The sequence below is a fragment of the Schistosoma haematobium genome, chromosome 2, assembly GCF_000699445.3.
Source record: "Schistosoma haematobium chromosome 2, whole genome shotgun sequence".
Lineage (NCBI taxonomy): Eukaryota > Metazoa > Platyhelminthes > Trematoda > Strigeidida > Schistosomatidae > Schistosoma > Schistosoma haematobium.
This window is the reverse complement of record NC_067197.1, coordinates 15,622,325-15,766,503: the sequence shown is the minus strand read 5'-3', so window position 1 is coordinate 15,766,503 and position 144,179 is coordinate 15,622,325. Positions and strand designations below refer to the sequence as shown.

Below are 144,179 nucleotides of genomic sequence, written 5' to 3'. Positions count from 1 at the left end.
TCGAACAATGAGAAGCGTACTACGCTTATATGATTTGGAGATGGTGATGAAGATTTGTAGCTCAGATGGATGATTTTAATGAAGTTTTGTTCTATGAGTTGGATGGTTTGGTCATGGAACTCATCAATTCATCTTAAATAGAGCAAGAACGAATAATGGTGCAGGATAATACGATCTCATTTTATTTTGTTAGGTTCTCATCAGTCGCTCACAATCTAAAATACTTGAAAATCAACGTTATTACAGATATTGACATACTTATACATACAATGGTGATTACTGATGAATATGTGTATCATGATGTAGTGTATGACTGTGCAGAAAGACGCTACATTTTTAAACACAGAATTTACTACTTATAATAAATTATAATAGAATAAGTATGTTATGAAACAGTAATCATTCAAGTGAATGCTAACTATGAACTGATCAACTAGTGAATTTAACTATTAACTGATAATACTTGAAGATTATATTCACTAACATAGTTTGTTGTTTACTATAATATAACTTGGAAATCACTTAATGAATAGTTAATGTGTGTTATTTTTTATTTATATTATTCTATTATTACTAAAATAATAATAATAGTCAAGATATTTTGCTAGAATTTAAGATTTTAAATTTAACACGAACTAAATAATCTTTAAAATATTCAAAGTAAAAAATGTGTAAAATGGAAGATGGTCGCGCAATTTCGTAGATTGGTTGAGGTAAGACATTGACACTGTCGGATACCGACTCAGTGGTCTAGAGGTTAAGTGTTGGCGCGCGAGACTGAAGGCTCTGGGTTCGAATCCCGCGAGCGGAATAGTGGACGCGCGCTGCTGAGGATTCCTGATAGAACGAAACTGACATCCAGTGCTATCAGGTTTTTAATGGTGGTCTAACATTAATCGGTTTATGATCTCAATCAAAAACATAAGATTGGAAAGAAAATAGTTATGAGTTTTATTGTTGAATATTTAATTGAACTGAACTATTTAACTCAATCATATATTGATTTTAAGGTTTATTATAGAATTTATCCATGTTTACTTAGATTTCTTCGTATCTAACAGAAGATATTGTTAGGCTTGAATTGAGGTCTAAACTTTGTACACATAAAAAGTACATCTTACTTTCGTCCTAAACATATCTTTGGCGTGTTAATATCAGTTTCATTTAATTACTTTTCCACTCCTCTCTCTTTAATTATTTCTTATATTCCCATGAGTTTAATCATACTTACTTTTGGTATTATTTTATTTTACTAAATCCCCTTAATATCTTTGATTATTGTGACAAAACATTTACTTTACAGCGTTCATACTGTAATGCAATATTATCGTAATAGTTTTAAAACCCTTCTTTGTTGGAGTGTAGTGTCGGTTACTATATTAAGCCCATATAATATATTCTAGCTTGTGGGCAGGTCAGTTTATCCATTCTTGAGTCACATTTTGAACTTGTTAATTATTCACTTATAAACCTTGACTGTTTATATATGAGCGTGTTTGTGTGTACATCTTATCCTACTCACCACATGTTTGTAGTTTCTTTTTGTGTGACCATAAATATTGATTAACGCTTAGTTAAATCGAGTTGGCTGGCAAACCTCCACCGCACGCCGTCTCGTTCCGCTCTCTCTTCATCGCTTTATTCGCTGTGATTCTCTGATTGTCAGTTCCGATCAACTAATGTACAAAATATACGCATTCAAATATCTATTCTCGTATTTGATTTATTTATTTCCGTTATTCACTAACGCGATCTAAGTTGATAATTATATACGAGGATTGGTGATATATATATATATATATATATATATATATATATATATATATTCAGCAACCCTACAACGAATTCGTTGGGAAAAAATTCCTTTGGAAAATTTCGTGTTGCTAATATTTCTGGGGAATTTACAAACCCTTATAGACGTTATTAAATCTGATTATAAGCATCTGAATGACAACAAAAATATTATCTAACCAGATTGATCACTATATACTTTTTAAACTTCAATACATTATTCTGTGATGTGTGTGTGATGATGTTATTATCCCCTATTATTTTCTTATTTGGAGTTGAGCCTCATTTAGATTTTGTGCATAATACATTAATATGTGACTAAAATGTATCGCTCTAATAGATATCACATAGTTTTGATAAATTTAACCTTCCAATTCATGTAGCTAAATTTCTTGAAAGAAATACTATGGTTTGATTTGTAAATCTAACGCGCCAATTTTTATGTTAATGAGATGATCAGTAATATTCGTTAGTTCGAGTAAAATGAAAACTTGGATTATAAACAGGACACAAAATTGGTATTTTTTCGTAATGGTAGAATCTCAAAGGTATAGGTTGGGTATATTATGTAAATTAATACATTTACGTACAAGTAAAGTAGTTTGTGAATATATCCAAATATGTTAATTAAAAGAGCAAACATATTTTGCCAAACAATGGAAAGAAAAATAATTGGCATGAAACACTTCTCGCTTACTTCATTTACTATCAGTTTACTATAGATCCTTTTAAGAAAGAATAAACCAGTAAAGTAAGTAGAATGCTTAATGGTTGGGAAGTTTAAGGTCATAAAGGTAAATTCATTAAATAATACTGAGCGAAATCTTACACATATTTTTCATAATCATGTAAATATGTTTAATCCTTCATTGCAGATAAATGCACATCTACAGAACGGAATAAAAAGGATGGAAACTAATTTTTGGATAGAGATGTGTGAAGGTTATTTTTATTGTTGATCTGATGAACTGACTCATGTCAGACATTCACTGTTAACCAGGAGGCACTGGACAACTGTTTTCGTCCTAGCATTGTGCATCTACGAACCGATCAGGGTTCGTGATTGTTAATACTACTTTGTCAAACATTTTAAATTAAAAAAACCTATGAAAATAAAACTTAAATCCCAGTCGTATACTCATAATAGTTAATTATTTGATAAAACGTTAATGTATATAATAAATTTACACTATCGGTCGTCTTCAGTATGCTCTTCTCTCAGTCTTATTATCAATATTTCAACCTTTTCATAAGATATGCTGTTATCAAATTTCACAACCATTTACTTACAAAAAATATGACATACTATGAAAGCAAATTAATAGAAATGTTCTGTAAGTGCTTCAGAACTGTCGAGTATGGTAATGTATAACATTTTTAGTAGGTTTTCCCATTCGTCATACCGTAGTGATCATTTAACCAATACTTCATTTATAATTATATTTTAAGTAAACTTGAATGAAATTGTTTTATAAAACATTTTGTGAATATTTTAAATCTAGATGAAAACATACAAAGCGAAAGTTCTATTTTCACATTAATCAACTGCTTTACAGAACAAAACTCTCTCTTAAATAGTTAATTTCTTAAATAATATATATTAGAATCAGAAAATGGTTTTGTGATGAATGTAGTAACTTAATAATTGAATTCATGAATCGATTAAAGCCAGACTATCACGGGAAACCTGGAAGCACAGGACTGCCATTTCGTCCTAGTACGAAACTCCTCATAGGCGCTTATCTACGATTCCACATGCGGGGTTCGAACCCAGGACCTTCGTTCTTGTGCGCGAACGCTTAACCTCTAGACCACTGGGCCGTAATCTAACGGTGTTAATGTCTAGCTTCAACCAATCCATGAAATTGCGCCACCTTCCACCATTTTATTCAGTAAGCCACTGCCTCACAATAGACACGGTTGAACTATGCTGGTCACGACTTCTCACTAGAATCTTGATTGTTAATCTCATGCCCAATACCTGTTCTTGTATTCTATTTACTAGACAGCATAAAATTAGTTTTGTTACATCAACGAATTGTTTCCTCTTATTTGAGAATAGAAAATTTCAATTTCAACTTAATTTAATATTCACAAAAATATAGTCTAATATAATAAATGGCAATGATAAAACGAATCAAAACGTAGAAAAAAATGAAATTCAAGTTAGATGTAAAACAGATAATTTGTAAGGGTAGACAAAAGCAAAACACTGTCATTTATATGTTTAAACAGAATTAAAAATACTATTCCGCCTAATGTTACTTGACTAACTACGATAAGAATTAAATGACAAAAGAAACAAGAATAAGTCATCTTATCAACAAAATCAGTGTTTAAATAAATTGAAAGAAAACAACACGTAATAATAAGTAAATTCCCGATGCAATGATAATACTATCTTAATTTTCTCGTCTATTTAAAAGAGAAATGTTATGTTTCCTTTATATATGTAGTTATAGTCTTTAATAAATCTGACAGATTCATATTATCAGTTTTTTGGAGATTGTAGTAATTTCAATAGTTGAGATCATGAGTCAATTGAAGCTAGACCACTATGGAAAACTTGAAAGCAATGGACGGCCGTTTCGTCATATTGATTCCTGGAGCTCTATTGAGAAGCAGTGACCAGTGGAGTTCAACCGGGTCTGTTGTGAGAAAGTAACTCAGCGATGACAATGGTGGATGTGTCGCTCAACTTCGTGGATTAGTTAAAATTAGACATTAACACCGTTGGATGCCAGCCGGCTCAGTGGTCTAGAGGTTAATCCTTCACGCACGAGACCGATAGGTCCTGGGTTGGAATCTCGCGAGGCGGTGTTGTGGATGCGGACTGCTGAGGAGTCTCATAGCAGGACGAAATGGCCAGACAGTGCTTCCAGGTTTCCCATGGTGGTCTAGCTTCAATTGGCTCATGTTCTCAACTATTGAGATTCATAGTGGAAAACTCCAAATTAATCTACAAGAGATTCTATCTTTTACAGTTTAGGAAGTGCACAGATCGTCGAATAATCATCAGTTGGTTATTAAAAATCACTTTATATCAATTAATAAAGATTCTCTGGAATTTCTCGTGGAATAAATGAAGAGAATATAGTTAAACTTCAGACCAGAAGAATGTGATATTTGGTTCGTTAGTGATTTTAAATCTAAAGATGACCTTCTAAGAATTTGGAATGCATATAATTTACACGTTATGGTTATATTAGAAAAATTGAATTAGTTCCCTGATTTAACTAACTTGAATTTTGGTAAAGTTTTGATCTATCCACCAAAATCATCCACCTGACCTATAAATCTTCTCCATTATCTCACTAACTTCATTGAATACTTTTAATGTTTATTAATCGGTTAAAGCCATTCACATTTGTTCAAATTATTTGAGCAAGTTATTAACAGTTTACTCGTTTAAAGCTTATCTATTCAGGGAAACATTAAAGAACATTTGTATGTAACACATGAAAATTCCAGACAATCTCACATAACCAAGTTGAAAATACTAATGAATTCTATAGATATTGGTATCTGTACATAAACAATAGTCAGTCTCAAATGTGAATTTATTTTTGAAAATTTCTAAAGTGGATCGTTTTTTTAAATTGATCTTTATTTCATAACTCCCGAAGTTATACAACAGTGATTCGATTTACTCATTTTCCTGCTTCTAAATAGACTTTTTTAAAATTTCCATTATCGAATTTATTCTGATACTATTATACTTCTCATTTAAAAATAATATTGGGGTTACTTGACTAACAACAAACTAAAGTAATGGTTCACTTTTGAAGAAAAAAACACCATACAGATGTTTTGTCATAAACTGAGATTCTTTAACCTTGTGAATGTTCAAGTTAATCATTAGTTTAATCAAAGAACTACAATTTCCATATTCATCACTATTATCTTAACAACAAGTATTTAAGTAGGACGTTTTACTTACGATATGTCAATGTCATGTTAATTATTCTACAAACTGATTTGTTTAATTTAATTCGCTTTCATATATATGTATATTAGCTGAGATTAATGAAAGAATACTACAATTTCTTAACCCTTACATATAAGTACAACTGCGGAAATGTTTTTAATATCTTTGTTAAGGAACTATTTAAAAAAAAACTTTACCTTCAAATCAAACTTCACCCAGTAACTCAAATGATGTTAGGAACAAAATAAATATAATCTATACCACATAATGATAATTGTATAGAAAGATTGAACAATATTTGAGGTGTCCGATCATGTCTTAAATTTTACTGAAAGAAAAACCATTCTATGATATTTGTCCAACATTATTAATTGACTTATCAACAGTTCAATTCGAATTTATGATAGACAGATAAACATATAAGTAGATAGATAGTAGAAACAACGAATATGAGCAAAAGATAAGTAATTAGTACAAATATAAAAATTAAAAAAAATTAAACTAAATTTTAATTAGCTACTTATGTCTGGATTACACGAAAGAATAAAGTGAATATATATTATGTTTATACATCTATTTAAGATTTAGTAGCTAAGTGAATAACATGATGGCATTTGAGGCGATCGGGACTCGGTTCGAGTCATAAAGTGAACATCAACTCTGAGATGCAGGTACATTCAACTGGTGAGTTTCAAATAGGACAAAACGCGCGTACTGAATTCCACTGCCAGCCACTATACATCTATTCAATTAGATAGTGGTTAATAATGGAATGAAGAACCATCGTTTCATCGTATTTAGTTGGGATTACTTTGCTGCATCGATTTTACGATTGAAACTCGAATCTCGAACCTTTTGATATGAATATATATAAATTTCTTTATACTGAATAAATGAATAATAATCTAATTATAAATTTAGCGAGTATTTAAAGAATAGAAGAACGATATTTATAGTAAAATAAGATGAATTCATTGTATTACGTTGCTTTCTCTTCAACTACATACAAGCTAGTAAGTCTCGTTATTATGAATTAGTAACTTAATTTATAATAATAACAAGTTATATTCTGAAAATAATAATTACAGAATTCACACCAGCTTACAGGCATGATCAATTTGATATAAATAGTAACATTAGATATACAGAACAAACATGTGATAGATGAAAGTTTGAAGTATACTAGTTCAGTAGTTGTTTGGGTAGTACATGTATTACAGCGATCCAATGCATCAGCCTGGAATTTTTGATATTTATGAACGGAGTAATTAAGGTCATTTCGTGTGCCAGATCGAAATAATGATAATTATCTACAACTAGAGAAATTAAAACGAAAACAGAGAGCATGGAACAACAAAGCAGTAATTACTAAAATGCGTGTGTCATGTAACACAGTGATATACTGCTGATGTTATTCAAATTAGTTTTACTTAGGGAATGCACTAATAAAAATGGCTAAACATATAAAGCCCCTATAATATCACTTGTGAAAAGAGATACACTTACAGGTGCTAGAACATTCAATGGATTTTCAGAGGAGCAGTATGCATCGATGCAGCGAACAAATAATGGGAGTGATTTTATCGTACGGATAGATTGTGGTAGATTATTCTAGAGTCTAGAAAATTTACAGGTGAAGTAATTCATATAAAGAGATGATTTAGAATAAGTTTGTTTCACTGGTGCCAAGGAATTACGGATGTCGTAATGAGAAGTTTCTGTATATTGAATCACGTGATTGGATGTAAACGATAGTTTAAAACATGTCAAAAATAAAAAAAATCGAATTTTAAAGAACAAGATGAATAAAATGAAGAATTAATTGCAACTAAGACACAACCGGATGTTTCTTAAAATATGGTGGAAATTAAATTGACAAATGATTGAGTTATTTACTTTATTTGAATAAACAAAAGACTGAACTATGTAGTATAGTTATCCAAACTACATTAGTAATTTAAAACAAATTACAAATTGAGAATTTTTCTATTCCATCAGTTGTATCTAAATTCAAAATTACAGAATATTTTGGTAAAATACGAGAACCATACACTGAATGCTTCATTTGCAAATGTTTATCATTTGTCCTTCACTTTTTGCATGATTCTTCCAGTTCACAATTCCTTTCTCTTTTTGGCTTCTATTCTCTACCAGTCGATCTGCTTAGCATTCTGTTGCCAGGTTTCCCATTCTCAAATGGTGTTACATACTACTTATATCTGTCGACGTATGTAGCGCAAACCATATATATACATGGAACAGTATAAAAAGGTGATTATTTATTATCAAGATTTATGAACTTTAAGATGTCATTAATTCGTTTTTCGCGTCATTCTATCATCATTAGAACACGTAACGAAATTTATTTCCCAGTATCTTGAATTTAGGCTTCATTACTTACTTTTAATAATCAACAAAATACTATGCTTTATGTTTTTTACTGAATTCGCCCTAAAAATAAAAACATGGAAAATATATTCAAAAGAGAAACATTTTTACCTATCTGATTTATATACTATGGGATTGTAATAGAATATCAATCTCAGAGACGAACTAATAAGGTTAAACCCTGTTTACTTGAATCTAAGATACAACCTAGATCTCCACTGTTCAGTCAGTATACATTTTCTGAATACTTAACGTTAGACAATAACTAAGAAATCTATTTTACCGTAATTTTCAATCATATATGTAAAGTATTTGAACAACTGTATTTCGCATGCATGGATATTCTCAGCATTCAAATTGAACTTTTGTAAGGGTTTAAAATTTATGAGAATTTTAACTTTAATAGTTGAAATCATGAGTCAATTAAAGGCAAACAACCAGGGTAAACCTGGAAACACTGGATGGCCATGTCGTCCTACTGTAGGACTCCTCATCAAAGCGCATCCACGGTCCAACCATGCAAGGTTCGAACACAGGACCTGTCGATCACGCACGCAAACGCTTAACCACTAGACCACTGAGCCGGGTAGCATCCAACGGTGTTAATGCCAAAATTAAACTAATCCACGAAATTGAGCGACACATCCATCATTTTCTTCAATGGGTTACTAACTCTCAACAGACCCGGTTGAAATCCATTAGTCATGACTTCTCACTAGAACTTCAGGAAACACTCCTTGAAGCCAGTTACTAGTGAGCATATGTTGATTAATATCAGAAGGGGTTTTTGTGGATATTATAGTAATTTTAATAGTTGAGATCATGAGTCAACTGAAGGCAGACCGCCATGGGAAAATTGAAAGCAATGGACGGCCGTTTCGTTCTATTTTGGGACTTCTCATTAGTGCAATTATTTACTGAAGCAATCATTCAACTAATCTCAATATTAGTCTTCCTTATGTGAGTCTAAATAAGCAATTTATCGGCACTATTCTTTGTCATACAGGTGAGGACAACCGAATTATATTTAGCACAAAATTACATAGTTACTTGGTAAAATAGAAAAACCATCATAACAGATCACGTGAAATTGAGTTTGTTCACAATTAATTCAATCAAGCCATTTTTTAACTTGTTAACGAACTGAGTCATCCTAACAACAACTTATCTATATCATTGTATCTTTATTACTATTGTGAATGTATGAACATGTATACTTGAATATTCACTATGCTAACCTTACTACTAACCACTTATTTGATTCGATGACTCATAATTTCACTATGTATATATATGTCCATGTTATTTATATTCATTGCTCTCTCTCTCTTGCTCTCTCACTCTCTCTCGCTCTCACTCGCTTAATTGTACGCGCTTGCTAGTATTCATATTCGCTGACTCCTCGCTCGCTTGCTTGCCTTTCGGCTTGTTTAACGCATCTGTAAATTTGGATATCTGTGCGTGTGGTTCCGTAATAAACGTAATGAACGCTTCGTATTCACCTTCTGATTAATATACCGTTGGGGCCGTTATACAGGATGGTTATCAAGACGAACTGTATACGAAGTTTAAGGATTATATCGAATACCGACCACCACACCATGCTATAATACTTAATTTGCAAAATGTTCAATAATTGTCTCGAACTTCATTGTTCTTGCATTTCCATACTAATTGCTTTCTATTCCCGCTCTTCCTTTCTTAACCTTCCTCATCTTCTGCTGCCAGACATTACATTCCTGACTCGCGTCATATACACTTATATCAATATAAGTAGCACGCACCACATAGATAAACAACAATTTTTGATAATTATACATATTGGTTGTTGTATTTCTTAAGTATTTCTCTTCTTTATTGAAAAAAATTATTCACTTGAAGAATTGAAAGGGAACGAAATCAGAACATTAAACATTCTAATATTTTTTTTCTTACTCATTTAAGTAGTATCTCATTATAATTTTGCATTACTCAACCAGTAATTTTCATACAAGTTCTAAATCTGACAAGCTATCATTGAATTAAATCAATAAAAGAAAATATAAATAAGCATTTTTATTTATTTCTAATAAAATGTAATTATTGCTGAAATTTTTCTACCTTGATAATTGTGAGAAATCATTGAATAATACAATAGAAGTTCAATTATAAATGTCTTTAACAATAAACTAAATTTTGACCATTAAATATCTCAACATTTGAGATCATGAGTCAATTGAAGGTAGACCACCATGGAAAACCTGGACTCCTCCATAGTGTGCATCCACGACCCCGTCACGCAGGATTCTAACTCAGGACCTATCAGTCTCGCGCCAGGCGCTTAACTAACTACACCACTGAGCCGGTCAGTATCTAACGGTGTTAATGTCGAACTTTTACTAATCCACGAAATTGAGCGACACATCTACCATTGTCATCAGTGAGTTACTATCTCGAGCCAGCCTCGGCCAGACTGATACGTCCTGGGTTAACATCCACAAAAACTCCTTCTGATACTAATCAACATATGCTCACTAGTGACTGGCTTCAAGAGGTATATCCTAGAGTTCTAGTGAGAAGCAGTGACCAGTGGAGTTCAACCGAGTCTGTCGTGAGATAGTAACTCACTGATGACAATGGTAGATTTGTCGCATTCTTTCGTGGATTATTTGAAGTTAGACAATAACACCGTTGGATGCCGACTGATTCAGTGGTCTAGTGGTTGAGCGTTCGCGCGAGAGATCTGCCGGTTTTGTGTTCGAATCTTGTATGGTTGAACCATGGATGGGCTTTGATGAGGAGTCCTACAGTAGGACGACATGGCCGTCCAGCGCTTCCAGGTTTTCCATGGTGGTCTAGCTTCAATTGACTCATGATCTCAACTGTTGAAATTACTACAATCTCCACGGAACCCCTTCTGACATTAAATACCTTCTCCTTTTGTTTATTTTTTTCGATTACAGAGGAAAAATGGTATAGTATTCAAATTTCTATTTCATATACCTATTTCGTAACCACATGTCACTCTAATATATAGAGTTTTATTACCGAAATAGAATCAATATGTATGTAAACCAATTAAACATCGATATCTCATGAAAAATCATAGTATCAAATTAGTGATTCATTTTATTTATAATAACACATACAAATAAACAAGAATGTTTTCAATTATATATTTATTATGTTTAGACGACTGATGTGGGAGAGAACAAACCAGATGAGGGTGAAATCAGAAAGAAGCGCTGGAAATGGATAGAACACATATTGAGTAAAGCACCCAATTGAGTCACAAGGTAAGCCCTCATTTGGAATCCTCAAGGCCAAAGGAGAAGAGGAAGACCAAAGAACACAATACTCCAAGAAATGGATATAGATATCAGAAGAATGAACAACAATTTGATAGAACTAGAAAGAAAGAGCCAGGATGGAATGGGTTGGAGAATGCTGGTCGGCGGCCTATTATACATTGAGGGTAACAGACTTAAGTAAGTAAATGTTCAGACGAAACTGATATTTAATGAAGCTGTAAATCTGAAATGTAATTATGGGCCACCTTTTACCCAAGTAAAACATTTTGCAATTTACGTATTTGTTGTACCTTAGCATAATTATATAACTATAATCTACAATTCAACTGAGTCATGGACACTACATCATTTGCTAGCGTTATTTCAGAAATTGCTCTAATTAGTTTGTTCAAGAGGAAAATGAAAGTAAAACACTTAGATTAATCGATAAACATAGCTCAACAACACTGCCAGTATCCAATTAAATAAGAGATTATCACTATTATTTCCTAAACTTATGCAATCGGTGTTTTGGAAGATGTTACAGACAATGGAAAACTCACATATCTTGTCTTTGTATTTACACAACTGAAAAGCTCTGAATCAAACAATCTAACTCAAAGAACACAACATTTTCAGAATACTAACATCTTAATGTTAGTACAATCATTAAAAACAAACAAATGAATGACTAAATAAAACAATAAAACAATCCACTTGAATTACTAACATATTTCATTACTAAATAAATTGTAATCCAATTATGTAATAACCAATAGAATTGACTCAATATTTCCTTATAGACATTCTGTAAATATGTCTATAGGGTGGATGCATATAATGATACTCTCAATCAATAATTTAATTAAAATGAAATGTTTCCAAGTGATGATTACCAAACAGACATATTCAATCTTCCAATGGAGACAGACTTAAAATTTAACTATTCAATTATATATGAGAATAATTGAAAATATATTTATCCAATTATATAAGATAATTAACTTAACAACAAGTACCTAGTGATTGAAATGACAAATACACAAAGTGTATTAAAATAATGCTTTATTCAGATTTTAGATAAGTGTAAATCCAACTTTAGTAGTTGTCTGTAAAGAAACAAGTAAAATAAATCACAATATGATTGTTTATTGAAATCGTAGAACTTAAACTGTAGTTTACTTTACCCTCTATTGTGTACATTGATTTATTAACTAATCATCGTTACATATATATTAAATATTGTAATAACTTTATATAATATACACCATACAAACTGCTCTATATCTAAAAGACTAATAAATTCTAGATGGCCTGTTTGAATATCTGGGCTATCTGTTTCTGCCATCTGGATATTTCAACAAGTTAGCTGTTTTCTTGTTTTGTTTTAATACATCATTATGCCAATTAGTTGCATAACGTATTCAGGAGCGTTTATGACAAGTTTCTGATATTTCGCTGTATAAGTTACCAAAGAGCCCAATCAGAGATATCGTGGTTGCTGGCAATATACATCGAAAAGAATATACATTATTCAGATGTTGACTCCTGAACTGCTTAATTCTAACTGGTGACCACTCAATTTTTATCGTCAGGATCAATCAAGAAATAAGAAAAGGGAACTTGTTGAAATACTTTCTGTTGGGAATTCTATATTGTACTAGAAATATAAACTCAGAGATTACGTAGCACAATACAGAAATCTTTCAATGCCGGATAATTACGATTAGTGTTTTCTACGCTCTCAATGGTTAAAAGATGAATTACCTAGAATGACCACCTCATTTTACATTTATCAGTCCAACTGCTCCTATGGAGCAAGTTATATTGGTCGAAGGTCTAGGAATTTACATTTTCGTGCTCGCGAACACCTCCCAGCTTGCCTAAGCAAAGGTTTGGTGAAGAATGTTAACAGCCATTCTCTAGGATTATTGATATGGATATATAATTATAGAATCTGAAGAGAATTTATCAAAAAGAATATTCTTCTTTCAAACATTAGTCTTTTAATATGATGAGGATTCTTAAAGGATTAAAATGCTATATTTACTAATTATTGCAGAGAACTTACATTTACCGTTAGAACTTAGGTTCGATAAAACCTAAAACCTCAGTCAAACAGGACTCTAATTTCATTTTCTAGCGAATGACTTTCAAATTGCATCTTTCAACTGAATATATTTCAGCCAACATTTAGTCGCTTGCGTCTTCATTTGAAATAATGCTTGTTACTTAGCTATTTGTAGCTAATTTAACTACCAGCTGGTTGTTCTTTCTTTCGAAATTCGTTAACATGAGGTTTTTGTTAGCATTTTGGTTGCCGTTAGTGGCCATCGATAGGCCCTTTTGTCTACACAAAACAAGCTTTAAACTTGGAGTCCATACTTCAATCCAGGTTTTATGATCATATTAAATAACCTAATTTTGGACCAATCACCGGCGACCAAATGAAGTTAAGTACAAACCGTTGACGATCTGTCATTTGTTATTATTCAACACAACCTTCAATGAATGAACATAAATTAATGTTGGTTTACAGTTGAATTTTTATTTCTATTTTCTGACCAATATAACAGTAAATGGCTGAGTGCCAAATTCTTGTCCTGAATTTCATCCTGAAACAACATTTCTTTCAAGGCTGATTTGCCAAAAGAAGTTATGAGTCGATTGAAGCTAAACCACCATGGAAAACCTGGAAGAACTGGACGACCGTCTCGTCCTATTGTGGGACTCCTCAGCATTGCACATCCATGATCCCGCTCCGCAGGATTCGAACCCAGGACTTATCGGTCAGTCAGTTAACAAAACTTGACAAAATACACTAACTTTATGATTTTCTCAAACAAACTTTGTTTTTTTCCCCACTCAATAAAAAAAGAGGATGAATTATGTGAAAATCAAGTAATTTGAAAATCGCTCATTACTACTACCAATAATAATAGTTATGGTAACCATAATAATGATTGTGCTGAATGTGAGTTTGTCAAATCTTAACATACACATAAAATAGATCTGATATCTTCTAAATCAAATTAATTATTATACTTGTTTGTTTGTTTACTAAACTGAATCCCAACACTTATTACATCCCACTAAGTCGATTCGATCTTATCATAAAATAAAGATGAAGGATTTCATTCACAAAATTGATCAGTTATTACTGGGCTCTTGGACGTGATGTATAGTAAAAATTATACATAAACGAAATCATTAGTTGTTTACTGAGTTCAATTATAAATTAAATGGAACGAAAACTGAAATGTTGTAAAATCTATCAAATAAGTAAATATCACCATACATCTGAATAACAAAAACAGCTTAGTAAAATTCCCATAGGAATACAACATTGTTTTAAACGAAAGTATACTAACCGTCAAATGTTTATTAGAATTTAGGGAAAATGATACAACAAACATGAAATTCAATTCACTATGTTTTCAAACACTCATTAAATAGATCAGCAGAAATTAATAGGTTTGTTTAAGAAAAGAAAAACTATTCAACGAACATTAACCATTACAACTGCACATTGTTTCATAAAAACGAAATCATACAATTGATCTGAACCAACGTAAATCTCTTCCCTATAGTCATAATATTGCTTGAAGGAGTGCTAAAATATCCTCAAAGTTTTTAGCTACTTATTAGTAGTATGAAATCCAGAATAAAATATTCCAGATGAAAAGTTAGTTGATGACCGAAGTCTGAATAAATGATCCACTAATATTAAAGTAAAAACTTTACACTATCATAAAGCAATTTGTTAAAAATTTGGTTCACTATACATAGTGTTATGGTATTAACCGTTAATTACTTCTGATTTCTAATCGAAAGTCAATTGTTCATACCGTACAACAGTCATTTCAATTTGAACGTCTGAATAAAATGATAAAATAAAATGAGAATTCCTTTACTGACGTATCTAACACCATATCAATTGTATTTTCAACCTTCCTTTTTTTATAAGAAGTTAGTTTCTTTGTTGGATATTTGTGCTATAACCTTCAGGTATAGACATTTGTATCACGATCGTAATGCGTTCTATATTGGACGGTCCGCTTGTAAAATTACAAATGATGCTAAGGAACACTCAAGCTCATAAAAAGGACCTGTAGAACTAATAAATCTATGAAGTAAATCAGTAATAGCAGTGCTGTCTATCCTCAATGATAAAAATATTAAATTAGTTCAGAAAGGTTCTTTCCAACTATAAAGAAGTGAGAGTAGCTGAAAAATTCCAGATAATGCTTAATCTTGCTGCTGTCAATAGAACAACTGAAGGAATCGGAACGGTTAGTCTGTGTACTTATCAAATTCAAGAGTGCTTGTATAGTTTTAGATATGGCCACTAACCGATAAGTCAAGCAAAAGCGCACCTCAAAGAAAAATAGTGTTGTCGAAACTACAACGAATGTCCTTGTCTCTTCAACAGAATCCACTTGTGCGAATAACATATCACCTGTCAGTCAACGCTCTGATTCAGCAATAAAAAATGCTAACTTGCCACAAACACCACATTAGTCTGTTGTGACCTCTGATAACTGACGCATACTAAATGTCGACGTGGATCTTATACCTTCTGATATGATATCTCTCAATAGAACAATAGAAGCACATAATCAGACGTTTAAACATGACAGGAAAGCTTTATAGAACGCCGTCAAGATTAAGACATCTAAAACATATAAGAAACTATATCTAGAAGTATCCGGTTCTAAAATCAGTGCAAAAAATAGTACAGGGACTCAACATAACAAAAATAAACTCCTCAACACAAGGTCTGACCTCTCTTATTATAGATGAGGTCACCAAAAAGAACCAGTCGATTCACCGATTAGTTAAGCCGGATGAGTCCGCAAATAACAGGCGAATTGTCAAAACCACACTCTACAAACCAACGAAATAAACCTTAGGCAGATGACAATAAAAACATTCATCACAAACATAATGTCATCAAGCTTAATGGTAGCACTGAGCAGACTGGAAGAAACCTATATAACCCATGGTTGAACCTAAAGTTATCACATATAAAATCTGCAAAATATTACAACTAACCTCACCACTTTCTCAATGGACTACTAGATTACGCACCATTTACTTCTCAGCTTCAACAAACACATGGCCTTCCTAACGGTTGGCCAAATCAATTTCAGTGAATAAGTTTACTTCACCTAAATAACGATATTTTTGGCCTACAGAAATCTCTGTTCCCTATTTTGCTGCAGCTTGTTCAAGCTATAACCCATACGATTAGACACCCAAACCAAACCATAGTCTAGTCACCACTAAAATACCTAACTTCAATAAGGACGTTATAGGATATTTCTACCGTCTATACTTTCTTTTTAAACTTATAATTTATCAATGCACACTCATTTCCAAATAAATTTTCGGCCATAAGAATCATAGCTTTCCTAGCTAGATCTTTGTTCATACTTGTCATTTAAATATGATTCTCTTCCGTGGTGTCTGACTACGAAATGAAAATCCAGAATCACTAGCTTCATTGCTGTAAAAGCGAAAATAAACGAGGTGGTGGTTGTTTTATATATCCCTTGAGTTGCCTAATAACTAATAAACTTGAAGACACTGTCCTGAGTAGTTTACCTAAGTCGGTTTGCATCTCAATTAACACTCCAACTCATAGTCTGCTCCTAGAATGAATATTTTCAGCACTAACTAACATGTGCTGTTGGTGACAGTGGGTTTACGCACTAACGAGACATGATACTATCCTGGGGTTAATATTCTGTACAGATATCATTCCACTATCTATACAAGTATACAATGAATTTGAAAGCAGTGACCATAATATCGTAGTTAGCACTCTCCCTATTCGTCCCTCTTATAAACTTTCCATTCAAATACCGGTCAATAATATGACTACGAACATGCTGACTATGACCTCATGCATACTCAGGTAAGATAGCCAGATTGAGATACCTTCTTCTCAAGTAGTAGTCTGGTGGATTTAACTGACAGATTATAGTAGATCACTAGCGTGTGTTTAGATTCTTTTGCACCTCAGAAAACGCACCAGACTATAAAGCCTAACGAATTATTTATACAAGTTAAGTACCGTAATACATTTGGACGTCTACAGAAGTGCTACTTTAAGTAAAATAATTTTCTAACAGTTGCACAAATAAAAATAATTTTAAACAAAATTAAAGAGAATCATAGGTTCAGAGACATTATTGAGTTGTCAGCAATTAATAATACCTCGAAAGTACAAACATAACCCTACTTTTCAATAGAAACGTTAGAACATCTTAAAACGAATAAATACATAATGGTGCATTTATAAACAAATCTAAAATCTTTGTAAATCCTTTCAATCATATTTTTGCAAACAGTAATGAATTCCTAAATGACACTGTTTCGCAAGTCATGTGTGTGACTAATAACTCAATAAAATCTATTTCTTTCACTTATCTAAAAATCAACAAAGCTATAAACTCCGTTAAGGTCTCGAACAGTGATAGAATAGATGGGAATGTATCCATTTTCTTCAAATATGATGGGTCTGATATCCCATCACTTCTAATACTGTCTTCTCTTTATCACAACTCGATCGTAACATTTTTTAATGGTCAAACTATCTTATTCTGAATGTTCTTTGTATATGAATAGCAATACCAATAAATTTTCGAGACTATGGAGTGATATCACTTCCTTCATTTGTTCGTGTATCGAAAACATTGTTTATACATCTACAGGATGTACACATAAAAAGAATTAATAATTCCCGATTGATGCCCTATATTGCTATAATCCATTTGAAAAAAATGTACTTCAAACAATATAGTATCATATGTATGTTTTTTACGTTGAATATAGCTATCTTTATCGAACTAATCAGACCTACAAACCAGCATGCATTTTGTAATCATTTTCAGAACATATATGTATCATCATTTTTATTATTACCTACAAACTACCGAGATAAGATACATTTTGTTCATCCAATCAGAATCAAATATATTGTAGAGTAATCAAGGAACAAAGTACGTTTAAATCGTATTTTGCACATTCCTTTCTTTATTCATTTTAAATCACTATCTTTTTTTTACGTCCGGCTGAAGAGAACGATTTGTCAAAGAAAACAATAGAAAAATCCATTATTTCACTTTAAACTAAAATGAATATTGACTAGCAGTAAAGTCTATAAGGTATATCTCATTCAATTTCGGTCTAATCGGCCGGATGCACCTGAATCTCATTACTGACATTCACTGAGGAACTCAAACCCAGTGACGTATACTTCATCCACTGATTTAATGAACCCTGATATCCAAGAGTCTAGCCTATGGAAATGAAGTTTTCTACTTTATTTATGTTTTTTTATAATCAAGGAAATTCAAGGTTTCCTGATTTCACATATCTCCACTGAAAGTACTTGTTATCTAATGGGAATATCAAGGCGATCATCTCACGATGTAAACAAATCAAAATAAACTGATCAGAATTCATTTCTTAAAACCAACACCAAAAGATAGTAACTTACTGGTGACAGTGGTGAATGTGTCGCTCAATTTCGTAGATTAGTTAAAGTTAGACAGTGGTTAAGTGGTCGCGCACGAGACCAGTAGGTCCTGGGTTAGAATCCCACGAGGCGGGGCTGTGGATGCGCACTGCTGAGGAGTCCTACAATAGGATGAAACGGTCGTCCAGTGCTTGCAGGTTTTCCATGATGGTTCGCCTCCGATCGACTCATGATCTAAACTATTGAAAATGATAATCATCATTGTGGTATATTGCGTCACCATGATATTATTTAAATTGAAGTTGATTCCTTTATTTTACTATACCTGAGGTTTAAGTTCATTTAATATGAATTTAATATCACCATTCACTTAGAATAAGAGGTTTCCACAGTAAATTTATTCTTTGACGTGTTATGCTTCACTATAATTCCATATAGATTTATTTATTTTAATCAATATATACTACTGCTCAGTAGTATTCTACATGAAAATAACAATAATGAATGAATTAATTCAGGGTGAATTTGACTTGACTATTGACAACTAGTAATTTAATTAATCACCAGAAACAAAGAGACACCATGTACTCACTAATGACTAGCTTTGTGAGAAAATTTTCGGACTTCTGGTGAGAAGCCGTGACCAGTGGAGCTAATCCGTGTCGGGTAGTAACAGGTGTCTACCTCAGTACAATGGAAGATGGTCGCGCAATTTCGTGGATTGGTTGATGTTAGACACTAACACCATTGGATGCCGGCTTAGTGGTCTAGTTGGTTAAGCGCCTGGCGCGAGACCGATAGGTCCTGGGTTCGAATCTCGCGGGGAGCGGGATAGTGGATGCGCACTGCCGAGGAGTCCCATACTAGGACGAAACGACCGTCCAGTGCTTCCAGGTTTCCAACGGTGGTCTAACATCAATCAGTTCATGATCGCAATCAAAAAAATGTGTTTTATAGACATATTATTTAAAGATCTAGCAAAATCATACTCATTTAATTAAAGAATGTTTGAAATACATCAAGTATTATTATTATTTGACTCTTTAGTCTTAGAAGTTATTTCACTATAATCACAAACTTTAAGTTTAGTTAAATACATATTGTCGGTGTTTGTTCGATGATTGTTAGTTATTTTGTCTAATGACTCATAATCATGTTACTACCATAAATTAGGTATGTTAATGTATATTACATTTTGTATTTGGAATAATCTGTGATGATTAATTTGACAGTACTATATATATATATATATATGTTCACAGTAACTGATGATTTAACTTTAGCATTCCTCTTCAATATTCAATTTTTATTATTATAAAATATCGGTAAAGTAAATTAAACAAACAAACAAACAAACATTCTGTTGACAATTTATTCATACACTATACATAGTGATAATGAAATAGTCATTTAACTTAATGACTTCACTTAAATAGACAGATCAATTCATGAGTATACTGATAAAATTAATTACTCATCATCAATATAAATAATATAAACTGTCAGAATTCATTTATTCAGCTTTCTCCTACTCAAATATAAAAGATATTTGAGATATTTACAATTCTATTTGTTAAATACTTACCGATAAATCTAACTATATACCCTTACTTTATACTCTAAAACAGATCACTAACTCATTTGGTATTTTCTTTTTTTTAAGCAAAGATGGATTGTGGATAGCTTGTGACTTAAGGCTATATCGAGGCAATCCGCACAGAATGAACATATGCCAACATGAGACAAGTCCCGACTAGGACGAAACATTCATCTTAAGTTCCACTGTTAGCCACCATCCATCTTTGTTGATAAAGATTATAAACTGGTTTTCCAAGAGTATAATAATGGAACCTCTAAACTGAAAAAACAACAACAAATAGACAAGTTGAATATTAGCTGTGTGTAATATATTCATATTTCAATGTATATTTGTTTTTATATGCGGGTTGTGAGAAAAAAACAAACAAAAACAAACAGTAGTAACTTCTAAGTTATGTAAACATACATTTGACCTTTGATAATCTATGTAAATGAATGAATAACATTCTCATCATAAGAAACAAAGTATTCAATAGATCACTGATTTCAATAATTTCACATTGATAAAGACTTTTGAGCGACTACAATATGAAAAAAAGGTATATTTGTAACTATTTTCTTTTTTTCCGTAAACAAACTATATGAATGATGTTTATGAAAGTAAAGACAAACAATAATATCTAACTAGTGTAATTAGAAGAAGAGATTATTACAATATAAATGTAAACAAATCATTAGAAAGTGTACATTATTGATTTAAATATCATAAAAAAATGGTAAAAATCATTGAATAAAACAAAGGATTATGTAATACCTGATGGTTACAGGTGGTGCTAAACTTTATTGTAGTTCAGTTTGGTAAATGTTATAACGCTCGGTTTTACTTCGCTGAATGTTATAACGGTTGAATTTCCAACGTTTACACGTATGGGATGTTCATTTACCTTAGATGAATCATATACACTAGATTCCCTCACAGTGTCTATTCTACAAGATGTCAACACAACTCAGACCAAGAACACGTGATTAGCCTGACCACAACGTAAATATATTTCCACATAAAAACTCGACACAACCTAACAATAATGAACAATCAGTAATAAGTGGGTCACAATATTAATAAGGATAAGGAACATATAACTCATCTGACACCTGTCAGACTATCTGTAGACAACTAATCATTATCATTCTCGCTCACAAATCAGTGAAGTATGTACTTTTGTAACTTGAACCTTTGTGATTTATCTAAATTCCCTATCTTACTGTTAAAACTTTAATACCACTTATTAATAACTCCTAAAAATAGTAGTAAAATCAGTTGTAATGGCAAACGTCAATCATTTGAATCCTTCAGCTTTAGTGAATGTACTATAAATTTTTGACCTTATTGATTTTATATAGATTGAAATTTATCTCATTTCTATCTAGCTGACTTTATGAACAATACTTTCCCTAAAACGTATAACATTTATAAAAAAAGGTGACTAACATACTGTTTCCTGGGGGAAACTAATGAAAGGCATTTTAATTATGATGTGAAAACTGTAATCCAACCGGATACGTTAGTTAGATGAACTATGTCACATATATGAATCAATGAAATTCGAAACTAGGGGACTTGAAGGCAGGAAGTTAACAGAAACCACAAGAATTCCTTACTTACTTATTTACGCTTACCTACCACTCGTCGAAAAGCATGGGCTGCCCAACATTCTTCCCTGTCTTGGGAAGTCCTTTATAGTTCATTCCAGTTTCTATTCATCATTTCATGTCTGCCTCAAATTCTCGGCACTGCGTTATTCTGTCTTCTTTTTCTTCGTCATTCAGGATTACAAGTGAGTGCTTGCCTCGTGATGCAATCTGGTGATTTCCTTAATGTATGCCCTACCATGATTTCCTCTTCAGATCGAAACTGATTTGTTCTCTTCCACAGCAGACTGTTGCTGATAGTATCCGATCAACGGATGTTGAGTATCTTGTGTAGACAACTATTTATAAATACTGGTACCATTTTGATGATGGTTGTAATAGTTCTGCACGTTTCAGCTCCGTACAGTAGAACTGACTGTCTTGACGTTCGTATTGAAGATTGTGACTTTGATATTGGTTGACAGACAGTTGTTTTGAGTTGCATATGTTCTTCAATTGTAGTAATGCTGTCATTGCTTTGACAATACTCGCATTTACGTTTACATCAGATCCTCCCTGTTCATTGTTGATGCTGTCTAGATATGTGGAAGTTTCCACCTCTTCCAGAGCTTCTCGATCAAGTGAGATTGTGTTGGTGTTCTCTGTGTTGTACTTGAGAATCTTTCTTTTTCCTATGTGTTTATTGGGGTTTACTGATGCAGAGGCTGTTGATACACTGTTTGTGTTCATGTGCATTTGTTTGTGTGTATGGGATAAACGGGCCGAGCTGTCGATTGTATTCCGTGCTTCTAGACAGATGTGCAGGTCTTCATAATCCAGTCGACTACCAGAAGAAAGCTTAAGAGGGATAGTAAACAGCCTTGTCTGACTCCGGTTCTTTCTTGGAATGAGTCTATCAAATGTCCTCCATGCACCAATTTACACTGTTGTACATTGTATGATTTCCGTGTGATATTGACAATCATCTCAGATACACCATAGTACTGAAGAAGTTTCCATAATGTTCTCCCATTTACACTATCAAATGCTTTGTGATAGTCAAGGAAGGTGATGTAGTGACAAGTTCCATTCAATTGACTGTTCAACGACGATTAGTAGTGTCACGACCGATCCTTAAGGAATCTTGTCTGTTGATCTCGAGGTTGGGCGTCTACTGAGTCTTTTATCTGGTTCAGCAACACTCTGTTGTAAACCCCTACCGGTGTCTAAAGTAGTGTAATGTCTATATAGTTCTCACATTTTCTAAGATCTCCATTCTTTGGTATCTTGATTCGGTATCCTTCTTTCCAGTCCATCGGGACTTGTTCCTCATCTCGAATTTTCCTGAATTGAATGTAGACCATATTTGCACTTACTTCCATGTCTGACTTCAGAGCTTCTGCTTATATATTTTTAGGTCCTGCTGCTTTCCAACTCTTGGTTTGTCTTCAGGCCATCCCGATTTCATCCGTCGTTGGTGGAGTGATGTCTATAGAAAGGTTTGTAGTGGCTGTGCTTCGTTAACCAATCACCCTCGTAACCGTTATCATATAAACCTCAACGGTGTTTGAAATCAGAAGGCAAAGAGAAGCAGCGACTACAGTTTTATTAGCAGATAGCTCAGACTGCAAAGCGGAGAAGCGAGTGAGTGAGTCAACGAGTCGGGTGTGTATAGGATTAAATGTACATGTATATATATGGGGAAATAAATAAATCATCGAATCAACTGAGTAACTAATAGTAAGGCTAGCAGGATAAATATATGCGTAGGCAGTAAGCAATGCTCAAGCATACACGTTCATATATTGGCAACAATAATAAAGATACAATGCTATAGATAAGTTGTGGTTTTACGGCTGACTCAGACCTTTAAATAAATTAAAAAATTAAGTAACCGAATTAAATGTAAACAAACTCAATTACACGTGAGTTGCTATAATAGCTTACCCCTGCAAACAAAGATATATGAAAAAAATGTCTGTGTTTGCACAAAGAATGATAAACTGAATAGAGTAGTTACAATAGTTTGAAGATATCGGCTTATACAAAATTAGAATTTAGCTAGTGCGTGCTGTGTATTTGGTTCGTGTTCGTCTGTGAGGTTGTACATAATAATAGTGAGAAATAGAAGGAATATGGTATCGTTTTTTTTAAAAAAATTACACATATAAGCATAAAGGTACATAAGTTATGCGGAGTTTCATAATGTATAACATGAGCTTAATAATTCATATGTATACGATAAAGGAGAAGAATTTTAATTATTATTCAAAATAGTAGATTATCAATAGAAAATTGTAGCGACATAGCGTTGAGGCCATCTTACTCTGCGGCCAGATCTTGTAGTTACCGGAGTCTCATCTTTTTGCTGCGTTGGCGTCGTTGATTCCTGAGACTTGTGTTTCGTTGGTATGGCCGTCTTCGAGGGGTTTGTACTTGTCGATTAAAAATCGCTATCGATGAAATCTGGTTTCACTCGAACGATGATGATTACATCTGTCTTCCCAGTTTTTTCTATGGTAACCGTCTTATCTGTCCTCGCTATCACTTTAAATGGGCCGTCGTAACTCGGTCGTAGAGGTGGCTGTACTTTATCTCTTCTAATGAATACGTGAGTGCTGTTATGCAGTTCCTGTGGTATTAATACTCGTCGTTTTTGTGGTCTGGGAGGTGTTATTTTTAAATCGTCCAGGTGTTGCACGCAGTTGGCTATATCAGTCGGGACACTTTTACATGAAGCGAAAAATTCTCTGGGTAAAAGTAGAGTAGTCCCATACACCAACTCAGCTGGACAACATCCCATATCCTGTTTAACTGATGTTCTTAGACCCAACATGACTGGAGGAAGCCTATCAGCCCAATCGTTGTTGACAATGACCGATATGAGAGACGCTTTTAACTGCCTATGAAGGCGTTCAACCATTCCGTTTGTCATTGGATGGTAGGATGTCGTTCGAATACGTTTAATTCCGAAGAGTTCTGCAAGCTGCCGGAAGAGTTGACTTTCAAATTGGGCTCTTCTATCGGTTGTGATAATTGCTGATACGCTATAGTAAGAAATCCGATTTTCGACTAGGGCTTTGGCCACAGACTCGACCGAGATGCCTGTGTCCACATCGCGATTCAAGTTCATCCATACAAAGCGTTCGCTGATCAGCTTCACCACGGCCTTTATTCCCGGATGCTACATTTTGTGCATACTTTCAAATATTTTTTGTCGCAATGGTTTCGGGATGAATGGTCGCGGTCGGCCCGTCGATATATCACATATTACTTTCGTGCGACTGAACTGAACCTCTTCAAATACTAATGATGTTGTGTCTTCGGATCTTAGCTTGTTTAACTCAGTGTTTCTCTCCTGCCACTTTGCCAAATTGTGATAATCGATTCCATCTGCAATAAGCGCGTTTATCGTTGTTCTTGATAGTGCACCAGCTACTTCGTTTTCTTGGACTTTAATATATCGTACATCAGATGTGAACTGAAAAATGAATTCCAACTGTCCGATTTCCCTCGGGGAATGAGTAGTTTGTGGTTCGCGTAAATAGTAAAATTTATACCTTGTACCAAATGTCGAAAATGTTTTATTGCCAAGTAAGTTGCTAGTAATTCTCTTCCGAAAGTACTATATCTCGTTTGTGTAGGATTCGGTCTCTTCGAAAAAAGCGAAAGCGGTTCCCACATGCCATTTACTAACTGTTTTGTTAATTTCAAGTACTTCCAAGTTGTATCTCTTCATTTCTGTTGTTATTTGACTGGTCTCCCACACCGTCCGGAACTTCCATGTACTTATAGAAATTGTTGCTCTGGTTGACTTCCGGAGAATCTCGGCTTCCATCCTGAGGCGTCATAATACTTCTTTCAACCCGGAGGACAGAGTCTAAATTGTTTAAATTGTTTATTCTTGTTAGTGTTTTCTAGTGAGTTTTTTTTCTACAGGATGGGGTTACCGACCACATGCCCAATCTTCTTCATTTACCTGGACTTGGGAACAGCAGTAACTTTATAAGAGTTACAGTTGGAGTTACAAGGAAATAGTATAAATCAAAATTATTAAATGACTGAATTTGATTGATAAGTAGATAATGTTGTTTTAAACAACAGATTTATCAATCTTCAATATTCTTCAACTTGTAATGCTAATTTTATCCACCTAACTCATGAATAATATCTCTAAGCGAAAATTAAACAAACTACAGCTTAGGGATTTTATATGAACTCTCGAATGAAAAGAAAAACACAACAAATTACTGACAAAATTATAATTACATCATTAAAAATTGAAATATATATGTATATATACCGTTTATAGTTACAGTTTAAACAAAATGGTTGCTGAAACATTAGCAATCAAACGTCTAAAACCAGACCTATATATACAAAAAGAGACAGTAATAAATCTTTCTTTACCCTGGTAACAATAACCCCCCTTTTTATTCATTTATTTCTATTTATTTATTGCGTCATTATTCCAACTCGTTCTGAAGTTTAAATTATATCATACATAACTGATTGATTCCAATTCATATTTTCTTTATTACCGTTAATCTATTTTCATGAGTTCTAATCACTATTTCAATGTTCTGAAACTTTCCCTCTCAAACTTTATTTATTCGAGACAAACTTTTATGGTCTTATTAACTCTATCGGAATCTTCGCTACACCATGATACATTTATTCATCCTTAATCAACCACTTATATATGCCAATATCTGTAATAATATTGAATTTTAAATATTTTAGGTTGTAAGCAGCTGATAAGAACCTAATGAAATAAAATGAATTCATGCTATTCTACACCAATCTTTGTTCTTGCTCTCTTTAAAATGGTTGCTATCAGATTAACTACATATATACTGAAAGTATACATTAAAACTAATTTTGAAAACTATTAAACTAACCATGATCAAATGTAGGTTTTTAGACAGATTTCATCAAATTTAATCTAATACAATGAGAATATTGTTTAAACTGCGTAAATTTGTAAGAGAAAATGTCTGTTTTATTCGTAAACGATTTGTTTAGTTTCTATTGTGGAAACACAATCCATTAAATTTATTATTTTTTTAAATTTATTTTTAAAATGAACATTTTAATTGTCTCTAAAACTTCACTGACTGAATCAAAAGTTCTTAATGAATCCATTTGGTAAATCATAAATTACAAGAAAATCTTTTTAATTTATTTTTGTGTTGGTGTAGCGATTAGTTGTTAACTGGTTTATTCACTAAATGAATTGAAGTAGAATTTGATAGTGTTTTAACATTATCATACATATAAGTGTACTAAGAATGACATATTATTCAAACTTGATGTTTTATATAGAAAGTGTAAGTCTACTGGAAGGAGAATTTTATTGAGATCATGAACCAATTTGAGTCCAATGGTATCAGAAGTGGAGCAAGTACCCACAGAATTACTGAAGGTCCTGAGTTAGATCTGCGATGATGTTTTGGATAGGACTGCTGAGGAGTTCCATACTGAGTGGAACTAGTTTTTCAGTGCATTCTGGTTTTGGAAGGTTCTTTAACCCAGGTTAGTCCATGATTTTATTACCACTAATCAATGTCAACAAAACTCATAATAAAATTGAGAATCGGTTTATGTATCTGTTCGCACTGAATAACGTTAACAAAATAGTTTGTTTGCAAAGACACTTTCATATAGCTAAGTGGCTATCACCCTTCAACTAGTTTCAGGCAGTTTAGCTTAAATAAAAGATTTTCCATTCAAGTTAATAATAAACGTGATTCGAAAAGAGGAAGAATTGTAAACATGTAGAAATGGCAATTTTGGACATATTTGAATGGGGATTTCGTAGTATACAGAATTGATATGATTTTACTAAGAGAGGCAAATTATAAATGAGAAAATCCTTCATTATCTGATTATTTTAATACATGTTTTGCTTTACACGATTTACTTTGATGTAATACACTTAAAACTGTTTTTTTCCAGCTGGTTATATAAGTGAATAAGGCGGATTAAAGTTACAGAACGATAAATAACATCAGTAAATGAATACTTTACATACATGAAATTGAAAGATAAGTAAATGAAAATCAAACATTCCACATAGAAACCAATCACCATTTTAGTTTAATAACATTCACTCTAACTTAGTTTAGGTTTATGATCTGCCCTGAAAATACTCTTACCGTTACCTACAATGAATGATTATCTTTAGTTTCCAAATATTTGTTACATACATATGTCATAGAAATTCGACAAAGTAGAAATTTCAAACTATAATATCTCAAATTCAGCATTTAATATTAAAATTTATTTTATGAAAGACTAAACTTTAATGTATGTCTGTGATATAGGGATTCAGAAAATGAGTATTTTTGAAATATCTGAAATCAGCATGAAAGAACTTTTGCAAAACTTATCGTTTTTATAATGTTGTGTTTGTCGAGTTATGACTTGAAATATTTCTATACTTTGTTGTAAAATGTTAGTTCACAACGTTTCAATAGTCCAAAACAGAAAATAATATTCACTATGTAATTCTCATTTGTTCAACGGAAAAATAATTTAATAGTAAATTCACTTGGTATTGTTAACTTGAATCTTCCCATTGATATTTAGCACTGTAATTGATCAGTCTTTTATCGGCATATGTGCATAGTATGCGTATTGCCTCGATATTGCCTTAATTCACAAGTATTATAAGTAATGATGGACTCAGTAGCTAAGTGGATAACATGATGGCGTTTGAAGCGAACGGTACTGGGTTCGAGTCCCAGAGTGAACACCAACTCGGATGCAGGTACATCCAGCTGACGAGTCCCGAATAAGATGAAACGCTCTTCCTGGATTCCACTGTTTACCACTATCCATCTTTGCTTAAAAAGCTTGTAACTTAAGGTTATATTGGGGCAATCCGCAAAGGATGCACATATGTCAACACGAGACTGATCAATTGCAGTCCTAAATAACAATGGGAAGATACAACTAAAACAACACCAAGTGAGTTTGATAATTTTAGTGGAAAAAATAATGGAAACTTACCAAGTGAATTTTTTTTAAATTTGAAAATTATGAATCATTTAAAACTTTATTCTACAAAAGTGACTGACTCAAAGTATTGTTTAGAATATTTGTTCACAGGAACAAAAATAAACAAAATTATTGAACGCAAAAATAATACATTGTAACTGGATCCTGAGAAATAAAATTAGAAATAGAATTAAGGTTACTCATATAATTCAGTTCTAACGGTTTGAATCTTCTCATTGTTGGTGTTAAGGTCTGCGATTGACCTATCTATTGCCTCAATGTTGCCTGCGGTCACAAATATTTTTAAGCATAGTTAGATAGTGATTGGCAGTGAAATTTTAGAGGCACTTTTTTTCCAACTTGAGATTTTTCAGCCTAATGTATCTGGATCTCATTATTGGTGCAGGCTGCATAACTTATCAATTACAATCTTTAACACTAACAACAAAAAAATTTAAATGCTGACAGCTGAATAATAACTAACCGTTAGTGGACCAGTTAGTAGCTATTTCTACTTACTAGTCTTGTTGATAACTCATAACTAGCCTCAATCATAAGTAACTGGGTTCGAGTCCCCGAATAAACATCAACTCAAGGATACATGTACATCCGCCTAACAAGTAAAAAATAGAACGAAGCTCACCTCCTATATTCCACTCCTAACCATTACATAATAAAATTACACTTTGAAAACAGTGGCATTTACATTGAGTAAATTGCAACATTTTCTTATCCGTGGATTCATTAATAGTTTACACATGAAAATTTATTCAATAAAATTGTAACAGTTGAATATTACTGTTTAGAATATTCATGAATAGTAAAGAAAAAAATGTATTACATGAAATACCATTTCAGCATATACGATATACATTTCTTAAAGAATTTGCATGAATTGTTTTAAGTGCCAAATATATATTTTACCGTAGGTGGAATAAATTAATTGATATGATTAAAATTTTCGGGTATTTATAAGAATGAATCATTTCATATCTTTAAAAAACCGATTCTACTATCAATAAAATTCTAATTCAATGAGTCAATGATAGAATCATTATAGATTGAATCGTAAATGATATTAATGAAAATAGGTTCAGAAATAGTATATAATTTACAATCGATTGAACACTGGGGTGGTGATCAGTGTCATATATGTCAGGTTCTACTTAGTGCAGATCGAATCCTATTGTAAATATATCTCAGTTCTACAGGAGGTCAGTCACGACACGGATAGCTCAGCAGCAACGTTTCTGACTATGAAGCTGGGTGACAGGATAGAATCTGTCAGGGAGCATTAGTTCCCTCAAGATTACAGGTACATCTTTCTGACGGGTACCAAATAACACGAAACCTAGGTCAAGGGTTTCCTGTTGATTACCACCAACTATCATCTTATCTTAGTAGTATATAAGTTATGTGCCTAAAATACAACTGACCAATTATTCTATTTATTAAACGTGTGGCTACTTCATTTGATTACTGACATAAATATGCAATCAGAGGATTCCGAATTTTAGCTTGTTCTCCGGAATAACTAAATTGTGCAAGAATTGAGTTGCTATTTACTCGGATAATTTAGATACCAGTCACTTCATTAGTAGTTTTATTTCCATTTTATGTTGTAATTTGAATGCAAAACATGTTTTGCCACAGATTCATATGGGCAGTAGAATTTCAGTTTCAAAGCTTAACATTCTGAAATATGCATTTTATTAATGTGCAGCAAGGATATATTATAATTTGCTGCTGTCGATTTCATTGCATTTTCTGTATCAATGATTTTATCGAGAGGTCTGATGAGTAAACGAGATTTATTAATGTTCTTTGGAATTTCTCTTTATACATAAAGGTCCTTGAATGTAAGTAGTCTGGTTTACAAAAAAGTTTTGGTTTGCTCAATATAGACGTAAAACAAAAACCCAAGGAGGAAGTAGTCACTAAATTTAATTTGTTACCGATTTCATTCAGCTACTTGTTCCACATTAACGGACTTGCTTTTGGTATTATTGACTTATTAATTAAGCTCGTGATTCTGAATATAGTAATTCAAAGTCTTCGTTTAAGAGATGTATGTTGAACCAAACTCAAATTACTACCCAATGCTCAATTTGTTTGAAACTATCAAGTACAGCCTTGGCATTGATACCGAGTCAAATTATTGATAAAGTTAGTGGTGAACTGGTGGACTGCTAGTAATGTGTTTATTTACATATCTACAGAATCTACTAATTCAAACAATTTCTAAAACTACTTATTCGTTTAGCGCGTTCGACAAAAGTTTCTGAAATAAATAATCATAACACACTTTAAATAATATACATTAGATTATAAGTCATGCTCAAATAGTTTGTGTTACGACTATATTTTACAATTACTACTATTTAACTGACAAAACCTATTGAGAAAGTACATCCATCATTATGTAACACTATCACTTAGTCGTTAAAATGCAGTGACTATTCCGTTGATAAAACTAGAATCGATGTGTGTAAATCGAGAGCTACTTCAAATTGTAGGATTACTTTATTTTACAACCTCATTCATAAAATGATGTAGTATAAGTAAAACTATGTAGCATCATGTACTTGTCGTTAATTATGATAGTTAGGAGTATTTGAATTATAGTATGAACTAAGAATCCCAGAAATAACGCAATTGGATCAAGAAATACTCGATAAGCATAGACGAATGTACTGTATTTGGAATTCAAAATCAAGCATTCAATAAATACAAAGGAATCATTAGTTCATTCAATCACCACATTAATATATCCCAAGTTTTGACTGAAGAAAATGTTTAGTGACCTGTTAGCTTACTGTACATTCACCTATGCTATTGCTTTCACTGAAATATGCACCATAAATTTATCATTCAAAAAACCACCAAGAAGGATATTTTGTATCAGTGTCATTGATTATTCATAAATTCTGAATTTTCTAGTTCTTCACCAAATGGACCCAATCTATGGAAGGATATCAATAAATCTATAAATCTTAAACAGACTGAAAAAGATTTTTAAATGGCACTTTAAATCACTACCAACTTGGCAACATGATGACATATTACGTAAATGTACTAAAGCACAAATTGATACGTCAATTTATATATATATATTAAATGTTACAGTAATTTGCACTTTTCTACTACAGTGCTCTATAGAAGTACAAAACATACATTATAAAAGAAAGTGATTAAGTCACTCAAAACTTTTAGAAAACACATACATTTGGTATGTATGAACATTAACAACATACAATATTGTAACTTCATTCCTAAGTAACAATAGCTAATTTGAATGATGGAAGTACAAATAACAAATGTAATCAAATTTATAACACAAGAAAAGCGGTGAGGTACTTTGTTCTGCTATACAAAGTTAAATAGGTTTTTTAAAAACACACAAATAAATTTCTTAATAATCGAAATTCAAAAGAAATATTTGATAACTGAGGAAGTATATTAAAGAAAAAACAGTATGTAAGCTGAATCATTAGTTCAATTCGTTTTCGGTACTAGTCGGCATTTGATTCTGCAATTTCATACAGTTACATATTTTTAAAAAAATCAAACTAGTGTTATACATTGAGTAATTTAGTTTCATCATATTAAATACACGATATGTTGGTATTGATGGTTCATTCAGTTTTAAAAAGGTGTTTATGTTTATCACAGTAATATTTTCTCCTATTGAATAGATTAAAGCTACCATGACAAGTTATAGGTCAATAATAACCGATCATGCTCGAGATCTACAGGACATGCTATAAGTCATATGAGAAGAAATTCGAACACTTGACTTCTACCTGAATTTTGTGCTGACGATGTTGTTCAGAAGAACTATAAAAGCTCCATGACCAAACCATCCAGCTCAGCGAACAAAACTCCATTGGAAGCATACGTAAATGTTTGATTAAATTCATTGCTAAAAATTAAAAATAGTAGACTTATTTGAGAATTAGGAGAGATATTTTGGCAGATTAAAATGGGAAAGATCAGATATCGTAAAACATAACTAAGGATAAGATTTTACAGTGCATAACTTGGGTATACGATATCAGGAATCAATGTAAACAGAGAGCCTGAAGATACCTCTTTCAGGCACAAAAATTTGGTTTTCTTGAGGTGATCCTTGTAGTTTTAGTTATGTAAAAGTGGTTCATTCTTACTTTTTTTGATACACGTTCATTTAAGGTAAGACCCAAAGCCAATTCCGTTCCATTCTAGTGAGCCAATACCAATTTACCTAAGCAGTGAAGAATTGATTTTCTTTAACATATAATTCAACTTTATTTAATAAAACAAATAATTAAATTTTTCTTAAATATAAGTATTCAGTATTTAATTAAGCAAGTGTTAATTGACATTCTCACATAGTTAACTAAATTTGAAATCAAACTTGAGCCATTTGCATACACACAAGATACCTTATACATTGCACATCTAATGACTTAAAAGATTGACAGATTGTAGTTAATTATTCTAATAATAGATTAAACGTTTATTAAATACGGTAGATATTAGTATCAACTATATTTCTGAGATAAACATTTAAATCTGGCTGTCTATCCACTAAATTCCTTCACTGTATTGTATGATCGAAATTGTGAAATAGATCATTCTTTAAAAAAAACGTGAAGATAGTCAGCTAGATTTAGATTAATCTTAATGTAGTTTTAAATGAACATTAGGTTAATTTGTAAAATATTGAGACTTTCATTTTTATCGTTTAAAGATCCCCGTCATATTAAAAGACTAGTATTTGTGTTGGGGACGTTAGATCTCCAGAACTCACTTGGGAAAGAAGCTAGTTTTGTAATTGTATTTAGAAAATTTGGATTTCTTTATTTTCGCACTAAAGGCGCTCTTGTCACCTTTATGTCGTATTTCCCACTGGGAAATATCTTAAATGCTATTGGTTCGTTGCGTCTTTTAGTATGCTATTTGGTAACTCTCCCCAAGGAAAATTTTGTACTGTATATATACGTTATGAATTGTGTTTGTTGTTATCGCTCATTTCTAGCTTTTTTGCAGAATATACTTCCCATTCAAGGTTTGAACTTCTCCCTCTAGTTAGCGGGGCTGGGACGCATCAATAGCTAGCTTACTGATCTTTGGTCACCGAGTTTTGTTTCTTGTTCGCAGATTAAGTCAACTCGTGATAGCTACAAACCTAACAATTTGAAAGAAGAATATTTTTTCCGATAAATTTTCTTCAGGTTCTACAATTATATATCCAAATGAAGAGTTCAAAAATGGTCAGGTTAAGGGCAAAGTAACAATTTTACCGTATTTTGTTTATTACAATGCTAAATTCACATGCTTTGAACGATGTATTTTGCCTATAATCTGGCCATTTTTCAGATTATTAATTTGGATATAATTGTGGAACCTGAAGAGAATTTATCGAAAAGAATATTCTTCGTTCAAATGCTAGACTTTCATTTTAGGTTGCATTTTTTTCTGAAATTAAAACAACAAACAAAACAAATGAAATTGTAGAATTCGATTGATGACAACTGATAGTTATTTGTTTACTGAACTGTAGAAAACTACAAGGTGACGCTTCTATAATGGTTCATTTTACATTAACAGGTATGTTACACAGCAGAAATAGTTTTCAGTATGGGGGTTGTGGTGATCTTAATCAAAAAAACTTAACAAGCTCCACAACGCCCATACTGATAATTAACATGTGCTCACTAGTGACTAGCTTCGTGAGGGAATTCTCGGAGTTTTAGTGAGAAGCCGTGACCAGTGGAGCTAATCCGTGTCGGGTAGAGACAGGTATCTACCTCAGTACAATGGAAGTTGGTCGCGCAATTTCGTGGATTGGTTGATGCTAGACATTAACACCATTGGATGCCGGCTCAGTGGTCTAGTTGGTTAGGCGCCTGGCGCGAGACCGATAGGTCCTGGGTTCGAATCTCGCGGGGAGCGGGATAGTGGATGCGCACTGCCGAGGAGTCCCATACTAGGACGAGACGGCCGTGCAGTGCTTCCAGGTTTCTAACGGTTTTCTAACGTCAATTGATTCATGATCTTAATAAAAAAAAAGAAATAGTTTTACTAGATTCCTTGACAAAATAGATTATGATGAATGCTTTATTGAAAAAAGATTTCTGAATAATAATGAATTTCTCTTTTTCACTGAAATGTCTATATAAGTGATGAATGAAACCATATTTTACTAATGCTTTCCCTTTTTCTACTCCAATAAAGTATGAAATACAATAGATAAGTGCAGTCAAACTATGTAAAGGATAAGAATACACTTTCTTGTATGCCCCCAAAGTGCTCCGACACTTGTTCCTATTAAGTTAAAGTATTTCAATTTGATAACATATGACAACTTAGAAACATGTTAGATTCAAATATTGTTACCAGTTACACAGTCATTAATTGATTTCTGTTGCACATAAATTTTCGTTTTACCTAATGAAATTTTTGAATAAAACTTCAATGCTCTTACCATTTCTATTTTCGCTTATCATTGATATGACTTTATTATCTATTACCAACAATAACATCAGTGATAAACGAGATGGTTCAATTAAGTTAGAAAACGGAAGTGCCTGCACCATGATAAGTAAACTCAAGTAAGACATAAAGTATCATACTATCAAGGTAACCGAAGTATTTAACTGGTAAATTTATGCCTATTTCGAATCAATTAACCTTAAATTTATTGACAAATTTAAAGCCAAACTGGCATAAAAGTGTTGCGTGCTAACCTCCCAATCGACTACCTGGACAAGAACATAAGAGTGAGCGAAAAATCGTAATGGGCTACCGAATAAAAAACACGAATACTCATTCATATATATACCACTCTAATCCTTAGGAAATTGATTTAATTGTTATCGAATGATACTCAATTATTCTTCAGATCACTTCTCATTAGACTACTTCTAATTGGCTCTCCATATCAAGTAGTGTGAGCAAAATGTCCATCATACTATTGGGTAAATATGTCTCTGTATGAAAATGTTATTCAGAATAAGCATACGGTTCTTGGAGTTCGATCCACCAGACCAAGTTATTTAGATAATATAGATGAATAATGTAAAATAAACACCTGGTCAACGAGCTAAGAAAAAGAGAGAATGAAACATTTCAGTGAATCAGCAATAAAATTTGATCAACTCAGGAAAAGGCGTAATTTTATCTGTAGTCACAGAAAAAAATGAAACTTATTTCACAGGTTTACACAAATATTCACAAGATTGGAATATACGTATAAATTGCTAAAGCGAACATAATACTTACTTATTTACGCCTGTTATTCCTCGTCGAGTAGCATTCTCCATCCAACCATATCCTGAGCAATCCTTTAAAATTTTTTCTAGTTTCTATTCACTCTTTTCATGACGGCCTCAAATTCTCGACACACTGCGTTCTTCGGTCTTCTTTTTCTTCTTCATTCAGGATTACAAGTTAGTGTTTCCCTCGTGATGCAATTTGATGATTTCTGTCATAACTTGTGACTGCAGATTAGACGGTAGAGAATTGTCGATTGAACCAGTGACGCATAGAACGAGTGCGAGCAGCCTAGAGTCCTGATTGGTCCTGCTTTCCTGTCTAGCCCAGCCAGTTGAGTCCAGAACACAAGTCTCAGCCTCTGTGATATGAATCATTATATTCCAAACATACTTTGTTTATATACCAATCAAGCAGATCACGAAGTACCATAAAATAGAAAATAACATTTGTACCATATTTGGCCAACAGGAAAATGACACGTGAAATAAATATTGATCAGTAGAGAAACGACACGTCAAGTAAATATTGACCAATAGGAAAATGATACCATTGCATTAAACTTAACTGAATGATTTTCGGGATATTTTTCTGAATATTCCAACAATTTCCGTAATGTATGTCCTACCCTGATTTGTTCTGTTCCAGAGTAGACTGTTGCTGATAGTATCCGATCAACGGATGTTGAGTATCTTGTGTAGACAACTATTTATAAATACTGGTACCATTTTGATGATGGTTGTAATAGTTCTGCACGTTTCAGCTCCGTACAGTAGAACTGACTGTCTTGACGTTCGTATTGAAGATTGTGACTTTGATATTGGTTGACAGACAGTTGTTTTGAGTTGCATATGTTCTTCAATTGTAGTAATGCTGTCATTGCTTTGACAATACTCGCATTTACGTTTACATCAGATCCTCCCTGTTCATTGATGATGCTGTCTAGATATGTGGAAGTTTCCACCTCTTCCAGAGCTTCTCGATCAAGTGAGATTGTGTTGGTGTTCTCTGTGTTGTACTTGAGAATCTTTCTTTTTCCTATGTGTTTATTGGGGTTTACTGATGCAGAGGCTGTTGATACACTGTTTGTGTTCATGTGCATTTGTTTGTGTGTATGGGATAAACGGGCCGAGCTGTCGATTGTATTCCGTGCTTCTAGACAGATGTGCAGGTCTTCATAATCCAGTCGACCACCATAAGAAAGCCGAGTAGGGAGAGTAAACAGTCGTTAATTGAAATACATCTGTTAGCTGTCTTCCATGCACGACTTTGCACCTTAGCCCGTCGTATGAACTCTTCCAGTAGCTCTCCTAGAATGACTGGTGGTCCGAAGCTTGGGTAAAGTAGGATGGTTGGGCATAGGGTCCCTAACCCCATCCAGTAGAAAATTAAACGCTAAAATGAACATGTAAAAATCAATATTTTTCACTAGTTAATATTTTATAATATATAAATATATAATAGGTACCATATTTTAAGGTTAGCTTTTTAATGTCTTATTACTGATAATAGATCATGAGCTCAATTGTATAACATGCAATGACTAAATTATTTACAGTATCTAACCTATCATACTTGTCAAATATAGATTAAAATGTAATCATATGACGAAACTTTCGATTTATTTTAATTTGGCAATTAAAATAAATTTTAAAAATTATTCATTTAAACAATTTATTTTGTTCTTCAATGATAAATAACTCAAATTGGCTCCTGCTAATAGTTTATACTTAATTTTCGCTTTCAATTCATAGTTTTCTTTTTTCTTAATAATGCATTTTTCTACATTTCACATACATTTTAACGACAATAGTTAAGATCATGAGTCAATTAAAGCTAGATCACCATGGAAAACCTGGAAGCACTGAATGGTCGCTTCATCCTATTGCTGGACTTCTCAACAGTGCGCATTAACGATCCTGCGTCACGAGATTCAAACCCAGGATCTATCGTCCTTACATGCGTACGCCTAATCTCTAGACCACTAAGCCGGCATCCAATGCTACCATTTTCTTCATGATCATCTAACTTCAACTGATTCATGATCTCAACTATTGAAATTACTATAATGTCCACAAAAAACCTTCCTGATATATTTTAATATTTGAGTGCAACAGAAATCTTCCAAGAAATAGTGTGATATAATGGTATATCATTTCATTTAGTGTTCAGAGTTTTTATTAGTTCTCTATCTGTTTGGACATAAATATTGTTAATAATCATTTAGTACCTAATTATCTAATCATGATCATATAGATTTCTTACGAATAGATTTATCACAATAAAAAGCTTATAAAAAAGGGCGTTAACATTGTTCGATCATTTTGTAAATTAAACTAACAAAGTGATGAAATAGTACTCTAAGCAGGAAGACAATGAATAATATATTGATATCTACCGACTTAAATCAATGTTCCATTGATTATCATCACAGGAAGAAGAAAATTGACTGTAGTATTGACTGTAGTTAACTTCTTGGACTGTAGGTAGACCTACCTATTGTATTCTTTTTATTAGTTAAAAGTAATATTGATGCCATTGGAAATATTTGGCAGATTGATTTTAACTGTTTATGTATTCGTTACTTATAATTGTTTTTTTTGAATATCATTGATTGAAGCCTATTTATTGTACATTAATTGTTACATTTGTGGTATATTAATGAGTTCTTCATCTCAAGACATTACCACACATTTTAAATTATACTTTAATCTCATCTCAGTTTGACTGATTGTATTGTAGTTTGTAACAAAACCTATACGTTTCACATGATTACACACAACAGAATAATAGTTGGTAAATAGTTTCACAATTTGAGAAAAATAAGAGATTCACTTTCTGTCATACGTTCATAAGTAATAACTTTATTTCCTTCACAATATCTCTCATCACTAAGTTCGTTTTTAGTCAAGAATAACTTGTGAATTTAAAGCTTTTAAAACTCGATTAAGTAAATCGAATAAAATTATGTAAAAATCTATAATTCATACAAATATGATACGAACATTCCATGTACTTAAATTAATGGTTTCTCTGGTTATCAGAAGAGGCATCAGCCTCGTGAATTCCGAAGAAACTCGGCTTTCATCATGAGACGTCATAACTCTTCTAAGTTAAAACTTTCTAACTCCCAGGGCAGAGTTTAAATGGTTTAAGTTATTTTTTCTAGTTTAGCGAGCTATTTTTCTACTGGATAGGATCGCTAATCCCATGCTCAATCTTCCTCCTTTATCCGGGCTTGGAATAGGTAGTAGCCCTAGAGGGGCTTCAGGCGGAGTTATGATACAACACATAACTTTGGTGGAGTTTTGTTCTCTGAGGTGGATGGTTTGATCGTGGAGCTTTCGTCGTTCTTCTGAACGACATCATCAGCACAAACTTCAGATAAAAGTGAAGTGTTCGAATTTCTCCATATGTGTTTCACAGCTTGTTCTGTGCACCTCGATGTTGATTGGTTCTTATTGACCTTAAATTTGTCATTGTTTACTTCTTTGTTTTTGTTGTGTCTTCCATTGGTTTGATTTTTGTTCCTATATTTGTGCATGATTTTCCTGATTGGTTGGTAAATTGGATTGATTTCAATATGCTTGTTGATTGCTGATTGACCTGAGTGCCAAGCTTCTAAAAATTCTCTGATGTTTTTGGAGTTTCCTCTGTCTAAGATTTCTACATTTTTCCAATCGAATGAGTGTCCGCAGTTTTCCACGTGTATTGATATAAGTGAGGAGATATCATGGCGTTTGACTGCTAATTGATGTTCGTGTAGGCGAAGGTGAAGGTGGCGTCCGCTTAGTCCACCTGAGCTACGAATCTTCTCCGCCATCTCAACAACATATAATTAATGTATAAAAGATGAATAATCAAGAACAATTGAAGACATATGTATACGTCAATTTTCAATATAACACTTTCAATAAAATCAACTAATTGTTTTAATCTTGTTACAAGTTATCTTATTTATGTTTCCAAATAGTGATAAAATACTTCTGAATTCTATTAATAATTTATTTGAGCTGTCAAATACAATAAAAATACTCAATCAAATAATTTTATTATGGATCTGCTATGTCACCAGTTTTAATCATACTGTCAAATATTTAGGATTCAAACACATTTGATGCTAGTAGTAGTAGTCGTAGTAGTAGTAGTGGTAGTAGTAATAGTATTTCACATACATAAAATGTATAATTTGAATATTTTAGTTAGTTTATTACTGACTTTTTAAGGTTGTTTTTTTAGAAAAACATTTACAGAATATTTTCTTATTTCATATAGTTAGTTAGAAATTTTAGTTTGATGAATTAATAGTTGACATTTATTAAAGATGGAATTTATTATCATAACAGTTTGATTTATTAGAATCCATCATCATCAACCACAACCACAACAACAACAACATCATCATCATCATCACCATCAGCATCAACATCATTATCTGACATAGTCATACAAAACCTAATTCCAACATACCATTTGTCTTATAAAGAATACTAATAAACAAATAGAATGAAATAATTGTCTATGAATATTTTTTTAAATAAAAGTTACTAATTGAATGATTGACAATGAAAAGTTATTATATTTCAATTACTAAGTGTTCTTTGTGTCTATTTTATAAAATCTATTATGTAACATAAAAGAAAAGATTTGATTGGTCTGTGGGTTTTTTTGTGTGTTTTTTTCAACAAAAATGTTTTACTTCATTCATTTATGCATATTTTATGTTACATTCCAACTGTAATACAAGAACATACAAATTATTAAAATGTAAAACAAGGAATCATTTAAGAAAGAATAAGCAATATGAATAAAATGCTTTTCTTTTACCATTGATAGTACCAAAATTATGCTTAACCAGTTGTTTCTTTGTTATTTAAACAGTTGAGATCATGAGTCAATTGAAGCTAGACCAACATGCAAAACCTGGAAGCATTGGGCGACCGTTTCGTCCTATTGTGAGACTCCTCAGTGGTGCGCATCCATCATTCCGCCTCGTGAGGTTTCAATCCAGCACCTATCAGTCTCGCACTCGAGCGCTTGACCTCTAAACCACTGAGCTGGCCGGCATCCAACTGTGTTAATGTCTAACTTCAACTAATCTACGAAATTGAGCGACACATCCTCCATTGTCATCAGTGAGTTACTACCTCACAACAGACCCGGTTGAACTCCACTGGTCACTGCTTCTCACTAGAACTTTAGGATATATATCTTGAAGCCAGTCACTAGTGAGCATATGTTAATTAGTATCAGAAGGGGTTTTGTGGAGATTGTAGTAATTTAAACAGTTATTTCATAAAATAACTAAATAAAGTTAATTGTTTTTAGTAGAAAAAAATTGTAGTGCTTATAACTACTGAGTCAGTAAATAAGTTCAACTTTTTAATGTATTTTCTACTAGATTACGTTTTAAGATTATTGTCCTGGTTTCTGTAAACATATATTTTGATGGAGTTTTGTTCTCTGAGCTAGATGGTTTGGTCGTGAAACTTTCATCGTTCTTCTGAACGACATCATCAGCACAAACTTCAGAGAACAAAACTTTGTCAAAATCATCCACTTGAGCTACAAATCTTCTCCACCATCTCGTAAACATATTTCCTTTCATATCATTATTCTTTGTCATATCAATAACGTGGTTATAACCGACTATGATATTTATACAAATAGTAGTTGGAGATAGTCAACAGGAAATCCTGGACATAGGTTTCGTGCTATTTGGCACTTGTTAGCAAGGTGTATCTGTAATCTTGAGGGAACTGAGGTACAGCTTGCTGACGAGTGCTAAGTAGCCCGGAACCTATTTCCAGGATTTCCTGTTGATTACCTCCAACCACCATCATATCTCAACATGGTGCATGCAATGTCAAGTCACCTAGACTGATGGCCACATTTCAACTCGGTCGATAGGATTCGATATGCACTCAGAAGGACCTTACATACATGACATTCATCACCACCCATTGATCAATCAATTATAAATAATAGATAATTTCTTTAAAAGCATTTAGTAGCTTTTATTGTCTTGATTTTAACTGATTGTTAAAGGTCAACAATAATGTTGCGATTGTTTGTAGAGTTATTTCAGTCATCTATTTGATTAATACATTGAGTTTATTTTAGTATGTTTATGAATTGTTAAGTTATGTACAACATAAGCACATAAAAGCCTTTTGATTTTTTCCGTGTTACCGTTCTGTCCAAGATATTATGGTTTTTCTTTAGTTTAACTTTTGTTTCTGGTCGTCTTGATGAACTGACAAAAGTAACTTATTCACTTGATATTTGACGGCTAATCAATATTCTCACAACATAGTAACGAAATTTTTATTGATGCAAAAAAGTTTCAATATATAAACAAAATATGTTGGTTTAGACTTTTATGTTTGATGAAAATATTAACTTAACTTGGTGTTATTTGCTTGTATCTTTCCATTGTTGTGTAGGACTACAGTTGATCAGTCTTTTGTTGATATATGTGCATCCTATATGGATCACCTCGATATTATCTTAAGTTACAAGCTTTATAAGCATAAACGGATATCAGAAATCAGCAGCTAAGTAGATAACGCGATGGCGTTTGAAGCGAATGGTACTGGGTTCGAGTCCCGGAGTAAATGTCAACCCTGAGATGCAGGTACATCCAGCTGACAAGTCGCGGATAGGACGAAACCCGCATCCTGAATTCCACTGCTAGCCAAAGTTCATCTTTGACAATACTAACTGCCTCTATTTTGCAATATAAGCACTTATTAATTGTTCATTGAAGCATACGATTTGACTTAAGTTGAGTTGAACTGAAGGAACGTAACACAAATCAATTATTCATTTAAAAGAACATTTCTCATATTTCTGAAATATTTTAAAGAAATCAATAAAATGTGCTAAAATATATAAGTTGCTAACGTTTTGAGTACTTTTATTACAAATGTAAACGGTTGTGGTAAACACATTTCATCAAATTTACCAAATGTATTCAACACATATATGTTCTGTCAGTATCATATTGTTTTGTAAAAATGATCCTGATAGAATAATTTACAATTAGAGATTACACTATTTCATGGCATATAAGTTTTCCAAAATATTTTGTCAATATTTATTAAGTGAATATATTTTGGCTAGAAGTGGAATTTTATTCTGAATAATATTAGAAGGAGAATAAAAGCGCTTATAACTGCTCAGAAATTTTATACTAACTACATTTGTTGATAGCCTATTATCCAACATTTTACCCTACAAATGCATAGGTATAAAGTTCAAATCCAGACTTCATTATCAACATACGAATTCAAGCTCATTCAACTGACGAATCTCAAGTAAATCGAAACATCACTCCTATAACTAACTACTATACCCTATTCAGAAATATAATAAGATTAGTTAGGTATTTTTTAAGAAAGGATTAATATGGTTTTAGAATAATGTATGTGTAAGTTTGCTGTCTGTACTCCGCAATTATTTAATATACCCATCTAATCATTCAAATTTATGTAGGCTCATTTATAATTTAGTGAATTTATAAATGTAATAAGCCAATAAGGCCTTCATATATATTCTGTTAAGATAATCCTAGTTAAATATAACCAAACGTTTTGATCAAACTGAATGTTATTGTAAATGGAACTTAAACACGACGAACTTTACTTTGAAAATTGATGAATTAGCACATTCATGTGATAATGAAATGAATTATATATTCATTGTATAATAATGATTATAAAATATTGAAACTTTTAATTAAAATGAATTTGATTAAATTAAAGTACTAATTAATGAATTAAAATAATGTTTTTATAAAAAATTCTAGTTTTATTCATTTTGTTACTAAGCAAGATAAAAGCTTATAACTTTCTATTCTAATCTAATTTTTAAAAAATTTCAATAGTTGAAATCATGTGTCAATTGAAGCTAGACCACCATAGAAGACGTGGAAGTACTGGACGGGCGTTTCGTCTTAGTATGGGACTCCTTAGTAGTGAGATGGTGGAGAAGATTTGTGGTTCAGGTGGATGATTTTGATGGAGTTTTGTTCTCTGGGCTAGATGGTTTGGTCGTGAAGCTCCCATCGTTCTTCTGAACCACATCATCAGCACTTCTATCTTAAGTTTGTGCTGATGATGTGGTTTCAGAAGAACGATGGAAGCTCCACGACCAAACCATCTAGCCCAGAGAACAAAACTCCATCAAAGAAAAACTCAGTAGTGCATATCCACGATCCCGCCCCCCATGAGATTTGAACCCAGGACCCATCAGTGTCGCGCGTCAGCGCTTTATCATTAGACCACTGAATTGGCCGGCATCCAATGGTGTTAATGTCTAACTTAAATCAATCTACGAAAAAAATTTGTTTGGATACTTTTCAAAATTTACGGAAATTTTCTTCAATGTTGAAAATTAACAACAGTGTCCAAAATCAATGATTATGCTTTTTAAAGATGTTTGATTTAACTTATGGACCTTAATATTTTTGCCAGTAATCCACAGAACAGATAACCTGTCTAACTTTAGACTGTGATGTAAAAGTACTTTATAGACATGTCAATAAATAACACGGAAAGTACATAAAAATTAAATGAATGACAATTATTGAAATTGACAAATAACATCAGATAATAGGACAAAATAGCTTGTTTAATATCTTTTTGAATATCACACAAATATTTCGATAGTTTTACATCATTAAGTTATTATTGTAAATCAGAAAGTTCTATATCTAGTTTAAACTCTGTTGACAGACGACTATAAGACAGTATTATAATGATTCACTCATTGGTTTTTTTATAAAATCTATAAATTATGACGATGATGTTCTCGAAGCCATATGTCTCAGAAACCAAAGTTATCTCCACACAAGAAAATACCATAAGGTTAATGTTCAAATGAAAGTGAACTTACTGAATTAATTTGTATTTAATCATCTTAATAATACTTTTCGGTTTGGTGGTTACTATTGTTAATATAAATGTACCGATTTCATTGTATAGTAGTATTTATCCTAATTATGACTTATTATTTTAGCTAATTGATAGACTTAATCAGTCCTTACAAATCTTTTGATTAACATTGACTTGAATGTGATAATAACCAGAGCACATATGTAACTGTCAAACCTTTCTGAAAGAGTATTTTAATATTTTCCTATTCACAAATGGTTACATGTTTGTTTTTATTAGTCTCAAAGTTTTGCAATCGAAAATTGTTTGTTTGAACTGTGTTGAAGCATATAATTATTGTAGTCTATCTAGACAGTTTCGTGCATTACATTGTTCAAACACCGCTAGAGATAGAATTTTTACATTTAAAAGCTACTGATTCACTGGAACGATCTGATTTAAGAGACATTTTTTCCATATTGTTTATAAAATGCCAGTTTATGATTACTAAGACATTCTTCATTTGCAAATGATCCAATCTTCTATTGATTTTCACTAGTATATTGATTCATGCGTTAATTTTGTACATTACATTTCTTAAGTAATGTGATCTATGCCGAACTTTTGGTTGCTCTAATCTTTCATTGAAATCTAAAATAAATAAATAAAATGAAACAAATGTTTTATGATGAATACAATTTGTTAGAATATTAGTTAATCATTATGAAATTCAAGTTGTTGATAACCAAGTAGCCCTTGTTAAATAACAATCCAATAATTGATTTTATATGACAAAATTTATTAATTATAGCTTCGTTTAGTCTAAACCATTCTGTATACGCTTGTGCAAGAAGTAATAATGGATAGAAGAAAGTTTGTTCAAGGTGAATGCTTCCAGTTCATTGATTTACTATATTACTGAATTAATTAAAAAAAAACTTCATCACTAACCAAATCTTATTTTTATTCAAACCGATAATTATACATTGTGTAATTGACAACCATGCACAGGTTGTAATTTCATTACGGTAGAATGATCAGCTTAAGTTTATTCGTTTCAAATCAATATGATTTGAAATGGAAAATTTTTTAATACTATGTAACCATAATAAATTAACAAAATCCTATTGAACAAAATAATAGAGACACAAATTGAAGTAGGACATTAATATTTGACATTGAAATCTGAGTCATCACAATTCTTCAGCCAGATCAAACGATATGGGAATGTATTAATTACTACAGTTTGTTTAAATGACCTTCTCAAATTACCATGTAGTTAATTTACAATATTTTTTACATAGCTAAAAACTAGTTTTTCTCGGATCGTTCATAATAAAATAACTAATAGAAGAGTGATTTATGAAGTCATTAAACAGGTATTGTTATATACCAGGATAAGACGTAATAGTATTCACCTTTATGTTCTATTGAAATAAGTACACAACTATTGGTTCCTATCATAAATGTACGGTCTATTCATATGTTCATTGACTGGATCATATTATGATAATTGCGAAAATCGAATTTCAACACTCCTAAAACCTATTATTCAAATGCTACGGTTTTGAAACAAAGGCTACCCATGATAAGTAACACTTCCTTTAATTAGGTCAATCTATTTACTTACTTTTCCTTTCGATCAATATTTCGCATATTGTCTAAGTGATCTTCAGGTCCTCTTTCGCTTTGAACAAAACACATACTTTGTTTCTTAATTTCCTCAGAATTGAATAAATTCGACTCCAGTACAGTCTATTTTGTTCACCTGAGACTTCCACGCAAAGTGATTTATAGTTTATGGTATACGAATTCAAATTAAGGCATAACATAAAAACTGAAAATGTGTTTTAAAACTAGAAATGAGTTTACCAGATTCTACAAATAATAAGTAACTTATCCTTAAGCAATGTTGTTTGCTGATGAAAAAATTATCAATTGCAAGTCATATTTTATTCATTTATAAATGACAACAGTCAGAGACTAAATTAACATGTGTAAGGTTAAGAAGAACCTTATTTTCCATTGTATTTTCATTTTTGTACGAGTGATATATAAGGTACCTACAAGTAAATTCGATAAAGTGATTGTTTCTAAACTTATCTAGCGCAATTTCGTGGATTGGTTGAAGTTAGACATTAACACCTTTGGATGCCGGCAGGCTCAGTGGTCTAGAGGTTAGGCGTTTGCGTGCGGGACCGATAGGTTCTGGGTTCGAATCTCGCAAAGCAGGATCGCGGATGCGCACCGCTAAGGACTCACATGCTAGGACGAAACGGCCATCCAGTGCTTCCAGACTTTCTATGATGGTTTAGCTTCAATTGACTTATGAATTCAACCATTAAATTACTGTAATATCTATAAAACCCCTATCTGATTATCTTTATTAATTCTTACAACTTTTGTAAATCAATCCTAATACCAAATAAGCATTATGAGTGATTAACCTAGGAATTCAATATTCACAATAAAACATAATTAACAGTTTATCATATTTATAAAATCATAACACGTTATTATCTGTAATATCGAACAGCTAACAATCAAATCAATCGTATTCTGTTTATTTCATCCATTGAATTATGACAATGTACGTTAAATAAGTTATTGATATTTAGCCATATAATGTTTATTCCCATTTGCATATTTCAGTTAATTTCTTCAATTTACTTCCAAGTATAACAATGATGTAAACTGATGTACACTACATTATTACTCATTAGTTTGTTGTCATTTGATTTGTAAATAATGTTATTGACTTATTGAACTACATTATGAAAATGTTAATTCCCTAAAATGGGTATCATCTCTGTTATAATTTGTCAATTGAATGCTAATTGTCTTGGCTCTTTTGGTGCTACGTTTTTTTCCGCCCCGTCGACACTGATATGTCTTGCTGTTCGAATGCTACTTTTTATATCTGGTCGTCACTTATACTCGAAACGACGGACCTCGGCAATTCCCACGACGCGAAAATAAGAAAACGAAAACTGATATAAGTGAAGATTTGTTGACCCACAAAACACGACGACGACAACCCTAGTCGAAAATACATTCATTTATATATTAATAATTAGGATGAACTCAAATACTATCGCATAATATAAAATCTTAATATTATTTGGAGAATTTTAAAGATGTTATTTTGAAAATCAGGTGAATTCTGTTAGTGGACAGAATAGACATTTACAGATAAAACGAGATGAATATTTCAAGTCTAGTATGACCATAAAGACTGTTACTTAGATTAAAGAAAATGAAACTTCTTATAACAACTTAACATCAAGCCAGATGACTTTTCTGGTGCTAATTACGTTTTTTTGTCTAGTTGGAATATAATAACTTATCAAGACTGATGAACTCAATTCCTAACTATTTGTTGAATACAGAAACATTAAATAAATACTGGTTTCAAGAGGTATTTCCTGGAGTTCAAGTGAGAAGCTGTGAACAGTCGAGCTAAACCATGTATTTTGTAAGGCAGTTACTCATTGAAGACAGTGGTGGATGGGGGCGTAATTTCGTGGATTGGTTTAGCGTTCGAGCGTGAAACCGAATGTCCTGGATTCGAATCTCGCGAGCTGGACAATGGATGCGCGATTCCGAGTAGTCCCAAGCTATGATGAAACGGCTGTTCACTGCTTATAGATTTTTCATGACAGTCTAGCTTTAATCGACTCATGAATTCAACTGCTCAATTACTACAATCCCCACAAAACCCCCTTTTCTGATAATAAACATTGATAAGTTCACTTCTAATTAAATCATCACCAAATATAAATAAATCCATTTTATGTGAATAATTCAACTAGATTCAAAAAGCTTTTAAATATAAGATGTTTCTGACGGATAAGATGTTTTGTTGATTATACTAAGGAGTGCCTTTATAATATTCAAGTTTTTTTCCTAATCGACATCTCATAGTTTATCATTTGATGGTAACCAGTTGAATGGAAAATAATTTACATCTTGGGTTGATATATTATCCAGTGAAAAGATGAATAAAACGATAAGTTGAAAATATTTTATCTTATTTACTTTGGATTTTTTTAGTAATGAGCATCGTTAATACAACAGAACAATGAATCCATATAACATAATTGTTTTCCCAAGAGATCATGGTATGTAGTAAAAATCAACTAATTACAGAGTCATAAGAAAAGATGGATAGTGGCTAACAATGGGAGCCAGTACTCTCGTTTCGTCCTATTTTGGACTCGTCAGCTGAATGCACCTGCATCTGAGAATTGATGTTCACTCTGGGACTCGAACCCAGTACCGTTATAGACTAATTTATCTATATCACACTTTTGTATAGTTAAGCAATAAAATATAAATCAGTAACCGATATAAACTAGCATATGAAAATTGAACTAAGAAAGATAGACAATAACATAAAGCCTACAAATAATTTGTTTAAAATTTTATGCATTTCTTCAATGAAAATGTAATAATCAATGAACTGAATCAGTGTATGCTAATTTTTTTCACTATTGACCCCAGACTTAGTGTTTTGCTGAGTATAGATCTGTACCTATGTATATACCTACTTATTTACAAGTCCAAAAACCTATGAATTCAGATCATAATTCAGATTTACAACTCAAATCTATATCATTACTGTCTTACTACTGAACCTGTATTCAGAACAATACAAATATTACACTACCATTAGGCACATAACTATAGATGCACAATCTATTACAATTGTATGATATACAAACTATGTAAATTTACACGATAATGTTTCAAGAAAAAAAAAGTGACTATATGTGCCAAAGTTAACTGTCTTATTATTCAGTGCAGTTTGTAAGTTACTATATAAACATATACACCAGGACAAAAGAATGAAACTGTCGGAAAAGAAAACTTTTTTTTTGAAACTTGCAAATCAATGAAGTAAAGTATTTTTCATAATCAAACAAACGTTTACTCATAACTGCATAGTATCTTGAATAAATTTGTTATGCACCTCATTTGTATGTGTAGGCCTGTATGTGTAGGTATATGAAGTATTTGCACAATTTGCACACACACACACACACACGCACAAACACATAACGAACGTATGCAAACTTTTCGTTGTATACAATTGAGTTTGTTTCATTGTATCATATGTCTATAGTAAAATGAAATTTCTCTTATCGATTATAATTTTATCCAACTAGCACAAAACGTTTTGATTTTTTTTCTTCTTTTTAAAACATTCACAAAACAACACTAATGAAGAGAAAAATGAGAAACAAAATTAGTGTGTTTCTAAGTAATTGATTGGTTTATTAGTGAAATTTGTGTAATTCTAACTCATCCAGTCATAAACACTAGTTCAATTTCTTATTTTTATGTAATCCATATATTCTCAATAGTTATAAGTTAACAATTAGATTGAGCAACGCATTATCTAATTCGGTTATATTTTCGTTTTCATTGCGTTGATTGATTATTAGTATACTTTAGAATTCTACTCGAATTATTATTATTACTACTGCTAATAATAATAAGAATAATAATTACTGTGCTCATACACATTATACATTACACATAGAAACTAAAAAATTTCACCTCAGATCATACAGACTATCTTGGCTGAACATTCATCAGTATTTATCTTCTTTATGTCAAAGTTGATTTAGAGAACAGAAATTGAAATTACTGTTATTATTTCGTTATACTTGTTTAGAAGTATATATTTTGATTGCTATCTCTCTCTGTGTGTGTATGTGTGTGTAAATCTATTCACCTATACATGTACCCTTACAAATTTCTATGAGTATATAAATAAACATATTTATTATAATATAAACATTTATAGTTCATTGAAGATGAGGAAATTTCAAATTTGTTTTGTTCTTCCTCTATAATAATTGAAGAAATCTACTTCAACAATTTTCAAAAGACAACAAACAAACAAAAAACTTTATCTTTGAATCATTTATTGTGTAATTTTTGAAAACTATCAAGTTTATCCTTTTAATCTGAAAACAATACACACGAAATCTAAAATATTAAAACAACAATATCTGTCAACTGAATTAATACCTTTTTGGTGACCTCAAATCATTGAGATTACAATAGTCGTTCAACTTTTCTCAATCACAACACAATACAATGACTAGTCAAGCTGGTATTGAAACAGTTCAGTTGTCGGATTATCTCAAAAATCTTGAAGTGAGTTATTATTTATTAACTACTATTATATAACTATATATATATATATATATATATATATATATATATATATATAAATTTGAAATAGAATTTCGATTGATAATATACATATTTTATGATACTCATCAAAGAATTTACATGATTACCTTCTATATAGTGAACAAACTATTGATACTTAAAGTAACAGGGCAAAGTTCCTTATCAAGTTGTCTGTACAAACTTTTATTAAATCAATACTCTTAGAATGTACAAACGGTAACATAAAATAATCAATAGTAGTTCAGACTAAAAACAATGGAAAATTACAAGCATTTAATACTAAAGTATTTTCAACACATTGTGACACTTAAATTAGGTACTTTCGCTAAACTATGTGTTATCTCGAGATGATTCATACTACTTATGAAAATTCTTGAATTATATTTGAAGCAATACAAATACTAAGAGTAGCTTAAAGGTCAACTTTTCCATTATATGTCACATATGGCACTTCAACTTTGAAAAGAGGAAAAAATGTTTTTTTTTTTAGAAAACTGGGATGTTGTAATGAAGATAATTAAGATATTAAAACTGTTTTACTTTTTACCCATTAATTGTAATCGAATGGAAATTTCTTTATATTTAGAATAAATCATGTATATTAAACCTATAGTTTCCAGCATTTATTTTGTCTATAAAGATTTTATGAATTGAAATAAGACTAAACTTACATAGATGACAAATAGGTAAATATTCATAATGTAAATTACCATAAACAAACATCATGGTTTTAAGTAACTTCATTCATTTTATGACAAGATGGGTATCTTATATTTGAATTGTAACAATTCCCATTGGTCAATTAATGGCCGATTTTTTCCCCGATAATTTTCTAACAAATGGTTTCTGATTCGCTTATTTACAGTAACATTTTTAGGAGTTTAGCCATATATATATATATATATATATATATATATATATATATATATATATATATATATATATATATGGAAAGTTTATGTATCGAAAGATGGGTGTCCACGTCTGAGCAACCCCAAATCAAAAACTCCGTTCTTTACTATCTGACGTACAACGTTTCTAAACATTACAATGATTTCAACACAATAAAGGTCTCTTAAAACTATCAGGAATGAACAACTGTTCACTTTTTATCAGCGTATATATTTAATTTGATTTTCATCCTTATTTATCAATTATAGTCTTAATCAGCTAAAATCTCTCATATCTGTGTTATGATTTACATTACAGCATACCATTTTCCATTCATCATATGAATTATCAATGCTTCATACAGTTTACTTTTTTCAAAGTACATGAATCTGTTTTCATTTGTTAAAATTTATTCCGAATAGGTGATATACAACTCAACAACCTATAACTACATCCATGATTCAGTAACCATATTTCGGATAATTTATCCTTCCCTCTCTATTTGGATTCATCACTGTATTATTTTTATCTTTGGATCTCTATTTACTAGTTTTTCTACGAGTATAGGACTATGGGTATTCTTAGTAATTATCATCACTGCTGATCAAAATTTTCTTGATTCCGTTAAAGACTTCCTACACTACAATACAAGTAGTTCCTGCTTCAGTAAAATAATCAGCATTTTTAATTAAATGTTTGATAGCGAATCTGTTTACCACCCTAAACTGAAGGTGTCGATTTGATCAATATCAAACTAAGTATTCTATCTATTATATACAATTTTAAGTGTTAATTGATTAAGATCTTATAAGCATCAGTTAAACACTTTTGATGACATGGAATAGAATCATTCACAATAGATAAGGTGCATCCAATTTTCGTCTTCTTCTAAATCAAAACTCCTCTGATCATCTTAATAAGTATATTTTTTCCCGAATTACATCTTTTATACTTAATTTTTTTCTACCAACAGTATAATAGTTACTACCTCCACTAATTTTGGCATCTAACTGCACAGATGTGGTGTGGCAATTTGAACTAATTTATATATATGCTAGGTTTCTCTTGGCTTACGACTTACAGAATATCCTTACCATCTTTTACTCCCATATCTTGGATATAATAAAAAGTACTTGGAAAATTCAACGGATATCATTACTTTTAAAAGAAATGAATTTATATCTATTTCATAAAAGGTTTAATGTAACACACAGAATAGTATATTATTAAAGAGTTCAGTTGTAGTCTATTTGATTGTCTAAACCTTCATAAATATATTAAAGTTGTAAAACATATTTATTGATTAGTTACATTAACAACCAAATCAGTTATAAGTTGCAAAGGAAGAATCTACAGTGTTTGTCTCAATTGAGTTTTATTTCTTTTGACTGAAATATTACTATCACGGTAAATGAGATTACCTTGTAATAGTATATTAATGTACGTAATTCAATCATTCTCTGAGTGAATTGCTCAAGCTTTACTTCTTTGGTCACTATTTTCATATCACATAGCAATATCATCCCACAAAAAATTATTTATCGTTTCCATTTATTTTAAATGAGCTCTACTATGTAATCAAAAACAAGTGAAAAACTGCCATTTATAGGGTAATTTTAAGTAGGTTTTTAGATAGTTTTCAGTGATGTTCAGTTAAAATTTAAATAAGAAAACAGAATAAAATGTGTCAAAGAGTGAAATTCAGTGTTTATAAGTAATAGATTTTGCTACATAAAAGTTTAAAATGTAGTGCGCACTGTTGAGGAGTCCCATATTAGGACGAAACGGCCGTCCAGTGCTTCCAGGTTTTCCATGATGGTCTAGCTTTAATCGACTCATGATCTCAACTATTAAATTACTACAAACACCACAAAGACCTCTTTCTGATAAAACTTTTAATCTCAGAACAATGTTGTTACAATTGGATTGAAGAAGGTTTGATTAGTAGACGGTTTTGTGTTTTATCCACGAAAATGATGAATAAGAGGAGATAAATAAATTTGGATTATGAGATAATTCGATACAATAAATTCAGAATGAGAATTCTGTTGACTAAACACATTAACTTATTAGCTAAAATGACCATGGCTTTTATTCCACCCATTGTTTTTTATCCAAGAATGTAATAGCTCATTATCAAGTATCGAAAATTGGATCATGAATGTTTTGTCCCAGTTTTATTCAGTTACTGTCGTCATAAAATCACACATCCAGTCTTAGTCAAAAGATAAGTGTATATTATTAGCTAACAGTATACTGAACTATATATTTTGACTTCGTAATTACATTAAAAATGGAGAGCATTTAGATGTCTGAAGATAAATTCACCAGTCTCCAAGTTAAATGTACTAACATTAACTAAGAAGTTATTTAGAACAAGGAGTTTGAGAAGCGACATTGTATCTCAGGTTAGAATTCCAAGAGACTTTACATCCTTCAGTGAACTTATAAAAGTCAAATCGACGCAGAATCCGATAAATTATTCATAATAAAAACTGTGGTGAAAAAAAGTTCAAGTTCTGGGTTTCAGACCTAAGACAGAAGTATAAACCTGATTTCTTCTGAATAACATAAATCATTCAATTTTATGTTGACTAAATGAAAAGAGATGTTTATCCTCACTATTTGACTAAACCCTTACTGTTTCATGAGTATTTATGAAGTGTGAGGAAGTTTTGATATAAAATGTCTCAATCATCGAATACTGAAATCATTTTATTAACAGATTAAATACTAAAACAATAACATCATTAACCGATTCATAGATTATTTTTGTTTCAATATAATGTAAACATCGCATGAACACAAATTTGGTCTTTTTAAAGTTCCCCTTCTGTTTACTTTCATTAAACCTATCTTGTACTATATGAAAAGAAAGTTTACAACAAAATGTAGTAAAAAAGTCTAAATTTTATACAGAAACGAAAGCCATTTTTGCTTATGAATATCTGTTACTATAATGTTTAGTGGTCTGGGATCTGACTCCGATTGGATCATATGAATGTTATTGAAATACCTATGTCGCCTATCATCGTCTATAATCATCGACTTAATTCGCGTTAGTGTATAGAGGAATTAAATAAGTCAAATACGAGAATGGATTTTTGAATGAGTATAATTTGTACACTCATTGATTTAAACAAACAATCAGAGGGATAAAGCGATGAGAAGGGAGTGAATTGAAATGACGTGCAGTGGAGAAGGCGTGTAAGCCAACTCGATTTAATCAAGCGTTAATCAATATATATAACCAGACAAAAATGAGAAGTGTATACAAATACACTCATATAAAAAAACTCAAGATTAATAAGTAAATAATTGCCAAGGTCAAAACGTGACTGAAGAAGAATGGATAAATTGGCCTGTACAGAAGCTAGTATATGGTATATAGACTTAACATTGTAACCGACGCTACAAGTGTGAAACATTTGATAACTTTAAGCATAAAAGTTTAATTTACGACATTGTATAGTATTTCTAGTAATTTTAACTGAAATTTCACTGATCCTAATCATGAGTCAATTGAAGCTAGACCACCATGGAAAACCTGGAAGCACTGGACGGCCGTTTCGTCCTAGTATGGGACCCCTCAGCAGTGCGCATCCACGATCCTATCCCCCACGAGATTCGAACCCAGAACCTATCAGCCTCGCGCCAGGCGCTTAACCAACTAGACCACTGAGCCGGCATTCAACTGTGCTAATGTATAAAACTCCATAAAACCCCTTCTAAGAATTTTAACTGACTTTAATTCTTTACTCAGTATTTTCAAAAAATAGTTATTCATAGTTTACTAAATTTTTCTGATCAATGAATTTAAGTGTAAGTGGGAATTACAATCTCAGAATTTTTGTTCTATTAGGGTTATTTACTAAAGTTAATTTCTCTACTTAATGGTGAGAAATATTTCATTTGAAGTGTTCCAATCGCTAATCGTTAATGTATATCTACAAAATTACGATTAAACATTTGATTAGATAGTATAACTAATCATCCACTAAGGGAATTCTGTTATAAGAGATGTCACATATAGTGATTACTAAATAATTCTTATTTGCAACAATCACAAAGTGATCAAATGAAATCAAAAATCACTAAAATAACTTATCGTTAAGGCTTTATTGTAATCTACAATAAAAATTAAATTAACCGAAGAAAATCAATGAAATTCTACAGAAAACTCAATAGTTGGTAAATTATGGTTTATAATTCATCAATTACACACACTGCTACTGTAGTGAACAAGAACGGGAGTGGGCACAATCGAATGTATTTGACATGAAATTACAGAACATCTCACTAAAATATGAGAACCATATAGTAAGTCGTTAGTTTGCAAAATATCAATCCATCATCTCAAACTTGACTATTCCTTTTACAAATATCAGTTGATTGTCTCAGATTTCATTGTGCATGCATGCTCATACCAATTGCGTTCCGTTTCCGTTCTTTCCTTATTGATCTTCTACTGAAATACATTCTATACCTGACCACCGTTATATACTACTTATGTGGGTTTAAGTAACCCACATCACACTAGCATCTTTTAAACTGTAATATCGTCTATTTATGCCTTGTAATAATCTCAATGGAAGTTTAGATTATTTCCAATTTAGTATGATGTAATGAAATCGTGATAGGTAATAAATATTTTTTCAGCAGATATAAATAGTATGTAACACCAATCGGAATTTGAAAACTCGGCAGCAAAAGACTATGAAAGTTGACTTGAAGAAAACAGAAACGGAATTGAAAAGGAATTGTGAATTGAAAGAATCATACAGGATGTGAAATTTGCAAATGTAGTTAACAATGTATGATTCTCATCTTTTACTAAGAGACTTCGTAATTTTGTTTTCCCATCTAAGTTTTCATTCATTACATAATATCGCATAAATCTTTAGTTCTCCGAATATATTATATACTCATCTGCTTACTTACGCCTGTTACTCCCAATGGAGCATAGGCCATCGACCAGCATTCGCCAACCCACTCTGTCCTGGGTCTTCCTTTCTAGTCCCATCCAATTCTTGCTCATTTTTCGTATGTCTGCCTCCATTTCTCGGCGTAATGTGTTCTTTCGTCTTTCTCTCCTCCTCCTTTGGCCTTGAGGATTCCATGTGATATCTTGTCTTGTGACGCAGTTGGGTGCTTTCCTCAATATGTGTCCTATCCACTTCCAGCGCTTCTTCCTGATTTCTTCCTCCGCTGGGATCTGGTTTGTTCTCTCCCACAGTAGGTTGTTGCTAATAGTGTCTGGCCAATGGATCTGAAGTATTTTGCGTAGACAGCTGTTAATAAACACCTGTATCTTCTGGACGTTGGCTTTCGTAGTCCCTCATGCCCAACCCTCCTCCTTTATCCGGGCTTGGGACTGGCAGTAGCTCCCGGAGGGGACTCCAAGCGGAGTTAATATATTATATAAGAGTATAGTTATTGAAATTCACTGAAGAATAATTGTCTAATATTTCTTCTTTTGAATCAATGTATATTCTAAGAACCAACAATTCAATGATTTTTTTGCCGGTGTGTGTAAATTATTCTGTACTAAATTACTAACTATCTTTATTTATTTAATTATTGTTTATAAATATTTAATAATAAACTTTTAATACAGATTCCAACGAATGATATGACAATTTAATGAATTAACTGGTGGTTTTGTTTTCTAATATTAAGGACAAAAACTGAGTTCTTATTTTTTTTCAAAAAAAAACAAACAAACAAACAAACAAATTGATTAAGGCAAAGGTTTGATCTTGATTCAATGAAATAAAACGTTCAAATGAAGGTGGTCTATTTTCTTAACCCCCTTCTCTCTAAATAAAAGTACACAAAATTGATTTATTTCAATGAATAAAAGGTTATCTTTTATTAAAAACGATAATTGATTCTAATAAAACTCTGATTAGATCTTTTCTTTTGAAAACAAAGAAGTGAAGAAATATACGTTCGTTACAAAGTCATGATATTAAGAAATAAGTTGGAAATAACATATCCTGTATTATTCATTTCAACTAAGATAAATGATGTAGTAGTTGAAACGAAATGATAGTAGTTTATGGATAAGTCGTTGATGTTAACTTTTAATAAATAATCATAAGTTTATTGATCATATGGTATCAGATCTTTCTAGGTTCTGATCGAATTATATCGATCAAGTTTTTTTAAAAATCATTTTTAAAGAATCTTTGATCTTTTATATAATTCACGATTATTTAAAAAGCTAACATTAGAAGTAAAAACTATGAAATATCATTTACGAAAAATGCTCACTTAACATTCATAGTTTAGAAACGTTTTGTAATTATATCTATAGTACTGCTCGTCTAGAGAAAAGATTTTTCTACAAGTAGTACTTGTTTAGTACAGTGTGGTGTATGTTACTTATGTCGACAGATATAATTAGTATGTAACACCAATCGAAATTTAAAAACATGGCAACAGAAAGCTATGAAGGTTGACTTAAAGAAAACAGAAAAAGAATTAGGAAGCAATTGTGAATCTAAAGAATCATACAGGATGTGAAGTTAACATAGTATGGTTCTCATCTTTTACCAAGAGAGTCTGTTTTACCATAAGTTTATTTATCCCAACCTAAGTTTTCATTCATTACACAGTATGAAATATTAGGTTTATTACTTTCTTAGTAGTTTTAATGAATAATCCACTATTTTTACAACCAAGTAACTTTTGTCTAATTATCTTCCTGATTACCACTAGTGTTGTACTAGTACAACAATGGATTATGTAAACGTAATATTTAAAAAGACATTAAGGTGAGAAGTTATTAGTTGTAAAAATCACAGAGATTGAACTTTAAATAAATTCAACCTTCCTTTTAACAAACTGGTACAAGTTTTTTAAAAGAAATATCATCAAACATCAAGAGTATCGAGTGAAATGTTGAATTTACGTTAGATTCAATCACTGAGATGTTTATGAATATAATTTTTTCTTATTATTATCTTACATTAACTCGGTGCCTAACTACTATGAAACTATTTATTCACAACTACAGCAACGTTCTTGTAATATATATAAATGTGAGTAATTTAACAAATAAATTGTCTCAATGATAGTAGTTCATGAACAATGTCAATAATTAAACTGGCTTACAAAATGTAATTTACCTGTTTTTTTTTTTACTTTTTGATCATATGATTGAACATTCAGATACACTTTACATTATTCCAAAACAAATATTTGTCAGTTTTGTGTACTGATTAGAAATGTAAAAGATATCTGTAACCGATGTAATTTTAATTGGGCTGGATATTTTTTTTAAAAAGATAGTATTTTTAGCAAAGGTACTTAAATTGGTTTTCAATACTTAAAATTACACCCCAGTGTGAATAAATGAGATATGTTTGAGAAAGTTTCGGTGCAAAACTTTAGTCTGAAAAACATACATATTCATATATATACCTGTGTACAAACTAGTAGTAATATCAGTAGCTAAATATTTCCACGAAAATAGTTTAATTATTTAGTTTAGTTTCTATTCATGTTTCTTATTTAAATGAATAAAATTCAGTATTTAATAAAATTAGCTAATCAATAGTATAGTAAGAGTTGCTTATATCTTATTTAGACTGGTCAATAGAGCACTAAAATTTGATTTGAATATATGTATCTGTTAACAACTATTTGCATAATAAGGGTTTTATTCTGTTCAATGAGAAGATTTTGGATGAAATTAGGATGTAACGGATCTACTTCATAATTACTGATTATTATGTAACTATGTTAAGGAATATCAAAAGAAAAGTAAACATAGTACCAAAAAAAGATATCAAAATAATGAATTCAGTAACATGATTGTTATAACTGTGACTGAAGATTCGACGGCAGCGAATTATCGATCGGACCAAAGACGCGTAAAACACGTGAGAACAACCTAGAGTTCTGATTGATTCTGCTTTTCGCCTAGCCCAGCCAGTTAAGTCCAGAACGCAAATCTCAGCCTCTGAGATATGAATCATTATATTTCATGCATACTGAGTTTATATACCAATCAAACCGACCACAACGTAACAATATAATACGAAACAACATTTGTACAAGAATTAGCCAGATGTGGCTGTGAATGAGGGAGGTAGCGATTAACAGACAGGGAATAGTTCATGAATGGTAAATCGTATAATAATAGTTCATAGGTCAAAATATAGCTCATAATAAGAGGGGCATGAATATGAACAGTTTAGTTACATAACAATTATACGATAAAAATATACTCATAATATTGGCCCATAAATGGATCCCAAAAATTAACATTCATTATTCTCATCGGGATACAACAATGATATTTTAAGAAAGTGATTGTTCATATCCTTTCAATTACTGATTAAAATTATTCAGGGGGATTATTTGAATTTTATGAATTTAGTTTATACAACTTTATTCTTTTTGTACTTTATAGAGATCGGACAATCATCGTTAACACTTTGTTTCTTATACAGTCTATTGCATACGAATGATTTACAAATGAATGTTATTCGTTTAATTAACACTTAATTGACTAAACTAATTTTTATAAAAACTGTACATACTATACTATCAGAATAAATATTTTAATTCTTTTATTATGCAATCTGATAAGCTACATGCTACTCATCTTAGAAGCTGTACATAGAAAACAAGTTCAGTAATAAATTCTTTTGCATTCATAATCTCGCAGGCGGGAATTGAACTCAAGACGTTTGATTTCTTATACTAACGCTTAACTTGTAGATTATTGGTCCGAGATCTTTAACTTTCTAGTCGCTTGTTAGTCATAACTTGGCTAATCTATTAGATATTGATAATAGTATATGTGTATAAATCTTTCTTTTGTATTTCAATAATATTTAATCTAAGAATATCAGTAGTTCATTCATAAAAATCAGATGTATATCTTGTAAGTAAATAAACGAATCAATGGTCCATAAAACACGTTTCACAATAACAAGAATACATGCTAAATCCCTCTACCATAAATGGAAATAAACTTTATAATGATTTAGGTCATATTCTAATGAATCTTCATTTAAAACAACTCATTGACTAACATCTATGATTCATCTCATATAGAAATATAACCACTTCCCATTCCTAAATAGAATTCATACTACAAAAAAGACTTATTCTTATTAGTAAATGGAGTTGTCATTTCCTGGTAAACAATTTTATAATGATTCTTGAATTTACTGAATTTACTTCATATATAAAATGTAAATCGCGATAGAATTCAAAGAAGGAAAATAAAACATTTAGCAGAATTTGTAAACTTGGATTGCATATTATTTGTGCAAAGTGTAGTATAACATAATAAAAGCCTTAAGCAACTATTCATCTCATTCATTCACATATCACATTCTTATTGTTTCATGCTATGCTCACAAAAAGATGATCTCGAATCTGTTTGGATTATTTGATACGTTGGATTATGGACTTTATTCATTATTAGTAATATAGTTGTTTGTATATGATTTCATACTGTAAATAATTAAAATGAATTTTGATTGATTATTTTATGAGTAGTAGAAACCATTCAGCATCAAAGTGACTTATATTTGATGATTATTTTTTATAATATAGTTCATATCTATAAAGATCAATGATTTATGTTAAATAATATGTAATTAACTACAATTATATAATATTGACTAAAGTCTTAAAAGATATAAATCTTCACATTAGATGATAAAAAAACATTTTTCACATGCAAATCTAACTGATGATTCTGAGGTTACTTTTATGCAACATTTAACAATGGTAAATAGTATCAATTTGTATAGATTCACATTGATGAAATTTAGTAGTTGTATAACTATAGTTGTAGACTTTATAAACAAAGATAGATAGTGGCTAACAGTGGAATCCAGTTTGATGCGCATTTCGTCCTATTTAGGACTTGTCATTGACGAACATGGTTAATCTGATGCAGATGTGAAAGCGCAGATCGGTAAAGCAGGAGTATATTTACAATTGAAGGGCATCTGGAACTCAAAACAACTGTTAATCAACGCCAAGGTCAGGATTTTGAATATCAATGTCAAGACAGTTCTACTGTATGGGACGGAAACCTGGAGAACTACGAAAGCCATCATCCAGAAAATACAGGTGTTTATTAACAGCTGTCTACGCAAAATACTTCAGATCCATTGGCCAGACACTATTAGCAACAACCTACTGTGGGAGAGAACAAACCAGATCCCAGCAGAGGAAGAAATTAGGAAGAAGCACTGGAAGTGGATAGGACACATATTGAGGAAAGCACCCAACTGCGTCACAAGGCAAGCCATCACATGGAATCCTCAAGGCCAAAGGAGGAGGAGAGAAAGACGAAAGAACACATTACGCCGAGAAATGGAGGCAGACATACGAAAAATGAGCAAAAATTGGATGGGACTAGAAAGGAAGACCCAGGACAGAGTGGGTTGGCGAATGCTGGTCGATGGCCTATGCTCCATTGGGAGTAACGGGCGTAAGTAAGTGAGTAAGTAAAATGGATGCACCTACACCTGAGAGCTGATATTCACTCTTGAACTCGAACCCAGTACCGTTCACTTGAAACACTATAGCGTTATCCATTTAGCTATAAAGTCCTGATAGCTGCCTGGTTGTGCAATGAGGTGAAGTATCTAATATGATACGATTTATACAAATATTCAATTATTCTTTATCTATAGTACATTTTGTTGAAAAGCAAAAAAAAATCATTCATAAGAGAAGAAACTATGAATTTGGTTTTGTTACCGTTTCTGAACAAAATGAAAAAAAAGAACATTAAGAAATTTATTGAATCTAACAATCATTTCAATTAAAATGAATTTTTTCTTTGCTATTTAAAACTAATGTTAATTACTATCATTCATCACAAAACAAATATTGTTTGACCTTTATGTCAAACAATGAAGTTAGTTAATGATAATAATAATAGTAGTGGTAATAATAATAATAATAATAATGGTAATAATAATAATAGTCAGAAAATGAAGTACACATGTTATAAATATATTGACAGAGAACAATAATAAAAGTAACTCTTTTCAGTTCATTTAAGTGAATGAAATTTAACTTTGACTAAGAAAAAAAAGATGAGTTATAAAGAAGAAGAAGAAGAAGAAGAATAAGCACAGGAATCTTTGGCGGAATGTTCAATATTGTCCAGGAGAACATTCTTATGTCACTAATGAGAGAATTTTCAGGAAACGTTCCAGAAAAAAAAACAGAAACAGAATAAAACTTTTTCATCTGATATTTGAAAAAAAAGGTAGTTTGAAATTTACATTTGGTAAGTAAACTATTAGATCTCACTCTAAAGAAAACAGTTATGTAATAGAAACAATTCTTTCAACTTGTATATTTAGTGTAATAAAAAATTAGTCTATGAAAGAATGAATAATAATTAATGGGTCATATTGTTAAGTATCAGGAAATTAATATTTCGCATATAGATATAAATTTAGGTAATATGAAATTAACTGTGCATTAATAGTATAAAGGTTTTGAAAAGCATAGACAGAAGTTTAAATTTACCTAGCTAAACTATACTGTCTGGTATCTACATTATATTATTAACTGTACTTAATAGTTTATGAAGTAAAAATAGTTCTCTAATGTATTGACTTTTCAAAGTTTTCATGACAGTCTTTGGTTATTTTATAAATTTACGTCTCGTATTTCAGAATTAAAGATTCCATTGCATTATAAAATACAGTGGTAGATGGTGGCTTAGTTTCATGGATTGATTGAAGTTAGACATCAAAATCGTTGAATGCCGCTCAGTGGTTTACAAATTGAGCGCGAGATTGATAGGTCCTGGGTTCGAATCTCGTGGGGGGGGCGGGATCGTGAATGCGCACTGCTGAGGAGTTCCATCCTAGGACGAAACGACCATCCAGTGCTTCCAGATTTTCTATGATGGTCTAGCTTCAATTAACTCATGAACTCAGCTGTTAAATTACTATAATATTCACAAATTCCCTTTCTGATAAATACATGTTTACTTTTTTTCAAGTAAATTATTTCTTAATGATTCATCTTTTAGACTTTGAAACTTAAAGAGATACTTCAAATTCACCATGTAGGATCAAATCAAAGGTCACAAGATGGATGTTTACAAGAAAATATGTATCAGAAAATGGGGTATTGATAGAATCATAAAACAGTAGCTCATTATTTGACATTTATACGACGAATAAGTACCAAGAATTAACCTAAACTCATTGACTTTGATTCTTAAGTTTGGTTTTTGTTAACTCAACGATTATTACAATTAAATAACGATTCATTTAACCATTACATCTCGTGAATAAGTGATATAAATTACAGTAGTTTCTTATCTTAAACTGTAATTGACATGTATGAGAAACTTTTACAACTAAAATACTCAGATTTCTTTTCTTAGTGAAAAAAACCCAATAAACTCTTTATTGTATCGTAAAACTAAAATTTTAATATACACCACATTATTGAAAATCAACATAGTCAGTGAAATATATGATATACTGGTCAGTCAAACATACTTCCATCTGAATAATACTAACTATCCATTAAAAAGGGATTATTATAACCGAATATTGAGTTAGCTAACAGGACATCATTTAAAGAAGAATATTGCAGTTTTAACTTGTATCAGATATACTAATTCAAATCTAAACAAACAATAGTGATGGGTTTCATGTAGAACAAATCAAATTATTTGAATCTCTTTAGCAATTAACGTTATGATATATTCTAATAACCTATCATATATGGTTATTTTTAGCTGAATAATTGAAATTTAGATACTACATTGATGAATGGTCACACTATTTATACATTCCTTTTAACCTTTACAAATACATTTCACACTATGTATTACAATCAATCAAAGAATGTTTCGGATTCTTTCTTCTTAAATAGAACATGATCAATAAATAAAACTAAAACAAAAACCGATTCATAGTTTCTTTAGACGAAGTGAGTTTTTCAAGAGAATAAATTCGCTAATACTTTAAGAAAGTATATCTGACAAGAATGAAAATAAGTTCATATCGATAATTATTATTACTTAAGACATTCTGACTCCCAGAGCAGAGTTTAAATGGTTTGAATAATTTTTTTCTGGTTAGCGTTTTTTTAGTCAGTTAGTTTATTACGAGGTAGGGTCACTAACCCCATGCCTAACCCTCCTCCTTCATCCGGGTTTAGGACCGGCAGTAACCCCAGAGGGGCTCCAGACGGAGTTAATTACCATTATATTATTATTATTATTATTACTGTTTTCATTATAATAACAATTCGAATATTTGTTATTATGTGAATTATTATAGTTAAACGTTTGAACGATATACATACAATCAGCTCATATATATCAATCTATAAATAACTATGCACATTGAAATATACTTTGGAATTTCTATGTTACTTACTAACATACACTAATATATGTATATACCAACTGAAGAAGTACATCAACCTCTAATCAACCCCACACTTACATACATCATATTTACTTTTAAACTAGTACCTATACATTATTTTTAAACTAACACAAATATAAAAATTGTAAAGATTAAAATGAACCTTAAAATAATTGTATCATATGTGTATATATTGAATATATAAACTAATTTATTTTTTTCATTAAAAAAATATGCATAGTTACTTTTATAATAATGAATTAGTAGGCATTAGTGACAAAGAATAACTTGCACTAATAATACTTATATACTACTTATTATTAATAAAATTAACAAAGTATTGTTTATTACTATTTTTTTATTTTTAAAAAAAAACGAGAAGTTATTTATTGTATTATACAGAAAGAGTATTGTCTATTGAATACTTTTATAGTTGTATACCTATTCATAATAGTAAGTGTATATCTTTATGTTTTTAATAAAATCTAAGGCAAAAAAAAAAGAAAACAAAAGAGAAAATTTATTTGGCACAGCTATCTTATTTCATCATTATATTATCGTAAATTTATTGATTTATTAATCGATGAATAGATTGTTGTGTGTTGTATATGAGTTGCTATGGTTATATAAATAGAATTATATCTTTCATAGACAACTTATAAGGCAGATTTTTGTTGCTAAGTTGATTTTCTTTCTTTAAAAAAAAACTTCTATCTGTTAAAATAATGATAAGATGTCAAGTATAATGAAGTACAACAAGATGTTGTGTACTTTTTAAATGATTCACATCAACTGAAATGAAATTATGAATTAGTTAAATAATAGTAGATCTTATAATTTAGTCAATAAAATAGCAGTCTAATTACCCTAGATGTCTGTTAAATCAAATTTATTAAATACTTGTCACTGTAAAATATTTAGAAATATGTAAATTTTGTATGACAACAAAAATGTTGTGGATTTATAAATAACTTGAGCAATTGGTTTGAATGAAAGTGACTTAAATCACTGAAAGTAGTTATTATTTAAACAATAAAGATGGAAAATATAAGCTGTTGTAGTCGACCAAAATCACTGATAACTATCATGCGAGATCTTATGGTCCATATATCATTGTGTCATACTGGAGGTGCTTCAAGTCAAAAAGAAATAGATACTCTGTTTATTTTGATTTTTACTTGTTCTTTGGTAGACAGTACTTCATCGTGATAGTACTTCGGTTCATAAAATTCTCTTTCAAAGTCATCATATTTCTGATAAATATTTTACTGGAGTCAGTCAGTCAGCTAAACCGTAGGACCAGGCACATATATGAATCGGTAATGTATAAAAGAAAGATTAAGTATAAGGATATAATATAGGAGGAAAGAATTCGAAAGAAAGGTATAAAATAATTTTAATCTCATTGTAATAGGGACTAGTGTTAGTGATCTACATGGATATGGAGATTAGGGTGAATATTTATCAAAAAACTTATCTGCCGTAATTAGTAAGTAATTGGAATGATTTACCGAATGGAAACATGACGAGACCTACTGATATAATTCATTAACCACTTGCACTGAATGAATATCATTCAGATCACCCTTTAGTAACCATATTTAAGGATGGACCTCCTCTTATCGGTTTACCCGTAACTTTTGTCCACTCCTGAATTATTTAACTGCATTAGGTTAACAAATGTCTACAAATGATAGGAACCTAATTTCATAGAACCAATCTTATAAGTTCTCATAGATGCATGTTGTGTAACCGTTCCCTAATAGAAGACAAAACAAGTGTTTGATTTCTTTCGGTATCTTCATATTCTCCAAATGTTATTAGTTTCAATACTAGTATGGAAACTATGAAATGGAGGTTTTCTAGTAACATAAATCTACTTTTTATTATTATTTAATCTACTAAATTGGTTCATGGCAAGATTCTGATAAATATGACAAATGCAGATCACTGATATTATATTCAACATGGGTCTGCCGAACCACCAATAAGAATCTGTATTATATATACAACCAACAAAATCAAGAGTAAAACACTAATTCATCAATGAAATCAGGGGAAGATTTGTGTTTTACAGAATGTGTTTTCTAGTATCTCACTAACTGAGTGATGACGATGATGAATGAACCCGATGTAAGATGGATTATATCTAATTCCCAATATGGTTTACCTATCGATCATGTCACACAGTACAAGTAATAAAAGTCGAATACGAAATGCATTTTGAATACATTCATTTCAGCCATTCACTTGTGCAGACACATACGACAAGCAAGGTGATAGACCTACTTAATTTAATTGAGTATGAATCAATTTTTTATGACTAGTATGAAAAGGCAACCAGGTAGATAGGTAGACATACGTACGCCAAGAATGTATTAAAACAAGCAAAGGGTATAAGTGATAGTGACAAGATATATAAAGCCAACAAAAAATGATTTGTCCGTCCAAAAACTAGAACAAACTCATGAGGGCTTTGCAGATCAGGATAGTAAGGTTAAAAGTGGGACTTATCGATACCTATCTGACTGTCTAGTTGCTATAATTCACATCGTAAGGCCTGTGGATTGTAGGCCTGATCAAGCATATGATTGCGGGTATGCACAAATGCTCTAAACTATTGTGAAAGAAGACAGTGAGTGCTGATTCCCGATTCGTAATCAAGATATGTCTCACATTTTAGGATAATTTTGTCATGCTGAACTAAGTCTTTTACTTTAACCAATTCGAGCTGATCAGTTTTGAGTCATGCCAGTTACTTTATAGCTTTAGGTTATTAAGTTAGAGTTTTATATGTTACTTCTATCTTAACATCAACATTGAAGGCTGTATAGAATTAATAATAATTTCAAGACTAAAGTTACTATGTATGATAGATTTAATTTCAAACACTTTTTTATACTCGTCACATGTTTCACGATTTTCTTTTGTCTTTTTTTTCTCTTTGTATTACATAGAACGCATGTGAAACACCAATTTTCGGTTATACCCATCAAAGTTTGGAAGATGAAATGGCTAGACAACAGACAATTGAAGGATCATCAAAATGGATAAGAGAAAGTGTAACTAGCTCGGTATGATATGATATAAAAATACATTTATGACACTAATCCATTTTAATTTTTAGAATCATGATATTTTGAATCAAATCAGCTATATAACAGTAAGCATTTATATTTAAAATCATAGAGTATAAATTGTTTATTTCATTCTTTAATAGGAACGAGTTGAAACGAATAAAGATTGTTTACATTATTTAGCTGGAATTACAAGTATGGAAGATATTTATTCGGTAAGTATTCATCATACTTCGTATTGAATGTATATTAATATATTTTTGTTCATAGGATGTTACAGCATTCAATGCTAAACGTGCATTAAGACTTATCATGGAAAATCTTGATAATAAATTTTGGAGAAGAGTAAGTCTATTCATAGATACCTTGAGTGTCCTTTTTTGAAAAATAATGTACTAACTTTTTAGATAACAGTTTTTAATGTAAGAGATTAATTATAAGTCTCCCTCTCATCATCTTGAATTCTTTACTTGAAAATGATTAGAGTTCAAGTATTCCATGTTTTTTTTCTTTGCTCAAAATTCATACACATCAAATTAGATCTCAAACAATTCCAAGTTTCCAACGGTCATCTAACATCGATCGATTCATAATCTCAATTAAAAAACTTAATAATCTTCACAACCCCTATACTGATAATTAAATATTTAATTCAATGGCCTAATGTTTGATTTTAATTAGATAGGATAAATGATCGTTATTGAATGATTGCTATCGAAATATACATCTTGACTATTCTCGTATATTGTTATGAACTTAAATCGCGTTAGTGCATAACGGAATTAAATAAGTTAAATATGAGAATGGAGTTTGAATACTAGTATTTAGTATACTCATTAACCTGAACGGACAATCAGGGAGATGAAGTAAAGGTAGTGAAGGAAGAGAAGAGATCGAAGTGAAATAACACGCAGTGAGCCAAATCGATTTGATCAAGCGTTAATCAATATTTATAGCTAGATAAAAATAAGTTACAGAAATGTGGTGAACAGGATAAGAAGTGTATACACATACGATTATATAAAAATACAGTCAAGATTAATAAGCGAATAATTGACAAGGTCAAAATGTGACTCAAGAAGAATGAATATATTCGTCTGTTCAGAAGCTAAAATAAGGTATGTGGGCTAAACATAGTAACCGACACTACAATACATTCACGTAGATATGAAAAGGAAACTAGTAATATGTAAACATTAAAAACATTATACTTTTATGGAAGAAATTAAAGAAATGTAGAGTAATAAACAATTAAAATACTATTTGTTAGACTAATTTTACAATACACCAACAACTGAAAAATACTTTCAAAATCAACTGGTCGAGACTAAAATTTATGGACAAACCAATCAGATATAAGATAACAGGTTTCAGATTTTGGCTAAATAGAGTTTTGGCATTATAGCTGATATCCGTTCGGGATGAAAACCCTAAATCTAATTCCTAACCTTAACTATCAATTGTAAATGATAATTCTAATTCCTCATGCAGGTTTATAACCCTCATTTGGTCCTAAATATTAGGTGGACGCTATCAAGGTCAGTCTAGCGTTGCTCAAAGCTTGTCTATTAATTATAGTTTCACTATCAACTATTCTCTTTTAAACACCTTGATGATTTATATTGACAAGACGGTATTATTCACCAATAATGTATGATTAAGTTACTCAATATGACTTTTGAATAAACTAGTTACATACTAGCTAGTCAAGGAGTCAATAGTAGAATTTGGAAGCAATTATTTGTACGAAACGATATCAACCTGGGAACCATTAAAAACCAAGGAGGATTGGAAAATTATTTTGTCTAGTTTCAGGACTCCTCAGATTTGAACACTTGACAACCCACTCTAGAGCATGACTGCATTTCACTCGACTATGTAGTGTAAATGCTTTGAAATGCATCCTTTTTTGATGGCAAGGCTACACAGGTAACAACTCTTGTGATTGATATTAGTTCAATTGTTAAATTGAATTTCGGAATCACTATATCACTTATAATATCTACTGCATCTCACTTGTTACTTCTTAAATTACAATTATGCGTAGCGTTTGTGAGTTTCATGGTATCCAACACCGGAGATAAAATACAGCTCTAATCTAATACATTATATGTTCATTCATTTTTTTATATCTATTTTTTAAAACTTTGAATGAAGTAGCTTAGATTTGATGACAACTTTTAGTTTATACTTATAAATTTGTTTTTCAACTAAATTCTACTGATGATATGACCGTTTAAAGACCTGTTCTTATACTACACACGTTAGATCTGTTTTAAAGCCATAATTCATGTTTGCATAATAGAAACAATTTTTCTGTTTAAACTATCAGATGGATCCCACAAGAAGAGAAGTTATTTTCTTGAAGTATCAATCTTTAACATACTATTCAATTATCCTCTAGAACAAACACACACTGACTAATATGATTACAGATATTGCAGATGCTACAAAATATAATCTAACACACTAGTGTAGAAAGCTATTACAAAATCAACATTATGCATAATATTTCGAAGTGAATATAATGAAAATAAATTGATAAAAATCATAAATGAATAAGGTATTCATAAGTTTATTAAAAGGTAACAAACTGTTATTCCGACACTAATGATATAGACCTAATGAACTGTTATATTTTATCGTTGACTCAGGTCTAATTAAATACACAGTTCAAATCATCAATCAGTAATACCATATTTATTTGTATTTCTTATTCTTTGAACCCTAAACCTTCAGTTTGCTAATTGAACATTTAACATAACATATAGCGATAGATGATGACTATGTATATATGGTATGAGAAAAGTATCAGTATACAATAAATAATTTATGTAGTGATGTCTATTCTGTTGTGAAGCAAACAAGTTTAGCTAATATATACATGATATTTAATCAGAACTTGTGAATCCATAAAATGAGACAGATTACTTGCTTACTTATGCCTGTTACTCCTCATGGAGGAGCATAGGCCACTTACCAGCATTCTCCATGCAACCCTCTCCTAGTCAATCTTTTCCAGTTTCTATTCATCCTTTTCATGTATCCTTCCAAATCTCGACACAGTGTGTTCTTTGGTCTTCCTCTTTTTCGTTTCTCTTCAGGACTTCAAGTTAGGACTTGCCTCATGATGCAGTTTAATGATTTCCGTAATACATGTCCTATCCACCTCAAGTGTCTTTTCCTAATTTCCTCTTCAGCTGGATGCTGGTTTGTTCTCTCTTACTGATGGTATTCGGCCAACGGGTATTGAATATCATACGCAGACAACTGTTTTTAACTACTTGTACTTTTTTGATGATGGTTGTAATAGTTCTCCAAGTTTCAGCTCCGTACAACAGAACTGTCTTGACGTTCATATTGAAAATTCTGATCTTGATATTTGTTGACATTTGTTTTGAATTTCATATATTCTTCAACTGTAAGAATGTTGTCCACCTGTAGCTCTTTTAAAGCTTCTGATAGTATCAAGCTCGAATAGAGGAGGAGGTTTGCAAGTGGTGTCATCAACCTCATTACGTAGAAAACAACTATGCTAAAAAACGCTGAGACACAATTAGTTGTACATATTTCTTCATTCTTTTATCCATTAAATCTGATCAAAATTTCAAAGTTTAAAATTTGCTTAAATAATAATACTTTTAGTACAGGTAATAATAAAATGGAATACAGTATCCATACAGTCTAAATGATTTGATCTATTTAATAACTGTATTCTATGAGTTCAATCTTATGATACTAGTAAAATTCATAGTTTGAAAATAATCGAAATGAAGTTCATATGATTTCATGTGACTGGATTTCATGTGTTTTATTCAATTCATTTTATTTTATTATAGAATTTTTTCAAATATTATATCATCCACCTGTAATCGATATTAAATATCTCAACAATTTAGTTGCTTAGCATTTAAAGGACAGTAAATTAAACTACGTGAAATATAACTATATAACACTATAAATGATATCTTAGTTACAATATTACGTCATGTTATAATGATACAATGACATATTTAGACCACCGTGGAAAACTTGGATACACTGGACGGCCGTTTCGTCCTAGCATGGGACGCCTCAGCAGTGCGCACCCTCCGCAAGATCAGAACCCAGGACTTATCAGTCTCACGCGTCAGCACTTAACCACTAGACCACTGGGTCGGCATTCAGCGCTGTTAATATCTAACTTCAACCAATCTATGAAGTAGCGCCACCGTCACCATTGTCTTCAGTGAGCTGATATCTCACAACAGACCTGGCTGAACTCCACTCGTGATGGCTTCTCACTAGAACTCCAGGAAATGCCTATTGAAGTCAGTCACTAGTGAGCAGATGATTATTATCAGAAGGGGTTTTGTGGAGATTTTTGGTTGAAGTTAGACATTAACACCACTGGATGCCGGCTCAGTGGTCTAGTGGTTAGGCGCTCTCACGCGAGATTGATAGGTCCTGGGTTCGAATGTCTCGGGAGGCGGGATCGTGGATGCGCACTGCTGAGGAGTCCCATACTAGGACGAAACGGCCGTCCAGTGTATCCAAGTTTTCCACGGTGGTCTAGCTTCAATTGACTTATGATCTCAACTATTGAAATTACTAAAATCTCCACAAAACCCCTTCTGATTTTGATATATTTGTCCATGTTATTCACTCTACTCATATATCAGTATGGATTTATTTTTTGTTTTACACAATAAAATAAGAAATATCAATTATTTCATATAAAGTACTATTGTTGATTATGAGCTAAAAATACATTAAAACTATCTACATATTATCAAATGTTTGTGTAACATCTTGATAGTTTTGTTTAGTTTATACCTTTATCTATTCACAATATCAAGTTGATTAGTAGTATATTAATATATTCCCAATATAAAATCACTTATTGTAAATAACTATAGTTTATGCTGATGATGTCGTTCAGAAGAACGATGATAGCTCCAGGACCAAACCATCTAGCTCAGGGAACAAAACTCAGCGGGACTGTAATTTATGAACAACCTTTTAAGTGACATTGGGAAATATTAGCCAATCAGCAAACAGTCAGTATAGAGTAAAGATATATTATTCAAAACCAAATAAATAAAGTGGATAAAATTCCTATACATGGTTCAAAAACTTGTCATGCTTAGAAAGAGGTTCAGACGCTGTAAAATAGTAATGCATGCACTAGAGGAAATCATCCATATGGTTACAGAATAGTTGACCTCTAGAGCCATAATAAGGTCGCAAAAACTCTTTCAGCCTCGATCACATAGTTTAAATATTGTTTGTGTGCACTCCAGTTGTTGAGTACACAAAATGCCACTTGTGGATAACGACACGATGCACATAACCAATCCTATTTTGGAGTCTGTACGCTCTCCAATCATCCGTATATATTGTAGTATCTGGCTGCAGCCTGGTGCTTTTACTATCCAGTTTGCAATAATTGTCCTAATTTGCCTTAGTTAGAAATTATATGTAGGGTTTTCATCATGAACTGACGTCAAAACTCTATTTAGCCGAATGGATGAAGTTGGCGCCGTAATCTTGAAATCCTTCAAACGCTTCTGATTGGCTCGTCTATAAATTATAGTCTCGCCCAAAACTCTATCAAAATTTATGGTATCTACAGGTTTTTAATTGACTAAAAAGACTATTGATGTATCCAAGTTCTTTTGTTACTGAATAATAAAGTGAACTTCTTGATTTACATTTTAAATTTAAAAGTAAACTTAATATAAATAACATTGTAATGAATGAAAACACAAGTGGGGACAATCGAATGTACTGTAATACAAAATTAAAGAACATCTTTGTAAAATCTGAGGACCATACAGTAAATAGGTATCATTACCAAGGATTGACTTGATAATTTCAAATAAGTTGAGCATTGGGCAAATTATTATAAATAAATTGATATATTTGTAATATCTCAATGAGTGGAAAAATTAGACTTTCTGACGTTTCATGACTCAATGTAAGCCACTTCTTCAGAGAATAAATAATCGAATCAAAATTAATCTTAGATTACAAATATCTTATTTACATAAAGTAAATACTTCATTCGTTAAATGTCAATCAATCCTCTAAGACTTTCTTGTTCCTTTGTTTCCATACCCATCACTCACTGTTCTCGTTCTATTCCCTTCGATTTCCTTAACCTTCTACCACCAGGCATTCCATTTTCGATCAGTGATACATACTACTTATATCTGTCGACATCAGTAGCACACACCACAATATTAGCTTCAGCTTATTCTTACCATACTTCTACAATCCATAATTTATTTATATCGATGGGAATGACTACTCTGAAGAAGTGACTTATATTAAGTAACAAAACGTCAAAAATACAATTTTTCTACTCATTGAAATCTAACAAAAAATATATAGATTATTGACAATCTATGTGAAAAGTTCTAAAATCTCTTCTTCATATGATTTATATTCAATCAGTAAGAATAATATACAAAATATAAAAAAAATCTTAGTTTAAGTCACCATTGATACTTAATGAATTTATTATAAACAATGACTTTTACTCGATAGTATTTATATTATTCTTATTTTGTAAACATTGATACGACTATATCAGTTGGAATTGTGAAAATCTTCAACTCTTAATAAACTATCATTTGAATGTGTTTAGCTAAAGATATGAATGAATTATCTTTTATATACACAGCGAAGAGATTGCAATACTATCATCCATTTAAACAATATTTTCTAAGTTACATTTCATACTACTTACAGTTTAGCTAGAAATCTGAATGACACAATCAATCAGGACTCAGTAGCTAAGGGAATAACACGATATCATTTGAAGCGAACGGTACTGGGTTCAAGTCCCAGAGTGAACATCAACTCTGTAATACAGGTACATCTAGCTGACGAGTCCCAAATAGGATGAAACCCACATCCTGAATTCCATTGCTAACCACTATCCATCTTTACTTATAAAGCTTATGATAATCAATCAATGTTACAAATCTATGTAATATAAATCTTATGTAATATTACATAATATCTAAACAAAAACAAAAATGCAAAATCTTTATTCTAGTAAAATCAAATTTTGTTTACATGAGAAATTAACGTTATTTTTTTGCTAAAAATTTCATATAAACAAATACAGGACTTTAGTTGATATGTAGAAATCGGTTGCTGTTTTTTCGTTAGTTACTGTTAACTCTTTTTTTTATTTTTAGAAATTATCTGGACCTATTAATCGATGCTGGCAAAATCTTGGTCGATACTCAGAATTAGCAACTATACATCTTAAAAATGCTGCCGATTTTCATCAGGTAATTTGGTATATTTTACTTATTATCAATTAATTCTGTATAATTGATCTATGATCTTCAATGAATTAGGTATTTTTTTTGTTGGTAAAATTACTTCTTATGAAATCTGTAACAAAAATTGTATGACAAATAATACCTAACTAGATTAGATATACTTAGTAAATTTATATCTTAATTCTTATTACGTAATCCGGAAAGTAATTCAGATCCAATTAGGTAAAATAATATATCAGTATAAGTGTTGTAGAGATTAAGAAGTTTTTTTGATTGAGATCATGAACTGATTGATGTTAGACCACCATTGAAAACCTAGGAGCACTGGACGGCCGTTTCGTGCTATAGCGCGACTTTTCAGCAGTGCGCATCCACGATCCCGCCCACGGGATTCGAACCAAGGGCCTTCAGTCTTGCACGCGAGCGCTTAACCTACTGAACCATTGAGCTGGCACCCAATGTTGCTAATGTCTAACCTCAAACAATCCACGAAATTGCGCGACTGTCTTCCATTGTTCTGAGGTAGATACCTGTCTCTACCCGACACGGATTAGCTCCATCCCGTGAGCGAGATCGCGGATACGCACTGCTAAAAAGTCCCACAATAGGACGAAACAGCTGTTCAGTGCTTCCAGGTATTCAGTGGTGGTTTAACATCAATCGGTTCATGATCTCGATCAAAGAAAAAAAATAATATGGTTTATAACTGAGTCCTTTATAATTGTTCGAAATAGAAATCAAATTAACATCAAATCTAGTTGTTCTACATTTATAAACTTGAAATTACGCAATGTATTTTAGTGACTAAACTCCTATAGTTAACAAGATAATATCCTTACAGATAGTACTTTAGTTTGTATTGTGATGAATATTGTTTATAATATAGTTACAAAGTAAATGTCACGGGAATATAGTATAACATTTTCAGTTGTTAATTTTTTTCATATATTCAACCTGCCAGTCATGAATACATGTATTTGCGTATTATGGTCTTCATTATTACAAAATCCTCTATACATTTACGTAGAAAGGTATAAACGTTACATTGTATTTTTTAATGAAGATCCACTAAATTCATTTTATTTGAATCTTCCTATTGATGTTTAGGACTGCAGTTGATTAGTTTTATTGACATATGTGCATTCTCTACGGAACGCCTCGATATTGCCTTAAGTCACAAGCACTATAAGCAAAGATGGAAAGTGGCTAGCAGTCAAATCCAGGATGAGCATCTCATTCTACGTGGGACTCGTCATCTGGATGTACCCGCATCCCAGCACTGACGTTCACTCTGAGACTCGAACCCAGTAACGTTCGCTTCAAACACTATCGTGTTATCCACTTAGCTACAGAATTCTGACTGCCCTCTGCTTATGCAGTTTAATGGTAACGGTCAATAATATCCATAGTAACGTATCTGGTTAGTTCACAATGGTACAATATATACGTAAGAAATGAAAATCATTATAAAAGGAAGAAAAAATAAATTTTAGTATCAAACGCTATATAACAGATGGATTTGTAAGGAAAATAGTTATATAGAGTAGCGGAGATGAATTTATGTATATCGATAAACATAGTAAAAATAAGCATGTACAAAACCATAGTGAATAAGATAAGTGTTGACACAACAGATTAATATCATTTTACTAGAATTCCACTTGATGAATAAGCATCAATTATGTAAACAATAAAATGAGGTTAGTAAAATTGTCAATATGTGGTTCTGGAAATTGTTGAGGACTCTCAATCTAGGACAAAACGGCCGTCCATTGTTTCCAGGTTTCCAGTGGTAGTCTAATGTTGATCGATTCATGATATCGATTAAAATTGTGTTTATCAAGACAAAAAGCCAATATGTCACTTGTTCTTCTAAAACACATAAACATATATTTGATGACAATTGTCTCTGTAATGTTGGGTAAAAGTGGCATTTGTAGTTTTTCGATTAATTTGAACTTCTAAAGACATACACTTTATTTCATTTTCGTACTAGTGACTTAAAAGTTGAACTTTTAAAAACTATGTTTTGTTAGAAACAGATTGACAAAACATTTGTTCAAAAAATCACTGTATTAACACTTTCTATATCATTGCAAATGAAATTACATATAGTTATATAAATGTAGTCAGAGGGTGACCTTAAGAAAGGTATTGATTGACGTTTGATGAATTGAATGAAAATATGTTTTTCAATAGATTTAAAACATTTTCTCGTATATTTCTTCTTAAACTAGAAATGTGAAGGTACAATATTGAATTTGTCATGTTCTTCAAAGACAGATAACCGAAAATCCAGTGTTGAGATATACTTTATAAACTAATCAACATATAATTTCCTCGTAAAGCTTAAATCCTTATGAGTTATAGGAAGTGTAATTGACTAGAGCAGTTCAGAAACTTGATTAAAAAAAGACGTCTGATGTATAAACAAACCACATAAAACTTTGCTCATGTAGACTCTCTCATTATTACTCAAGATTACTGTTTTGGTTTTCAATAAAATTTAAAAAAAAAGTAATTTAACACTAAATTTCCTTTGAAATAAAAATGAAAACACTTAAACTGTACTATTTTTGTCTTTCCAGTTTTATTATGATGCCAGACATTTAGAAACTAAACTTTATGACAGACATAAGAAATTTCTATATAATCGTGGTCGATTTGCTGAAATGAATCATGAATATTATACAAATTCATCAAAAGAACTAAGAGATTGGTTAAGAGTAAGTGTAAATGATTTCTGAATTTGTGTAATTTTGTATACGTTATTTAATTTTTACAGAATTGCAAGTTTGATTACAATTATCTGAACTGGTATCAAATAGTATAATCAACCTTTAATAATAACAATCATGCCTACCTTGAAGATAAAGATTTGCAATATTTTTATGCTTTAAACAACATACTACTCAAATATATTTTCAGTAGGCACATGATATTACATCAATTTAAATAACTAATATTTAATGTAATATGTATGTATATTCAAAAATGTTTGTTGACAAAATGATACATCAACGTTTACAGTTCGACATTACTGTATAAACACTGATAACAATAATTAAATATGATGAATATATAAAGAGATTTGAGTATTTGATAAATGTTTCGGTGGAGACTAAAATCAAAAGATGAAAGAAAAGAAAAAGTAGAGATGGATTTATTTGACCTCATTTCTTTGTCAATTTTTAATTTATTCATTTGCTTGATATGCATTTCATAAAGCAAATAGAATGTTGTATTGTCTGATATCATCTGATATATATATTAGAGTATCTATTGTATTATAAGCACTTGGTTATCACTAGTTTAATTTTGTTTTAATTAAATTATAGTGTTCAGTAATTGTTTGAAGTTCAGAAGGAATCAGTGTACTTTCAATTTATTTTCTCTTTTTGAAATATTTTTACATTAGACATACAAATTAGTTAAATATGTTAATATAATTTTGCGAGGATTTTAACTAGGCTGTTATATATTCTTTTGATTTTTAAATATTTTATTTGGGTTAAATTCACTTGATGTTGCTTACTTGTATCTTCCCATTGTTGTGTATGACTGCAATTGATCAGTCTCTTGTTGGCATATGTGCATATTGTGCATATTATCTTAATTCACAAGCATTATAAACAATGAGGGATAGTGGCTAGCAGTGGAATCTAGTGTGCGCGTTCATCCCATTTGGGACTCGTCAACTAGATGTACCTGCAACCTAGAATTGAAGTTCACTTCAGGACTCAAGCCAAGTATCATTAGCTTCAAACTCCATCACGTTATCCACTTAGCTACTGAGTCCTGATGGCCACTTGCTTATATATATATATAAACGTTCTGATTAAATAACCAATGTATTTATCATCGAAATCTTTATGAAGATGCTTGATAATTCGTTATTAAGAGAAAAAATCGTGGTAAGAGTACTCTAGGAAATTAATTATTATTATGAAAATTGTCTTTAGTTCAATAACTCAAATTCAATTCATTATTTATTGGAAAATATTATGTTTACAGAGCCAGTTTGATCATTTAAACTATGTGGTCAATCGTTCAAAGCAATTAATTGAACAATCTAAATCACTTGTGCCTATTTATCTACGAACTAATCGTATTAAATCCCCTGTAAATGGTGTAATGTTATGCGATTATGAAACACCTAAATTTAAACTAACCGCTGGTGAACGAATTGTTATAATTGACAATATGGCTGGTGGTGTACAAAATAAACAGAAATTCCTACTAAGAACAGGTACTAATCAAGAGGAAGATATAACATCTGAAGCATCACACAATATGACATCTGATACATTGGATATTTGTGAAACAGACAGTGACAGTCATTCAAGAACTGAAGAAATAGACGATCGTTCAACTGACAGTAACTCTTATTTACGATATCCAAAACCTAGAATTACAACAATGCCTTATTGGAATTTCGGTCGTGGTCAAACCAGTGGTTCTGAAATCACGAGTAGTGATCAAACGAGTAGTACTTTTACAGAAAATGTCAGTCCGTTGGGACAATCATCGTCAAAGCTTCATTGGCATATTAGAAGTATTGATGGGAAAGTCGAAGCATTAGTACCATCTGTATGTGTATGGATTCCGTCACCTGATATGGAAGCTCAAGAGAAGGCAATAAAGTAAGCAACTCTAAGTTATTATTTACTTAGCTTATTTATTAAACTGTATTTTTTCATTGCTTCATATAACTGTTCCCAAAAAAATTACCCTCATAGTATATTTTAGGCAAGATATCACTAAATATTTCAAACATTTTATACTTAATTTTAAAACACTTCTGAAAACATGTAAAGGTTTATGTTTATGTTACAATAAATTAACTAGTATTGTAGTGAACGATAACACGATTGACGACAACCAAACGTGTTTCAATAAAATACAGAATTTCATAGTACAATCACATATATATATATAATCAATATTCAATCCCTTAACCATAAAACGGCAGAAAAAGCCAAGGCACAAGCTGAATACACAGAAGTAAACAAACAAGTGAAGAGGAGCATCAGAACCGACAAACGTAAATATGTGGAAGATTTAGCAACGGCGGCGGAAAAGGCTGCAAGAGAAGGAAACATGAGACAATTGTATGACACGACAAAGAAACTCTCTGGAAATCGCCGCAAACCAGAACGACCAGTGAAAAGCAAGGAAGGCGAGGTAATCACCAACATTGAAGAGCAACAAAACAAGTGGGTAGAACACTTCAAAGAACTCTTGAATCGACCAGCTCCACTGAACCCACCCAACATCGAAGCAGCACCCACGGACCTCCCAATCAATGTTAGCCCACCAACGATTGAAGAAATCAGCATGGCCATCAGACAAATCAAGAGTGGTAAAGCAACAGGACCGGACAACATCCCAGCAGAGGCACTAAAAGCAGACGTAGCGGCAACTGCAAGGATACTCCACATTCTCTTCAATAAGATTTGGGATGAGGAACAAGTACCAAAAGACTGGAAAGAAGGACTTCTGATCAAAATACCGAAGAAAGGCGATCTCAGCAACTATGATAACCACAGGGGCATCACTCTTCTCTCAATACCGTGAAAAGTCTTCAACAGGGTATTGTTAAACAGGATGAAGGACTGCGTAGACGCCCAACTTCGTGACCAACAGGCAAGATTCCGTAAGGATAGATCGTGTACAGACCAAATCGCAACTCTACGGATCATTGTGGAACAATCAATTGAATGGAATTCATCATTCTACATCAACTTCATTGACTACGAAAAGGCATTTGATAGCGTGGACAGAACAACACTATGGAAACTTCTTCGACACTACGGCGTGCCTCAGAAGATAGTCAATATCATACAGAACTCATATGATGGATTACACTGCAAAATTGTGCATGGAGGACAGTTGACAAAGTCGTTCGAAGTGAAGACCGGTGTTAGGCAAGGTTGCTTACTCTCACCCTTACTCTTTCTCCTGGTGATCGACTGGATCATGAAGACGTCAACGTCTGAAGGGAAGCGCGGGATACAGTGGACATCTAAGATGCAGTTAGATGATCTAGACTTCGCAGATGATCTGGCCTTTCTATCCCAAACGCAACAACAGATGCAGGAGAAGACGACCAGTGCAGCAGCCTCAGCATCAGTAGGTCTCAATATACACAAAGGGAAAAGCAGGATTCTCCAATACAACACAGAATGCACCAATCCAATCACAATTGACGGAGAAGATTTGGAAGATGTAAAAACCTTTACATATTCGGGCAGCATCATTGATGAACATGGTTAATCTGATGCAGATGTGAAAGCGCAGATCGGTAAAGCAGGAGTATATTTACAACTGAAGGGCATCTGGAACTCAAAACAACTGTTAATCAACGCCAAGGTCAGGATTTTGAATATCAATGTCAAGACAGTTCTACTGTATGGGACGGAAACCTGGAGAACTACGAAAGTCATCATCCAGAAAATACAGGTGTTTATTAACAGCTGTCTACGCAAAATACTTCAGATCCATTGGCCAGACACTATTAGCAACAACCTACTGTGGGAGAGAACAAACCAGATCCCAGCAGAGGAAGAAATTAGGAAGAAGCACTGGAAGTGGATAGGACACATATTGAGGAAAGCACCCAACTGCGTCACAAGACAAGCCATCACATGGAATCCTCAAGGCCAAAGGAGGAGGAGAGGAAGACCAAAGAACACATGACGCCGAGAAATGGAGGTAGACATGAGAAAAATGAACAAGAATTGGATGGAACTAGAAAAGAAGGCCCAGGACAGAGTGGGTTGGAGAATGCTGGTCAGCGGCCTATACTCGATTGGGAGTAACAGGCGTAAGTAATGTAAGTAATGTAATGTAATGTAACCATAAAACGATTATTAGTTCTACTGACTAAAAAAAGTTTTGTAATACCTTTGTTTCTTGTACCTTACTGTTACCATTTTTAACAGAAGTTTATTATCATTATCATGCTATAAAAATAAGTATATATATTTGCGATTGTACAACTTTGAAGATGAATCCTCCGAAAAGAGAACTCTTCAGTGAACCAATCTTACTCTAATATACAATAATATTTATATATCATCTATGGAATTATTGAAGTGATCAAGGCAGTTTGTGGAGTCAGTGATAACAGTAAAAAGGATTGCATAAACAAATAATAAGTAAAAAGTACAAATTGAAAGTGTGATGACAGGTGTACTAGTTGTGATAAGAATAATAAAGGCTTGAAACAATATTTCATAATAGGATATAGTAAAACGACTTGGAAGAATGGACATTAGAATAACATTCATTAGAAATGATCTAAATTATGTAATAAGAAGTGTTCAGACAATTGGAATGTAAACTTTGAAATCTTTCAATGTCATATGTTGACGTATTTCAAAATAGTTGACAAGAAAATTTCTACTTACTTATTATGTTTGAAGCGATTACGAGTTCACCTAGTCTGCGAACGGAACAAAAACTCTGTGATCAAAGACCAATAAGCTAACTATTCTGATGCATCCCAGCCTCGCTAACTAAAGAGCGAAGTCCAAATTCGAAACGGAGAAATATATTCTGGAAGCAGCCAGAAGCAAGAGCAATCATGACAAGTCTAGTTGGAAATACACTCATTTGTATATTGATTTGTACACCCATTTTTGTTTAATAATCAGAAAAAACCACATATGTGAAAAATACTTCTTACAAGAATCTCGTTTGTTATATAAAATAAAATGTCATAGGGGAAAAGGAAACATATACTATACTGAGTAATCATCAAATGGAATTTAACGGAATTAATGTTGAATAAAAGTCATAAGGAGTTTATGATCTCAATCAAAAACTAAACAATCTCCACAACCCTTAAACTGATAATTACCATGTGCTCACTAGTGACTAGCTTCGTGAGAAAATTCTCGGAGTTCTGGTGAGATGCCGTGACCAGTGGAGCTAATCCGTGTCGGGTAGAAACAGGTGTCTACCTCAGTACAATGGAAGATGGTCGCGCAACTTCGTGGATCGGTTGATGTTAGACATTAACACCATTGGATGCCGGCTCAGTGATTAAGTAGGCTAAGCGTTCACGTGCGAGACTGAAGGCCCTGGGTTCGAATCCCGTGAGCGGGATCGTGGATGCGCACTGCTGAGGAGTCCCACAATAGGATGAAACGGCCGTCCAGTGCTTCCAGGTTTTCAATGGTGGTTTAACATCAATCGGTTCATGATCTCAATCAAAAACATCTTAAGCTCTACAACCCCTAAACTGATAATGAGTAAATCAATTTAATTTTGACTTTTCATCCCATCATAACATTACTATTGATGGAAGATGATTGTGGTAATTTATTTCTCATTTATTTCTACTTAACTTACAAGTACATCTGATTTAACTAATTGAACTGTTAAAAGCTCTTTAGGTTACGAGTTATATATAACCAATGATGGTTGTACAATATTGCAAAGTGAATAAACTTATAAAATATTAACTATCTAAATCTAACTAAGCGACCCAGTTCTATCATGTACTATTTTGACCATCACTTTCCACATTCAATTCTATTTTATGCCGTAAATGTTTAGTTTTGTGAAGTTTTAAAAATAAGATCAAATGATTGTTTATAGTTTATCGTCCTTTTAATAGTTTTCTGTCTGATGTCAATCCATAGTGATAACTAACAAATAGTATTCAACATTTAAGATTTAAGTTTTATATTTACTACTATATCTCTGTTGATTCAGATACAAAATCATTGACCTCAATAGTTTGCTCATATTTGAAAATATTCCCTTTGTATATATTATGTTAAAATTTTCATGAAGGAATCACATTATTAATTTAATTTGACCCATTTGACCACATATATTTTAAATAGGCTGAGTTTATTCTGTTAAAAGGTTCTTCGTAAAGTTAGTACTAAAATATTTCCCTTGTTAACAATCAATTTCAATATAACTCCCTATAACATTTGTTCAGATTGAAAAAAAAACATTTCCATATAAAACAGTATTATTATTATTATAAAAGTAATAAAACATTAAATAACCATTGTAAGTAAAGATGGATAGTGGTTAGCAGTGGAATCCAGGACGTGCGTTTCATCCTATTCGAGACTCATCAGCTGGATGTACCTACATCTCAGAGTTCATGTTCACTCTGGGACTCGAACCCAGCACCTTTGCTTATAAACTTCGTGAATTAAGGCAACATCGAGGCAATACGCACACTATGCACATATACCAATAACAGATTGATCAATTACAGTCTTAAACCTCAATGGGGAAAATTCAGGCAAAACAATACCAAGTGAACCATTATCAATGTTTAATAATAATCACATTGTGTATAAGTCGAAAATGATTGATCACCAGATTTTTGGCCTATTGAATAAAAGTTTATATGATCATCATGTGACATAATATTTATTAATTAAATTTAAGGAAGTATCTGGTAAGTATTTGTCTAGAAAGTCTTGAAATTACTTTCAATAGTTCTTATTACTTCATAGAGATGATTCAAATATATTTTAAGGTAAAATTGTATAGATAAGCTTAATCAGTTCGGGGATAAAACAAACTATTAATTACTTTTACAAATGTTTTCATTAATTATGAAACATTTTAGTGAATTTCTTAGGATCTGATTGTTTTATTTTAATCAACATCATGTCGATATTTTCATCCTTCATAGACTATATAAAGTTATATTGGACAGTTGGAATTACATAATAGATGAACAATTGAAAATTTGTCTTCAATTTTTCACAATCTTATTACAACGGTTTATTGAAAGCGATGTAAGTTCTGAATACATTTTGTATATATATATATATTTCTTTGATATTACATATGGCTAGTTACATTCTCTTACTTCACAAGCATTTTCAATCCAAAAACAAAAACCCATAGAATATTCCTTTTAAAGGGATTAACTATGGTAAATAAACGTGTAGATTGTTAAAACTATAGTATTTTATACTGAAAATCTGTTTTTATAAAGACTCGTCTTGTTTAATCCATTTCTAAATAGTAGTGTTTTTTATGATAGATTATTAAATTCTTTTTGTAAGCATTGGTGGATAGTGGCTAGCGGTGGAATTCAGGACTCGCGTTTCGTCCTATTTGGGAATCGTCAGCTGGATGTACCTGCCTCTCAGCTGACGAGTCCCAAATAGGACGAAACGCACGTCCTGAATTCCACTGCTAGCCACTGTTCACCATTGCTTACAAAAAGCTTGTGAATAAAGGCAATATCGAAGCATACGCACAGTATGCACATATGCCAATAACAGACTGATCAATTGCAGTCTTAAACCTCAATGGGAAGATACAAGCCAAACAATACCAAGTGGATTATTAAATTCGTTCTCCCTAAATCATTTTCAGTCAAAATGTAATGTCATTACTTTCAATAGGAATATGTAATAACTTGATAGAAATTAAAAATTGCCAAGTTTTAACACCAGATAGTTGATCAGTTCCTCTCACCTTCCTTTGAAGATATATTCAATAAAGTACTTCTAAATTAAAAGAATATATACAACTTTGAAGCGTTGAATAACACTGTACAATCATCAGAAAGCACTTGTTTCCTATTATGATTTTCTCCCGCTAGTACATTTAAATCTTCTCAAAGATCTTTCTTGTTTTCATAATAGTAGTCAATTACTCGATATAAAACGAATACTTATCATAATTGACTGATAGTTAGTAACTTAATCAAAAAATAGGGTAAGTTAAAACATACTCCTGTTAAGATATAAAAATATTCCATATATGATGGTAGTAGTAACATGAGGAAATCCGAGAATACTTTAAAATTCGACGTAGATCAAAAACATCACAAAAAGTAAGCTTGTTAAAATTTTTAAAAAAATTACACACACTTATCTGCTTGCATGTAAGCGTATATGTATGTATGTGAAGTTCGGGTAGTATATATATTATACTACTGAATGCATTAACTTTATAGTGAAACCCACTAAATTGATTCCCAAATTTATAGGATAACAAAGGTTTCAAACAAACTATGTTGTGAAAGATTATCAATTTGATTACTTAAGTACTTAAATCAAGTTCATTGTATTTAAAAAACAATAGGATTTAATTATAGGTGACAAGATAAAAATAATAGTAGGTAACTAAATAGATGAAATTCTATAATTTCATTCAAATTTGTTAAAATGTAATTGCAATAGCTGAGATCATGAGTCGATTGAAGCTAGACCAACATGAAAAACCTGGGAGCACTGGACGGCCATTTCGCCGCATTGAGGGACTCTTCAGCAGTGCGTATCCACGACCCCCGCCTTACGAGATTCGAACCCAGAACTTATCAGTCTCGCGCGCGAGCGCTTAACCACTAGACCACCACTAAAAATGTAATTGATCAAAACAGCTTATAAATTTGGAACAATGATCATCATATGTTAATAATAAATATCAGTATATGTGATTAGTCAAAATTAAAGTATACAAGTAGTAATGTAATACTTTGAAGCGAATAAAAAGGTGATAAGACAGTTTATTGAGTTTGTCTTTTCCTTTACCAATGAAAGGGATAAGAATATCATAAACTTCTTTTGAATATAAATACTATGATTTGGAATAAGAAAAAACAATTATCAGGTTAAAAACTGGTGGTAATTGTTAATTATCAAATTTATTATCTTTAGATTGTTTTAACCTTTGTTATAACAAAACTTGACTAAGTGTCATTTATGAGAAGAGGGTATTGTAGAGATTTTAGTAATATAATAGTTGGATTCACCAGTCAATTGAAACTAGACCACCATGGAATATCTTGAAGCACTGGACGGCCGTTTAGTTCTAGTATGAGACTCAGCACTGCGCATCCACGATCCTGCTTCGCGAGACACTTGGTTCGAATCTAGCGAAGCGGCATTGTGGATGCGCACTGTTGAGAAGATGAAACGGCTGTCCAGTGCTTCCAGGTTTTTCTTAGTGGTCTAGCTTCAATTAACTCATGAGTCCAACTATTAGATTGTCTTTTAATTGAACAGCTTCTTTTTGATCGACTAGAAAATGATAAATGAACATTGATCATAAGTAACGTTCCGTTTACAAACCTGAATTATCTGTACTATAAGATGTGACTAGGTATATTTATGTTCAGTACGAATTTTATGATAAGAAGATTCTTAAGAACACTTAATATCGTTAATGTCTTATTACTTTCCTACATATACTTTATTATAAATATTGCAAAACTACCCAAATTGCGTATGAACTTTAACTCGTTTATATGACGTCATCTAAGAGGAGGTTTAAAGTGTAATATCTCGTGGATGCGAAGTTATAAAAATATATTTTTTGATAAATGAATGAATTATTTCTGTATACATTTTTACTGATCTACTGGCATTCTCATCATTTATGATATACTTTTCATAAATGAAGGTATTCACAAAGTGTACATTGTTCAATTATTTAACCATTCCTCTACAGTGATGTTTTCATTGACAATAATGAGTACTGCAATGTTTAACAAGCATCTTAGTAACAATTTTATGAATTATATTTTTCTATTAGGAAGTTTCCAATATAGAGTTACTTAATGACTGTTTCATTGATTTCTTTTAGCAGTATGTTTTATTAGGGGTAAAATAAACATTCATTGTACATCTTATGAGCTATTATTTAAGACAATAATTAAGAATTCTAATCATGATATTAACTTACTATTTCCTGATACAACAATTTGATTGCCTAGATTATTAATACATTGGTAAACAATGAATAGACTAAATGTTTCCTAATCACACTCCCATCCTCCACATTTTATATGATATTCATATATCTTTTCCATTCCTACTAGTTAAGCTATTTCTGTATTGATTCCAAGATTCATATCAGCCATTCTTTTAAATATGCTTGATGTGAACAGAGAAATAAGAAACTATAACAAACTACGGAAGCCATTTTTCAGGAGACGTTATTTCATTCAATTCAAAGCTTGTAAAACAGTAACATTTATTTGTGTCCCTAGTTTTATTCTACAGACCATAAGCTTTCGTTTGATTTATGATTTACTGTCATAGCCTTTTCTGTCCTAAAGCTATTATCATTTAGACGTAATCTTTTGTACTCTATTTTCTACCCTAATCCCCAGTTTTGGACATAATTGTATCTTCCTAATTGTTTGTGCATTGTGGTCTTGTTGGTTACCTACTTATTTATGTATCATTTTGCACTTATCTGAATTGGAACCGAAATGAAGTATGAATCGGAATCAGGAATAAATTGGGTAGTGTTCCAGTTGGCTCGTTTTCTCTCTCTCGCAAGCTTGTCAACTAATCAGGTGATAGAATACTTTTCGTCTCTCTACCCAAAGCAGTAGTCTCACTTCAAACTCACACATACTAGCCTCAAAGTTAAACTAGTCAACCATCTTGTCAAGTTCTTAACCTGGATTGTGACAAACTATCTTCTGCATATTGGAAGGGCAGATAGATCAAGGACGTAACAGTGCTAAAACTCGGTAGAGAGAAAATTCTACCTGTGATTTTTAGGTGTGCCATAGAATCATGGTGTTTGGCTCTCTAAGTTCAAATGAATCATAAATAGGCAGTGAGGTTACCTCTTTTTGTGGCTTTTATTAAACTTTTCAATATTACAAGTTACTAAAATTGCTCTCACCCTTTTCAACATTGTTATTTTATTCCATCTTGATTAATCAATAGGGTTTAACTACAGATGATGATGAAGCATTTAAACGATTTCTAAATAACTTAGTATTCTCTTTAACTGAACCACCAACAGCTGAGGCGGAAAATTTTAATAAGGAATTCTTACGACTTATTGATGCTACACGTGAACATTGGAATAAAACAAAGACATGTAAGTTTTTCCTAACGGTATGTTTTAATTCTTCAAAATAATTTGATGGTATCTACAAGGAAACAATGAAAAAGATCAATTAAATAAAATGACATTTTGTTGTCTTCTGAAAGATCATATATTTATTAATAATTGTTACTTTCATTCTATAAAATTGACTTTAAACTTGTGGATTGCATTTTTATAGATGTATATTTTAGTAGAGTTTCGTTCGCTGAGCTGGATAGTTTAATCGTGGGGCCTTCGTTGTTCTTCTGAACAACATCATCAGCACAAACTTCAAGTAAAAGTGAAGTATTTGAATTTCTCCCTATGTGGTTGAAAGCTTGTTCTATCGACCTCAATTTTGATTGGTTATTGTTGTCGTTTAACCTGTCATTGTCTACATCTTTATTTTGATTGTCTCTATCACTGATCTGACTCCTGGTCCTAGCTTTGCTTATGAGTTTTTGATTGGTTGATAAATCGGATCGATTTCGAAGTGTTTTTGATTTCTAATTGACCTGAGTCGCAAGCTTCTAAACGTTCTCTAGTGTCCTCAGTGTTTCCTTGATCTGAGTTTTTTTACATTTTTACTGCCGAATGTGCGTCTACATGCATTAATACAAGCGAAGATATATCATGGCGTTTGACCTCTGCTTGATATTCGTCCATGTGAAAACAAGCAGAACGTCCACTTTGTCCGATTTAATGTCTCGCAAAGTTAAATCCCCTTATTTTATGGACGATGTTTGGCTTTACTTCATTTATCACCACGTCCCCCGCTTCGTATAAGACTGAGGGAAGTGATTTTTTGGCTTATGTGCTACAATTATTCTAAACAGATTCGATCATATCTTTCCATGTTCTGATGTCTTATATATATGGAATGTTGATATGTTTATTGGTTTCTGTATTTGATTTCGTTTTTGCTGATGAGTTAGACTGATATTTTCTGATGAATTTGTATGGATCGCCGATTCGTTTTAAAGATAGCAATGAAGTATGTGTTTTATTTTTTTCTCTCTGTAAGTGTGCTGCAGTCTGTGCTTTTCCTTTGTTAGTAATGTTTGTACTTAGCTAGTTTTGTCAGTTCTTGGGTTGTTGCTACTGTAGTTAAAAATTTGATATGTATGGGTTGGTTTCTGATGCAGTTGGGTCTCATTGTTTACTCAATATAAAAGATAAAGGTTGGCAGTGATTTTCAAAACAAACATTATCCCATTAAGGGTTCATCATTCGAATACGTTCGTAGTGTTTTACCAAAATGATCGAATCAACTAAATTCATAATATAAACAACACTGGAATCAAGTTACCAACTCTTCTTTAACTATAATCTTAACACCTGTTAGATAATTTATTTTTGTACATTAATTTCAGATTATTCTCACTGAATATTTTCATTTAGCGACTATTAATGTCTGAATACTAGAATCGCAGGGACGCTACTTAAAACGTTTTAGGTAGTTTCCGTCACGGAATGAAAATTAACTGTTTTTAGTATGTGATAAAGCCTCTGTGTTCTTCGATTTTCAATTATGCCTCAGTCGATCTTAGTCTTTGGCATAAACCACCCAAAAAATGAAGTTTTTTCTCAGTAATGACTTTGAATCTTAAGTGTCAAAGTGACGTTTCTGTTATGAATACTACTACTCTACTCAATAGATAAAAAGTAGTATGAGAAAAAAAGTATGATCAATCCATTTATTTTATTCTTTATAAATTTATTTGCAGTTGGAACACGTACGTCAGATAGCATTCATCTACGTCGAACAGAAATTGCAATATTTCAAAGTCTGCTTGATTGGAATAAAGTGAGTTGCTAGATTTTACCCAAAGTAAATTTAATCGTATATTATATATACATAGATATATTTATAATACCAGTTATTTCATAATGATCAATAACCAGAGTTATTATACTTGTAATATGAAATATTAACCTAATCCATCTGATCTACAAATGAAAATCTATGTTAAGCAAAGATGGGTAGTGACTAGCAGTGGAATCCAGGAGGCGCGTACGTCCTATCGGTCTCACGCGCGAGCGCTTATAGGACGAAACGGCCGTCCAGTGCTTCCAGGTTTTCCATGTTGGTCTAGCTTCAATTGACTCATGATCTCAACCATTGAAATTAATTCATTGGTTTAATTACTAATATTGATTACATAAGGTATAATTAATTATTAAAAGAAAGGTGTGAGCAAATATCTGAATTCGATAAATGTAGCTATTAGGTGAGGTAATAGATCTCATGAATTTCTTATATGTAGTTCAGTTTATTTATGTGTATAATTGTGATTTCCACTATATATAAAACGTGAAATCTTCCAACAAAGATCACATTGATAAAGAATCAATAGATAACATTAAAAATTATTTATTAATCAATTTAATAATCAGTGTCGAATAGATATACAAAGATACAGATTTTATATAGTCTTCCTATGACCTTCACCTTGAAAGATGATATTTAGAAACAAGATGATGAACTTGACAAAGTATAAGTTTGGTTTAATTGGCTGATCAGGAGCTAGAAAGCTCGATAATTGAATTACAACCATCTGGTTGATAATGATTTTATGTAGCCTATAGTGAGAAACTGATTGTAAAGTGAAGTTATTTACCCAACTTAAATTACCGTTGTTCGACCCGTTGGTTTATATGCTAGTTAAAGATTAAAAGAACTATGATCATTTACATAGCTTACTTTTAACGTTTAATTACCATCAAGACCTTTAGTTTTATATAATCCTGCCAAACGTCCAGCAAATTTTATGTTCTATTAGTTACATTCAATTACTACCATTGGTTTCTTAATCTAAAAAGAAGAAACAAATAAACTTACATAAACCTCTAGCATATATATGTATATATATGTCTTCACTGAACCAGACAGGAGTATAGAGTAAATAACCATATCCAGATGGACAATTAATTTAGTTATATTAGGCACATACATAATTACATTTATTTTCTACTATGGAGCCATATGACAGTATATGGTTTTCTTAGATAAGCAACAATAAAGATATTCGTTCTCACACCTCAGATTATTAGTTAATTGCCGAAAAACTAAATGACAATTACAACGCTCCGAAATCTTAATTTATTAAACCTACTAACCGTCATTCAAACATTATTAATAGAATTTAGTGATCTTATTGGTATATTATTTCATGTTTAGCCTACTGAAATACGTTTAGTAATGAAAGTTATTCAAAGTATGTTTTGTACATAATCATGAATAGTACTTCATATTGTTTGAAATAAATAAATGATAATCTATAAGTAACCATATTTTTGGCATAATTTTTTATTTATTTAAAAAGGCTCATATGAGAACTATAAAACAATATGAACAAGAAAACATTATACCACTTGATTTATCACAAAAACTCAATGATCTTCAAGAGCAAAGTTTTCATATGATGGAAACTGTGACACTTGTCAAGTAAGCAACATCATTTGAATTCAATATTTTCTACTTATTCATTACTGAAATGAAATTCATTTTGATTTTTAAGTTGTTAAATCACAGTAAAATGATATTCATAAAACAAACAAATGACCTTTATTCAATAATCAATTAGATCACAATAATTTGATTTGAGAATAATTGGCATATACCAGGTTATTTAACAATATGGTTAATTATCAGAAGGGGTTTGTGGAGATTTTACAAATTTTCACAGATTGAATCTCCACAAACCCCTTCTGATAATAATCATCTGCTCACTAGTGATTGACTTCAAGAGATACTCCTGGAGTTTTTGTGAGAAGCCGTTACCAGTGGAGCTCAACCAGGTCTGTTGTGAGATATCAGATCACTGAAGACAATGGTATATGGTGGCTCAACTTCGTGGATTGGTTGAAGTTAGACATTAACACCGTTGAATGCCGGCTCAGTGGTCTAATGGTTAAGTGCTCGCGCGCGAAGCCAGTAAGTCCTGGGTTCGAATCCCGCGGGGTGCGGGATCGTGGATGCGCACTGCTGAGGAGTCCCATACTAGGACGAAACGGCCGTCCAGTGCTTCCAGGTTTTCAATGGCGGTCTAGCTTCAACTGACTCATGATTTCGATCTGTGAAAATATGGTTAATTGTTTTATTTTCTTATTATCCTGTTTTCTTTTTTCTTATTTTGTCAGTGATTTAGCTCAGAAGGATAAGAAAAAATTAGATAGTTTATTAAATCAATTAAGAATATGGAATAAACAAACAAAAGACAAAAATCAATTTAATATTTATTCATTATCATCAAGTTCTGATGATGAATGGTTGTCAAGTTCAGGTTCGGAGTATATAAATTCAGAAAGTACTTATGAATCGATTGATGAAACAGAAACATCATATATCGTTCATTCGAAACAAATTAAACAACCACATTTTACAAGTAGTTTAAAATTTCCACATAAAACGTTTATACTGCCAGCTATATTCACATATGATGAAGAAATGGTGTGTAGTTGTACTACGAGTGAAGAAATTCAAAGTATTGGTACTGGTAGTTCTTGTACAACCGACGATGAAATTGAGGATTATCAAAAATACCATTTAAAACAAGATTTTCTTACAAGATCGGAGGACGATTTCTTGAAAGAAAATAAAAATTTCGTAACTACACTTGACAAACAAATGTTGTTAACACTTGAACGGCCAATGGATACAAAAGATAAACCAATAACATACAAGAGTAGAAAATACATCGATACAAAAGACGGTGGGCGCTATTCAGTTGTCTATATCGAAGTAGCGCCAACTGAAGAAACTAATATACTTGATTCCACTGATCAAGAAAATTTGAAACCGTCAACAATTTCAAAATCTACGCAATCAGAAGATCCTTTGAAAAAAACAAAATTTACACGGAGAACATGGATAGAAAAGCAGCATGTTGAAGAAGCAAAGAGTTTGACTAAAATTGAAGAGTCAGCTAGAATAATTCATACAAGGCCTAGCAAAGTTCAAATCACAGATATAGGTATAGAAGCACGTCCAACCTTCAGAAGCATTGAATGCTGTACTAGTGATCTTATAACCACAACTTCACAATCAATAACAGAATTACGAAAACAACCACGTCAAATTACCAAACAAAGAGAGAATGTTCAAACACAAACAGAAAAGCACTCTGAAGATTTCATCTACGCAGTTAGGCAGTACGCACATGTAAAAGAGGTAACAGAAGCTCAATTCAATCAGCTCATTCAACAAGAAGTAGAAAAGTTGAAATCTAAAGGCAGAGGCGACAGAGCTTGTCAAACTTATGAAATAATGAAAAGCCCTGTGGGAATATATAAAATTACATCTGATGATCATAAACCACATGAAAAAGTTCCAGAAAGTCCACGATTAAGAGGTGAATTTGGTTGTCAGTATCAGCAACAAATAAGACTTCTTGACAAACAGGAGCACTACCTTATAGAAAGTACACCTAAAACAACCATGTCAGAAACGTACGACATCGAGACAAGTAATGAAGAAAATAGGGCAATGTTTGGACAGATAACCGAATCAAAATTAGTAACACAAAGTATCGCATTTGTAGATCAAAGACAAATACATAGTAGAGTTAAATCAGAGGAAAGTTCTTCGGAAAAAATAGGAATATATGTTGAAAATTTCCAACAATACGAACAAACCGACGAAGAGAAGAAGGCAATATCAAGCCTAAAAGAAAAAATATACAAAATGAAAATAGAAGCCAGCATACAAACAACAAAATTCCAATATGACAGTTGGACACAAACAAAAATGGACAAAACAGAAACCACAGAAAAGAGAGAGGAAAATCACAGTATCAAAACACAAGACAGCAACATATTACAAAAATACGAAACAAGAAATGAAGACAAGTCAAAAGAAAAACAACTCAAAGTGTGTATCATGGATTTGACAAGAGAGATAGATACTCCAGTGCAAGCAGAAAAAAAAGAAATGAAGAGAGAGGAACACAGAGAAATGAAGACAGTGAAACCTGATCATATGATGTCAGTGAGTACCTCCTACGCAGAACCGCCTGTCAAACAGCCACCACCACGCCAACTGACTGACACTGCCACACAGGTGACCTCCGTTACCACACACGTCACGGAATCCAGTGAGCATGTGATTGTCTCTAAACCCACCGTTCAAGTCGAAGCACCTCTCGTCACCGAGACAGCCTCATTGGAGTTACCCACACCTGAACCTGTTCGCAAAACATCACTAGTGGAAGCCACACAGTTCGTGAAACGTTCCACAGTCGACCAACAAATCGACACAGTACCAGTCTCCTCGTCCGACGTGGGTGCACAGACTGAGCCACACAAATCTCTACTCGACGGTGCTGCCCATTTGTCGTTGAAACGCACCGATGCGACGTCACAAGCCAAACCTGTCCAATTGTGCATGGTGGATTCTTGGAGTGAGATCCATGCACCAGTGAAACCAGAGACACCAGTTGTTCCGGTCCACGAACCACCGAAACGCATCCAAACATTGGAAGCCTGTGTGCAGACGGTGAAGGGAAGTGTGTGTGTTGTGGATAGTGCGACCAGTGTGTTAATGAAGTCGCCGGAAAGTGTGCTTGATTCGGCTGCAGCTTTCGTGAAGAGACCGAGTGTGAATGCTGAAGTGCAAGTGGATAGGATGAGCACACCGGTCGTCAGTCTGACCACACACAAGTTAGAACCGAAAATGGTCGAGAGGAGTCTGTGTACCAGCTGTGGACATCGGTACGTGAATACCGAAGAGATGGCTTGTCAGACCGTTCAGCCTAAGATCGAACCGGTTCCTGTGACTGTGAAGACGTCGAATGTCGCTATGCAGACCAGTAAGTTCTCAAGTCTCTGTCAGACAACCAGTGAATTAGTGACACATGTGACACCGGCACCCTACGTCGAGTCAACACTATCCATGGCCATGAAGGTCGAGAAGCCAGTCACTCAGGACGTTGGAATGCAGTTCGGAATGCGTGTGGCCACGCGTGTCATGAGCTCTGGCTACCAGGTGCAACAGACCAGCAGCCACACACTGACGGAAGCAGTGGGAGTAGCAGAACGAGAAGTACAGGTGACTCAAACCGAACGACCAGTTGTGACCAGTGTGGATCACAGAGAAATGAAGACAGTGAAACCTGATCATATGATGTCAGTGAGTACCTCCTACGCAGAACCGCCTGTCAAACAGCCACCACCACGCCAACTGACTGACACTGCCACACAGGCGACCTCCGTTACCACACACGTCACGGAATCCAGTGAGCATGTGATTGTCTCTAAACCCACCGTTCAAGTCGAAGCACCTCTCGTCACCGAGACTGCCTCATTGGAGTTACCCACACCTGAACCTGTTCGCAAAACATCACTAGTTGAAGCCACACAGTTCGTGAAACGTTCCACAGTCGACCAACAAATCGACACAGTACCAGTCTCCTCGTCCGACGTGGGTGCACAGACTGAGCCACACAAATCTCTACTCGACGGTGCTGCCCATTTGTCGTTGAAACGCACCGATGCGACGTCACAAGCCAAACCTGTCCAATTGTGCATGGTGGATTCTTGGAGTGAGATCCATGCACCAGTGAAACCAGAGACACCAGTTGTTCCGGTCCACGAACCACCGAAACGCATCCAAACATTGGAAGCCTGTGTGCAGACGGTGAAGGAAAGTGTGTGTGTTGTGGATAGTGCGACCAGTGTGTTAATGAAGTCGCCGGAAAGTGTGCTTGATTCGGCTGCAGCTTTCGTGAAGAGACCGAGTGTGAATGCTGAAGTGCAAGTGGATAGGGTGAGCACACCGGTCGTCAGTCTGACCACACACAAGTTAGAACCGAAAATGGTCGAGAGGAGTCTGTGTACCAGCTGTGGACATCGGTACGTGAATACCGAAGAGATGGCTTGTCAGACCGTTCAGCCTAAGATCGAACCGGTTCCTGTGACTGTGAAGACGTCGAATGTCGCTATGCAGACCAGTAAGTTCTCAAGTCTCTGTCAGACAACCAGTGAATTAGTGACACATGTGACACCGGCACCCTACGTCGAGTCAACACTATCCATGGCCATGAAGGTCGAGAAGCCAGTCACTCAGGACGTTGGAATGCAGTTCGGAATGCGTGTGGCCACGCGTGTCATGAGCTCTGGCTACCAGGTGCAACAGACCAGCAGCCACACACTGACGGAAGCAGTGGGAGTAGCAGAACGAGAAGTACAGGTGACTCAAACCGAACGACCAGTTGTGACCAGTGTGGATCACAGAGAAATGAAGACAGTGAAACCTGATCATATGATGTCAGTGAGTACCTCCTACGCAGAACCGCCTGTCAAACAGCCACCACCACGCCAACTGACTGACACTGCCACACAGGCGACCTCCGTTACCACACACGTCACGGAATCCAGTGAGCATGTGATTGTCTCTAAACCCACCGTTCAAGTCGAAGCACCTCTCGTCACCGAGACCGCCTCATTGGAGTTACCCACACCTGAACCTGTTCGCAAAACATCACTAGTTGAAGCCACACAGTTCGTGAAACGTTCCACAGTCGACCAACAAATCGACACAGTACCAGTCTCCTCGTCCGACGTGGGTGCACAGACTGAGCCACACAAATCTCTACTCGACGGTGCTGCCCATTTGTCGTTGAAACGCACCGATGCGACGTCACAAGCCAAACCTGTCCAATTGTGCATGGTGGATTCTTGGAGTGAGATCCATGCACCAGTGAAACCAGAGACACCAGTTGTTCCGGTCCACGAACCACCGAAACGCATCCAAACATTGGAAGCCTGTGTGCAGACGGTGAAGGAAAGTGTGTGTGTTGTGGATAGTGCGACCAGTGTGTTAATGAAGTCGCCGGAAAGTGTGCTTGATTCGGCTGCAGCTTTCGTGAAGAGACCGAGTGTGAATGCTGAAGTGCAAGTGGATAGGGTGAGCACACCGGTCGTCAGTCTGACCACACACAAGTTAGAACCGAAAATGGTCGAGAGGAGTCTGTGTACCAGCTGTGGACATCGGTACGTGAATACCGAAGAGATGGCTTGTCAGACCGTTCAGCCTAAGATCGAACCGGTTCCTGTGACTGTGAAGACGTCGAATGTCGCTATGCAGACCAGTAAGTTCTCAAGTCTCTGTCAGACAACCAGTGAATTAGTGACACATGTGACACCGGCACCCTACGTCGAGTCAACACTATCCATGGCCATGAAGGTCGAGAAGCCAGTCACTCAGGACGTTGGAATGCAGTTCGGAATGCGTGTGGCCACGCGTGTCATGAGCTCTGGCTACCAGGTGCAACAGACCAGCAGCCACACACTGACGGAAGCAGTGGGAGTAGCAGAACGAGAAGTACAGGTGACTCAAACCGAACGACCAGTTGTGACCAGTGTGGATCACAGAGAAATGAAGACAGTGAAACCTGATCATATGATGTCAGTGAGTACCTCCTACGCAGAACCGCCTGTCAAACAGCCACCACCACGCCAACTGACTGACACTGCCACACAGGCGACCTCCGTTACCACACACGTCACGGAATCCAGTGAGCATGTGATTGTCTCTAAACCCACCGTTCAAGTCGAAGCACCTCTCGTCACCGAGACCGCCTCATTGGAGTTACCCACACCTGAACCTGTTCGCAAAACATCACTAGTTGAAGCCACACAGTTCGTGAAACGTTCCACAGTCGACCAACAAATCGACACAGTACCAGTCTCCTCGTCCGACGTGGGTGCACAGACTGAGCCACACAAATCTCTACTCGACGGTGCTGCCCATTTGTCGTTGAAACGCACCGATGCGACGTCACAAGCCAAACCTGTCCAATTGTGCATGGTGGATTCTTGGAGTGAGATCCATGCACCAGTGAAACCAGAGACACCAGTTGTTCCGGTCCACGAACCACCGAAACGCATCCAAACATTGGAAGCCTGTGTGCAGACGGTGAAGGAAAGTGTGTGTGTTGTGGATAGTGCGACCAGTGTGTTAATGAAGTCGCCGGAAAGTGTGCTTGATTCGGCTGCAGCTTTCGTGAAGAGACCGAGTGTGAATGCTGAAGTGCAAGTGGATAGGGTGAGCACACCGGTCGTCAGTCTGACCACACACAAGTTAGAACCGAAAATGGTCGAGAGGAGTCTGTGTACCAGCTGTGGACATCGGTACGTGAATACCGAAGAGATGGCTTGTCAGACCGTTCAGCCTAAGATCGAACCGGTTCCTGTGACTGTGAAGACGTCGAATGTCGCTATGCAGACCAGTAAGTTCTCAAGTCTCTGTCAGACAACCAGTGAATTAGTGACACATGTGACACCGGCACCCTACGTCGAGTCAACACTATCCATGGCCATGAAGGTCGAGAAGCCAGTCACTCAGGACGTTGGAATGCAGTTCGGAATGCGTGTGGCCACGCGTGTCATGAGCTCTGGCTACCAGGTGCAACAGACCAGCAGCCACACACTGACGGAAGCAGTGAGAGTAGCAGAACGAGAAGTACAGGTGACTCAAACCGAACGACCAGTTGTGACCAGTGTGGATCACAGAGAAATGAAGACAGTGAAACCTGATCATATGATGTCAGTGAGTACCTCCTACGCAGAACCGCCTGTCAAACAGCCACCACCACGCCAACTGACTGACACTGCCACACAGGCGACCTCCGTTACCACACACGTCACGGAATCCAGTGAGCATGTGATTGTCTCTAAACCCACCGTTCAAGTCGAAGCACCTCTCGTCACCGAGACCGCCTCATTGGAGTTACCCACACCTGAACCTGTTCGCAAAACATCACTAGTTGAAGCCACACAGTTCGTGAGACGTTCCACAGTCGACCAACAAATCGACACAGTACCAGTCTCCTCGTCCGACGTGGGTGCACAGACTGAGCCACACAAATCTCTACTCGACGGTGCTGCCCATTTGTCGTTGAAACGCACCGATGCGACGTCACAAGCCAAACCTGTCCAATTGTGCATGGTGGATTCTTGGAGTGAGATCCATGCACCAGTGAAACCAGAGACACCAGTTGTTCCGGTCCACGAACCACCGAAACGCATCCAAACATTGGAAGCCTGTGTGCAGACGGTGAAGGAAAGTGTGTGTGTTGTGGATAGTGCGACCAGTGTGTTAATGAAGTCGCCGGAAAGTGTGCTTGATTCGGCTGCAGCTTTCGTGAAGAGACCGAGTGTGAATGCTGAAGTGCAAGTGGATAGGGTGAGCACACCGGTCGTCAGTCTGACCACACACAAGTTAGAACCGAAAATGGTCGAGAGGAGTCTGTGTACCAGCTGTGGACATCGGTACGTGAATACCGAAGAGATGGCTTGTCAGACCGTTCAGCCTAAGATCGAACCGGTTCCTGTGACTGTGAAGACGTCGAATGTCGCTATGCAGACCAGTAAGTTCTCAAGTCTCTGTCAGACAACCAGTGAATTAGTGACACATGTGACACCGGCACCCTACGTCGAGTCAACACTATCCATGGCCATGAAGGTCGAGAAGCCAGTCACTCAGGACGTTGGAATGCAGTTCGGAATGCGTGTGGCCACGCGTGTCATGAGCTCTGGCTACCAGGTGCAACAGACCAGCAGCCACACACTGACGGAAGCAGTGGGAGTAGCAGAACGAGAAGTACAGGTGACTCAAACCGAACGACCAGTTGTGACCAGTGTGGATCACAGAGAAATGAAGACAGTGAAACCTGATCATATGATGTCAGTGAGTACCTCCTACGCAGAACCGCCTGTCAAACAGCCACCACCACGCCAACTGACTGACACTGCCACACAGGCGACCTCCGTTACCACACACGTCACGGAATCCAGTGAGCATGTGATTGTCTCTAAACCCACCGTTCAAGTCGAAGCACCTCTCGTCACCGAGACCGCCTCATTGGAGTTACCCACACCTGAACCTGTTCGCAAAACATCACTAGTTGAAGCCACACAGTTCGTGAGACGTTCCACAGTCGACCAACAAATCGACACAGTACCAGTCTCCTCGTCCGACGTGGGTGCACAGACTGAGCCACACAAATCTCTACTCGACGGTGCTGCCCATTTGTCGTTGAAACGCACCGATGCGACGTCACAAGCCAAACCTGTCCAATTGTGCATGGTGGATTCTTGGAGTGAGATCCATGCACCAGTGAAACCAGAGACACCAGTTGTTCCGGTCCACGAACCACCGAAACGCATCCAAACATTGGAAGCCTGTGTGCAGACGGTGAAGGAAAGTGTGTGTGTTGTGGATAGTGCGACCAGTGTGTTAATGAAGTCGCCGGAAAGTGTGCTTGATTCGGCTGCAGCTTTCGTGAAGAGACCGAGTGTGAATGCTGAAGTGCAAGTGGATAGGGTGAGCACACCGGTCGTCAGTCTGACCACACACAAGTTAGAACCGAAAATGGTCGAGAGGAGTCTGTGTACCAGCTGTGGACATCGGTACGTGAATACCGAAGAGATGGCTTGTCAGACCGTTCAGCCTAAGATCGAACCGGTTCCTGTGACTGTGAAGACGTCGAATGTCGCTATGCAGACCAGTAAGTTCTCAAGTCTCTGTCAGACAACCAGTGAATTAGTGACACATGTGACACCGGCACCCTACGTCGAGTCAACACTATCCATGGCCATGAAGGTCGAGAAGCCAGTCACTCAGGACGTTGGAATGCAGTTCGGAATGCGTGTGGCCACGCGTGTCATGAGCTCTGGCTACCAGGTGCAACAGACCAGCAGCCACACACTGACGGAAGCAGTGGGAGTAGCAGAACGAGAAGTACAGGTGACTCAAACCGAACGACCAGTTGTGACCAGTGTGGATCACAGAGAAATGAAGACAGTGAAACCTGATCATATGATGTCAGTGAGTACCTCCTACGCAGAACCGCCTGTCAAACAGCCACCACCACGCCAACTGACTGACACTGCCACACAGGCGACCTCCGTTACCACACACGTCACGGAATCCAGTGAGCATGTGATTGTCTCTAAACCCACCGTTCAAGTCGAAGCACCTCTCGTCACCGAGACCGCCTCATTGGAGTTACCCACACCTGAACCTGTTCGCAAAACATCACTAGTTGAAGCCACACAGTTCGTGAAACGTTCCACAGTCGACCAACAAATCGACACAGTACCAGTCTCCTCGTCCGACGTGGGTGCACAGACTGAGCCACACAAATCTCTACTCGACGGTGCTGCCCATTTGTCGTTGAAACGCACCGATGCGACGTCACAAGCCAAACCTGTCCAATTGTGCATGGTGGATTCTTGGAGTGAGATCCATGCACCAGTGAAACCAGAGACACCAGTTGTTCCGGTCCACGAACCACCGAAACGCATCCAAACATTGGAAGCCTGTGTGCAGACGGTGAAGGAAAGTGTGTGTGTTGTGGATAGTGCGACCAGTGTGTTAATGAAGTCGCCGGAAAGTGTGCTTGATTCGGCTGCAGCTTTCGTGAAGAGACCGAGTGTGAATGCTGAAGTGCAAGTGGATAGGGTGAGCACACCGGTCGTCAGTCTGACCACACACAAGTTAGAACCGAAAATGGTCGAGAGGAGTCTGTGTACCAGCTGTGGACATCGGTACGTGAATACCGAAGAGATGGCTTGTCAGACCGTTCAGCCTAAGATCGAACCGGTTCCTGTGACTGTGAAGACGTCGAATGTCGCTATGCAGACCAGTAAGTTCTCAAGTCTCTGTCAGACAACCAGTGAATTAGTGACACATGTGACACCGGCACCCTACGTCGAGTCAACACTATCCATGGCCATGAAGGTCGAGAAGCCAGTCACTCAGGACGTTGGAATGCAGTTCGGAATGCGTGTGGCCACGCGTGTCATGAGCTCTGGCTACCAGGTGCAACAGACCAGCAGCCACACACTGACGGAAGCAGTGGGAGTAGCAGAACGAGAAGTACAGGTGACTCAAACCGAACGACCAGTTGTGACCAGTGTGGATCACAGAGAAATGAAGACAGTGAAACCTGATCATATGATGTCAGTGAGTACCTCCTACGCAGAACCGCCTGTCAAACAGCCACCACCACGCCAACTGACTGACACTGCCACACAGGCGACCTCCGTTACCACACACGTCACGGAATCCAGTGAGCATGTGATTGTCTCTAAACCCACCGTTCAAGTCGAAGCACCTCTCGTCACCGAGACCGCCTCATTGGAGTTACCCACACCTGAACCTGTTCGCAAAACATCACTAGTGGAAGCCACACAGTTCGTGAAACGTTCCACAGTCGACCAACAAATCGACACAGTACCAGTCTCCTCGTCCGACGTGGGTGCACAGACTGAGCCACACAAATCTCTACTCGACGGTGCTGCCCATTTGTCGTTGAAACGCACCGATGCGACGTCACAAGCCAAACCTGTCCAATTGTGCATGGTGGATTCTTGGAGTGAGATCCATGCACCAGTGAAACCAGAGACACCAGTTGTTCCGGTCCACGAACCACCGAAACGCATCCAAACATTGGAAGCCTGTGTGCAGACGGTGAAGGAAAGTGTGTGTGTTGTGGATAGTGCGACCAGTGTGTTAATGAAGTCGCCGGAAAGTGTGCTTGATTCGGCTGCAGCTTTCGTGAAGAGACCGAGTGTGAATGCTGAAGTGCAAGTGGATAGGGTGAGCACACCGGTCGTCAGTCTGACCACACACAAGTTAGAACCGAAAATGGTCGAGAGGAGTCTGTGTACCAGCTGTGGACATCGGTACGTGAATACCGAAGAGATGGCTTGTCAGACCGTTCAGCCTAAGATCGAACCGGTTCCTGTGACTGTGAAGACGTCGAATGTCGCTATGCAGACCAGTAAGTTCTCAAGTCTCTGTCAGACAACCAGTGAATTAGTGACACATGTGACACCGGCACCCTACGTCGAGTCAACACTATCCATGGCCATGAAGGTCGAGAAGCCAGTCACTCAGGACGTTGGAATGCAGTTCGGAATGCGTGTGGCCACGCGTGTCATGAGCTCTGGCTACCAGGTGCAACAGACCAGCAGCCACACACTGACGGAAGCAGTGGGAGTAGCAGAACGAGAAGTACAGGTGACTCAAACCGAACGACCAGTTGTGACCAGTGTGGATCACAGAGAAATGAAGACAGTGAAACCTGATCATATGATGTCAGTGAGTACCTCCTACGCAGAACCGCCTGTCAAACAGCCACCACCACGCCAACTGACTGACACTGCCACACAGGCGACCTCCGTTACCACACACGTCACGGAATCCAGTGAGCATGTGATTGTCTCTAAACCCACCGTTCAAGTCGAAGCACCTCTCGTCACCGAGACCGCCTCATTGGAGTTACCCACACCTGAACCTGTTCGCAAAACATCACTAGTGGAAGCCACACAGTTCGTGAAACGTTCCACAGTCGACCAACAAATCGACACAGTACCAGTCTCCTCGTCCGACGTGGGTGCACAGACTGAGCCACACAAATCTCTACTCGACGGTGCTGCCCATTTGTCGTTGAAACGCACCGATGCGACGTCACAAGCCAAACCTGTCCAATTGTGCATGGTGGATTCTTGGAGTGAGATCCATGCACCAGTGAAACCAGAGACACCAGTTGTTCCGGTCCACGAACCACCGAAACGCATCCAAACATTGGAAGCCTGTGTGCAGACGGTGAAGGAAAGTGTGTGTGTTGTGGATAGTGCGACCAGTGTGTTAATGAAGTCGCCGGAAAGTGTGCTTGATTCGGCTGCAGCTTTCGTGAAGAGACCGAGTGTGAATGCTGAAGTGCAAGTGGATAGGGTGAGCACACCGGTCGTCAGTCTGACCACACACAAGTTAGAACCGAAAATGGTCGAGAGGAGTCTGTGTACCAGCTGTGGACATCGGTACGTGAATACCGAAGAGATGGCTTGTCAGACCGTTCAGCCTAAGATCGAACCGGTTCCTGTGACTGTGAAGACGTCGAATGTCGCTATGCAGACCAGTAAGTTCTCAAGTCTCTGTCAGACAACCAGTGAATTAGTGACACATGTGACACCGGCACCCTACGTCGAGTCAACACTATCCATGGCCATGAAGGTCGAGAAGCCAGTCACTCAGGACGTTGGAATGCAGTTCGGAATGCGTGTGGCCACGCGTGTCATGAGCTCTGGCTACCAGGTGCAACAGACCAGCAGCCACACACTGACGGAAGCAGTGGGAGTAGCAGAACGAGAAGTACAGGTGACTCAAACCGAACGACCAGTTGTGACCAGTGTGGATCACAGAGAAATGAAGACAGTGAAACCTGATCATATGATGTCAGTGAGTACCTCCTACGCAGAACCGCCTGTCAAACAGCCACCACCACGCCAACTGACTGACACTGCCACACAGGCGACCTCCGTTACCACACACGTCACGGAATCCAGTGAGCATGTGATTGTCTCTAAACCCACCGTTCAAGTCGAAGCACCTCTCGTCACCGAGACCGCCTCATTGGAGTTACCCACACCTGAACCTGTTCGCAAAACATCACTAGTTGAAGCCACACAGTTCGTGAAACGTTCCACAGTCGACCAACAAATCGACACAGTACCAGTCTCCTCGTCCGACGTGGGTGCACAGACTGAGCCACACAAATCTCTACTCGACGGTGCTGCCCATTTGTCGTTGAAACGCACCGATGCGACGTCACAAGCCAAACCTGTCCAATTGTGCATGGTGGATTCTTGGAGTGAGATCCATGCACCAGTGAAACCAGAGACACCAGTTGTTCCGGTCCACGAACCACCGAAACGCATCCAAACATTGGAAGCCTGTGTGCAGACGGTGAAGGAAAGTGTGTGTGTTGTGGATAGTGCGACCAGTGTGTTAATGAAGTCGCCGGAAAGTGTGCTTGATTCGGCTGCAGCTTTCGTGAAGAGACCGAGTGTGAATGCTGAAGTGCAAGTGGATAGGGTGAGCACACCGGTCGTCAGTCTGACCACACACAAGTTAGAACCGAAAATGGTCGAGAGGAGTCTGTGTACCAGCTGTGGACATCGGTACGTGAATACCGAAGAGATGGCTTGTCAGACCGTTCAGCCTAAGATCGAACCGGTTCCTGTGACTGTGAAGACGTCGAATGTCGCTATGCAGACCAGTAAGTTCTCAAGTCTCTGTCAGACAACCAGTGAATTAGTGACACATGTGACACCGGCACCCTACGTCGAGTCAACACTATCCATGGCCATGAAGGTCGAGAAGCCAGTCACTCAGGACGTTGGAATGCAGTTCGGAATGCGTGTGGCCACGCGTGTCATGAGCTCTGGCTACCAGGTGCAACAGACCAGCAGCCACACACTGACGGAAGCAGTGGGAGTAGCAGAACGAGAAGTACAGGTGACTCAAACCGAACGACCAGTTGTGACCAGTGTGGATCACAGAGAAATGAAGACAGTGAAACCTGATCATATGATGTCAGTGAGTACCTCCTACGCAGAACCGCCTGTCAAACAGCCACCACCACGCCAACTGACTGACACTACCACACAGGCGACCTCCGTTACCACACACGTCACGGAATCCAGTGAGCATGTGATTGTCTCTAAACCCACCGTTCAAGTCGAAGCACCTCTCGTCACCGAGACCGCCTCATTGGAGTTACCCACACCTGAACCTGTTCGCAAAACATCACTAGTTGAAGCCACACAGTTCGTGAAACGTTCCACAGTCGACCAACAAATCGACACAGTACCAGTCTCCTCGTCCGACGTGGGTGCACAGACTGAGCCACACAAATCTCTACTCGACGGTGCTGCCCATTTGTCGTTGAAACGCACCGATGCGACGTCACAAGCCAAACCTGTCCAATTGTGCATGGTGGATTCTTGGAGTGAGATCCATGCACCAGTGAAACCAGAGACACCAGTTGTTCCGGTCCACGAACCACCGAAACGCATCCAAACATTGGAAGCCTGTGTGCAGACGGTGAAGGAAAGTGTGTGTGTTGTGGATAGTGCGACCAGTGTGTTAATGAAGTCGCCGGAAAGTGTGCTTGATTCGGCTGCAGCTTTCGTGAAGAGACCGAGTGTGAATGCTGAAGTGCAAGTGGATAGGGTGAGCACACCGGTCGTCAGTCTGACCACACACAAGTTAGAACCGAAAATGGTCGAGAGGAGTCTGTGTACCAGCTGTGGACATCGGTACGTGAATACCGAAGAGATGGCTTGTCAGACCGTTCAGCCTAAGATCGAACCGGTTCCTGTGACTGTGAAGACGTCGAATGTCGCTATGCAGACCAGTAAGTTCTCAAGTCTCTGTCAGACAACCAGTGAATTAGTGACACATGTGACACCGGCACCCTACGTCGAGTCAACACTATCCATGGCCATGAAGGTCGAGAAGCCAGTCACTCAGGACGTTGGAATGCAGTTCGGAATGCGTGTGGCCACGCGTGTCATGAGCTCTGGCTACCAGGTGCAACAGACCAGCAGCCACACACTGACGGAAGCAGTGGGAGTAGCAGAACGAGAAGTACAGGTGACTCAAACCGAACGACCAGTTGTGACCAGTGTGGATCACAGAGAAATGAAGACAGTGAAACCTGATCATATGATGTCAGTGAGTACCTCCTACGCAGAACCGCCTGTCAAACAGCCACCACCACGCCAACTGACTGACACTGCCACACAGGCGACCTCCGTTACCACACACGTCACGGAATCCAGTGAGCATGTGATTGTCTCTAAACCCACCGTTCAAGTCGAAGCACCTCTCGTCACCGAGACCGCCTCATTGGAGTTACCCACACCTGAACCTGTTCGCAAAACATCACTAGTTGAAGCCACACAGTTCGTGAAACGTTCCACAGTCGACCAACAAATCGACACAGTACCAGTCTCCTCGTCCGACGTGGGTGCACAGACTGAGCCACACAAATCTCTACTCGACGGTGCTGCCCATTTGTCGTTGAAACGCACCGATGCGACGTCACAAGCCAAACCTGTCCAATTGTGCATGGTGGATTCTTGGAGTGAGATCCATGCACCAGTGAAACCAGAGACACCAGTTGTTCCGGTCCACGAACCACCGAAACGCATCCAAACATTGGAAGCCTGTGTGCAGACGGTGAAGGAAAGTGTGTGTGTTGTGGATAGTGCGACCAGTGTGTTAATGAAGTCGCCGGAAAGTGTGCTTGATTCGGCTGCAGCTTTCGTGAAGAGACCGAGTGTGAATGCTGAAGTGCAAGTGGATAGGGTGAGCACACCGGTCGTCAGTCTGACCACACACAAGTTAGAACCGAAAATGGTCGAGAGGAGTCTGTGTACCAGCTGTGGACATCGGTACGTGAATACCGAAGAGATGGCTTGTCAGACCGTTCAGCCTAAGATCGAACCGGTTCCTGTGACTGTGAAGACGTCGAATGTCGCTATGCAGACCAGTAAGTTCTCAAGTCTCTGTCAGACAACCAGTGAATTAGTGACACATGTGACCCCGGCACCCTACGTCGAGTCAACACTATCCATGGCCATGAAGGTCGAGAAGCCAGTCACTCAGGACGTTGGAATGCAGTTCGGAATGCGTGTGGCCACGCGTGTCATGAGCTCTGGCTACCAGGTGCAACAGACCAGCAGCCACACACTGACGGAAGCAGTGGGAGTAGCAGAACGAGAAGTACAGGTGACTCAAACCGAACGACCAGTTGTGACCAGTGTGGATCACAGAGAAATGAAGACAGTGAAACCTGATCATATGATGTCAGTGAGTACCTCCTACGCAGAACCGCCTGTCAAACAGCCACCACCACGCCAACTGACTGACACTGCCACACAGGCGACCTCCGTTACCACACACGTCACGGAATCCAGTGAGCATGTGATTGTCTCTAAACCCACCGTTCAAGTCGAAGCACCTCTCGTCACCGAGACCGCCTCATTGGAGTTACCCACACCTGAACCTGTTCGCAAAACATCACTAGTTGAAGCCACACAGTTCGTGAAACGTTCCACAGTCGACCAACAAATCGACACAGTACCAGTCTCCTCGTCCGACGTGGGTGCACAGACTGAGCCACACAAATCTCTACTCGACGGTGCTGCCCATTTGTCGTTGAAACGCACCGATGCGACGTCACAAGCCAAACCTGTCCAATTGTGCATGGTGGATTCTTGGAGTGAGATCCATGCACCAGTGAAACCAGAGACACCAGTTGTTCCGGTCCACGAACCACCGAAACGCATCCAAACATTGGAAGCCTGTGTGCAGACGGTGAAGGAAAGTGTGTGTGTTGTGGATAGTGCGACCAGTGTGTTAATGAAGTCGCCGGAAAGTGTGCTTGATTCGGCTGCAGCTTTCGTGAAGAGACCGAGTGTGAATGCTGAAGTGCAAGTGGATAGGGTGAGCACACCGGTCGTCAGTCTGACCACACACAAGTTAGAACCGAAAATGGTCGAGAGGAGTCTGTGTACCAGCTGTGGACATCGGTACGTGAATACCGAAGAGATGGCTTGTCAGACCGTTCAGCCTAAGATCGAACCGGTTCCTGTGACTGTGAAGACGTCGAATGTCGCTATGCAGACCAGTAAGTTCTCAAGTCTCTGTCAGACAACCAGTGAATTAGTGACACATGTGACACCGGCACCCTACGTCGAGTCAACACTATCCATGGCCATGAAGGTCGAGAAGCCAGTCACTCAGGACGTTGGAATGCAGTTCGGAATGCGTGTGGCCACGCGTGTCATGAGCTCTGGCTACCAGGTGCAACAGACCAGCAGCCACACACTGACGGAAGCAGTGGGAGTAGCAGAACGAGAAGTACAGGTGACTCAAACCGAACGACCAGTTGTGACCAGTGTGGATCACAGAGAAATGAAGACAGTGAAACCTGATCATATGATGTCAGTGAGTACCTCCTACGCAGAACCGCCTGTCAAACAGCCACCACCACGCCAACTGACTGACACTGCCACACAGGCGACCTCCGTTACCACACACGTCACGGAATCCAGTGAGCATGTGATTGTCTCTAAACCCACCGTTCAAGTCGAAGCACCTCTCGTCACCGAGACCGCCTCATTGGAGTTACCCACACCTGAACCTGTTCGCAAAACATCACTAGTTGAAGCCACACAGTTCGTGAAACGTTCCACAGTCGACCAACAAATCGACACAGTACCAGTCTCCTCGTCCGACGTGGGTGCACAGACTGAGCCACACAAATCTCTACTCGACGGTGCTGCCCATTTGTCGTTGAAACGCACCGATGCGACGTCACAAGCCAAACCTGTCCAATTGTGCATGGTGGATTCTTGGAGTGAGATCCATGCACCAGTGAAACCAGAGACACCAGTTGTTCCGGTCCACGAACCACCGAAACGCATCCAAACATTGGAAGCCTGTGTGCAGACGGTGAAGGAAAGTGTGTGTGTTGTGGATAGTGCGACCAGTGTGTTAATGAAGTCGCCGGAAAGTGTGCTTGATTCGGCTGCAGCTTTCGTGAAGAGACCGAGTGTGAATGCTGAAGTGCAAGTGGATAGGGTGAGCACACCGGTCGTCAGTCTGACCACACACAAGTTAGAACCGAAAATGGTCGAGAGGAGTCTGTGTACGAGCTGTGGACATCGGTACGTGAATACCGAAGAGATGGCTTGTCAGACCGTTCAGCCTAAGATCGAACCGGTTCCTGTGACTGTGAAGACGTCGAATGTCGCTATGCAGACCAGTAAGTTCTCAAGTCTCTGTCAGACAACCAGTGAATTAGTGACACATGTGACACCGGCACCCTACGTCGAGTCAACACTATCCATGGCCATGAAGGTCGAGAAGCCAGTCACTCAGGACGTTGGAATGCAGTTCGGAATGCGTGTGGCCACGCGTGTCATGAGCTCTGGCTACCAGGTGCAACAGACCAGCAGCCACACACTGACGGAAGCAGTGGGAGTAGCAGAACGAGAAGTACAGGTGACTCAAACCGAACGACCAGTTGTGACCAGTGTGGATCACAGAGAAATGAAGACAGTGAAACCTGATCATATGATGTCAGTGAGTACCTCCTACGCAGAACCGCCTGTCAAACAGCCACCACCACGCCAACTGACTGACACTGCCACACAGGCGACCTCCGTTACCACACACGTCACGGAATCCAGTGAGCATGTGATTGTCTCTAAACCCACCGTTCAAGTCGAAGCACCTCTCGTCACCGAGACCGCCTCATTGGAGTTACCCACACCTGAACCTGTTCGCAAAACATCACTAGTTGAAGCCACACAGTTCGTGAAACGTTCCACAGTCGACCAACAAATCGACACAGTACCAGTCTCCTCGTCCGACGTGGGTGCACAGACTGAGCCACACAAATCTCTACTCGACGGTGCTGCCCATTTGTCGTTGAAACGCACCGATGCGACGTCACAAGCCAAACCTGTCCAATTGTGCATGGTGGATTCTTGGAGTGAGATCCATGCACCAGTGAAACCAGAGACACCAGTTGTTCCGGTCCACGAACCACCGAAACGCATCCAAACATTGGAAGCCTGTGTGCAGACGGTGAAGGAAAGTGTGTGTGTTGTGGATAGTGCGACCAGTGTGTTAATGAAGTCGCCGGAAAGTGTGCTTGATTCGGCTGCAGCTTTCGTGAAGAGACCGAGTGTGAATGCTGAAGTGCAAGTGGATAGGGTGAGCACACCGGTCGTCAGTCTGACCACACACAAGTTAGAACCGAAAATGGTCGAGAGGAGTCTGTGTACCAGCTGTGGACATCGGTACGTGAATACCGAAGAGATGGCTTGTCAGACCGTTCAGCCTAAGATCGAACCGGTTCCTGTGACTGTGAAGACGTCGAATGTCGCTATGCAGACCAGTAAGTTCTCAAGTCTCTGTCAGACAACCAGTGAATTAGTGACACATGTGACACCGGCACCCTACGTCGAGTCAACACTATCCATGGCCATGAAGGTCGAGAAGCCAGTCACTCAGGACGTTGGAATGCAGTTCGGAATGCGTGTGGCCACGCGTGTCATGAGCTCTGGCTACCAGGTGCAACAGACCAGCAGCCACACACTGACGGAAGCAGTGGGAGTAGCAGAACGAGAAGTACAGGTGACTCAAACCGAACGACCAGTTGTGACCAGTGTGGATCACAGAGAAATGAAGACAGTGAAACCTGATCATATGATGTCAGTGAGTACCTCCTACGCAGAACCGCCTGTCAAACAGCCACCACCACGCCAACTGACTGACACTGCCACACAGGCGACCTCCGTTACCACACACGTCACGGAATCCAGTGAGCATGTGATTGTCTCTAAACCCACCGTTCAAGTCGAAGCACCTCTCGTCACCGAGACCGCCTCATTGGAGTTACCCACACCTGAACCTGTTCGCAAAACATCACTAGTTGAAGCCACACAGTTCGTGAAACGTTCCACAGTCGACCAACAAATCGACACAGTACCAGTCTCCTCGTCCGACGTGGGTGCACAGACTGAGCCACACAAATCTCTACTCGACGGTGCTGCCCATTTGTCGTTGAAACGCACCGATGCGACGTCACAAGCCAAACCTGTCCAATTGTGCATGGTGGATTCTTGGAGTGAGATCCATGCACCAGTGAAACCAGAGACACCAGTTGTTCCGGTCCACGAACCACCGAAACGCATCCAAACATTGGAAGCCTGTGTGCAGACGGTGAAGGAAAGTGTGTGTGTTGTGGATAGTGCGACCAGTGTGTTAATGAAGTCGCCGGAAAGTGTGCTTGATTCGGCTGCAGCTTTCGTGAAGAGACCGAGTGTGAATGCTGAAGTGCAAGTGGATAGGGTGAGCACACCGGTCGTCAGTCTGACCACACACAAGTTAGAACCGAAAATGGTCGAGAGGAGTCTGTGTACCAGCTGTGGACATCGGTACGTGAATACCGAAGAGATGGCTTGTCAGACCGTTCAGCCTAAGATCGAACCGGTTCCTGTGACTGTGAAGACGTCGAATGTCGCTATGCAGACCAGTAAGTTCTCAAGTCTCTGTCAGACAACCAGTGAATCAGTGACACATGTGACACCGGCACCCTACGTCGAGTCAACACTATCCATGGCCATGAAGGTCGAGAAGCCAGTCACTCAGGACGTTGGAATGCAGTTCGGAATGCGTGTGGCCACGCGTGTCATGAGCTCTGGCTACCAGGTGCAACAGACCAGCAGCCACACACTGACGGAAGCAGTGGGAGTAGCAGAACGAGAAGTACAGGTGACTCAAACCGAACGACCAGTTGTGACCAGTGTGGATCACAGAGAAATGAAGACAGTGAAACCTGATCATATGATGTCAGTGAGTACCTCCTACGCAGAACCGCCTGTCAAACAGCCACCACCACGCCAACTGACTGACACTGCCACACAGGCGACCTCCGTTACCACACACGTCACGGAATCCAGTGAGCATGTGATTGTCTCTAAACCCACCGTTCAAGTCGAAGCACCTCTCGTCACCGAGACCGCCTCATTGGAGTTACCCACACCTGAACCTGTTCGCAAAACATCACTAGTTGAAGCCACACAGTTCGTGAAACGTTCCACAGTCGACCAACAAATCGACACAGTACCAGTCTCCTCGTCCGACGTGGGTGCACAGACTGAGCCACACAAATCTCTACTCGACGGTGCTGCCCATTTGTCGTTGAAACGCACCGATGCGACGTCACAAGCCAAACCTGTCCAATTGTGCATGGTGGATTCTTGGAGTGAGATCCATGCACCAGTGAAACCAGAGACACCAGTTGTTCCGGTCCACGAACCACCGAAACGCATCCAAACATTGGAAGCCTGTGTGCAGACGGTGAAGGAAAGTGTGTGTGTTGTGGATAGTGCGACCAGTGTGTTAATGAAGTCGCCGGAAAGTGTGCTTGATTCGGCTGCAGCTTTCGTGAAGAGACCGAGTGTGAATGCTGAAGTGCAAGTGGATAGGGTGAGCACACCGGTCGTCAGTCTGACCACACACAAGTTAGAACCGAAAATGGTCGAGAGGAGTCTGTGTACCAGCTGTGGACATCGGTACGTGAATACCGAAGAGATGGCTTGTCAGACCGTTCAGCCTAAGATCGAACCGGTTCCTGTGACTGTGAAGACGTCGAATGTCGCTATGCAGACCAGTAAGTTCTCAAGTCTCTGTCAGACAACCAGTGAATTAGTGACACATGTGACACCGGCACCCTACGTCGAGTCAACACTATCCATGGCCATGAAGGTCGAGAAGCCAGTCACTCAGGACGTTGGAATGCAGTTCGGAATGCGTGTGGCCACGCGTGTCATGAGCTCTGGCTACCAGGTGCAACAGACCAGCAGCCACACACTGACGGAAGCAGTGGGAGTAGCAGAACGAGAAGTACAGGTGACTCAAACCGAACGACCAGTTGTGACCAGTGTGGATCACAGAGAAATGAAGACAGTGAAACCTGATCATATGATGTCAGTGAGTACCTCCTACGCAGAACCGCCTGTCAAACAGCCACCACCACGCCAACTGACTGACACTGCCACACAGGCGACCTCCGTTACCACACACGTCACGGAATCCAGTGAGCATGTGATTGTCTCTAAACCCACCGTTCAAGTCGAAGCACCTCTCGTCACCGAGACCGCCTCATTGGAGTTACCCACACCTGAACCTGTTCGCAAAACATCACTAGTGGAAGCCACACAGTTCGTGAGACGTTCCACAGTCGACCAACAAATCGACACAGTACCAGTCTCCTCGTCCGACGTGGGTGCACAGACTGAGCCACACAAATCTCTACTCGACGGTGCTGCCCATTTGTCGTTGAAACGCACCGATGCGACGTCACAAGCCAAACCTGTCCAATTGTGCATGGTGGATTCTTGGAGTGAGATCCATGCACCAGTGAAACCAGAGACACCAGTTGTTCCGGTCCACGAACCACCGAAACGCATCCAAACATTGGAAGCCTGTGTGCAGACGGTGAAGGAAAGTGTGTGTGTTGTGGATAGTGCGACCAGTGTGTTAATGAAGTCGCCGGAAAGTGTGCTTGATTCGGCTGCAGCTTTCGTGAAGAGACCGAGTGTGAATGCTGAAGTGCAAGTGGATAGGGTGAGCACACCGGTCGTCAGTCTGACCACACACAAGTTAGAACCGAAAATGGTCGAGAGGAGTCTGTGTACCAGCTGTGGACATCGGTACGTGAATACCGAAGAGATGGCTTGTCAGACCGTTCAGCCTAAGATCGAACCGGTTCCTGTGACTGTGAAGACGTCGAATGTCGCTATGCAGACCAGTAAGTTCTCAAGTCTCTGTCAGACAACCAGTGAATTAGTGACACATGTGACACCGGCACCCTACGTCGAGTCAACACTATCCATGGCCATGAAGGTCGAGAAGCCAGTCACTCAGGACGTTGGAATGCAGTTCGGAATGCGTGTGGCCACGCGTGTCATGAGCTCTGGCTACCAGGTGCAACAGACCAGCAGCCACACACTGACGGAAGCAGTGGGAGTAGCAGAACGAGAAGTACAGGTGACTCAAACCGAACGACCAGTTGTGACCAGTGTGGATCACAGAGAAATGAAGACAGTGAAACCTGATCATATGATGTCAGTGAGTACCTCCTACGCAGAACCGCCTGTCAAACAGCCACCACCACACCAACTGACTGACACTGCCACACAGGCGACCTCCGTTACCACACACGTCACGGAATCCAGTGAGCATGTGATTGTCTCTAAACCCACCGTTCAAGTCGAAGCACCTCTCGTCACCGAGACCGCCTCATTGGAGTTACCCACACCTGAACCTGTTCGCAAAACATCACTAGTTGAAGCCACACAGTTCGTGAAACGTTCCACAGTCGACCAACAAATCGACACAGTACCAGTCTCCTCGTCCGACGTGGGTGCACAGACTGAGCCACACAAATCTCTACTCGACGGTGCTGCCCATTTGTCGTTGAAACGCACCGATGCGACGTCACAAGCCAAACCTGTCCAATTGTGCATGGTGGATTCTTGGAGTGAGATCCATGCACCAGTGAAACCAGAGACACCAGTTGTTCCGGTCCACGAACCACCGAAACGCATCCAAACATTGGAAGCCTGTGTGCAGACGGTGAAGGAAAGTGTGTGTGTTGTGGATAGTGCGACCAGTGTGTTAATGAAGTCGCCGGAAAGTGTGCTTGATTCGGCTGCAGCTTTCGTGAAGAGACCGAGTGTGAATGCTGAAGTGCAAGTGGATAGGGTGAGCACACCGGTCGTCAGTCTGACCACACACAAGTTAGAACCGAAAATGGTCGAGAGGAGTCTGTGTACCAGCTGTGGACATCGGTACGTGAATACCGAAGAGATGGCTTGTCAGACCGTTCAGCCTAAGATCGAACCGGTTCCTGTGACTGTGAAGACGTCGAATGTCGCTATGCAGACCAGTAAGTTCTCAAGTCTCTGTCAGACAACCAGTGAATTAGTGACACATGTGACACCGGCACCCTACGTCGAGTCAACACTATCCATGGCCATGAAGGTCGAGAAGCCAGTCACTCAGGACGTTGGAATGCAGTTCGGAATGCGTGTGGCCACGCGTGTCATGAGCTCTGGCTACCAGGTGCAACAGACCAGCAGCCACACACTGACGGAAGCAGTGGGAGTAGCAGAACGAGAAGTACAGGTGACTCAAACCGAACGACCAGTTGTGACCAGTGTGGATCACAGAGAAATGAAGACAGTGAAACCTGATCATATGATGTCAGTGAGTACCTCCTACGCAGAACCGCCTGTCAAACAGCCACCACCACGCCAACTGACTGACACTGCCACACAGGCGACCTCCGTTACCACACACGTCACGGAATCCAGTGAGCATGTGATTGTCTCTAAACCCACCGTTCAAGTCGAAGCACCTCTCGTCACCGAGACCGCCTCATTGGAGTTACCCACACCTGAACCTGTTCGCAAAACATCACTAGTTGAAGCCACACAGTTCGTGAAGCGTTCCACAGTCGACCAACAAATCGACACAGTACCAGTCTCCTCGTCCGACGTGGGTGCACAGACTGAGCCACACAAATCTCTACTCGACGGTGCTGCCCATTTGTCGTTGAAACGCACCGATGCGACGTCACAAGCCAAACCTGTCCAATTGTGCATGGTGGATTCTTGGAGTGAGATCCATGCACCAGTGAAACCAGAGACACCAGTTGTTCCGGTCCACGAACCACCGAAACGCATCCAAACATTGGAAGCCTGTGTGCAGACGGTGAAGGAAAGTGTGTGTGTTGTGGATAGTGCGACCAGTGTGTTAATGAAGTCGCCGGAAAGTGTGCTTGATTCGGCTGCAGCTTTCGTGAAGAGACCGAGTGTGAATGCTGAAGTGCAAGTGGATAGGGTGAGCACACCGGTCGTCAGTCTGACCACACACAAGTTAGAACCGAAAATGGTCGAGAGGAGTCTGTGTACCAGCTGTGGACATCGGTACGTGAATACCGAAGAGATGGCTTGTCAGACCGTTCAGCCTAAGATCGAACCGGTTCCTGTGACTGTGAAGACGTCGAATGTCGCTATGCAGACCAGTAAGTTCTCAAGTCTCTGTCAGACAACCAGTGAATTAGTGACACATGTGACACCGGCACCCTACGTCGAGTCAACACTATCCATGGCCATGAAGGTCGAGAAGCCAGTCACTCAGGACGTTGGAATGCAGTTCGGAATGCGTGTGGCCACGCGTGTCATGAGCTCTGGCTACCAGGTGCAACAGACCAGCAGCCACACACTGACGGAAGCAGTGGGAGTAGCAGAACGAGAAGTACAGGTGACTCAAACCGAACGACCAGTTGTGACCAGTGTGGATCACAGAGAAATGAAGACAGTGAAACCTGATCATATGATGTCAGTGAGTACCTCCTACGCAGAACCGCCTGTCAAACAGCCACCACCACGCCAACTGACTGACACTGCCACACAGGCGACCTCCGTTACCACACACGTCACGGAATCCAGTGAGCATGTGATTGTCTCTAAACCCACCGTTCAAGTCGAAGCACCTCTCGTCACCGAGACCGCCTCATTGGAGTTACCCACACCTGAACCTGTTCGCAAAACATCACTAGTTGAAGCCACACAGTTCGTGAAACGTTCCACAGTCGACCAACAAATCGACACAGTACCAGTCTCCTCGTCCGACGTGGGTGCACAGACTGAGCCACACAAATCTCTACTCGACGGTGCTGCCCATTTGTCGTTGAAACGCACCGATGCGACGTCACAAGCCAAACCTGTCCAATTGTGCATGGTGGATTCTTGGAGTGAGATCCATGCACCAGTGAAACCAGAGACACCAGTTGTTCCGGTCCACGAACCACCGAAACGCATCCAAACATTGGAAGCCTGTGTGCAGACGGTGAAGGAAAGTGTGTGTGTTGTGGATAGTGCGACCAGTGTGTTAATGAAGTCGCCGGAAAGTGTGCTTGATTCGGCTGCAGCTTTCGTGAAGAGACCGAGTGTGAATGCTGAAGTGCAAGTGGATAGGGTGAGCACACCGGTCGTCAGTCTGACCACACACAAGTTAGAACCGAAAATGGTCGAGAGGAGTCTGTGTACCAGCTGTGGACATCGGTACGTGAATACCGAAGAGATGGCTTGTCAGACCGTTCAGCCTAAGATCGAACCGGTTCCTGTGACTGTGAAGACGTCGAATGTCGCTATGCAGACCAGTAAGTTCTCAAGTCTCTGTCAGACAACCAGTGAATTAGTGACACATGTGACACCGGCACCCTACGTCGAGTCAACACTATCCATGGCCATGAAGGTCGAGAAGCCAGTCACTCAGGACGTTGGAATGCAGTTCGGAATGCGTGTGGCCACGCGTGTCATGAGCTCTGGCTACCAGGTGCAACAGACCAGCAGCCACACACTGACGGAAGCAGTGGGAGTAGCAGAACGAGAAGTACAGGTGACTCAAACCGAACGACCAGTTGTGACCAGTGTGGATCACAGAGAAATGAAGACAGTGAAACCTGATCATATGATGTCAGTGAGTACCTCCTACGCAGAACCGCCTGTCAAACAGCCACCACCACGCCAACTGACTGACACTGCCACACAGGCGACCTCCGTTACCACACACGTCACGGAATCCAGTGAGCATGTGATTGTCTCTAAACCCACCGTTCAAGTCGAAGCACCTCTCGTCACCGAGACCGCCTCATTGGAGTTACCCACACCTGAACCTGTTCGCAAAACATCACTAGTTGAAGCCACACAGTTCGTGAAACGTTCCACAGTCGACCAACAAATCGACACAGTACCAGTCTCCTCGTCCGACGTGGGTGCACAGACTGAGCCACACAAATCTCTACTCGACGGTGCTGCCCATTTGTCGTTGAAACGCACCGATGCGACGTCACAAGCCAAACCTGTCCAATTGTGCATGGTGGATTCTTGGAGTGAGATCCATGCACCAGTGAAACCAGAGACACCAGTTGTTCCGGTCCACGAACCACCGAAACGCATCCAAACATTGGAAGCCTGTGTGCAGACGGTGAAGGGAAGTGTGTGTGTTGTGGATAGTGCGACCAGTGTGTTAATGAAGTCGCCGGAAAGTGTGCTTGATTCGGCTGCAGCTTTCGTGAAGAGACCGAGTGTGAATGCTGAAGTGCAAGTGGATAGGGTGAGCACACCGGTCGTCAGTCTGACCACACACAAGTTAGAACCGAAAATGGTCGAGAGGAGTCTGTGTACCAGCTGTGGACATCGGTACGTGAATACCGAAGAGATGGCTTGTCAGACCGTTCAGCCTAAGATCGAACCGGTTCCTGTGACTGTGAAGACGTCGAATGTCGCTATGCAGACCAGTAAGTTCTCAAGTCTCTGTCAGACAACCAGTGAATTAGTGACACATGTGACACCGGCACCCTACGTCGAGTCAACACTATCCATGGCCATGAAGGTCGAGAAGCCAGTCACTCAGGACGTTGGAATGCAGTTCGGAATGCGTGTGGCCACGCGTGTCATGAGCTCTGGCTACCAGGTGCAACAGACCAGCAGCCACACACTGACGGAAGCAGTGGGAGTAGCAGAACGAGAAGTACAGGTGACTCAAACCGAACGACCAGTTGTGACCAGTGTGGATCACAGAGAAATGAAGACAGTGAAACCTGATCATATGATGTCAGTGAGTACCTCCTACGCAGAACCGCCTGTCAAACAGCCACCACCACGCCAACTGACTGACACTGCCACACAGGCGACCTCCGTTACCACACACGTCACGGAATCCAGTGAGCATGTGATTGTCTCTAAACCCACCGTTCAAGTCGAAGCACCTCTCGTCACCGAGACCGCCTCATTGGAGTTACCCACACCTGAACCTGTTCGCAAAACATCACTAGTTGAAGCCACACAGTTCGTGAAACGTTCCACAGTCGACCAACAAATCGACACAGTACCAGTCTCCTCGTCCGACGTGGGTGCACAGACTGAGCCACACAAATCTCTACTCGACGGTGCTGCCCATTTGTCGTTGAAACGCACCGATGCGACGTCACAAGCCAAACCTGTCCAATTGTGCATGGTGGATTCTTGGAGTGAGATCCATGCACCAGTGAAACCAGAGACACCAGTTGTTCCGGTCCACGAACCACCGAAACGCATCCAAACATTGGAAGCCTGTGTGCAGACGGTGAAGGAAAGTGTGTGTGTTGTGGATAGTGCGACCAGTGTGTTAATGAAGTCGCCGGAAAGTGTGCTTGATTCGGCTGCAGCTTTCGTGAAGAGACCGAGTGTGAATGCTGAAGTGCAAGTGGATAGGGTGAGCACACCGGTCGTCAGTCTGACCACACACAAGTTAGAACCGAAAATGGTCGAGAGGAGTCTGTGTACCAGCTGTGGACATCGGTACGTGAATACCGAAGAGATGGCTTGTCAGACCGTTCAGCCTAAGATCGAACCGGTTCCTGTGACTGTGAAGACGTCGAATGTCGCTATGCAGACCAGTAAGTTCTCAAGTCTCTGTCAGACAACCAGTGAATTAGTGACACATGTGACACCGGCACCCTACGTCGAGTCAACACTATCCATGGCCATGAAGGTCGAGAAGCCAGTCACTCAGGACGTTGGAATGCAGTTCGGAATGCGTGTGGCCACGCGTGTCATGAGCTCTGGCTACCAGGTGCAACAGACCAGCAGCCACACACTGACGGAAGCAGTGGGAGTAGCAGAACGAGAAGTACAGGTGACTCAAACCGAACGACCAGTTGTGACCAGTGTGGATCACAGAGAAATGAAGACAGTGAAACCTGATCATATGATGTCAGTGAGTACCTCCTACGCAGAACCGCCTGTCAAACAGCCACCACCACGCCAACTGACTGACACTGCCACACAGGCGACCTCCGTTACCACACACGTCACGGAATCCAGTGAGCATGTGATTGTCTCTAAACCCACCGTTCAAGTCGAAGCACCTCTCGTCACCGAGACCGCCTCATTGGAGTTACCCACACCTGAACCTGTTCGCAAAACATCACTAGTTGAAGCCACACAGTTCGTGAAACGTTCCACAGTCGACCAACAAATCGACACAGTACCAGTCTCCTCGTCCGACGTGGGTGCACAGACTGAGCCACACAAATCTCTACTCGACGGTGCTGCCCATTTGTCGTTGAAACGCACCGATGCGACGTCACAAGCCAAACCTGTCCAATTGTGCATGGTGGATTCTTGGAGTGAGATCCATGCACCAGTGAAACCAGAGACACCAGTTGTTCCGGTCCACGAACCACCGAAACGCATCCAAACATTGGAAGCCTGTGTGCAGACGGTGAAGGAAAGTGTGTGTGTTGTGGATAGTGCGACCAGTGTGTTAATGAAGTCGCCGGAAAGTGTGCTTGATTCGGCTGCAGCTTTCGTGAAGAGACCGAGTGTGAATGCTGAAGTGCAAGTGGATAGGGTGAGCACACCGGTCGTCAGTCTGACCACACACAAGTTAGAACCGAAAATGGTCGAGAGGAGTCTGTGTACCAGCTGTGGACATCGGTACGTGAATACCGAAGAGATGGCTTGTCAGACCGTTCAGCCTAAGATCGAACCGGTTCCTGTGACTGTGAAGACGTCGAATGTCGCTATGCAGACCAGTAAGTTCTCAAGTCTCTGTCAGACAACCAGTGAATTAGTGACACATGTGACACCGGCACCCTACGTCGAGTCAACACTATCCATGGCCATGAAGGTCGAGAAGCCAGTCACTCAGGACGTTGGAATGCAGTTCGGAATGCGTGTGGCCACGCGTGTCATGAGCTCTGGCTACCAGGTGCAACAGACCAGCAGCCACACACTGACGGAAGCAGTGGGAGTAGCAGAACGAGAAGTACAGGTGACTCAAACCGAACGACCAGTTGTGACCAGTGTGGATCACAGAGAAATGAAGACAGTGAAACCTGATCATATGATGTCAGTGAGTACCTCCTACGCAGAACCGCCTGTCAAACAGCCACCACCACGCCAACTGACTGACACTGCCACACAGGCGACCTCCGTTACCACACACGTCACGGAATCCAGTGAGCATGTGATTGTCTCTAAACCCACCGTTCAAGTCGAAGCACCTCTCGTCACCGAGACCGCCTCATTGGAGTTACCCACACCTGAACCTGTTCGCAAAACATCACTAGTGGAAGCCACACAGTTCGTGAAACGTTCCACAGTCGACCAACAAATCGACACAGTACCAGTCTCCTCGTCCGACGTGGGTGCACAGACTGAGCCACACAAATCTCTACTCGACGGTGCTGCCCATTTGTCGTTGAAACGCACCGATGCGACGTCACAAGCCAAACCTGTCCAATTGTGCATGGTGGATTCTTGGAGTGAGATCCATGCACCAGTGAAACCAGAGACACCAGTTGTTCCGGTCCACGAACCACCGAAACGCATCCAAACATTGGAAGCCTGTGTGCAGACGGTGAAGGAAAGTGTGTGTGTTGTGGATAGTGCGACCAGTGTGTTAATGAAGTCGCCGGAAAGTGTGCTTGATTCGGCTGCAGCTTTCGTGAAGAGACCGAGTGTGAATGCTGAAGTGCAAGTGGATAGGGTGAGCACACCGGTCGTCAGTCTGACCACACACAAGTTAGAACCGAAAATGGTCGAGAGGAGTCTGTGTACCAGCTGTGGACATCGGTACGTGAATACCGAAGAGATGGCTTGTCAGACCGTTCAGCCTAAGATCGAACCGGTTCCTGTGACTGTGAAGACGTCGAATGTCGCTATGCAGACCAGTAAGTTCTCAAGTCTCTGTCAGACAACCAGTGAATTAGTGACACATGTGACACCGGCACCCTACGTCGAGTCAACACTATCCATGGCCATGAAGGTCGAGAAGCCAGTCACTCAGGACGTTGGAATGCAGTTCGGAATGCGTGTGGCCACGCGTGTCATGAGCTCTGGCTACCAGGTGCAACAGACCAGCAGCCACACACTGACGGAAGCAGTGGGAGTAGCAGAACGAGAAGTACAGGTGACTCAAACCGAACGACCAGTTGTGACCAGTGTGGATCACAGAGAAATGAAGACAGTGAAACCTGATCATATGATGTCAGTGAGTACCTCCTACGCAGAACCGCCTGTCAAACAGCCACCACCACGCCAACTGACTGACACTGCCACACAGGTGACCTCCGTTACCACACACGTCACGGAATCCAGTGAGCATGTGATTGTCTCTAAACCCACCGTTCAAGTCGAAGCACCTCTCGTCACCGAGACCGCCTCATTGGAGTTACCCACACCTGAACCTGTTCGCAAAACATCACTAGTGGAAGCCACACAGTTCGTGAAACGTTCCACAGTCGACCAACAAATCGACACAGTACCAGTCTCCTCGTCCGACGTGGGTGCACAGACTGAGCCACACAAATCTCTACTCGACGGTGCTGCCCATTTGTCGTTGAAACGCACCGATGCGACGTCACAAGCCAAACCTGTCCAATTGTGCATGGTGGATTCTTGGAGTGAGATCCATGCACCAGTGAAACCAGAGACACCAGTTGTTCCGGTCCACGAACCACCGAAACGCATCCAAACATTGGAAGCCTGTGTGCAGACGGTGAAGGAAAGTGTGTGTGTTGTGGATAGTGCGACCAGTGTGTTAATGAAGTCGCCGGAAAGTGTGCTTGATTCGGCTGCAGCTTTCGTGAAGAGACCGAGTGTGAATGCTGAAGTGCAAGTGGATAGGGTGAGCACACCGGTCGTCAGTCTGACCACACACAAGTTAGAACCGAAAATGGTCGAGAGGAGTCTGTGTACCAGCTGTGGACATCGGTACGTGAATACCGAAGAGATGGCTTGTCAGACCGTTCAGCCTAAGATCGAACCGGTTCCTGTGACTGTGAAGACGTCGAATGTCGCTATGCAGACCAGTAAGTTCTCAAGTCTCTGTCAGACAACCAGTGAATTAGTGACACATGTGACACCGGCACCCTACGTCGAGTCAACACTATCCATGGCCATGAAGGTCGAGAAGCCAGTCACTCAGGACGTTGGAATGCAGTTCGGAATGCGTGTGGCCACGCGTGTCATGAGCTCTGGCTACCAGGTGCAACAGACCAGCAGCCACACACTGACGGAAGCAGTGGGAGTAGCAGAACGAGAAGTACAGGTGACTCAAACCGAACGACCAGTTGTGACCAGTGTGGATCACAGAGAAATGAAGACAGTGAAACCTGATCATATGATGTCAGTGAGTACCTCCTACGCAGAACCGCCTGTCAAACAGCCACCACCACGCCAACTGACTGACACTGCCACACAGGTGACCTCCGTTACCACACACGTCACGGAATCCAGTGAGCATGTGATTGTCTCTAAACCCACCGTTCAAGTCGAAGCACCTCTCGTCACCGAGACCGCCTCATTGGAGTTACCCACACCTGAACCTGTTCGCAAAACATCACTAGTGGAAGCCACACAGTTCGTGAAGCGTTCCACAGTCGACCAACAAATCGACACAGTACCAGTCTCCTCGTCCGACGTGGGTGCACAGACTGAGCCACACAAATCTCTACTCGACGGTGCTGCCCATTTGTCGTTGAAACGCACCGATGCGACGTCACAAGCCAAACCTGTCCAATTGTGCATGGTGGATTCTTGGAGTGAGATCCATGCACCAGTGAAACCAGAGACACCAGTTGTTCCGGTCCACGAACCACCGAAACGCATCCAAACATTGGAAGCCTGTGTGCAGACGGTGAAGGAAAGTGTGTGTGTTGTGGATAGTGCGACCAGTGTGTTAATGAAGTCGCCGGAAAGTGTGCTTGATTCGGCTGCAGCTTTCGTGAAGAGACCGAGTGTGAATGCTGAAGTGCAAGTGGATAGGGTGAGCACACCGGTCGTCAGTCTGACCACACACAAGTTAGAACCGAAAATGGTCGAGAGGAGTCTGTGTACCAGCTGTGGACATCGGTACGTGAATACCGAAGAGATGGCTTGTCAGACCGTTCAGCCTAAGATCGAACCGGTTCCTGTGACTGTGAAGACGTCGAATGTCGCTATGCAGACCAGTAAGTTCTCAAGTCTCTGTCAGACAACCAGTGAATTAGTGACACATGTGACACCGGCACCCTACGTCGAGTCAACACTATCCATGGCCATGAAGGTCGAGAAGCCAGTCACTCAGGACGTTGGAATGCAGTTCGGAATGCGTGTGGCCACGCGTGTCATGAGCTCTGGCTACCAGGTGCAACAGACCAGCAGCCACACACTGACGGAAGCAGTGGGAGTAGCAGAACGAGAAGTACAGGTGACTCAAACCGAACGACCAGTTGTGACCAGTGTGGATCACAGAGAAATGAAGACAGTGAAACCTGATCATATGATGTCAGTGAGTACCTCCTACGCAGAACCGCCTGTCAAACAGCCACCACCACGCCAACTGACTGACACTGCCACACAGGCGACCTCCGTTACCACACACGTCACGGAATCCAGTGAGCATGTGATTGTCTCTAAACCCACCGTTCAAGTCGAAGCACCTCTCGTCACCGAGACCGCCTCATTGGAGTTACCCACACCTGAACCCGTTCGCAAAACATCACTAGTGGAAGCCACACAGTTCGTGAAACGTTCCACAGTCGACCAACAAATCGACACAGTACCAGTCTCCTCGTCCGACGTGGGTGCACAGACTGAGCCACACAAATCTCTACTCGACGGTGCTGCCCATTTGTCGTTGAAACGCACCGATGCGACGTCACAAGCCAAACCTGTCCAATTGTGCATGGTGGATTCTTGGAGTGAGATCCATGCACCAGTGAAACCAGAGACACCAGTTGTTCCGGTCCACGAACCACCGAAACGCATCCAAACATTGGAAGCCTGTGTGCAGACGGTGAAGGAAAGTGTGTGTGTTGTGGATAGTGCGACCAGTGTGTTAATGAAGTCGCCGGAAAGTGTGCTTGATTCGGCTGCAGCTTTCGTGAAGAGACCGAGTGTGAATGCTGAAGTGCAAGTGGATAGGGTGAGCACACCGGTCGTCAGTCTGACCACACACAAGTTAGAACCGAAAATGGTCGAGAGGAGTCTGTGTACCAGCTGTGGACATCGGTACGTGAATACCGAAGAGATGGCTTGTCAGACCGTTCAGCCTAAGATCGAACCGGTTCCTGTGACTGTGAAGACGTCGAATGTCGCTATGCAGACCAGTAAGTTCTCAAGTCTCTGTCAGACAACCAGTGAATTAGTGACACATGTGACACCGGCACCCTACGTCGAGTCAACACTATCCATGGCCATGAAGGTCGAGAAGCCAGTCACTCAGGACGTTGGAATGCAGTTCGGAATGCGTGTGGCCACGCGTGTCATGAGCTCTGGCTACCAGGTGCAACAGACCAGCAGCCACACACTGACGGAAGCAGTGGGAGTAGCAGAACGAGAAGTACAGGTGACTCAAACCGAACGACCAGTTGTGACCAGTGTGGATCACAGAGAAATGAAGACAGTGAAACCTGATCATATGATGTCAGTGAGTACCTCCTACGCAGAACCGCCTGTCAAACAGCCACCACCACGCCAACTGACTGACACTGCCACACAGGTGACCTCCGTTACCACACACGTCACGGAATCCAGTGAGCATGTGATTGTCTCTAAACCCACCGTTCAAGTCGAAGCACCTCTCGTCACCGAGACCGCCTCATTGGAGTTACCCACACCTGAACCTGTTCGCAAAACATCACTAGTGGAAGCCACACAGTTCGTGAAACGTTCCACAGTCGACCAACAAATCGACACAGTACCAGTCTCCTCGTCCGACGTGGGTGCACAGACTGAGCCACACAAATCTCTACTCGACGGTGCTGCCCATTTGTCGTTGAAACGCACCGATGCGACGTCACAAGCCAAACCTGTCCAATTGTGCATGGTGGATTCTTGGAGTGAGATCCATGCACCAGTGAAACCAGAGACACCAGTTGTTCCGGTCCACGAACCACCGAAACGCATCCAAACATTGGAAGCCTGTGTGCAGACGGTGAAGGAAAGTGTGTGTGTTGTGGATAGTGCGACCAGTGTGTTAATGAAGTCGCCGGAAAGTGTGCTTGATTCGGCTGCAGCTTTCGTGAAGAGACCGAGTGTGAATGCTGAAGTGCAAGTGGATAGGGTGAGCACACCGGTCGTCAGTCTGACCACACACAAGTTAGAACCGAAAATGGTCGAGAGGAGTCTGTGTACCAGCTGTGGACATCGGTACGTGAATACCGAAGAGATGGCTTGTCAGACCGTTCAGCCTAAGATCGAACCGGTTCCTGTGACTGTGAAGACGTCGAATGTCGCTATGCAGACCAGTAAGTTCTCAAGTCTCTGTCAGACAACCAGTGAATTAGTGACACATGTGACACCGGCACCCTACGTCGAGTCAACACTATCCATGGCCATGAAGGTCGAGAAGCCAGTCACTCAGGACGTTGGAATGCAGTTCGGAATGCGTGTGGCCACGCGTGTCATGAGCTCTGGCTACCAGGTGCAACAGACCAGCAGCCACACACTGACGGAAGCAGTGGGAGTAGCAGAACGAGAAGTACAGGTGACTCAAACCGAACGACCAGTTGTGACCAGTGTGGATCACAGAGAAATGAAGACAGTGAAACCTGATCATATGATGTCAGTGAGTACCTCCTACGCAGAACCGCCTGTCAAACAGCCACCACCACGCCAACTGACTGACACTGCCACACAGGCGACCTCCGTTACCACACACGTCACGGAATCCAGTGAGCATGTGATTGTCTCTAAACCCACCGTTCAAGTCGAAGCACCTCTCGTCACCGAGACCGCCTCATTGGAGTTACCCACACCTGAACCTGTTCGCAAAACATCACTAGTTGAAGCCACACAGTTCGTGAAACGTTCCACAGTCGACCAACAAATCGACACAGTACCAGTCTCCTCGTCCGACGTGGGTGCACAGACTGAGCCACACAAATCTCTACTCGACGGTGCTGCCCATTTGTCGTTGAAACGCACCGATGCGACGTCACAAGCCAAACCTGTCCAATTGTGCATGGTGGATTCTTGGAGTGAGATCCATGCACCAGTGAAACCAGAGACACCAGTTGTTCCGGTCCACGAACCACCGAAACGCATCCAAACATTGGAAGCCTGTGTGCAGACGGTGAAGGAAAGTGTGTGTGTTGTGGACACTTCTACTTGTGTGATGATTAAAACGGGGAACGTTTCACCGATTTCTACTCAAGGTGTTTTTGATTCAATGCCGTCCTCTCTCTTCGATATCTCTGTTTCTGCTACGCCTTCTCTCTGTGATTGTTGGTCTCAATGTAATTTTTCGTCGATTATAAGATATCCGATTGTTGATAATTTTGTGAATTTTGATCTGCCTGAATCCTTATCATCTCCACTTGTTGATTCTTGTTGTATAATGGTCTTTGGTTGCTCCTCTATAGGAACTGTAACTGAGCCATTAAATCCTGTTCCCCGTGATCTGAAAAGTCCGAACTTAATTGACGCATCTGGATTCTTCCTTGTTGATCCTGATTATTTGTCTTCAACAATTCAGGACGAAGATGTCCCTCTTGACTCTGGAGACCTTGAATGGGAGTTAGTTGACGATAATTTGAAAGAATTACACCGTTGTTTGGTGAATAGTTGTGTGCAAACTGAAGAGTCAAATATTTATAGGCCTGATTCTCAAAGAGAACGCTCTCCTTCGCTACCTGTTAGCCAATTGCCTACCGTCAACAGGAAAAACTTTTCAGTCCAGTATATTTATGAGCCTGCTCAAGAAAATGCTTGCTGTCAAACCCAACCCATGACCTCTGATAAAATTCAAAAAGAGATCATTATCGATAATCTAGATGCTGAAACCATGACTGACGATATAGAGTCAAATGTTGCCGTCTTACTTCAAAACGTAAGTTCTACAGACATCAGAGAACGTTTAATTGAACGTTATTACTATTCTGCACCATGCAGTGCCATGCTTGTGACTGATGCAGAAGTTCAAGTCAACCTGACTGGCTCAGTTTATAAAGGACACTCAAAAGAATTCTACGTAAAAGACATTTCTACAGACTATATTGTTGAGCATCATATAGAAAATGAAAATATAATACTAGAAGAATCGAGTGGACATGATGACAGTGAACAAACTGTGTCAGGCACATCATATTCGCGATACATGAAGCGCTTGCTTCATGAAAGTGGTGTAACTGAAGTTTGGGAAAAATGTCCCCCAACGCATTCTGTCTTTGATTATTATCAAAGCCGTCGTGAGTTTGGGTCGGTACGTGAGCAGGCCTCTATGGCCATGGAAGAGCCCGTTACAGCAGCAGATGTTGGCATTCAAATTGTATTCGATTCATTTTCACATAGTTCAACGTCTGAATCCGAAATATCAAGATCTGAATCCCCGCTTAGTGGATCAAGTTACACTTATGAAGCATATTTGATGCGCTCAAGACTAGGACAAGTATGTGAAGTCCAGTGTCAATTCTGTCCTACACATATACCAACAGCGTCCCAAACGGATCATTACGGAATTTCTATGCAGACTGAAAGACATGACAAATTAAAAGAGGATATTTTTGAAATTTATCAAAGAAGACTCATAAAAGATCAAATTGCAGAAGCATGGACTCAAGTTGAACAAGATTTGTACACAGAATCTCGAATGGAAGAAGTTAGTGAACCTATCGACGTAATCGAAGAACGTATCTTGGAGATAACGGAGAAGAAAAGTAAAAAAGTTTATAGTCAAATAAAAATTACGGAGGAATTCACAGAAGAGGAGGATTTGATTGTTTGTGAATTGGGTGTGCAAACAGATCCGTTCTATGATCAGCAATACTTTATCAAAGCAAAACAAAGTCATTCTTCAATAGATTTTCGTGAAGAAAGTCCTAGACGTTTAAGTACTACGGGTATTCAGACATCAGTAATTCACCTGGCCAGTATTATCTCTTCAGGTGACATAGCATGGGCTGATGAGGATCTGTGTGAGGTAATTAAGGCAGGCATCAGATTGCTTAGATCTGATGAGCATAGAAGTGAAGATATATCTGTGTCAAAATATGCGTCTCACCAACTAAACATTTGCGCTAGATTACCAACTGATTCTAATGAAAAGGTGCTTATTAGTAGCGGCACACAAGTAATTCCTATGGAATCAGATCTCGAGAAAAAGTTCCAGAAGGAATGGCAATCAGAACCTATCTCTTTCCATGAATCTGCAGAACCCTTCCAATCTGATGATATTGTAGGAAAAGTTGGAACGCTTACAGAAGAAACCCACCACATGTGAGTTTTGAAGCCATGTTATATTACTGTATGAAATACTGTTTAGAATAGAAGTCACTTGTCTCAATGACAAATAGTAGCAACATGGAAATACCTTCTAATGATAAAGCCTTAACACTAGCGATTAATTCGGTTTGTTGAATGGTACCGGCAGGAACTCATGAAATAAGGTTTTATGATGTCTAACTTTGCGAACTTATGTTTACTCAAACACTAAAGCTTAAGTTACGCAGTGCCCCAACCAAAAATGTTACAAATAAGTCAGTTGATATATAAATAAACTCTTATAGAATTATATTAATGTTGTCCGAATTCTGTCAACTAGGTTTGTAGCACAACATAGAAACACTACAGATAGTATAAATGTTACTTGTTTAAAATTAATCTTTTCAAATAGTTTTGTTACAAATTCGATCAAAGAAATGGCAGTCAGCACTTACGTTTATGTAAAACTCATCTACTACAATAAGGTTAATAATTTATAACTTGTCTGGTGCATTTTTCTTTAATTTACTAGTTTGATTAACTTGATCATGTAATTTACACTCCGCCTGGAGCCCCTTTGGGGCTACTGCCGGTCCGAAGCCCATGTCAAGGCAGAAGGGTTGGTCATGGGATTAGCGACTTCATCCCGTAGAAAGCTAACTAGCTAAAGACACGTTAACCAGATTATTTTAAAATTGATTCTTATAAACTTGTTTCATTAGTAATAACTATTCAAAAAAAATTTTTACGTATGTTTATTTACCTAAGAAGAGTTTATCTAACAGACAACAACTTTAAAATGACATCAATTTTCACTTATATACTTAAATTATAAGGGATTTTATTAAGTTGTCTATGTTAGTTATTTCAAAAGAATTGGAAAATTTAAAGCAAATACATTAAGTTAAAACTGATAATACAGATAGCCAGTATCATTTGTTTCCAACTGTTTATTATGTAAATAATAGTCAGTCAGATTCAGAGTCTTTAAACCTTCAAAAGAAATAACTACAGTGATCTTTTTTTTAAAAAAAACTGAGTTCAAAAGAAATATATAATCAAGCCTAATAAGTCAGTACTAATCCTAACTATAAAGTGAACCTAACTTCACTGTTATAATTGTAACCTTCCACTTTGCTATAATTATTTACATATCTTGATATTATTATCACTAGTCTGTCAGATATAAAGAATTTCATTAACATTCACCTCATATTAATAATTCTTGCTTAATGCATATCATTTAGTATATTGCAGAATCCTTAACCAAAGAATCAACTTGATTGTAAAAATAGATTATTATTTCTTTCACTATATTCTATCTCTATTCATTCTGATCAATTCAGTGCTTCCAGGTTTTTCATAGTGGTCTTGCTTCAGTTGACTCATGATCTCAACTATTGAAATCATTAATTACTTTAATTAAAAATGATTTGTATTATCCTGTCGTTGATATTTTTGACTGAAATATGATCAGTTTTAGTTGGCATATAAGCATCCTGTGCGGATTACCTCGGTATTATTATTATGACTGGTTGATATAAAATAGATGGAATGTGACTATCAATGGAATCAAAAATACGCTTTTCATTCTCTTTGGGACTTGTCAGCTAGTAAAAAATTTTCAAATGGATATATCTTTTGTGAATTATATGGAATTATGTAGAGTAATATTTAGGCACATGACTTTTCTTGTCTATTTCGTTTTGTAGTAAACTAATCTATGTATATGTATATGACTATATGATCCCTTTATTAGTATTAAATAATATTTATCATTGATATCTGAATCTTTAAGTAAATTAAATTCATTCATCACTTATATATTCATTAATCTACTATGATTGTTGTTTTCATAATTCTGAGGTTAAATGCTTGTAGATGGTCGACAGAAAACCCTGAACCTAAGTATCTTGCTTGTTAACACCCGTCAGTAAAGCGTACTTACTATCTTTGGAGAACAGACGCTACCTGAGGGATAAGAATGTATCACAACTCAGTTTCACAGTCTGAGACGCTATCATTTCGGTACTTCGACAGCGGCTTTCCATCATTAAGAATGAAATATTTACAACTGTTTGATGAATGAGTAAGAACTAATCCTTTAGTGCTGATCGAGTTCTGTATTATCAACCTTTATAGCTTCTCATGGTTACTTAGTCAATACTTATTTATTGCAAAAATTACTATAGTCATCAAGTAATTAAAACCTTATTTTTCAAAAAACGCAACAAAATGCTGTATAACTGAATAATCCAAAAGTATTTAATAGAATGATTATTAGCTAGGTTGTTAAAAAGGATTTCTTCTATTTGAAGCTAATTTTCGCCATGAACTAACATCAGTTTTGAAGCGTTGATATTATGTTTCATGGCTTTTCATTGATCGTACCTATATTTATTAAAGTTAGATAGAAATTGGCGATAGAAAATATGAGGTGTGTTTCGATCTACTTAAGACTGGTCAGCTTGATATATCTGATACTTCCCAGTATTGATGTCTACTCAGAGACTCAAATTTATTAGCGTTTGGATTTAAATATCAACATGTTATTTACCAATCTCGATCACTTGTATACCTCAAGATCAGAAACTACGAAATAAAAACGTTCACAAGTAAGATTCGTACGAAATGAACAAGCTAGCAGCTATACAGAGACAGTAGCTCAATGGAAAGTTCATTAAAGTCCTGATATAATTGACTTTAAAAATTCCGGACGATATTTTACATTTCCGTTTTCAATAATGAAATGTTCATTAATAACTGAGTTTAATAATAAAGACTATCCAAACTAGTTACAACTCATATATTGATGTCAGTATAAACCAAAAACCAAAACATTTAAATGAGTATATAAAATATAAAAGTGTTGGTTCACTTGTAGTTTGTTTATTCTCAAACTACCTGAGATATTATAATGTTAAAATGATAATTTAAAATACACTGATTCTAGTCTGATCATGACTCTAATTCCACTTATAACACTCCTATAGTTATGAAAATAAGTAAATATTAAATTAGTTTATCTTCAATATGCTAATATTCTTCAAGAAATTGTTCATATTACTCACTAATGTAAGTTGGAGAATTGATGAAAACCATAGTGAACTAAAAATGAGTGTCTTCCCCTTTTTTAAGACTCCACACCAGTGTAATGTATTAACTCTGTATTTGATAAAAGAGTTTTGTTTAAACATATTAATTTTCACATGATTTTTTATTTTATTGTACAGGTCGAAAATTTTAGTTCAACTACGTCAACGAACATTACAGTATGAATTATTTGAATCACAATATTCAACATCATGTATACAATGGAATAATATCCGTGAAGTGGCCAGTCCAAGAACAGGATTATTTGCACCAGTTGCAATGGCAATAAGAAGAGGATGGATTCGACTTGGTGAAACCAATGAATATGTGGATCCAATGACCGGAGTTGCTATTCCACTAGAAACGGCTTATCAACAAGGACGTATACGATTAACTAGTTCATCAAGTCATTATGATAGAAATGTTATAACAAATACACCTGTATTACTATTAATTGAACGAGTATACTTTAGTTGGTGCAAAGCCTATTTAACAAGCGTTGTTAATACGGCTACAGGAGAAGTACTATCACCCAATTTAGCAATAGCAAATGGTATACTTGAAACAACGGAAGATGAAATACGCCTATTAGATAGTTTAACAAATACATGGATTACTATAGAAGAAGGTGCTGGTAGACAAATAATACAATTAGAACCATCAACTCCCACAACAGAATCTATGGAAGATGAATTAGATGAACCAGTTAGCTGTAAAGTTTATCAACTCACTCATGTTTGTCCTGGTGGTGAACCATCTCCTTGGTTAGGTCCATTAGAAGCTGTACGTTTGGGATTATTAAATTGGGAAACTGGTGAAGTTGCTGCTGATTGGCCAGCAAGACCAATGTTACGTAGTATGAATTCTACAGGGCATTTATCGTCGGAAGATTTTATCCCAACTAAATGGTGTAGTTTTCTAACTGCAAAACAAGCTGGTTGGTTAAGATTTATTGAAGAAATAGAACCACAACGGTATATAACAACATCAGGTACACCAAATAAAGAGCCAGGATCACTTCTATTATCAACACAAGTAAATCTTTTAGCTCCATCTCAAGTATCATTAAATTATGAACAAGATGATATTGAAGAAAATTATCCTCATCGACCTAATCAATATCATCATGAATTCAATATACCAAGAACTAGATCAGATGATGTTTTTACAACTAGAAATATAAGTACATCTAACTTATATCATCCAATTAATGTATTACCTGATACTAGAAGTGTATCATGTACTCGAATTGATATAACATCACCATTATATAATGATTATAAATTAATTCCATCACATGTACAAGTAAGACATGAAAATGATGAACATTCATGGACAAGTGAAACACAAATATGGGAAGAATATCAAGAGACTTCATCAAGAACTATTTCACCTGATAATGCAAGAGGTCATCAATAAATTTTTATTTTTTATTTTGATAATAAATAAGTAAATCAAAGGAGAAATTTACACTCTTTTAATATTTTACAATCATGTTTTAAAAAGAAAAAGAAAAATAGACACATTCCAGTACATTTCCATCATCACTAATACTTCTATGTCCTTTTAGTGATTATGAAACCTTTTATTATTTGTTGTTGTGTTTTTTTTATGTAAAAGAAAATAAAATATTAATTGAACAATGGAATAAAATAAGACATTAGTAAAACAAATCTGTTTATACATAGAAATTTTAACTAAAGCAAACAATACTACTACTACTACTGCTACTACTATTATTATTATTGCTACTACTAGCTATTACTGCTGCTAATACTAGTTAGACAGAAAACATTTAAATAACTAACTCATTTATGCACATTCAAATTATGATTCTCTTCTTGTTTTTTTGTTTGTTTGTTATTTGTTTTGTTTGTTTTTTTTTTGATCGTTTTTGTTTTCACACTTTCGTTTTCATTTATCTGGGTACATGTATAACTGCACATATCTATACACACACACGCACACACACAGAAATACACATCCATAAATATAAATGAGCACAATCTACTTTCGTATAAGAAAGATTTTGTGTTACTTTTTCGTTTTGTATTAATAGTATATAAGTATAAATGGCTATTTATTCTATACTGTTCTATTTTGTTTAATTAGTACATAGATTAATGATTCGTTTATTTACAGTGAGATTTGAATGTATGGTGTGAACGTGTAATAGTATTTGAATCGCTACTTATTATAGTGAAAAGCAAAAAATGTATGCAGTTTGAAGAACTCTTTCATTTAATTGATCATCAATATGTAGACAATTCATAACCACTTTGATTTTGTTAAATTAAAATACAGAAACGACAACCAATTTCTACATAATTTTTGATGGAAAAGAAATCAGTTGCATATAGTTGATGGCTGATTATTGTAACTTAGTTATCGAAACCAGGACCATATACTCAACTATGAGTCATAACTTTATGTGTAAAGAATAGAGATCTTACTACCCAACTATGTAAATATGGTATCTGAACTATCCAATCAATCCTTACCTTCTATGGGCTAATAAATAAACTGTTCACATAAGTTGTACACTGATCGATAGGTTTATTTTCCTATGATTAGACCAAACGTCTGATTATTATATGATTGCTAGACTATTACAAAGGTAGGTTCTACACTTCTATTCTGACCCTTAATTATAGAGTTAGTATTCTAAAAGTCTGAAGTTTTAATTTAAATATCACCTAGGCTCTATTTTGAAAACCATCATCATATTTTTATTTTCAATGTTAGAATCTAATTGCGAATCCTTTACCAGAAAATTTAACCAATTGATGATTATTTGACTAAAAAATCATTGACCTACCAAGATAACTATACAATTAAATGTCTTACCTAGACACACTGTCTGTCTAAAATAAGCATTGATTCAAATCAAACCCAAATCCTTATGATATTGCACGCTATCCAGCTAGTATTTTTAAAATTCAATAATTGACTCTCGAAATCTCTTCCATGATTTATGTTTGTGTATTCATCAAAAACCTTTTGTAATAATGGTAGTTAACGTATTTCAAGGCTTCATAGACTGCTAATTAATCGAATTTTACTTCGAAAACAATCTCTACCTATTGGTTGTGCAATAAATATACTAATCTGTCAGGGAAGAATAACTAAACTTTTGCAGTTTGGTTCTTTTACTTGGATTTTATAGATTTCCGAATTAGCCTGGTGATCCAATACTAGAACATACCATGTTTGATAATGGAGCAGTTGGTAAGAAACTCTAAAACTGAATTGTCGGACATATTATAATTTATCAGATTGATGTACGTGCTCAAATTAACAAAACGTTATTCTACTTGATCAACGACAATCTGCTTTGTGGTTACATTTAATTCTTAGTGATTACTGAGAATCAATGTCATACTTTAATTAAAGGGGATTTTGATGTGTTTCCACAATTATTGGCACAGATGAATGTAAACAGTATGACTATACAGAAAAAAAAGGGTATACTAGGCAAGCTTAGGAGATCACATTTTTTTAGAAAGCCATATAATACGTGAGAAATTAATTAAAACCGTTCATTCTTGAACAGAAACAAGAAATAATAATACTTATGATCACAATAATGATAATAATGATAATAATAGTAATAATGAAGTTTTAAATTCATTTGTTGTTTTACTTGTATCTTCCCATTGTTATTTAGGACTGCAATTGATCAATCTCATGTTGGCATATGTACATCCTGTGCAGATTGCCTCGATATAGCCTTAAGTCACAAGCTTTTTAAACAAAGATGGATAGTGGCTAACAGTGGAACCCAAGAGAACGCTACTGGGTTCGGTTCTCGGAGTGGACAACAACTCTGGGATGCAGGTACACCCAGCTGACGAGTCCCAAATAGGACGAAACGCGCTTCCTGGACCCCACTGCTATCCACTATCCATCTTTGTATAATAATAAAGTATTTTGAAAATAAAAAAGGGATATGAAAAAAATGGCTTCGTTATGAGGTGAAAAACCATGACGAATAAAATTCTTTTTCTTTTCTATATTGATAAATGAAAGCGTAATTTTGCAAATGTAAGGTAAATTGAAGAATGTAATATGTCAGAGTATTCTTTTTTAAACAGTTCATAATAGAGCCGAGTATAATTGAGTGATGAATGTATCGTTGATAGTTTCTTTAAATACTACAGTTAACAAATACAATTTCTTATAGAGTAAATATGAAATATTTCTCACTATAGCCGCCTAAAATATTGAAATAAAACATTAACATGATATAAATATTTTTCTAATTAAATCATGTTCATATAAGTAGTATTACAGTATGACATTATGTGATAGTACAGATAATGAGCTAAAATGTTATAGATATTATTAGAGGAGCATAATCCATGTAGATAGTAAACATGAGCAAATGATTATTTTATCACCATTATTTTGTGTGACTGATTTTCATTCCCCCCCCCTCTAAATGCAAGTTGTTGCTCTAGGACTGGCCTACATCAACACCTGAACTAAGGATATGGAGTGAAGTAGTCGAACGCGTTGACAACTTTACTTATCTTGGAAGTTTGATCAACCCTAATAGGTTGGTATCTGACGAAATCTCAGCACGGATTCAGAAAACTTATTTGGTTTTTACCAACTTATGTCACTTATGGCGAAGGCGAGATATCCGTCTATCAATTAAGGGACGAGTATACTGTGCAGCAGTTCGTTCTGTTCTACATTACGGTTGCAAAACGTGGTCATTAGGGGTAGAAAATAGCCGTAAGCTACTAGTATTCGATCACAGATATCTTGAAAATATTGCTCGCATCTGTTGGGATCACCGTGTAAGTAATAGTGAAGTTAGACTCAGGGTATTAGGGAATGATGGTAAATCAGTTAATGAGATTGTAAATCTGCATCGACTGAGATAGTTGGGTCACGTGTTACGTATGCCTGTACACTGATTACTACGACGTGTTGGAGTGGCGGCCAAACCGAAACGCGACATCAGTCTATAAAGTCACTAACTTCTAGTCCTAGCCATGTTGGTAGATGCAGTCTACTTGGTTGGGGTCCGCTTGACTATCGTAACCAATGGTCAAAGAGTCTGACATGGCTCAGAATCGATCATAATGGGGTCGGTGTATACGCTCTTTGTCTTCTCTTTCTTCCCACCAACTAATTCTTTCTTCTTGTAATATATCCTTTTGTGCAATCTTTCTTTTGTACATTACGATCATTGAAGTGACTACTTCTATAAATTTGGTGTTCATCTTGTTCTGCTAATAAGATTTGGCAACTTGGACCGATGCATATATGTACCTGGTCCTACGTTGTAGCCAAGTAAACAAACTAACTAACTTAATGTTTTTGAACACTACGGATATGATATTGTTAATATATGTTAGATTTTATGTGAATAAGCACATCCAAAGGTAAACTAAATTACAATATTAACTTAGCTCAATTAAGTCTACATTTATTAAAAATTCATTTAATTAACATACTCATATTCAATGTACTGAAATCAGTAACCATTAGTCAATAATAAATGTACACATGGAGAAAAACAATCAATTCCGTTTGTTCAATAGAATTTTGACTACATGAATAAGTAAAAAAAGAAGCAAAACTTTTAATTACCCAGTGAATTTTATACAGTAAAATTGTTACTAATTACAAGTGATATATTTCAATTATACAATATAAATATAACAACACCCTTTATTTTACATTAAAACGAAAGCATTGCTTTTAGTATTATTATTATTATTATCAATGGCTTTATTCAACATTACATTCTAAGTACAATATAGAAGACTCAGCACAAAGTATTTCAACAAGTTCCCTTTTCTTATTTCTTCATCGATCCTGACGATAAGTATTAAGTAATCGCTAGTTAGATGTTAAAAGTTAGGGAATCAACATCTGAGTAATGTTCATCTTTTTCTATGCATATTTTCGACCATCATGACGTCTCTGATTATAATTTTTTTGTAAGTTGTACAGCGACAGGTCGTAGACTTTTCATAAACACCCCTGAATAGATTATGCGATTAGTTTCCATAATGATGTGTTGAAACAAACAAGAAAAAAGAGAATTTGTTGAAATATTCAGATGACAGAACCAGGTAGCTCAGATATTGGAGCAAGCTAAACATGTTAAATGCAAAAAAATTTTCTGTTGAACTATGAATACAAATGTTTAAAACATTTTGTTTACCTTAATAACAAGATTTCATTAAGCCATACAGAGCTTTTGGTTCACAAGATCTAATCATATATCAAAATATAAATTGAGTAAGTAATTCATCAGCGTAGAAGACTGATGATAGGAAGAAATATTTTAAAATAAAATATATTATTATTTATTCCAACCTGTTCCTCGTTTGTAATTCTGTAGATTTAATTATACAATAATGATATATATATATATATATATATATATATATATATATATATAATTATTATTATTATTATTATTATTATTTTCTCGTAGAGAGGAAAATTCTGATCATGTAGACAAGTATACACTATCGTCTATGTTCACTTCTTTGGTTCAAATGAACCAGATCAAAAGAGATATTAATAATAATTTCAATAAAACTTAAATGGATATATAGAAATTAATTACAAAGACGATACAACGCAATGAAGAAGACTTATTTTTTACAAAACTCAAGAAAAATAAATTAACCGAGAATGTCAAGATGAAAGTAAGAAAGACGTCATGAATATATGTCAGATAGACAGATAGATAGATAGATAGATAGATAGATAGATAGATAGATAGATAGATAGATAGATAGATAGATAGATAGATAGATAGATAGATAGATAGATAGATAGATAGATAGATAGATAGATAGATAGATAGATAGATAGATAGATAGGTAGATAGATAGATAGATAGATAGATAGATGCTCGAGTCCTCTCAGTTGATGAAGATTTACAACCCGACTGACAAATTTGTCACTTTTGCCAAGTACTTTATATCCAACCTCACCAGGTCATACCATGATACTTCGAAGACCTCCGTGACAAAAAACCTCCGACCTAAGCATGTCTTGCAATTTCAATGATCATGTCTCACAACAATAAAATAAAACGAAGGAGACTGCTGCACAGTATGCACTCGTTTTGGGCTCGCAGACAGACACCTGATCAACATTACAAGTGACAAGCTTGCAAACATCAACCGAACTTTCTGAAACCGTGCCGAAATCTAACTAGACAACTTTGAATATGAGTGACGTGGTCGACAAACTTAACTACTTCATTCATTATCATTAGTTCAGTGACTGATGCAGACCAATTCTGAAACAACATTTTCCGTTTATTGGGAGATAGACGCAACCCAAACATGATTGCTTCGTTGCTCAAGGTTATCAGAAAATTCTGAATTCGACCAAAACCTTCAACCAACAGAATTTTTCTATCTGCGAATTCTAAGTTAATAACCGAAATTTTTGCTAGGAGATCAGTTCCTAAGAAAGAGAGACAAAATTATTATTTGTAGAAGGACATCAACGATTAAACGGTTAACACTGACAAAGGGTTCTTGAAGTTGGAAGTTTTTGTGACAGTTCATCACAAACTCTGATCCAAATCTCAATTCTCGGTTAAAGGGATTTCAATCACATACACCTCCCAAAATCTAACTAGTGTCTTATTCATCATGGCCGCTAAAACTCGATTACTACCCTTAAAGACCTCTAGAGATAGTCTATAAGATCTCTCTGATCCCTTTCTTTTTAAATTAAATAAGTCCTTTACGACCTCATTTAAAGTTAGGGGACTTGTTTCAATTCCCCATCCGAACTTTTTGCAGATAGTAAGTAACTGGAGGGTAACTGGCGACCAGTAGAATTTCTCCCTAGTTTATACCTATCAGTCTAATCTCCTGGAACTGGAATGAATAGTGATCCCGTCTTTTCCCAAGATGTTCTCACCAACAGCACAAAAGTCAAAACTTATTTCCCTTATCAGTCAGCAGAGTTATCTAGTTTTATCCATCCTGTCTACCATTTCTATCTATTTTGCTTTCGTTCCTCATCACTATTCAAGATCATTTCCTAAACTTTGGCTAGTCTACGTTTGAGTTGCCATCGCTCTTCATTGTTTCCTGAGACTGATGGGGGCAATTCTTCCATAATCTATCATTTCATTGGTGATCAGATAAATCCGCTGATCTTATCTATCCTCATCAGTAAAAACTATCTTAGGAAAAAAGTAGATGTCACTTCTTTCTTATTCCTCTCTTTTTTGTGTATATACTTATATACTACTTACTACTATTGAATAGCCTATCTCCCTGATGGAAAGTGCCTTACTGATGCTTGGTCCATTTTACTATTACGATCATGGTCCTTCACCGTTAGTCTCGACTAGCTTCTATTCATTACATATGTTGTTCACTGAAATCTTGTATATTCAAAACAACTTCCATATCTGACACAAGTTCATGCTGTTACCCAATTTCTCGACTCACGCTTTTGTTAATTATATCCTGAAGGATTGGTAGATTCTCAGACACCTCATGATTTGAAAATCGTAAATCTTACTGTTTCTACTGGGTTTTTTTCGTTTATAATATCGTTTTTGTCAAATAAATGTACACGTCACTCATTTTGTTCGGACAGATTCCCCGGAAGGACAAAAACAAAAAGAACAAAATAAAAAACTTAGTTTTATTTTCAATCACTTGGTTCCCTTGTTTTCTCTTTACTGAACAGCTGTTTTTATTTCATTCTTGCATAGTTCACATCCAATGTTTTATTTAGTATAATTAATAATTGTTTTTTTTGTATGTTATTTAGAGTAGTAGCAGGCAATTAGTATAAATGTCACTCAGTTTCACAATCCATTCATTCGAGTTATTAACATCTGTTACTGATAATAAAATCATGTATGATATTACGACATGTTCAAGAAAACTAAATAAATAAAATGATAAAGATACTTTATTATTGACTCTATTTACCTTTTGTTATAATTGATCAAAGGTTATGACAAAGGTAAATGCTGGGTAGATTAATAAATAAATGAGGTTTAAGTAACAAAATTGAAGAGTTTAATATCCATGATCCTTTGAAAAAAACCCGCCTAAAAGTCACATTTCTACTATGAGATTGAAATCATTATCATCCACTGCTGTTATCAAAGACTGTAACTGGACTATTTTGCTTTCAACCAGTCTTCAAACCAAGTTCCTCATAGATTCAATTATTCTCTCTTGTTAAAATCATTTAATACGAAGCTGTTTCACTATAATCATTAACGGGAATAAATTACTTTATTAATGTAGTATGATTACAGTTAGTTATGTAATATTTACAAATGTCGTTCAGAATTTGTTTGAATAATTTATTGGATTTCTCCTTCTCTCCCGCACGCACGCACGCACTCTCTCCCTCCTGATAAATAATCATAGACTTGGAAAATTTTTCCCATTTCCCTAAATTACTGTAATTCAACTATGGTTTATTTATAAGTCATGCAACTCTCAAGGGTAACGTAAATTCATCAATTTTCAGTTTTCTGTGTGTGAAGACACTGTTTAACTATAATGCGATAATCTTTTTAGGCTTATCATAAAGCA

The 144,179-nt window shown here is 36.6% G+C and overlaps 2 protein-coding genes across 3 annotated transcripts; one reads left to right on the top strand and one right to left on the bottom strand.

The window, feature by feature from the left end:
• Positions 1-31,714: 31,714 nt before the first annotated feature.
• LAMC1_5 (Laminin subunit gamma-1) lies at positions 31,715-37,673 on the bottom strand. Its single transcript, XM_051208091.1, has 2 exons — positions 36,299-37,673; positions 31,715-33,275 (listed from the first exon to the last, which is right to left on the bottom strand). Exon 1 carries the CDS (start codon positions 37,389-37,391, stop codon positions 36,999-37,001), a length of 393 nt encoding a protein of 130 aa, XP_051067608.1. The 5' UTR covers positions 37,392-37,673; the 3' UTR covers positions 31,715-33,275; positions 36,299-36,998.
• A 12,811-nt stretch (positions 37,674-50,484) lies between these two features.
• MUC22 (Muc22p) lies at positions 50,485-136,035 on the top strand (the record flags this gene model as incomplete). Of its 2 annotated transcripts, XM_035732314.2 has the most annotated exons (14): positions 50,485-51,333; positions 68,612-68,728; positions 68,782-68,817; positions 68,875-68,946; positions 69,002-69,076; positions 75,922-76,017; positions 78,600-78,737; positions 80,026-80,654; positions 85,685-85,790; positions 89,697-89,853; positions 91,569-91,648; positions 93,168-93,289; positions 93,985-131,538; positions 134,757-136,035. In XM_035732314.2, exons 1-14 carry the CDS (start codon positions 51,274-51,276, stop codon positions 136,033-136,035), a joined length of 40,521 nt encoding a protein of 13,506 aa, XP_035587622.2. In that variant the 5' UTR covers positions 50,485-51,273. The 2 variants fall into 2 exon arrangements, with proteins under 2 accessions (XP_035587622.2, XP_051067607.1); XM_051214435.1 differs by lacking the exons at positions 75,922-76,017; positions 78,600-78,737; positions 80,026-80,654; ... (4 more) ...; positions 93,985-131,538; positions 134,757-136,035 and having other exon boundaries at positions 68,875-72,344.
• Between the last annotated feature and the right edge of the window lie 8,144 nt (positions 136,036-144,179).

What these genes read in the sequence shown, in the direction of transcription:
- LAMC1_5 (XM_051208091.1), bottom strand. Translation starts at nt 37,391, where the DNA reads ATGCACATGAACACAAACAGTGTATCAACAGCCTCTGCATCAGTAAAC.